The sequence below is a fragment of the Calliphora vicina genome, chromosome 1 (assembly GCF_958450345.1).
Source record: "Calliphora vicina chromosome 1, idCalVici1.1, whole genome shotgun sequence".
NCBI classification, from domain to species: Eukaryota; Metazoa; Arthropoda; class Insecta; order Diptera; family Calliphoridae; genus Calliphora; species Calliphora vicina.
Genome location: NC_088780.1, coordinates 115,776,868 through 115,921,046, shown reverse-complemented (window position 1 = coordinate 115,921,046; position 144,179 = coordinate 115,776,868). Strand labels below are relative to the sequence as shown.

General features: G+C 28.7%; 4 protein-coding genes across 10 annotated transcripts; 1 reads left to right on the top strand and 3 right to left on the bottom strand.

The window, feature by feature from the left end:
* Window positions 1–19,575: 19,575 nt before the first annotated feature.
* LOC135952322 (uncharacterized) lies at window positions 19,576–20,237 on the bottom strand. Its single transcript, XM_065502213.1, has one exon. The coding sequence runs from the start codon at window positions 20,194–20,196 to the stop codon at window positions 19,576–19,578; it is 621 nt and encodes a 206-aa protein (XP_065358285.1). The 5' UTR covers window positions 20,197–20,237.
* A 36,156-nt stretch (window positions 20,238–56,393) lies between these two features.
* Window positions 56,394–58,738, bottom strand: Sirt2 (Sirtuin 2). Its single transcript, XM_065506244.1, has 4 exons — window positions 58,525–58,738; window positions 57,725–57,816; window positions 57,569–57,665; window positions 56,394–57,509 (listed from the first exon to the last, which is right to left on the bottom strand). Exons 1-4 carry the CDS (start codon window positions 58,598–58,600, stop codon window positions 56,632–56,634), a joined length of 1,143 nt encoding a protein of 380 aa, XP_065362316.1. The 5' UTR covers window positions 58,601–58,738; the 3' UTR covers window positions 56,394–56,631.
* Window positions 58,739–60,808: 2,070 nt separating this feature from the next.
* On the top strand, window positions 60,809–67,727 carry LOC135963656 (zinc finger protein 354A). 6 transcript variants are annotated; one of them, XR_010576854.1, is made up of 6 exons: window positions 60,809–61,133; window positions 61,201–61,911; window positions 64,893–65,468; window positions 65,626–66,161; window positions 66,234–66,329; window positions 66,403–67,727. XR_010576854.1 is itself a non-coding variant. In XM_065515597.1 (5 exons), exons 2-5 carry the CDS (start codon window positions 61,296–61,298, stop codon window positions 66,270–66,272), a joined length of 1,761 nt encoding a protein of 586 aa, XP_065371669.1. In that variant the 5' UTR covers window positions 60,809–61,133; window positions 61,201–61,295; the 3' UTR covers window positions 66,273–67,727. The 6 variants fall into 6 exon arrangements, 4 of the variants coding, with proteins under 4 accessions (XP_065371669.1, XP_065371668.1, XP_065371671.1 ...); XR_010576855.1 differs by having other exon boundaries at window positions 65,626–66,329; XM_065515597.1 differs by having other exon boundaries at window positions 65,632–66,161; window positions 66,234–67,727.
* Window positions 67,728–74,932: 7,205 nt separating this feature from the next.
* Orp8 (Oxysterol-binding protein-related protein 8) lies at window positions 74,933–141,939 on the bottom strand. 2 transcript variants are annotated; one of them, XM_065515593.1, is made up of 11 exons: window positions 141,567–141,939; window positions 136,746–137,375; window positions 83,715–83,773; window positions 82,032–82,178; window positions 80,528–80,759; window positions 80,235–80,465; window positions 78,126–78,304; window positions 77,864–78,045; window positions 76,409–77,273; window positions 76,043–76,335; window positions 74,933–75,973 (listed from the first exon to the last, which is right to left on the bottom strand). In XM_065515593.1, exons 2-11 carry the CDS (start codon window positions 137,206–137,208, stop codon window positions 75,742–75,744), a joined length of 2,883 nt encoding a protein of 960 aa, XP_065371665.1. In that variant the 5' UTR covers window positions 137,209–137,375; window positions 141,567–141,939; the 3' UTR covers window positions 74,933–75,741. The 2 variants fall into 2 exon arrangements, with proteins under 2 accessions (XP_065371665.1, XP_065371666.1); XM_065515594.1 differs by lacking the exons at window positions 136,746–137,375; window positions 141,567–141,939 and adding an exon at window positions 86,185–86,331 and having other exon boundaries at window positions 83,715–84,462.
* Between the last annotated feature and the right edge of the window lie 2,240 nt (window positions 141,940–144,179).

The following is a 144,179-nucleotide window of genomic DNA, read 5'->3' as shown; positions in this document are numbered from 1 at the left end:
CTATTAATTAAAAAGCCATATTCCAGATAGCAGCTAACAGTTTTTATTGTAAATTAACTTTAACCTCATTTTGCTCATTATTAAACATTAGTCACTTGAATCCCTTGTGCTCTAAGCCCCTCATATAATTTACACAAAATGTATGTAATTATGAATTAAAAATGTTTATTATATTATAAACATGTTTACCAACACTCAAAATACTATATTTTGTATGTATATTTGCTGACAAAAATATTCAATTATATTTGATAAGCATATTGTGCCTAAATTTACGCAATTTCTGTAATTTTACATGAAAACTTACATACTTTATAGTAGTAAATTTACATGCGTTTTTTAGAGTGTATTATTTAAAGTTTTCATGATAATTTCCAATAATATATGTATGAGTAAAATAGCATAAATAACGTCTCTTTTGTAAGCTTCTCTTCGACAAGGCTTACCCAAATTTGATATAACACAGGTACACAGGTTCTTTATGGTCATACAAAATTTGAAATTGCTCAAAAATTCGCTTTGGTTTATGTTTTATCCGGGTTCAAATTAAAATTTTATATAAGAATTAGCTGACCCGACAGACGTTGTCCTGTCCAAGTTAAAAAATGCTTGTGTTCGGTATGTGAATTTGTGAGAAACGGTTTGAAAATGGTAAAAATAGTTAAAAAGAAAAAAAAGTATTATTGAATGATAACTTTTATTAATAGAGGACATAGCGCTACTGAGAGACAAAGATTGCTGTCAGTTTGTTGCCAAAAACCTAAGTCTTGCCACAACAGAATTCTGTTATGTTATTAATATGTACATGTAAATCAATGTACATATTTTGAGTTTTTATATGTATAAAAAATCGATTTTTGTTAAGAACTATGAGTTCACAGAAAGAGCTTCTTTTCTTGATTAATCGCTTATTGGCAAAGTTATTATCGAATTTAAATATTTTGGGTTTTTATATAAAAAATCGATTTTTGGTCAGAAATATGACTAATCACAGATCGAGATCTTTTTCTTGATTAAACGCTTATTGGCCAATTTATTATCGAATTTAGATATTTTGAGTTTTTATATAAAAAATCGATTTTTGTTAAGAAATATGAGTGATCACAGATCGAGCTCCTTTTCTTGATTAAACGCTTATTGGCCAAGTTATTCGCGATTTTAGATATTTTGAAATTTTATATAAAAAATCGATATATTTTGCAGATGTATTTAATAAGTGAGCGTATTAGTGGACGTGGACAATTTTTATTTATGTAAAAACATTTGCGGACTATGTATTGCGAACATTAAAAAAAATTAGTTAAATCGGTCTAGGCATCCTCCAATTTTAGATATATCGAAAAAAATTGTAAAAACTTAAATTGGATTACTATGATCATTTAAACAAAAAATTATGATCATTTAAATCGAAAAAAGTGGGCGTGGTCAATTTTTCATTCCGTAAAAACCTAAGTTGGGCTATGGCCAACAATTAAAAAAAAAATTGTCTAAATTGGTCCGGCCGTTCTCTACTGATGCAATTACCGACATTTGATTTTTATTTATATAGATAGACTAGCTTAAACCGTTGCGCTTCACTACCCCTATCGTAGTATAATACATATTGTTTATAGCGAAGGTTTTGGTTCTAGCGTTATGAAATATACTTCACGACCTACTTACCAAATATACAAAAAAAAATTAATAAAAATCGGTAGAGCCGTTTCGTTGTGAAATTCAAAGGTGAGGGTAGGAGGTGAAAATTTGGGGTTATATATATTTTTTTATGCCAAATCAAAATAATTAAAAAAGTTTTTGGCAAAAAAATTTAAAAAAAATGTCTGGACATTATATTGACCTGCGGTATGAAATACTCTTTCTCATGTCTACTTTATATACTTACAAAATTTAATAAAAATCGGTTGAGCCGTTTCGAAGGAGTTCAAACACAAACATCATGACACGAGATTTTTATGTATTAGAAGATTAAATTAATATAATTCAAACTTTTTTTAAGACGTTCACTCTACTATAATTTCGTATGGTTTACAGTGGGCAAGTTTAGATCGAGTCTATTATTCAAACTACTTGCAATGATGGAAAGTAATTTATAAAAAAAATAGAAAACTCTAGATATAACAGTTCTTAAGATATTCGAAACAACTATTTACTTTTTATGTTCTGATATCACCCATTTGCAATACGTACAATGTTACTAAAATATCACATGTAAAGTCTGTTAACAACAACTAATCGAATATGGGACGAGTTACCGACGAACCGACAAAATTTAAGTTTAGTTAATTTGTAATTCTATATTTTTAAATAATAATACTAGTCACCAGTTTTAACAACTATATTGGCGACATTGTCAATGAAGCGTCTACATTTTTATATTTGTGTTTGATGAGAAAAAAAGAAACAAAGAAGATATATTTTTTTTTAAAAAAAAATTAAAGCTTTATTGAAATGGCCCTCTATTTATAGGAATTAGGGTATTCGAATTATTCGATTTTTCTCTTGTTCGAATAAAACGAATAATTCGAATAAGAGATTTTAACTTGTTCGAATAATTCGATCACACGTTTAAAATTAATCGAATTATTCGAATAATTTAATTTTTTTAAAAAAGTAAAGAATGAAGTTTTGATGTCCGTTTTTTAATATTTTATTGTTAAAGAAAAACAAAAAATAACGTTACAGTTAACAATTCAAGTATTGATGATGTTGAAAAACATTCGAAAACAAAGTCGAAGTGATCAGATTAACTCCCGAACAATCTACAAAACAATTGACTAGCAAACCCTTTAGTTTCCGTTTGGAAGCTATGCTTTAAAAAATTTGAGTTAGTTGGACATGATCCTGAATTCAAATACAATATAAACGTATTAAGAAGTTTTTTATGTCGTTCATTAATTCGGGTTTTAAATTGAGTAACTAATTCTTTAGTAAATTAATTATTCACTAATTCTAAATTATTTATAACAAATTTTATTATACTTCAAGCTCTATCAACGTTGCTGAATCTTTGCTTAATCAAGTGGTCTTGGAGAATTACACAATAAAGGGAATCTGTCCAAAGTTTGATATCATTGTCAGTGAACGTGGCTAATTTGAAGTCAGGCAGTGCATGATTGACGCATTTAAAAATAAAAGTGTATTACCATGTTAGACAAAGATGTTCATAATCAAGTGTAAGACGAACTCCATGCTTTTCTTGCAACAAAACGTTAGTTTGCAATATTTGTGTATATCATTCGATTTATTAAATATTTTGCAACACTTATGTACACGGTTAATAACATCACTTATATACATATATTTTAAGATCATGTCCTTCATCTATTTCAATGTAATCATTATAAATGTCATCCTCAATATCACTTTCGACGACCGTTTCAAAATCACATTCTCCATCACATTCAACTCCACTTTAATCTAAGTTAAAATTTTAAATTATTCGTAAGAAATTATTCGATTAATCGAACGATCATTAGTCGAATGAATACCCTAATAGGAATACTTTTAAAAGACTGAATTTTACTTTTAAAAATTAAATATTCGTACCTTTTTGCTTTTTAATAATACGTCAAATGTTAACAAAATATGTAGCTTCATCATCGACATCTACTTCAGAAAAATACAAAAAGTGTAGACTAGAATTACTAAAATGTACTAGGAGTCTCTGGTTCCAATGTCTACATATGGTCCCAAAAGAAGTACCTAGTCAATTGTATTATCGTCAATGTCTATAATAAATAGCATTTTCTGGGGTATAATAAGTCACTACTACTGGGGGTTTACTGCGTAAAACAATCCGAAAACGAAAATGTTCGAAAATGTGTGTTAAATACATTGTAATTCGAAAAGATTTCCTTTCGAATCTAATTAGGAAGTAACCGCCCTGGTAAATGTGTCAGTTGTAAGTCAGTACAGTTTCACTATTTACATTTCCTGCTGGGAATGGATAAAAATATATTTTAATAAATATTATTTACCAAAATTAAACCAAAATTAACAATTTCTCAGTAATTTTTACTTAACTATTACAATTTTCTGTATAAGATAGGGGTCACTCCCACTAAGCCGATCACGCCCAATATAAGGCAAACATCGTAAAAATATAAGAAAGTAATTCAGACAAAGGTTAAAGATATTTGATAATGTTAATTTATTTTGTATATGAGGTTCCATATAGAACGTACCTTTTCAGACAAATTACATAAAAATATAAAAATGTTTCAGACAAAGTTTAAAAAAGTTAAAAGTTTAAAAGGTGCCACACCCAATGTTCCGATCCAGACCATTTTAAGCTAAACTCCGTACGGTGGTATGAAATTGATTCATACACAGTTTAAATTCTTTACAATTATAGTTTTCCATATATACAAAATTAACTATTTACTTTCTACTGAAGGTTTCACGCTCACTAATTCAATTCCGACCATTTTCAGAGAACTATTCTAACAAAGCTCGAATATTTCTGCAATTACAGCTTTCAAAATATTTAAATAACTATTTTCTTTGTATGGGAGGCGAGTCACCTCCTGTTCCGATCCCCACAACGTTTGGTTAAACCTCATGCAGTAATTGAATCGTGTAAAGTTTGAAGACTTTCACTATTATAGTTCAGCAAAAGTATATGTAGTTACATTTACACCAAGAATATGTAGCTACAAAAAATGCCTTGTATGGGAATCGAACCGACACATTTTTTGAAAGTCTAGCTGCTAACTCACTGCTCCATGTACGAGATATTTTATCGTAAGTTAACGCTTGAAGAGCAAACGTAGAAATTGAAAACAACTAATAAGAAAAATATTAAAAATTTGAAGTGTAGGGTATTTAAAATTCACTTAGATTATTTGTTTTTCCACGTAACTTTTTTCAATTACAAATTACACAAAAATGTGCATTGTTTACAGCCGTCATTATGTATTTTTCTATTTGAAGTGTAATTTTTAAATGCCACAATTATGAATGACATGCCACATGAGAGATTTATTAAAATACTAATGATAATAATTAAAATACGTTTACAAGCATGCTCGTTATAATAAATGTTAACATATTAAAAAATCAAGGTTTACAAGCAACATTGAAAGTTCAAATGCAAAATAACAGAGCACAGAAAAAAGCGAAATTTAATAAATATTGTTAGAGAACTATTAAAGATTCAATTAAAATAATTAAAACATGGTATGTATGTTTTTTTTTTAATGCAAGTGTTTTTTTGTTCATAATTGTACTAATTTAATCAGAACCTTTAATATTTAAAATTTTGAATTTAAAAATTTTCAGTTCAATATATTTTGTTTTACAAAATGAAACATATCTCTGCAACATGTCTCTGCAAATCAATTTTAATATTCAAACTTATCCTACATGTTAGTTCCTTTTAACTTTTAAAGGCAATAACTAATTGCCAACTTAATTTTCGAACTGTTGAACTTTTAAATATTTCTCTTTCCTCTTCAAATAATTTGAATAACACAAAAAATTAACTAGGAAATAAATAAATATGTTCTTTCAAAAATTAAATCACTTGCATTAAAATAAATATGCTCAAAGTTTTTTTCCATAAACTTTCTCTCAATTTTGTTTCCACTTTATGAAATTACATTTACGAGTACAAACATTATAATGGTAGAACACTTCATATTATTTTTTTTTGATTTTTTTTATTTACAATTCTACGGTCAGTTTAGTTGAGTCATTGTGAAAAATCCCGGTCATGTGCAACCGTCCGGTTGGGAAACACGCGCCAACACTTTTCATTTTTGTGCAATTTTATGTTTTTTTCTTTCTTTAAAAACTTAAACACATACATATACGTGAGCATACGAGGATAGTCTGAATATTTCGTTAAAAAATAATTTTATTAAATATAACTTGCTTTTTAAGACTACTAAACAAATATATATAGTGTGCAAACATGCTAAGTTCTTTTTCACAAATTTATAAAATTCTTTGTTTTAAACATTTTTTAAATGTGCACAGAAAATATTATATTTCAATTCAAACATTTATCCCATATTGAACTGGTTTCAATTATTTCATAATTAAATCAAGCATTCATTTGCTCAAAAACAAAATTTCTTGATTATTTTGACAATTGAATATACAATTTTCGTTATTGGTTGAATTTCAAATACAAAAATTATTGAATTATTGACAAATATTTGAATTGAAACGGTTTAAGAATTAGTTTTTTTTGTGTGTTAATGAAATTTTATTATTTGTTTTATATGATTCCTAATGATAGATTACACTACTATTAAAATAAAAACATTTTGAAAAGCGCTCCACGTGCAACATCTTTCTTATATAATTTTAGCAAAATTTTTAAATCAGATTATCTATAGTTTTCAAGATATCGTACCTACTTTCTACCAAATTTACCTCAAGGACGTAGAATTTAACTACATTTTTCAAAAACTGTTTATGGATTTGATATCTAGTTAATCTATTAATTGATTATTATTTGCTATTTTAATATTTGAAGATGTTTGCCGGATTGTGTAAGGCATTGCAACATTTTAATTGTTCAGTTTAATTAATATAAGTGTTTTTGAATACTACAAAAACTACACCATTTCCAATTGTATTTCAGAAATTTCTAATTGTATTTCAGAAATTTCCAATTGAATTTCAGAAATTTCTAATTATATTTCAGAAAATTCCAATTCAATTTCAGAAATTTCCATTTATATTTCAGAAATTTCCATTTATATTTCAGAATTTTCCAATTATATTTCAGAAATTTCTAATTATATTTCAGAATTTTCCAATTATATTTCAGAAATTTCCATTTATATTTCAAAAATTTCTAATTGTATTTCAGAAATTTCCATTTGTATTTCAGAATTTTTATTTTATACTTAAAAAGTTTCCAATTGTATTTCAGAAATATCCATTTGTATTTCAACAAATTTGAAGTTATAGAATAAGTCTTATTCTGTAACTTCTTTTGTATAGGCATATTTTCTTATAGTCAATTTGCTTTAAAATAGAAAATCATTTACTATCTGTCCAATGACAGTGTGACAGTTACGATTTCTGCAAAGCTTTGCAAACTAAAAGTCTTCGATTTTAACATCCTGTTCTCACCATCTATTCTAAAGTAGTTGTCACAAATTTTATTTTCTATACGATTTTTTGTACATCATTCTGCAATCGGACTGAACTACTAGAGACAGATTTATAACCACTTTTCTTATAATCGACCCCACTGTGCTACCCTGAAGAATAGATGAATGAAAAACAATCAAAGTTTCCTAAAATAAAGATTATATGATTAATATGCTAAAAAAAATAAAAAGTAAAGACTTTTAAGTCGGTCCTCGTATACGTGCAAGTACACTGATACAAACAAATAACTTTTCTACTTTGAACAAGTAACATTTAACAAATAGGGTTTAAAAGTTTTCCCAACTAACAAGAAGCGCAAAAAAAGCCATGAAGTATTTGCTGAAGAGGAAGCTGAAACAACGACAACACCAACACCAACAGCAACACAAACAACCAAAGAAGTTACTTGAAAAAGGAAAATGGTTACAAAGAAACATTATTTAGTGGCACTTTAACATCACCATGATTGCCAGAGCACTGGTTTGGCCTTTTTACTTTTAAACGGCAAAAAGAAAAATTATAATTCACGCCTAAATGGCCAAAGGCTCTTTCTATTTGTTGTTTTTTTTTATCGTTTTGTTGTTGGTCAGCCATACATTTGGCCACAATTTGTGTGAGAATGAGTTTTGAAATAATCGTACGTTTGTATGGTGTCGTTTAATATAGTAGTAGTATAAGTGAGTGCAAGTGTTAAAATTTTTAAAAATCTGTGAGTGTAGCACACACACACACACCTGCATATGTATGTAAGTATGGATGTATGTATGTGGATCTGTATGGTTGTAATATCTGTTCCCCAGTATGGTCAATGGTTTTGTTGTTGTGGTAGTTCATGTAGTGGTCAGCATTCAATTGTTAAATGTTTATGTTGTGTGCAATATTGCACATGCATGCATGAGAATGTGTGTGAAAGTGTGATTATACGTATCTGTGTTTGTGTGTTTCTTGAATAGCATCAGTTCAACAGCTGTTGCTTTTACTAACTTCATGTGAATATAGGTGAAACTTCTTCAGTGACTCACTCCCATTGTCCTTAACACAAATGCACACTCACTAAACCGGAATTCCTTACACAAGCTTCTGGCAATGCAATCTGTGTTCGTACTCATATACACATACACTAAAATTAACATATACTTGTATGCATATATTTGGGTGTATTAGTTTGTGGATAAAATCATAAGCTTTTAGTTTGAAATAAATTTATGCGTTAAACCTAAGTCTTGCAGCCATAAAATTTGGGAGACAGTAAATATTTTTAATATATTTTACTTTTAGTTGCGCCACTAGTTCCGCCTTATGCGTTTAGTTCTGTTTTATGCAATTTTTTAAACGGAAACGAAATACGTTTTTTGTGTTATATCATAGATAGAGATGCCAAACGGGGAATCCCGTTCCCGAAAATCCCGGGGATATCGGGATTTTCTAAATCCCGAAGGCCGGGATATTTTAATTTTAAATCCCGGGATCTTCCAAATCCCTTTTTTCATAAATAAATAGGGGAAATTGTCATTTTTGTGTGCCTTTTTCATTAATTTTGACATTCTACATGCCCGAATATCGCAAAGTGATGTTCAACAAAGTTGTTAATCTCAACTCCTGCTACAATAAGTTAATAAAGGAAATCGGTATTTTTGGTTTTCCTTGAGTGGGGCTCTAGAAAATCTATTCTTCACCTTTTTTTGTAAGTTATCTAACAAAACTCAATTTAAATCCTCTTCAAATGAAATTGATTTTATCTCAGATGAGGAGCTCGAGCAAAATGAAAATATTTCGATTGCTAAAAGGCTAAAAGATATTATTAATAAATGTAAAAAACCCAAAAAACAATAACGAAACAAATTATAATGTAGATTTGCAACTTGCAAAAGAAATAGATCATTGTATTTCTGAAGGAACAAGAGGAAAATACTTGCAGATTTGTTATAAGTATTTGCAAACGGGTTTGCCAATGTGATAGATGTTTTTCGGCAGCAGCATATGTATGACGGAAACAAAATTCGATCCAGAATGACAGATGAAACCATAGATGCAATAGTATTCTTAAGAAGCTATTTAAAATAAAATCTATTTTTTTTACTAAGTACTGTTTTTACCAGTGTGTACATTCGATTTGTATGGACGATCAAAAAGTAATCCTATCTTGCGCATTTCATCTTTTATCCAATAAAAAAATTTATATTGAAATATCATTTGATAAAAGACGAAATGCGCAAGATAGGATTTGATTTTAGACCTATGGTTTCTTGGGGAAAATTTCTTAGAATTTTCCATAGAATGCGTTTCTGCTATACGATTTTTCATGAAAAAAATCAGACGGATATGGTTTATTACTGAATAAGTATGCTGGCAAAATGTAGAACAAATGACAACCATTTAACTACCATTTCTCTACTAGGGATGCCAGATGGGACTGAGTTTTACAAATCCCGGGACTCCGGAATTTTTCGGGATTTTGGGATTTTAGTTAAACGTCAAAAACATTAAATTCAACAACAAAAACTATTTATTTCGTTAATATTTTTAAGTAAAAATATAACAGCAAATATTTCATATTTATACCCGTATTCTGAACTTTAAAACAGGGAGAAATCCATAATAAAACTGAAAATTTTGTATTGAGTACGTATGCTATGTTCATAGTAGACGAATTTTTAGGAATGCGTACATTACCGTTACTATGACAACAATCATTTAAAAATTGGTAAGGCAGTTTAAGAGTTATTTACAATTGAAACTGCACAATTTTTGTCGAAAAAGTTTGTTTCATTCCTATATTAATATTTAAATCTGTATGTATAAAACAAGATAGGGCACAAACGATAGAAGCCAGCTGGCTTAAATTTTTCACAAATACTAACCGTTGATAAAGTTTTTTTTGGTATAGGAAATGGTCCAAATGGTCCTAGCCTCATACAATTATCCCCCGGAATACTGTTTGAACAGATACCTGGTCAAAATTTTACGTCTTGGTAGCTCGAGTTTGTGTGACCCCTAAATATAAATACGTAAAATTGGATAAAAATATTAATTTCTTAGGCAATCCGCAGCTGCGGTTTGAAGAGTCAAGCTTTTCTGACATGTTTAACAATTACATCAGAATCTATATATATAAAAGTTATTAGTTTAGCTGTATATAGACTATAGAAGAATGGTGTTGTCTAATAAAGGGTATCAAACGTTTTTGAAGATATTCTTTGATGTAAAAATCCAAAGTCTTAATTATAGAGGTTACAAACGGTGCACTCTTAAGACCGCGACTGCCTTCCATTACCTTCTTACCAAATTTATCCATTTTTGTATATTTGTATTTTTGATTGACTCTCTGCAACATTTCTGGTAGCTGTTGAAGGTGCATTTTCACATACGTTTCTTCATCCATGATAAGGCAGTTATTAAATTTTGTCAAAACTTGTTCGTAAAGTAAACGAGACCGTTTTACAGCAGTAATATTTTGCTTTTCAGTACGATTTGGATACTTAATGCTACACAATGACCGTAAGCCTGCATCCAGGCGTATTCTTCTTATTGTACTACGACTGGTTTTATATTTTTTGGCGCGATCATTATCAGATAAACCAGGATTTTGTTTAATAGAACGCACTATTTTCGTTGTAAGGTCTTGGTCTCGTCTGCTAACTTGTACTTGAAATTGTTTTTTGCTATTTTGATTTTCCATTGCTCGCCTCGTGTACAAAAATTAATATACATTTTTGAAATCTTGACAGAATAAAGGTTGGTTTGTTTAGAAAGTCATGCTAAAAGAAAACAAAAATATTGCTACTAGTTTTTTGTAAAAAGTGGGACCGGATTTTATGTGAAAGCTTAGAATCTTAGTATTTTTAGCAAACAGTACCAATTCTGGTTTAGCACATTAGGTTTAGTACAAATTATTTGCATTCTTGACTTCGTATCTAACTGATATTAGCAGCAGATCGATCAATATCTGGTTCTATCGAAGGTTCTTGAATTCCATGTACTTTACTAGTAAGGCGATGTTTTTGGTATGATGTTGTGAGAGCGGTTCTTTGTATGAGAAATTCCAAACATCAATCAAAAGGACAAGCTCTGTTGAAAATGGCAATAATCGGTCTATGATTTATCCCAGTCCCCATACACATTTCTTAATTTAATATGGCTCTTGGAACATAAATGTTTTTCAAAATTCAGCAGACATAAGTTTTATGTGATAAGAAATCACAAAACAAAGTTTTGTTTGGATCAGTCCATATTCATGTACGTATATAGTCCACTTCCAAAAGTTACTTAAATACACATAAAGCTCCTACAAATATCGTTATCACGTTGATATTCGACTGAAATAATCGTATATACAGGATTAAAAGTGTCATACCAAAGGCCCACATCCGGAAAATAATTTGTTTTCCATAAAAATAATGGGGGACTTTACTGATTTTTTCATCGACTTATTTTTCGTAGACCCACTAAAATATATACATTAAAAAATTCTAAGACGATTCAGCTATGTCCCTATGTTTATTGAAGGCACTATTGAAGGCCAAAAGGTACGGATTTAGGGGGATGAAATTTTTCCGAAAATATTATTTGTTAATGTTAATTTGTTAAATTTCTGCCTAAAGCACAAGGAAAATAAACTCTTACCCTGCACCAACATAAAATTGCAACATGCCTTTTAACATGTTTTCTATAAAATGTTCTACATAGGATTTTCACACATACTATCAGATTGTTATAATTGTACGCACATAAACAGACACACCTATGTATGTGTATACCCAGTAAACATTATTTGCTGACAGATTTGATGTCAGAATTTTATGATCTAATTTTGAAACTTTATCAGAATATTAACCAAATCAAACAAGAATCAAATCAAATACTCGGACATATTTCTGATGTTTGTTCAGACTTCTATTAGAAATGTCCTAAAAATACCGGAAGTTTATCATAGTTTTGTTCGATATCAAGCAGGCATGTCTATTTCTGTATTTACAGTATTATTTCAGCACAGATTCATTGTGATTTGTTGCCAATCGAATGATTCGATTATATCCATATATTTTTTTAGTTGTGGTAACCGAATTTATTGTTAATCAAATGATTTTCTATTGATATATTCGAATCATTCAAATTGCAACAAATCACAATAAATAAGTGCTGAAATTATACTGTAAATACAGATATTTCGGGAAATTTTTCCCGATTAAAATCCCTAGATATATCTGAAATTCTTATAGAATTTATCTAGAAATTTAGAACTCGCACAAAATTCTATCGATAAGTTTGGAAACATCTACGAATTTCCCCAGACAAAGAGTTACGATTTTTTTCTATTATATTTTGGTAGAATGTCGTACCGACATCGGATACGAAATCGTCAACTTGTGCAGGCTGTCGGTACGAATTCTTATCGAATTCAGCAAAAAAAATTTAGTGGGTATGTATGTATATTATATTCAGAAATATATGTGGACTTATATACATGTATTTTAGCATTATTTTACTATTTCTGCAAGTATGCTTATGAAATGTTTAAGTAACACATGTTTGTGGAAATTCTGTAATATTTTCTTTTTGTTGCTTTCTTTGTTTTGATTCAAATATATTTTTAAAATTTTTCTATTAAATCAGTTTTTAGATTGAAATTGTTAAACTTTAATACCCATACTTAAGAAAGTTTATAAGTAACGTTAAATACTCGTTGCTACTCGTGCTTTTAAAACTCTGTATTTCTTAACTCTTTGCCAGTTACTTTGAAGATTAAATACGAATTTCGTTTTCATTCAATTGAAATTGTGGTTTTATTAAACTTTGTTTGTGTATTTTTTTTTTCTTTTTACTTATATGACTTCAATAAAATTTCGATTTTGATTTTCTATTTACCTTCACAGCAGGTAAGAATTAAGATTATTATTTATTAGAAATATGAAAATCTGTTTTTCTTTGTCGTTACGTGAGAGGAATTTCATTTTAAATTGTTATTCGCAAATAATCATAAACATATACATTAGAGTGTCCCTTATAAGCCAACATTTTTTTGTGAATTTTGGAACGGGTACCCTCTATTTTTTTATATACATATATAAAACTATAGTTAAATATGAAATTTTGTCTTTCATGACTGCAACCCGTGCCGTCTTTCGATTTAGTTTTGAGGTGCATTTACAAGGGGAAAAATTACTTTTTCAATTTAATTTAAAATAATAGAAATCTGTACGTATTTGTCGTTCTAGTGAGATACAAAAGACAAAAATTGGTCAAAAAATGTTAAAGTTATTAAAAATTCACCAGGCCATTGAGTGTCTCAGGCCACTAGAATATGAAATGTAGGAACAAAATTAACATATTTTGAGAAATATTTTTTAAAATAAAAGCTCATTTTTACTTAAAATATATCCATATTTACTTGTATATGAGTTTTTGTCTTAGTAGGAAACCGTTAACCTATTCACAGGTATAACCATAAAAATTTAATTTTTTAACGGCAGTTTCAAAACTCCATTTTCAAATTTTTAAAAATTTTGTTAAACAAATTTTAGAATTTTTTGATCATCACATAGCGGATTTATTGACAACATAATAGGAAATAAAAATATGAAAAAAGTATGATAAATTTTGCGATTTTCGAGAAAAATTTGTTGGCCATATTTTGGCGAATGAGCCGAATTTTCTTACTGTTATGAATTTTAAGTAAGAGCTATTCAGAATATTATAGCACATGTAAATATAAATATAGTATGAAAGTTTTACTAAAATCGGAAAAACGTTAACCATTAAATCGTGAAGGTCAAAGGTAAATTTTTTCAATATTTGGAATTTCTCATGGAAAGATAGCGAAATGTTATATATTTTTGGATCGATTTTGATAAAACTTAAGAAAAATATAACATAAAGCCTAGTATTTACAATAACCGTACAAAAATGGAATTTAACCCTTAAGAGCACTTGGGGTCAAAATGACTGTGTTTTTCGTGATTTTAATAGTTCAGGGTCATTTGGACCCCAAGTGCTATTAAGGGTTAATTTCCATTTTTGTGCTGTTATTGTATGTTATATTTTTCTTAAGTTTCATCAAAATCAGCCCAAAAATATATAACATTTCGCTATCTTTCCATTAGAAATTCCAAATATTTAAAAATTTGACTTTTGACCTTCACGATTTAAAGGTTAACGTTTTCCGATTTTAGGAAAACTTTCAGACTGTATTTAAAATTACCTGGACTATAATATTCTGAATAGATTTTACATAAAATTAATAACAGTAAGGAAATTGGTCTCATTCGTCAAAATATGGCTAAATAATTAGATATTCTCGAAAATTTTCAAATTTAAATCGCAGGTACGGAAAAGCTTTTTTACATTTTTATTCCCTATTATGTTGTAAATAAATCTCCATGTGATGATCAAAAAATTCTGAAATTTGTTTAACAAAATGTTTAAAAATTTGAAATTGGAGAAAATATTTTTATTTTAGTTATACCTGCGAATAGGTAAACTGTATCCTATGAAGATAAAAACTCATATACAAGTAAATATGGATATATTTTAAGTAAGAATAAACTTTTGTTTTAATATTTCTGAAATTTTTTAATAACTTTAAAGTTTTTTAACCAATTTTTGTCTTTCAATTACATACACATTTTGATTCTTTTAAATTAAATTGCAAAAGTAATTATTTAATGGCAAAAATTTAAAAAAAAACTGAAAAATATGCATTTTTCCCCTTGTAAATGCACCTCAAAACTAAATCGAAAGTCGGCACGGGTTGCCCTTCTTAGAAAAAGCTACAAATTTTTTGGTGGTATTTTAGGTCAGTTTTCAGCGGGTACGAAAGTTTTCAGCGGGTACCGTATCAACATTACAAAAAATTTAATTCTAAGGGACACTCTAATATACATACATACTCAAATACATACATACATATTTATACTAACATTTGTACACAAAATATGTATATGGAAAGTATTGAAAATGAAATATATAAGTTAATTACTTGAGGAATATATGCTTTACTTAAGATGCTCTCCTGCCTGAGATCATAATCAGACTGATATAATAATCAAATACAACAGACAAAACTCATTCGTACATAAGCAAATAATAAGGGGAGAAAGTATATATAGAAGTAGTATATTAAGGTACATGTAGAAAAATTAATTTGCCATTATATTTAGAATAGATTAAAACAAACAAATACCCACAACCAATATAATAGGGGCACCGATGGTTCTGTATTTCCTATAGAAACATTTATCTGGTTCTCTTGATTTGATTAGTTTTACTATACTATTACTAGAAAATATCAGTGGTAAACTTCACCTTGCACAGTTGTATAGAAAAGAAAAAAGAGGGAAATAAATCTGTAACTTCTAAACCCTTAATCCGATTTAAATTAAATTTGACATGCATAAAGAAGAAGTGTTATCGAGTTTAAATTTTGCACTTTGACCGCATGGGCCCACCAGGAGTGGAGCCAGGGGTTCCCAAAATAGAATACCTCGGGTATGTTCAATTTTTAAAACGATCCTATTTTTTCGTCTTTAAATGTTATTGGGATCAAAATTTGTGTACTGTCATACGAGAATATTTGGATCCAGAACTTTTTCAGCATTCAGCAAATTTTTTAATGACATTAGCAATAACTATTTGTGTAAAATTTCGGATTCTTAGTTATTCTTGTTTTTAAACATTTTATTCGGAAATTTCTTTGATTTAATTCTTTTGGGAAAACTTTACTTCTCTCTAGGCCCTATCGTCACAAAATAAGTTGCCAAATGTGGGATTTCAATAAACTTAACACTTTGACGCACCGGTATGTCAAACTTAGAGCTTTGACATACCGTTGTCCCTAAGGTTGAATATGTAATTTTTTCAAATAGAGCGTTATTTTGAGTTTTCAGCTACTCTACCAAATACTTACATACAAAACTTAATTTTTATTTTGATTTTGGTAGCAGTACATGCTTTTCTCTTTACTCTACCAAATATTTACAAACAAAACTTAATTTTTATTTTGATTTTGGTAGCAGTACATGCTTTTCTCTTCTTTGTTTTTTTTTTAGGTGATAGAATAAAATATATTTTTGTAGTTTTCAAAATATTTCTTTGATAGAATGGTAAGTAAGTATTTATATTATAATTATAATTTTATTGTATTTAATAATTATAAGAGAATATAATACCAGATTTCTTGACATATTTTAATTTATAATTTAATGATTTTTTTAAATTTGTTCATAATAAATATATTTAAAATACCCCTAAATATAGTGTGTAGTTCATTCATATTGTTATATTATCAAATTGAAGAAACATCAACAATTTGCATAAGAACGTTTGTTATTTTCATTGTGTTAATTTGAATAAAATTTGCACGTGTGGATTTTTAACTTATTACGAGATTTTAAGAGAATCATTCGTTTTTAAGTGATTTTTGAAAGTAGACCTAATAGGAGGGTTATTATCATATATGGATCGATATTTACAAAATTGATTATTGCATACATAGTTTTTGTATATGTAGTTTTTCGAAATCGATATTTATGTAAGTTGATGTGGTTTTCGAAAGTAGCCCTTCTATAGAAGATATAACCAATTTGTACCCACCTTCATAAAATCTGCTAAGGCGATTTTTACATATATTTATGGGTATTTAAGTGATTTTCTGTAAATATAAATATTATGTGTTCTCATTAGATTCTAAGACGATCTAGCTGTGTCCGTCCGTCTCTCTGTCGGTTTAAAATACGATAGAGCCCAAACGAAAAGAGCTAGCTAGCTGGCTCAAATTTTAAACAAAAAAAATAACAATATGCGTCCATGATTTCACCTAGCCGACATACACATGTCCCACCGGAATAATGTTTGAGCAGCTATAAATATGATGATTATGCGGCGATCCTGATATAATTTTGCACAAATTAGTTATAAATACTCTGAAATTATACTATAAAGTATGTTGAAAATCGGGTAACATTTGCCCCTATACAAGTTCCCAATCAGAAATTGACTTGAAAATTCATAATTAATATCGTGATGAAATTGGACATAAACAAGTTTTATATGAACTTGAATATATAACCCTAATATCAATAAAATATTAAATTGTCAAAAAATAATCTATATGTAATGATATTATCATTTCGACATAAGGCATTGAAAGTATTAAGAAAGTAATCACTCTATCAAATTCTCTACTGTCGCACCTTAACTGACTCAAGTAAAGAATCCATAGAAGGAATTTTTCCGAAAATCACTCATAAATCTTATACTAGTACTGAAATTGAAATGCAATTCGATGTTTATGAAAATATCGATTCGATATTTTATAATAAAACTAACTTTTCAAAACGCATCGTTTACACTAATCTGCTTTTTCTTACGAATATTAGTTTTTGAGATATCATAAAAAAACAAATCGACTTATGATGATGTGAATACAGTTTTTGGGTCATTTTGACCCAAAGGAGATACAGGGTTAATTTCCCAAAAAAAATGTTCCATATAAATAGTAAAATTTTGCATATATCTGAACTTTGACCTCGATGCGCGTCCAGAAAGCGTTGTCCGATTTGGCTCAAATTTTCAGCATTTAACTTTTAGGCCTAGTGTCACAATATTCCACCCGGCACTCTTCAAAATTTTAACAAAAAATTTTTCCCATACAACTGATTGTCACTCTGTACATCTTCAAATGCACAGAAAGTGAGCTAAATACGTATTTCTTTCAGTGTATACACGTGTTTATTTGTTATTACTTATATACAAGTATTGTATCTAAAATAAACGAAGAAAATACAAACGCTGTTTGTATTTGGTAGTTTATTTACTGTTTCTGTAGGGGTTAGAAGTTCATCTGCCAATAAGTTTAGTCTATGACCAACTATTGCAATAAAAACTATATTATATTTGGAAGCAAATATGGTAGACGGTCATGTGAATAGTTATTTTATTTTTGTTTATGTTTCACTTATTATGCATGTATGTGTATTATTTTTACCAAAATAAGGATACAAATATCGTAGTAAGGATACTTTTTTAAATACAGTGTGAAATAAATTTTTGAAAAGAACTTCTCAAACATTATTTGGTTGACATTGTAAAGGGCAAAAATACTGAGGAACGCGAACCTTTTCTAAATAGTCATACAATAGGGTTTCAGACCCAGGAACTATTTGATGAGGTTACTAAATCGATATTATTCTATGGGTCAGTATCCTGTGAAAAGCAATGCATACTCTTTAAAAAGGTTTAAAGTAGAATTGATAACAGGAGCCCTACGTACGACTCTAACAAAATCGCCTTTTACGTTACTGATCTGGTTATCGGTGGATATAATAGCCAGGAAAATGACAATGGGCATTTGGTTTTAGTGTGGTTGGCGCATGGGAGCATATATCTTATGGTAATTTTGGAATTATTGGAAGCCTACATACTTATCCAGATCACATTGAAAATTCGGGTTTTCAATTCGAACGACGAGGGATTAGTGTATCTACATTTGCGATAAGGATATAGTTTACGATGCCAAATGGGTGTAGTAATATTTACGCTGAAGTATCAGCTATAAAATGAGAGGCTAACAGGGACATTCGTATATAGGACGGCGAGACATTCGATATTCGTATTCATGGGTGCGGGAACACCTCCATCAAGAAAGATGGTGGAGTGAACCCACCATCTTGTGCATAATTACAAGGATGATATGGCCTAGGTTGAACAGGAGGTACACGGCATACCTCCTTAGAATACAACGCTCACAACTGAGCAACAGGGGGTGGTGATTACTGAACACTTTAAATTTGATAATCATGCAAGCAGACTTTGATCGTCCCACAATGACTTCTGCGGGAGTTTTCATAGTGAAGAAAATAATGATACTATCTCTCAATTTCTCAGTCATTGTCCGGCACTATGATATCTGGTGTCGTCTCTCTGAACTATCCGGTATGAAGTTAGATTACATTGATGCCTTTATTAAGACCGAACATATCAATCGAAGACCTCAAATCCATCAAATGATTGGGAACTCACAAATCTCTTTATCTCTATTTCTTCTCTTTTCAGGCAACACAAAAGCACCAACCAAATGGTAGAGAAAACTATAAGAATAAAATCAACTACAACAGCAGCTAACGTTATGTACAAAAATATTTTCTAAATAAATATCTCAACTTTTCAACACAAAATGTTAACAACTTTTATTTGTACGAAATATTCTTAAACACTCTGTTGTATTTCATTCAAAATGTTTTTATACGTTTTGCAAATTTAATTAATAATATCTTTAGTTAAAGTAATACGAATACTTATATCTTTCTTTTGTTTACAAGCAAACGTGTCTGGCATATATTATTTCCGGCAGTTATAACAAACGAAAGTGATTAAGATAAACTAAATTTCGTTTGTTGATTTAAACATAAATCTAATGATTTTAAGGTAAATACATAACTATAATGATTTTACTTATATACTTAGGAACAATTAAATAAATTGTTCACTTGAACGAGACATTTGATCAGCAAATCGTGGGTCTAATTTTGAAACACTGCTTGAAAGTGTTTCAAAATTAGACCCACGATTTTGACTAATAAATGAAGACAAATTAGACGGTACAGATGAGTTTCCATCATTTACCGAACGCCAATTTTCACCTACAGCTGGTCCCGGTTCTGGTATTTCTGTGCTCAATGACTTTTGTTGGGCTATAATGTATTCGGATTGATAAAATTGTTTGCGTTTATTATAGAATTCGGACCGTCTACGTTCTTCATCATCGAAATCTAAACTGGGCACAGGTGTTTTCATTCCGTCCATGTTAAATAAGCTGTTATCGTCAGCATTTTCATTGCGCATCATACAATTGGCTCGATCTAGTGATTCTTGTAAACGTTTGCGTAAATCTTCCGCCGCTACCGGATCAGCATGTCTGGGAAATGGTGTTTTTGCTTCGGGTATGGCCATGAATCCGTAATCTTTTTGAATTGGATGATGCGTTTGCTGAATGTTTTCTTCATTAAATCGTAATTTTTTATCTACTCTAGAATTTTGTGGTCCCACGAAAATGTGACATGAGGTTGTTTCACATTGAGATTTACGCAACATTTTTTTGATTTATGTAGTTTATTTTATTTAAATTATTAAAAAGAGAACTGAAACAATTATGAATAAAATTAATGAATTTTAATGTCAAATTATACAATAAATAAAATGGAGGGGAAAAACAATCAATATTATTAAGTGTGCTTTTACACCCAACAAGTTTACTTGCAGCAAGTCTCTTTGATTATCTTTTAAACATGCTCGTCTGTTTACAAACAGCATGTCTGTGTTCAATTTTGTATGTCAAAACCTAATAGACGCCATAGTGAAAATGAGAAAACAAAAGAGACTTGTCAGTACAAGCAAGTGTGTACCCCTCTTATTTCATCTTGCCTCTCTCTCTTTTAGAATGTGTAAGTATGCCTTTTTGAAGGCCTACAAACTGAAGTCCTATAATTTTTTTCCCGCTGGGATTATATGGTGGTTGAATTTAGGTGATATTATTGATCCCACAAGCAGAGAAAAAACATGGTTGTGGTAAACATAATCTAAGATATTACGATAAGATTTTTCATTGTAGTCCAAACATATTATGATCATTATTAGTATCATAATATGTTCTGAAATAATCATATTATGTAACAAATCTATCATAATATGACAAAAAGTATTCATATTTATGACCCAATTAAATCATATTATGATCCAAAGTAATCATATTATTATTAAAATTATTTTTGCATATACAAAATTTTATTTTAATAGGTTTTAGTTTTAAGTTACTAAATTCCCAGTTAAAATATTTTTGAAAAAGTCACTGAAATTCCTTGTTATTCGCTCTAGGAAAGTTAATAAAACTATAGAGCAAATGAGAATTGCAGACATTCAAATGTATGTGTTAAAGCTTATAAAAAGTAAATATATTTTGTTTGCATCTTAAACATATTATGACTACACATATAGAAACTTAACATTTAATGGTTGTACATAACAATAATATGTTAACCTATTTATCATTATTATAGTTGTTCGTAAAATAATTATGATTCGGTGAACAATATTCATATTTATAATTGCGATGAAACTATAAACGTTTACAGTAACTAAAATATTGTTGAAATGAAATTAAAACAACAATTATATGTTTACGGCAACAATATATTGTTACAAAGAACATAGTATAGTTGTCGTCGAACCATTTTATTTATCTGCATGTGGTCGCCAGGCCATTAAAGTGTCTCGGCCACAAGAACAAGAAATGTAGGAACAAAATTACCATACATATTTACTTTTATATGAGTTTTTGTCTTCGTAGGATACCTTTAACCTATTCGCAGGTATAACCAAAAAAACTCCAATTTCAAAATTTTAAAAATGTTTTTAAACAAATTTCAGAATGATGATCACATTTGGATTTATTGAGAACATAATAGGGAATAAAAATATGAAAAAAGTATGACAATATAATTTTTGACCTATAATTTTGCGATTTTCGATAAAAACTAACTTTTTTATAATTTTTAGGTAAATGAGACGAATTTCCTTACTGTTGTTTTATTATTTTAAAATAAGCTTTATGTTTCGAACTTTTATGTACATTTTGTTTTTATTTTTTGAAATTTCTTTTTACATACATACATATATTTTCATAAGCTTTTGGTTTTGAACTTTTATGTACATTTTGTTTGTTTTTAGATTTTTGGTAATTATTCGAACTTTTTTATATATATAATTTGAAAGCAAATTTTTAATTAGGCTTAAGTTCATTTTATTATAATTTATTTGTAATAATTCAAAGAATATCACTGAATACTAAAATTTTAGACAATTGGCAAATTGGAATGCATTTTCTACCCTGCCAAGGGCGTCACCAACGAATGAACAACAAGGAGTAAAAAGGAAAAACACAAAAACATACATAGCTGAATTGTCAACCAAAGGTTGACTACAGCAACAGACACACTAATAAAATAATAAATTTGTAATAAAAAATATTTGAAATTTCGTCTAATTTACAAATAATATAAATATGAATTTGGCTTCCCATATTCTAATTCCTAATAATAGTAAGTTAAATAGATGAAATTTACAATAAGACCTTGCCAATGAAGATTGTTGATGACGCCCTTGGCAGGGTAGCAAATGCATTCCAATTTGCCAATTGTCTAAAATTTTAGTATTCAGTGATATTATTTGAATTATAACAAATAAATTATAATAAAATGAACTTAAGTCTAATTAAAAATTAGCTTTCAAAATATACATTTTGTTTGTTTTTAATTTTTGGAAATTTCTTTTTTTTATTTACATTCATTGAAAAACATTTTTATAATGTTTCTGATGGTACGAAAAAAACAAAAGCTCTTTTTTAAAATAAATTTGACTTTAACAAAAATTAATCTTTAAAACTTCAAATTTAGGTGTTAGTTTTTTATTTTAATAGAAAAATAATATAAACTCTACAATTTTGTTGTGTGTATGTATAAATCTGCAAAAAAAAAACCAATTAATATGATGTACTTTGTAAGTATTTGCAAACATTACAATCAATTTATGTAAATAAACCCTCATCTAGTATCCTCTACCATGGTGATCTGTTTAATCTAGTGCAACAAATCCGTTTGCCACAAATTTATATGTTAGCCACATACTACAAATTGGCGGCTTTATCATTTTATTTTTTTTACTTTTTGTTTATATGTATTTTTTGTGACTGTGGTTAAGTAAAAACATATTGAATTGCAACTCATTGCAATTGTTAACATTTCAATTTACAACTTGTATTGAAAATTTACAATAAATCAAATTGAACTGGCAAGAGGAATAAAACCAAATACAGAAGAAAAAAACAAACTGCAACAACAATGTCAACTACAAATAAAAGCAAATAAAACATAAACTCACACAGACTTCTGCAAATACCCAGCAGTTAAGCAAGTAGTCAATGTAACCCTTAAACACAGTAATTGTCACTAATGTCTGATCACTAGGCTAATTACAATTTATATATTTTGGTTCATTTGACACGTATGAGCTCTTTGTAGTGCAGAGAGAAGTCAAATGGTTATTTTATACATTCCATGTAATCTAGCGCGAAGACAATTGTCACTTAAGTTTCGCTAGGTAATCTAGAGTGTACTCAATTTAAACGAGGTCAATTGTCACTTTAGTGTCACTAGGTAAACTAGAGTGTAATTACTTCAAACGTTTATTTTGTACTGCACTTTAGAATGTAGTTATTTTACCAACCAGAAGTAATCTATTGCAGAGTTGTCATAGATCTGTAATTGGACTGTCTATGAGATGTCTTTTTAATTGACTATTTGTGGACAATTAGCTCCAGTAAATGTTAAACTAACTAGTTATGGATTTGATCATGTAACCAGTTAAGTAGCTAGTAAGGTAACTGGCTCTTTGTAAATGGTATGTGTTTCCAATGCGTTAACTACTTTGTACCAGCTATCGGACAGTGTCATTGTAATAAAAAAAAAGTCAATTGACCCCTAGCTAGTTATGTTACTTGATTTCACTCTGAATTATAGGTAAAATCACTTGTTCGGAACAGTCTCCTAGAGCTGCAGGGTATACACACTCACACATACAGACATACAATACAAATATATACAATCATTGTCTGTAAACAAACAAATAAACAAAAAACTTATAATAAACGGGTACAACCAAATTTAACGAGAACGCAAATAAATACAATACAATTTATTTTACAAAAAAAAATAGTTTTTTTGCATAAATAAAATAAAAACTCAAAAACAAAATAAATAATTGAAAAATCCAACAACTGTTTTCTAGCGCGCAAAAAAAAACTTAAAACAATTGCGTAAAAAAACTATTCAAATGTTAATTAAGTGCCAAAAATAAAATGAAGGCTGGCAACCAATTGGAAAAATGCGGAAAATATATGTATGTATGTATGTATGTATGTATGTATGTATGTATGTATGTATTTCATTTCATTTTGATTTGAAGCCAACATTTGATTTCATTTTTTTTCGAAAATCCTATTGAACATATGAATAATACTAGCTGAAATATAAAAGAAAGACATTTTCTAAGGTCATACCTGGTATTTGGTATTTGAGGAAAATTTGTTTGAAATGCAATATGTAGTGGTGAATTGAAAATTGTACATGAATGAAAAGATTTTTCAATGAAATACACACACCTATACAGTTATACATATGCATGTACATATTCTTTTGTACAATTCAATTGATGATTGCCAAAAATAGTTGAAAGCTTTTCTCATGTTTTTTTCTCACTTTTACTGTAATGAAACTTTTAATAAAAAATCTTTAAAAAAAAAACTTAATTTGAACAAATTAAAATTAAAGCGTAATTAAATCTATTGATTTCTGTCATCTAAATGCCTTGACCAAAGATTTACTTAAATATAAAACTTGGAAGATTTTGCTAGACTGCATGTCATAACCATAAAAGCATTTTAGTTTTCGCTTTATCCAAACTTAAGGACATGTTTTATTCAAACTTTTTATAGAATACTAACTAAACCGATGCGCTTCGCCGATAAATCTTAGTAAAATGACAATGAACGGACAAAGAAACCTGGATATAAGTCGATAAATAGTGGTCCAAATGGTAAAAGTACCATTATCTGTGATAACTTTATTTTTAATTTATTTAAAAAAAAAAAAAAATTCATATGAAAATTAAATAAACCATAAAAGTGGATATAATCGATTTTTTTATATGAAAATTAAATAAAACATAAAAGATTATCATAAAAAATGCTATTAGCATAAAGGAAAAGTAAGTAAGTTCCAATTTTACCCAGTGAAAACGTCCGAAACGTTGTTATCGTGAAGGACCAGAGTTAAAATCCTAGCCAGTTTCTTCTAAATAAAATCCCAAGAGAAAATTGATGCTCAATAGAATTCTTTTATTTATTTGATGTTTCTTCTTATGAAGCTAAGACTTAACTATTTAAATAATTGTCCCGTCATGACTGTGTGTAATTCATTATATCCAACACCACCATAGTGGGGAGGGTATAATGCGTTTATGCAGATGTTTGTAACGCCCAAAAATATTAGTCTAACGCCCACCTTAAAGTATACCGATCGACTTAGAATCACGCTGGTCGGCTGGCTGGCTGTCCATGTAAACCTTGTGAGTATTTCGATCAAATTTGGTACATATTATTTTTTCGGCCCAAGGGCCAAGATTAATGAAATTTACACACTCAGAACAGAGTAAAAAATTTCAGGAGATGGTATGATTTGTGAGTCTCCTAAAGAGTAGATATATGACTTTTTTTGCAAAATCGAACTTTTTTTTCAAAAAAGTCAAAAATTTTATGTTTTGAGTTACAAAATATTAATAAAACAATAGTGTAGAAGCATATACACTAGACTCTAATCAAAATCGGCCCAAAATATTTTTCCATGAGAAATTCCAAATATTGAAAAATTTTATCTTTGACCTTCTCGATTTAAGGGTTGACGTTTTCCGATTTTAATTAAACTTTCAGACTATATTTTTAATTACATGGACTATAATATTCTGAATAGCTTTTACTTAAAAATCATAACAGTAAGGGAATTCGGCTCATTCGCCAAAATATGGCCAAAAAATTCGTTTTTCTCGAAAATCGCAAAATTTAAATCACAGGTACGGAAAAACTATAAGAGGTATTGACATAATTATACCCTACACCACCATAGTGGGGAGGGTATTATGCGTTTGTGCAGATGTTTGTAACGCCCAAAAATATTAGTCTAACACCCACCTTAAAGTATACCGATCGACTTAGAATCATTTTCTGAGTCGATTAAACGATGTCCGTCCGTCCGTCTGGTTGGCTGGCTGGCTGTCCATGTAAACCTTGCAGAGTACAGGTCGCAATTTTAAAGATATTTCGATCAAATTTGGTACATATTACTTTTTCGGCCCAAGGACCAAGCCTATTGAAACTGGCTGAAAGGGGTTCATTATTTCACCTAGCCCCCATACAAATGTCCCCTCGAAATTGGACTTTATCGGTCATAAATGTTTAATTTATCCATGTATCTACACAAATTTAAGTCTTATATATACAAAATTCATGTCACCAAATTTTGTTACGATCGGTTCATAATTAGTCATAGCTCCCATATAGACCCGCTTCCGAAAATCATTTTAACGTGCATAAATCGCTTAAAAATGTTGGTATACACACAAAATTCAACATAGTTAACTTTAATATAGACATAAATCACACGACCTAATTTTATGGTGATCGGTCCATAATTGGTCATAGCTCCCATATAAGGCCCACTTCCGAAAATCACTCAAAAATATAAATTATTGATATTTTAAAAGAAAAATATTTTTACTCATTTACTTGGTGTAGGTTATTATATGGTCGGGCTTGACCGACCTTACTTTCTTACTTGTTTTTTCACATTTTTATTCCCTATTATGTTGTCAATAAATCCCCAAGTGATGATCAATAAATTCTGAAATTTGTTTAACAAAATTTTTAAAAATTTGAAATTGGAGTTTTGAAACTATTTGGAGTTTGAAAATATTTTTGTTTGGTCATACCTGCGAATAGGTTAACGGTATCCTACGAAGACAAAAACTCATATACAAGTAAATATATATATATTTTAAGTAAAAATTAGCTCTTATTTTAATATTTCTCAAAATATGTTTATTTTGTTCCTACATTTCTTGTTCTAGTGGCTTTAGACACGTTAATGGCCTGGCGATTTTTTAGTAACTTTTACATTTTTTAACCAATTTTTGTGTTTTATATCTTATTAGAATGACAATTACGTATACATATCGATTCTTTTAAATTAAATTGCAAAAGTAATTATTTAATGGCAAAATTTTTACAAAAACTGAAAAAATTGCATTTTTTCCCCTTGTAAATGCACCTCAAAACTAAATCGCAAGTCGGCACGGGTTGCAATCATGATAGAAAGACAAAATTTCATATTTAACTATAGTTTTATATATGGGGCATTTCATGTCAAGTGAACCAACTTTTGAAATCGATGTCTTCCGATCGGGATGAAATTTGCACCAAGGTTAGCTCTATTGGATAGTAACTCAGACACAATTTTTCAACAACATCGGTCGAGAACTCTCTGAGTTATAGGGGGTAAAATTTTGACAATTTGGTCAAACAGGGGTTTTTTCTTATCCATGTAACTTATTACCTATTGTTCTTAGCAAAATGTGTCCCAAATAGTATAGATAGCTATTTCTTCGATCTTTCGAAAAAAAATATTTAAAAAAAAAAATAAAAAATTTTTAATATTTTTTTTCCGAAATCAAAAACTTTTTTGACTTTTTTTTAAAATACGCCCTTTTTTTTTTTTTTTTCTTAAAATAAAGTTTAGATATTTTCCTTGAACACCTACTTGGTCGCTTAGTGGGATGCGAGTGGGATATCTATCAAAATAAATATTTTGTAACTCAAAACATAAAATTTTTGACTTTTTTTGCAAAATCAAAAACTTTGTTGACTTTTTTTTTTCAAAATGGACCCTTTTTTAATCTTTTTTTTTAGGTCGAACAAAAGCTTAGATATTATCCTTGAAGACCCTTTTGGTCGCTTAGTGGGATGCGAGTGGGATATCTATCAAAATAAATATTTTTTAACTCAAGACTTACAATTTTTGACTTTTTTTTTTGCAAATACGATTTTTTTTCCAAATGGGCCCTTTTTTTAAAATTTTTTTTGTAGTCAAAAGAAAGCTTAGGTCCATTCCTTTAAGATATTTTTAGTCCCTTAGTGGGATGCGAGTAGGATATCTATGAAAATAAATATTTTGTAACGCAAGACATGCAATTTTTTAATTTTTTTTTGCAAAATCAAAATTTTTTTCCAATATGGGCCCTTTTTTAATTTTTTTTTTGCTCAAAAGAAAGCCTAGGTCCATTCCTTTAAGATATTTTTAGTCCCTTAGTGGGATGCGAGTGGGATATCTTTATCTTTATTACTATAATAGAGCTAACCTTGGTGCAAATTTCATCCCGATCGGAAGACATCGATTTCAAAAGTTGGTTCACTTGACATGAAATCCCCCATATATATAAAAAAAATTAGAGGGTATGCGTTCCGAAATTCAAAAAAAAAATTTTGGGACACTCTAATATACACCATTATTTTTTATTGCATAATAAGAATCTACATAACTGATTCTATATGTGGTCAAAAGTGGGTAAAAAGATCAATTGAAATATTACTTTTGTTCTACATGTCTACTAACACAAAAATTTTAAACTTAATTCTTTCGAAATGGCAAAAAAATTATACACTATTGTTTTATTAAGTGGATGATATTACATCCCGATCGTAGGACATCGATTACAAAAGTTGGTTCACTTGACATGAAATCCCCCATATACAGTGGGGAGCACAAATGTTGGTACTTTGTGCACTTCTTATGGAATAAAAATAAAACTAAAAATGAAAAATTTGTTCTGTCATTTATTTAGTGTTTAATATGTAACAAAATGAATTACAATTCAAAACAAAAAGCATCGAGTGCTAAGAAAAAAACTGACAAAACTAAAATAACTCGTACTCAAGTTTGCACTCCACAAAACTTTAGGGATGAATTGCATTTTTTTAATATTTTATTCAAAATCCGTATAAAAATTTTTACCAATTTTTCCATAATTTCTTTACGATTTTTACGCAGTGCAGGTTTCAGATTTAAAGATTTTGTTAATTAATCTTGAATGATTGGTCAATATTGGGCCATTATACGTAATGCAATTATTATATATACAGTGGGGAGCTCAAATGAGTACATATTTCTATTTTCTGCACTTCTTATGGAATAAAACTAATAAAGCAAATCCAAAAATTGTTTCTGTCATTTATTTTATGTTTAATATGTAACAAAATTAATTACAATTTAAAACAAAAAACATCCAGTTCTAAATAAAAAAACAGACAAAACTAAAATAACTCGCATGTATTCAATTTTGCACCCCATAATAACTTTAGGGAAGAGGTGCATTTTTTAAAAAAAATTTCAAAATCCTTTATTACGTAAATAAAATTTTACACGCATTGGCATATTTTCTATCAAATTTCATTAACTTTTTTTAAAGCTCGTACAAATTGGTAGGAGTTAATCCGTATTGTTTCAACCGCCAATTCACGATTCACTAAAAATAGGATTGAACTCAGGACATTGAGCTGATACTGCATTAATAAGAAATTTTTCTAGGAACACCATTCTTTACGATTTTTGGGTCACTATCCTATTGAAAAATTACTTCTTCTGCAGGATAAGCGTTATAATCTACAAAGTCAAAAGATGAATGTGAAAAATACAAAGATGATTACGTATTGAGGTCGATATATCGAACTGGACACTATTTCGGTAGAAATTTTGCTCACTAAACCATTTTTCATAGTTTTTGATGAGTGCTTTAATTCACCGTCCTACTCTAAAATAACTTCTTAGACATGATTGGCGCTCTTATCTACAAAATCGAAATGGCAAATCTATAAATTCGGTATGATTAGTCTTCAATATATGCAGATAGTCTTCTTAACTCAATATTTCGCCGATTTTTTCAGAATTGGTGACACAATAAGGAAACAGTAAAACACGGTAATGATATGGGGTTGCTTTATATGGTGACACCTTGGACCAATGCAAATAATCAATGAAATAATGGGTAAAGAAAACCATCTGCGTATTTTGCAGACTCACCATACCGATTTTGTAGTCTCATCATCACGTTTTTGTATATAAAAGAGGAAATCCTGCAGAAGAAGTAATTTTTCAATAGGATGGTGACCCAATGCACACGTCAAAAATCGTAAAGAATGGTGTTCCTAGAAAAATTTCTTATTAATGCAGTTATCAGCTCAATGTCCTGAGTTCAATCCTATTGAGAATTTTTAGTGAATCGTGAATTGGCGGTTGAAACAATACGGATTAACTCCTACCAATTTGTACGAGCTTTAAAAGCAGATTGAGCACGAGAGAGAGAGTATTCCAAAAAAAGTTAATGAAAAATTGATAGAAAATATGCCAATGCGTATCAAAATTTTATTTACGTAATAAAGGATTTTGAAATTTTTTTTAAAAAATGCAATTTTTCCCTAAAGTTATTGTGGGGTGCAAAATTGAGTACATGCGAGTTATTTTAGTTTTGTCTTTTTTTTATTTAGAACTGGATGTTTTTTGTTTTGAATTGTAATTCATTTTTTTACATATTAAACATAAAATAAAAGACATAACAATTTTTGGATTTGCTTTAGTAGTTTTATTTTTATTCCATAAGAAGTGCACAAAATAGAAACATGTACTCATTTGAGCTCCCCACTGTATATCAACAAATTTATGTAAAAAAATCAAAAATTTCCGTCATGTACAATTTTATAATATTTATGAACATGTTCTTATTCTGAATGGAAAAAGTTTGGGAAAAAAGTCATGTTCGATTAATAATATTTATATAAAATTTATATTTATTTATATTATTTTATTTATTTATTAATACTTTTGATGAACAATTTTGTTTCCTCCCCATATATTAATTTTCCATGTTAATCCTAATAACTAATGAATTATGCTCCCCACATGCATACAATTTAGTTTAACAAATCACTAAACAAATTGAACTCAATAACATCTGATTGAAGTCAACATCATTTTATAATAAAACATATATTCTTAATAATAATCACGAAATATGTGCAATTTAGTTATAAACATCAAAAAACATTAAATTACAATATTTGAATCATTTTTTTGTTTGTTTATTTTCGGTTTCTTTTTTTGAGTGACTACAAGACATGCATAACAATACAATACTAAACCACAGCAGCTGACATTGATGACTTAATATACAACATAAAATGTTTGTATATTTTTACGAATATATACAAATTACAGGGTGTTTCAATAAAGGGAGTACTTATTAACGGTGGAATAAACTGTATGATGATAGAGCAAATAGTGTGAAAATATCTGAATGTTAAAGTTTAATATTTTTCCAACTTTCTAAAAGCCTGGAAGTTCCGACAATATTAGTTGTATTTAATATGAAAAAGTAACGATTTACTCGATTAGTACCTATAATTTCAACAAATAGATATCTATCAGTGCTTAGTTACTTATGGGATTAAAATATTTCGTAATTTTTATCGGTAGATATTGATTTGATATTAAGGTCAAGTAACTGATACACACAGCATTGGAAATCGGTTCTGATTATAAAAAATTAAAATATGGAACGAATTTGACTGTAATTATTAAAATACTATAAATTGATATATGTTTAGAATTGTAAAAGCATAATCATAATTGAAATATGATTCCAACAACAGTAAAATACCGGTTTGTGTCTTTACTAAACACAATTCTATTTATTCGGAAATCACAATCGAATTAATTTTAGTACATTAATGGTTGCAACAGAAAAATTTGATTATGATTTACATGTGAAAGGCAAATTCGGGTTTAATAACCGTACTGTGGTTCCAAATCAAAATCTAGGTGGACAAAATTATTTGGCGATCATATTATATAGAATTGGTATCTCCGATTCCAAAAAAAAATCTCTAAAAGATCAATATAAACTTTTTTCAAGTTACAGTAGTAAAACATTAATAAAAAATTAAAAAAAATACTTTTTTATGTCTTTCTGAAACTAAATTTTTAAAAAGATCTGTATTTACTATATTTCAAGTTACAGTAGGGTCTAGACATATAAAAATCAATAATAAATAAAGAAATATTTCTAAAAATTCCATTCCGTAAAAATTAAAAAAAAGTATTTCGGCGGGTGCTGGCGGCTACAATTTTTTTACAAAGACATTCCTCAGAAGTTTCTTTAAATGATGTATATAGTCGTTGGACTATATATACTTCACAGGATCATTTCTGTAGTCAGTCTTCATTTATTTTCATTGCAAAATGAAAAACACTAGTCGTTGGACGGGCTTCGACGGTCTTTTTTTTTGGCAAGCTATATATCATTCTTAGAAAAAAAAAATATCAGTATATTTGAGAACCATGTTTAAAGGACTATAACATTAAAATGGAGAGGCCCATAAATATAAGATATACATTTAATAAAGGCCTATATCAATGTTTATCTATGTTTTGAAGTATGAATTTCTATATGGTAAAACTATTGAGATATATCTAATTTTGTAAAGCACTAAAATATTAAAGAATATTAAAATTAATTAATTTGTTGAATTTCTGGCGCTTCTGTCGAGAAAATGAAATGTCCAATTGAAAAACCCATTTGTATTGGAGGAGAGCAGATTGTCAGCTTCCGAAAAAACTTGGTTTTTCCAAATGCTGAAGATACCGATTTTCATAATTTTGTCCACCAAGATTTTGATTTGGAACCACAGTGAACCGATGAGAAAAATTTATATTGTTGTTACAAAAATTATTATTAAAATAAAATTAATGTGAAAATAGAAAATGTATTATAATTTTATCCACAAAAAACTTAAAGCAGTAATCAATTAACATTATGCAGATAATATACATACATATAAAGGTAAGCTGAGCATTTTTTTCACTAGATACAATGTGTATGTATATTTTGTAGCTTTTCTAACAGATTAATGAATTAATCATGAGTAGTTGATTAATTTCTATATACATATATGAGGATTATTCATGTCGAATTGAAGGCATAACAATATTTATAAAAGCTGTAGACCTTATATCGGAGCTATGACCAATTATGGACTGATCTTCATAAAATTTGGTACGACGACTTCTATATACATATATTAGAATTACTTGTATCGAATTTCATTATCGGCCAATATTTCGATATTTTTGATGGTGGATATAAAATCTAATATATTGAACTGTGTGAATTATTTCATTATATACCTTATAACCAGGGAAACCAAAATATGCAAATGCATATTTTTTCTGGTGAGTCTAATGAGCACATGGATAAGATATTTACATGTTTCAGAACTATTTAAGAATTTTGGCATCGATTTGTTAGTGCATATTTTTGCATATTTAACCCTTAAATGCAGTTTTTTGCATATATTTGTTTTAAGAGCATATTTATGTCATATTTTGCGTTTTTAGAGCAATATTTTACTGTTTAATAGCATATTTTGACTTTATAAAAACAAATTTTGTCTTGCTTATTTTTCGCTGTTGTGTTACAGGTTTTTACTTCCTTTGTTTAAATTCAAAATTGAAAAATAGATTGCTTTTTTAATATAAAATAAGCACTTTTTTAATAATAGCGCCATCTAAATATCAAATTTTAGTTCTAATTCAAACTTAACAGTTCTAAGTGTTAAAGAAATATTGTCTTTTAAATTTGCTCCTATAACATCAGTTGATGTCGAAAGAACATTTTCTATGTATAAACATTTTTTCAGATCCAATGACAACGATTTTTATTTGAAAATTTAAGTCAATATTTTGTAATTTATTGCAATAATAACCTTAATTGAAGAAGTGACTTTATATTTATATAAAATATCATCAAAAAATACCTCTCGAGGCCTTTCATAGCTTATTGTTTTTATGTTGTATTTATTTTTAGTTATACTTGTTTTAGTTCATGTTATTTTTGTTTATTTTATGTTACTTTTCCTATTTAGAAATTAATTGTATTGATTTTTTTAAATAAAAGTATATTTTTTGGTTAAATATTATGTAAAAGTTTGTTTTTTTAAGAGCATATTTTTTAAATTTTAAGAGCATATTTTAAAGTTTTTACTGCATATTTAAAGCGCTTAAAACGCTTTTTTAGAGCATATTTACGGTTTCCCTGCTTATAATATTAAATAAATACAGATAACTCTATATAGTGATTTTCAATTGACATCTCTTTTCGAGATAAACTTTTTAATAACATCTAGATAAATTTATGTACACACTCAATATTACTTATACTTCAATAAAGAATGAATATCTTCATACATGTACTATACATATATATATTTAGATTATTTATTTTGATGACATTACAACCCAAAAAAATATACAACAGTGTGTCAATAAAATTTCTGAGTATCTTTTTGAAATCACATCAGTAGCAGCAGATGCTGAATATGATTAGTTTTTTCTAATAGAGTAGCTCATAAAACATATGAAAAACGATAACAAAAAAGCATCAAAAATATTAAACAACAATAAAGTAACATTAGATTAGCGAAACATATTTTGCAATCAATTTATAAAATGTTTAACCAATTCTTTATGACAAAAACTATAATTTCTTATCGATTTTAAAATAGCTTCAAATGCTTATACAATCATTTTTAATAAACCCAAAACATACACTTTTCAAACACCCAAACCACCCTTAATTGCACTACATTGAGCTCTGTGTAGCCCAAATAAAATTCTAATATTCTCACTGACATGTGTTGCCAAAAATACTAAGAAAATGAATAAAAATACAATCCAATTCATATGAAAAAATCTTTAGCTTATTACTTGTAATATTTTTTGTAAATATATGTATATGTATCTATGTTTGTTGCCTGCCACTTATGTAGTTCACGATATTGGTTATTAAGGAACGATTTTACATGGTAAATCGTATAGTTTAACGCTTTGGAAAACAATATTTGAGATATTCGAAAGAAATAAAAATAATCATATATTATACTCGTAATAAGTGATTATTCAAATACTTTTGTGTTTAAACGGTTTAAGACAGTTTAATGTAAAACCAAACTGTAATTAGGCTAAAGGTTATAAGTATGGCATGTTTTTTAGGCTTTTTGCTTGGAAAGTAAGTTTTTGAATATTTTATAATATATGTAATGTATTGAAAATCACGGAGTTTGATTAACAACTAACTTTTATTAATGTTGAAGGAATAGAAATATAAGTGATAACAATATATATAGAAGAATGTATACAAATAAATAAGTATATGTTAGTTTGTCGGTGTGTTTCAAGTCTTTAGTGCCTTTCATTGTACTTGGAGGGAACTATATGTCACTTTTTAATTTTGAAATTCCTCCTCTCATACACAGTAAATAGTTATTATCGAATATCTACAGAACTTTAATTGCAAAAGCCTTTAAACTTTGTACAATTCAACTTCCTAAGACTTCATGAAGTTTGTTTAAAAATGGATCGAATCCCATACAAAATAAATAGTTATTTTCAAATATCTAAAGAACTATCATTTCATAAGCCTTCAAACTTTGTTTAAATCACTTACTTATTATTCTACATAGTTTGGTTGAAAATGAACGGGATCTGATTAGTGGGCATGACCTCTCTCTTAAACACTCTTACTCTTTATATATTTATAGCCTCTAAACTTGGCATGAGTTATTTTGTTACTATCTAATTATACATATCGCTCATTTGGTGCAACAACGTCATAACTCAAAATCCGGGTGTTTTGAACTGAGTAGTACAAAATATGTGCCGTTCTTGAGTGTTTCATATAGTTTTATCAGTTTTAAAAAAAGTCAATTATTTTTTGTATGAGGGTGTTTTTTGTTGTAAACGTCAAAATGAAAATTCATGTTTTCTTGTATATTTGACAAGTAAAAATGTGAGTTAAATACTGATTAGAAAGATTTTAGTATCCACTATTTAAATCAGGTTTTATTTCAGAAATCGCATGATTTTTTGAAAATTTATTTAAGAAATAGTAAAATATCATAAAACATTCAAAGTCGTTTTTCTCGAAACGACTTTTTTGAATTATGACGTTGTTGCAGCAAATGAGCGATATCGCACTCGTTCAATAATACTGTATTAACTCAAAAACTTTTAAGTGTTCAGGAGTAGTGTTTATAAACCGGTTAGCCGAAAATCCGGGTTTTCTTCGAATCTTGTTTTTTTGCGAACCGGTTAATTTTCGGTTAACCGATTTATCCGGTTTATATCACTCGGTTAACCGATTTTTAATATTTGGGACTAAAATTAATAAATCTCGTGTTTTGGTGAATTTTTTATATTCATTCTATACTCATTATATTAAACATTTTGTCTGCTTTGGAGGAGTAGTAGAGGATGATCAGTTTATTAAATCTTACTAATGATTCATTTAAAACTTAGTGATGATTTTACCAAACGTTAAATTGAATTTGAAGTGCATTCAATAAATTTGACTTTATTAGTGAGTTTTGTTCTTACAATTTTATTTTATTAATCATTTCGTTTGCTTAGTGTACAATTGTGCTATGTTCGTTTTCAGAAATATTACAGAAGAGACAAAATACGTTCTAAAATCCTTGATTTTAAATTTTAAAGCTATGTATACTTTATTGGATAATTTATGTTTTCTACATATAAAAATGTATTGTTTAAACTTTTAAATTAATTCTTTCAAAGTCGGTTAACCGAAAAACCGATTTTCTAAAAAAGGCCAATCTTCGGTTAAATTTGAAAATAAGAATACATCATAGTAAGCAAATTCCATTTGAAAATATATTTACATTGTTTTTCTTTAAAATTTTGGCAATTATTGCAAAATGAATCTATTTTTTTGAGTTAATACCATTTTTCTGAAACTTCTCGATATTTTTTTTTTTATTATTTTATCAACAAAACAGTATCAACTCAAAATACAACCAAATTTAAATAAAACAATTTGATTATTTTTAACTTGAATAAAGTTTCAAATCAAAATAATACATTAGCGGTATTCACAATGTAGAGTACTTGGCCTAGTAATGTAGTAAAAGAGCACAATATCAATAAACTAAAAACAAAATACATTAGAAATTGAAATGTTTATATTGTGAATACCGCAATTTTTTATGAAAAAATACGATGTATTTCAATTTGAACTTTTGTATTAACTCCAAATAATACCTTTTTGTTGATTGAAAGTAGTCACTACACTATCACGAAAAGGGTCTCAAATGTGGTTTTGGAGATGAAAAAGTAATCGGAATACGGCTAATATTCATTATCGAATATTTTGGATACATTATTATTCATAGTTTTCAAACTTGTTTTAAATTGTTAACAGTAAAATCGGAACAGTGACCACATAAAGTAAATAGTTATTATTAAATATCTGAAGAACTACAGTAGTGTCAGTTGCAATACTTTGTTGAGATGTAAATGGGTGGGATCAGTCCCGCGTGCGTGGAACATCCAAAACAAAGTAAATAGTTATATATGGAGAACTATTATTGTGAGAGTCTTCAAACTTTGTATAATTACTTCCCTATCATTGTAAGTGCTTGAGCTATAAACGTATGGGATCATCGTACGTACAAATTCATCCACAAATATTTTTTATATAAAAACAAATCACATTTAAACATCAATCCATAATTGACCATAGCTCCCATATAAGGTCCACTTCCAAAAATCACTTCTTTAAAAATGTTTGTATCCACAAAAAACTCAATACAAATATGTTTCATATGCAACCTTATTTCATGGCGATCGGTCCATAATTGGTCATAGCTCACATACAAGGCCTACTTCCATGCAGAAATCTCTTAATTTGATGACGATAAGTTCCGAAAATCAATTTATCGTTTTTTTAGCATAAATAAGTTTCATAAAGAAAGAATTTCATGGCGATCTGTCCATTATTGGTCATTACTCCCATATAATCTCATATACTGAGTGCATGGTATGATATGGTAAGGCTTGACCGACAATACTTTACTTATTTTAAATTGATTTTGACATATTTTCCGCCTTACAAATATGAGAAAATTCAGAAAAACCGTCATTATTCTAAATACAATGTTTGTTAAATAAATAATAAATATACATACATATACATACATAGATAATAAAAAATCTTTAATTTTAGTTGGAAACATCGACTACTTTCTTTGTCATACTAACTAATGCGTATACGCTATATTATTTTATTTTTATATATAAATAAAATAAGTATACGCCCCGTTGTTTCACAGAAAATATAGCTTTTTGAGTGAAAACAATTTTATATTTTTTTAATAATCACAGCACATTCACTAAAAATAGTAATCACTATAGAAAATGTTGTAGTTAAAACCCCGGTTTCAATTACACAATTATTAAACACAACGATCATAGGAAACTCAACCAACCATATGAAAACATTCTCATAATATTGTCAATTAAATGACGAGTAATCACAAAACAAACAAAAAACATTAGATAAATGAAAATCAGTCAATAAAATTGTTTTCACTATGAAAATAACTAAAAGTTATAATGGTAAATGTGGAATAAATGTATGTAAACACTTTCGCATGTACACTGTCGTAGCCACAATTGCATATAAATGTTTACAATTGTTAATAAAAATAATTACGCCCGTTTTAATCATGATACTTCAATTTGTGGCAGTTTCCATGCATACAATACACTGCAATAACTGAGGTGAATACTCTTACCATTGCATTCTCAACGTACTCTCTCGTACTCTTTTAACCACAAAGAACAATATGAAATGGTTTGGTTGTGGTTTAAAACTGAAGATGATACACCAGGTATGAGTAACTATATGTCTATGTGTGTCCATGCCCCGACAGTTAAGCAATTGGTCAATGTATCCCTTATAGACATTAATTGTCACTAATGTCTGATCACTTGACTGACTCAAATTTATATATTTTGGGTCATTTGGGTCTTTGTAGTGCAGAGAGAAGTCAATTGGTTACTTTATACACCCCATGTAATCTAGCGTGAAAAAGTATTTAAAGATAATGAAGTTAATGAAGATAAAAATGTTCAATTGAAATTTTTATTGAAAAGTTGTAACGGTCATTTTTATTTGTTTATATATATGCAATATATTTTGTCATTGCTTATTAAACACATGCTATATATTGTTTTATTAATTTTCTTACTTTTTAAGCATTTTTTAGTTAAATAATCAGTATAGAAACAATTTGTGTGCAATGTGTTTTGAACTGAATGCATGTTTGTACATTAGAATGGCCGCGTTTGCCTGGAGAAAAAAATGGTGTCAACGTGCGAAGGCGCTTTTAATGCTGTATCGTTAAGTTCAAAAACGTTTATAACTTTTGGCAAAACATTTTAAGGTTTTTTAAAAAAATTAGTTTAATTGAATACATTCATAGATAAATACACATACAACGGAAACTCTCCTGTCAAAAACCTAATTCAGTTGTCAAAGACCTAACTTAGAAAAAAAACTATGTGAAAACAAAAACAGTACTCGTATATGTGAGAATTTTTGTTTGTTTGCGTTTTTAAAATTTTCAGCTCTATGTGAATTTCTACATGAATACGTTATAAAAATTCACCGAAACTATTCAGTATAACGAAATTCAGTATAGTTTGAATTTGATATAAATTTGTCGATACCTATTTTCAACCTATCTGATGTTAAATATAAGTTCAATATAATCACAAAATGGATATTAAAATACTACTGACGGAAATGAGAAAGTGCGTCTACTTGTTATACTTTTCCAACATTCAGGTAAAACATTTTATTTATTTGTCAAGCTTTCTTTACGATTAACATATTTAAAGTTTATGATTATTTTACTCTCAAAAATCGTTTGTTTCCTAAACCTGTCGTTTTTTTACTTATTTAGTATTATTTATAATGATAATAACACTGACCAACAGCATTTGTGGAACAGAATAGTGACCCTATAATTCTGAGTAGATCATTTTGGTAGAATAAACTTATATTCCAGCTGGTCTGAATTTTTTTTACAGTGGGTCAAAGTTTTAATTTTTTGGCCCAAGGGAGCATTATAATAAATGAAAAAAATAGTGTAAGTTAATGTCTGAGAGAATATTTATTTTCAGAGTTGTATTCAGGGCTGCCAGATGAATTTGGGAAAAAATCGTCAATATCCCGATAAAAAAGAAAAAAATCGTCATTTAGAATTTTAAAAATCGTCAAAAAAATCGGAAAATTAAAAAGGTCAAGATTTCTAACAGGAATTTTAAATTTCTATTTAAAAAGTGAACGAAACCATAACGTATATCAAAAAACATTTCTTAAAATTGAAGTTTATAAATAAGGGATCACTAAAATAAAAAAGTAAAGCTCAATTTAATTATAATATAAGGTTTCATTTAGAAGTTTTTTTAATTTTAAATAAAACACATAAAATAGAATTTAATGTCTAAATCTTTATTATGACCCGAAAGAACAATCTGACATTATTATTTAAAGATAATTTCATTAAAATATAGCATTCATTAAAATATGGTCCATTCGAAAGGTAATAATGCCTGAGATTAAAGAATAAATTCAAGCATGGCGGCTTCAATTGAATGGGGTAATGTCATTATATTATGAATAAATTTTGTCAAAATAGAAAAAGTTGCTTTAGATTTTCCCGTTTTATTTCAGTAATTTAATTGACCAAATTCAAAATCTATATATTGCCTTTCATATTCACCAACAAAATGAGAATATTCTTTAACTATTTCTTAAAATAGTACCATATTTTCATAATGCAGAAAATAGTCATTTTCGAGAAAGAAATCGTCAAATCGTCAAATTGCTATTTTTGAAACCAAAAATCGTCAAAATGACGATAAATCGTCAAATCTGGCAGCTATGGTTGTATTGTGGAATTTTATGGGGAGAGAGAACTTACTCAATGCGATACTCCAGTTTAAATACTCCAAAGCATTTAAACCAGAGGTTCGTAAAAATAAATCCTCTCACAGTTTAAATTTTAAACTGTGTTTTACTTATTCCGAAGAGATCATTTTACCTTCATAAGGTCTTCAAATTTATTGACGTTAACGATTTTCGGGTCAAATTTGACCCAAATAGAAAATATTTTGAATCAAATGTTGACATTTGAAATTAAATTAAATTCATAAAGTATAAAAAATATCAACCACTAATTTTTAGAAAAAAGGCAATTTTAATTTCAAAATGGGTAACATTTTACCCGAAGACCTTATGAAGGATAAGAAAAACAGTAGTTCAGCAAGTATGATGAAAAGAGACAGATATATAATAGAGCTACCAAAGATATATTGTAGTGCTACCAAAGCTCTGAAAAAATGTAACTTAATTGTACGTAACAAAAGACCTTAAGTCCAAACAAGCTTATAGATATTTTTTTTTTGCCAATTTGTTTTTCTAAAAATAGTTATTGACATTTGAAATGAAATAAAATTCATAAAATATCAATAATTTCAACCACTAACTTTTAGAAAAAATTAAATATTAATTTCAAAATGGGTCAAATTTGAACCGAAGACCTTGTGAAGGATAAAAGAAGTAATCAAAATTGTTTTAATCACTATTATTTTAATAAATAAAACTTTTTTCTTCTTATTTCTAGGCGTTTTAATATTTTTCCAAAAAAACCGGTTAACCGGTTATTATAAAAAAACCGAAACCGAAACCGGTTTATTATTTTTAAATTAAATTGCAATTTTTCGAAGAAACCGAAAACCGGTTTCTAAAAAATGTCGAAGAATCGATCACCCTAATATATATGTAAGTTATCTCTTTTAGTTCAAAAGATATTTATTTTTTTTATTCTGCTCTATTTTTTTTTTTTTTGGTTTTTTAGATATGGCGGGCCTATAGAAAGTCGATTTTTTTAAAAAAATATTAGCTATTTTTGCTATAAAATTCTGAATACTGATCAAAACAACTTGCTAACAGTTATCTCGTGCCTATAAAATAAATAAATTTCAAAATTATCAAATATTTTCTTAAAAACTTTATAAAATTAAAGAATAAACTAATAAATAAAACAACATTTGACTGAGATAATAATTTTGCAACTTTGACAAAAACAAATGGACTTAGCACGTTTGCATACCACAAAATGGACCTAGCATTTTTGCATACTTCAGTATACCAAAGTAAACGTTTTTTAAATAAACAGTGTATTTTTACGTATTCTAATTTTTTGTATTAAAATCAAAATTTTCATAAAAAATGGACTTAGCCAGTTTGCGCACTAAGCTAACGATATGGTTGCGAAAAATATGATTTAATCATAAAAACCTTGAATCCTTTGATACAGCTCACCAAATACTATCGCCAGGAAAAAAATTGTGAGAAATGGTTTGAGGCCTCCCTAATGTACATACATATGTATTTATTTGTATGCCACAGAATTGAGATACTGGTAGTTCAATTTGAAATTTGTAAACTATAGCCTGCACTTGATGACATCCTAAAGAATGAGTATCATGATGATGAAAAAACGTTTTTTTTATTCTTTTGTAGCATTAAAAAAGTGCACTACCAGTCTGTCAGAGAATAAAGTGCACTAGCACACTTGTTTAAGTAATTAGAAAAGAAGTACTTTTTGTTCTACTTGCACTTTGTTCCATACAAATTTGTTTTTGTTCTACAAAATGATTCAGATGTTTCGAAATATTAATTTCAATACACTGTCTGCCAGGAGACTTTTTACCAATAATGATCCAGAATATATGAAAAATTCAAAAATGTTGTAGAATTTTCTAAAATAAAATACAATTCATGATGTAATAAGTAAGGTGACAACGAACACAACAAACACAATATTTCTTGCTGACAAGTGCATAGGTTTTGTCAAATAAAAAATAAACAAATTTTATTTTGGCATCTTTTAGATTTTTTTTAATGGGATGTTTATTTTTTAAGTTCAATTTTATTGATACTCACCTGATTATTTTGTATCTTTTATTTATTATTTTTATTAACGTTGATTTTAGCAAAATTTTGCTTCAAAATGTTGCTTTTCAGAATGAAAGCGATTTTAATTTTTGTTAGAATTTTTAAATTTATTATTTTTTATGTCAACACACAATGTAAATAATCTTGTAAACACAAAGCTTTTGTTATTTTTGCATGTTAACTAAAAACCGGCAGTTAAATTTAAATTATATTTGAAAAAGAACAACGGTTTAATAGTGCTTTATCCAAATTTCATTATATTAAATCTTTTTATTCACATTTTCATTCATGTTTTTTGATTTAAAAATTTTTTTCTTTCAAAATAAAATTTATTATTTTTTCATTTATATTTTTTGACAAAACCCAAGCACTTTCAAAATAGATAAATAAAAATCAGCTGTGTTGTTGATTTCACCTTACTTAGTGTATCCATACAATTTTTTCTATTGACAATAACACCATTGTGTAGTTATATACTTAAGAATGCTGTTCACGTTTATAATTTTTATCATTGCGCGCAGAAGTTATGTTGGTTAAAGCTTAGTACTCCGTTCAAAATTTCATGCGAAATGCTTTCAAACTACATATAAAAATATTTGGAATGAAATATATGCGTAATAATTTCGCAAAAGCTGTACACTGTTCTTATTGTGGAAAACATGTGAAATACATCTGGCAAACTTATTTTTCCACTAGAAATAACATAAGCAGCACTTCTTTCGCACGAAATTAAAACCAACAGCTGATCATTTGTTGCATATGGGCAATTCCATATCATCGTACGTGACATTTGTCCGCCTATAGAGTAGAATAGATTTTGCAAAAATAAGAGTATCTCAAAAATAATTTGGTCTTTGTGTTCCATTCAGAGGGTACTATATTTTAAAATAATAAAAAGTTCTTTCGAAATATTGTTGTCCAAAATATTGAGCGAAATAAGGGTATATCGTACGTGACATAAAACGGAACTCATTTTGAGGTACATGTAGAAATATGCGAAAATATTCGAATCGTGAGAGGCGTTATATTTACTTTTAATTTCTTACACTAAACGAAATATTTTTCCTTTACAATCCGTCATATTTAAATAAAAACAATCTTTGGATGATTTTATAATAAATATAATTTAATATCGTACGCAAATATACATTCGGTTTCAATAAACAATTTTATAATAGCAAATAAACAATCTGAGTCAAATTCATTTCATGCTATGCGATTCTTGTGGAATTGCCCATATAAAATTGTTCGCATGAAAAAACCATAAAAATGAAATGAAAGTAATCCGGCTCCAGATTTGACCAAATTGAAATTAAAATTATGCCAGTATTATATAATAAAATAATTAAAAATAAATATGCGTTAAAAAAATACAATCTTTTATTAAAAAATTAATGTTATTTTTATGCAGGTGGCAGTATTCAATACTTTCAAATTCGGAATATAATATGAAATATTTAAGCTTATTTTTTGAGGTTGTAAAAATAAACATATGTACATATTTTGTTTATACATCGCAGTAGTTATCAGAGAGCAAAATGTATTTGGAGATAAATACTACTATAACTGGCCTACCTAAACAAAAGCGTAAGACGGAACGTTTTTTTCCGCTTAGCTTTAACGCTGAAATGTCATACCTAAACAACAGCGGCAACGCTACGTCAAACAATAAAAACAGGGTTATCAAAAAAATAAATATAACATTTTCTAAAAACAAATATACATATACTTTTTTGCTTATTTGTTTTTCCTTTTGTATGTATGTGTTTACATTTATTGTGTTTTGCAACTAACTTCACTATTAAACGCGCTGTCAAAATTGTATTTTCCAATTGCCGCGTTGCCGCCGCGTTATTTCGGTATGCTACATACAAATTGTATGGGCATGAGAATTTTTGACAACTAAAAAACGCTTGCCGCCCGTGTTTAGGTATGCCAGTAACGGATATAAATAAAAACAAAATTATTTATACTGTAAATTGTAAAATCTATCACGACAATCTTTTGCAGATATTTTAAATTTATTTTATTATAAAAAAATTCAATTTTCAAAAAATCTTAAAAAAACCATAGAAATGTAACATTTAAAATATTCCATTCGATGTGTTTGATAATTAGGACATTATGACATTTCACTTATATTCTTCACATTTTCATAGTGCACTTTTCCTAACAAAATAGTACCCGTATTACAAATTTGTCAACTATTTATTCAACATCCCTGTGATATATCCCTATAGTTCTGGAGTAGTACTAGTCACTACTCTAGAATGTATTCACTTTAAAATTATTTTTGCAGCAAACTTTAGAAAATAATTATTTTACCCACCAGAAGTATTCTATTGGAGAGTCATTATTTTAATTTCTAATTAGAGGCCAATATTAATTAGGGTGGGTCAATTTTTTATGCCAAAAAAAGGGTAGGGGGAAATGATTCTTCGAAGAATTCTAAGGAAATTTGCCCATAAACCACAGGTCTAAAATTGATTTTGATCTTGCGGAAATTCAAAAATAGCTGACCCGACAGACGTTGTCTTGTCCAAATTAAAAAATGTTTGTGTTCGTAAATGGGTAAAAATAGTTAAAAAGAAAAAAAAAATTATTCATATAGGTTTTGGGTTATGTTTGATTTACATTTGATTTTAAAATATGTACAATGAATCTTATGGTCGGTCATAGAATAAAATATACATAGAAGCGATACTGAGAGACAAAGAACATAAGTCTGTTGTCGAAAAAACTAAAAATGACCACAGATCGAGCTCCTTTTCTTGATTAAACGCTTATTGGCCAAGTTATTAGCAAATTTAGATATTTTGAGATTTTAAATAAAAAAACGATTTTTGTTCTGAAATATGAGTGAACACAGATCGAGCTCCTTTTCTTTATTAAAAACTTATTGGCCAAGTTATTAGCGAATTTGTTTACTGTGAGTTTTTATATAAAAAATCGATTTTTGGTCAGAAATATGAGTGATACAGATTGAGCTCTTTTTTTTGTTTACACGCTTATTGGCCAAGTTATTAGCGAATATAGATATTTTGTGTTTTTATATAAAAAATCGATTTTTGGTCAGAAATATGAGTGATACAGATCGAGTTCTTTTTTTTTGATTACACGCTTATTGGCCAAGTTATTAGCGAATTTAGATATTTTGTGTTTTTATATAAAAAATCGATTTTTGGTCAGAAATATGACTGATACAGATCGAGCTCCTTTTCTTGATTAAACGCTTATTGGCCAAGTTATTAGCGAATTTAAAAAAAAAAAAAATAATTTTTTTGTATGACAACGAATGAGTAATTTTATTTCAATGGATATTTTCTCGTGATCTCGTTTTCGAATTTTAATTAATAACACTCTGCTACAAAACAACACTTTTTGTCAGAGCTTGAAAAGCGACCTAATAGGGGTTGTAGACCTAGGTTAGGGCATACTAAAACCATTTTCAAAGATTTTGAAACAACCTCAAAATTTTTTGTTATTTTGAAAAAACAGTTTTAGGGTATGTCGTAGTACTTTAGTACCTCTCACACATTTTATGCCTATTTAAAAATTGTAAACAATTATGGATAGGCAAAGAATAAAGCTTTCATAAAATGTATGCATAAAATTTATTTTCCAAAAATTGTTTAAGTTTTTTATAAAAAGTTTCGCTTTATTTTTTTTACGAATTTTTCTACGAACATTTAAAAATAATTTAGAAACTATTTTAGATAAATCTAAAAAAGTGGGCGTAAAAGTGGTCGTGGTCAATTTTTCATTCAGTAAAAACTTAAATTGGATAAATACGAACATTTAAACAAAAAAATAGCCAAATCGGTGTAGCCGTTTTCCGAAGTGGGTGTGGTCAATTTTTCATTTCATAAAAACCTAAGTTATAAATTTCGTTCTCAACTGATGCAATCACCAACGAACGACTTTTGATTTTAATAAAGTTAATAGAAATTTGGAGCCGAAATGATAAATGAAAGCAAAAAGTCCTGAATTATTATCCTGGTTCACAATATTTACCTGTTAACGTAAATTTTACACAAAATTTGCAGTGAAGCACAACATAACTATGTATTTTAAAATTTTCGCAAGGTAAAAACTTATTTTAGAAATTTCGCAAGGTAAACATCCATTTTAGTTCATGGGCAAAGTTGCTGAATATTATTCGTAGAATCATTTAGACCCACCCTAAAGTATATACTTTTAGACATAAAACATTTTTTACACATAAAAAATATTTACATTTTTGTAGCAAATTTAAGTTATTTTTTAAATAATTTATGAAATATGCTGTACAGAAAAAATTTTAAATATTGCGATAAAAACTGCTGACTTTATACTGAAAAATCAGAATTTTGGAATTCCTCACATATTCATACAAACATTATTAAATATAAAAGTAAATAATAGTTATTTAATTTTATTTGACCTTTAAATTTACTTTAATATAATAATTATTTAAGCGTAAGGTCTTTTTTTATAAAAATATTTAATTTTTATTTCAATATTTCGCTACATCAAAGTGTAGCATCTTCAGGAAAAAAACGCTACACATTGATGTAGCGAAATATTGAAATAAAAATTAAATATTTCCATAAAAAAAGACCTTAGCTTAAATAATTATTATATTAAAAGTAAATAATTATACTCAACTATGAGCATAACTCCGTAGATTTAAAATCCACAAACAACTTTAAAAACTTTCAGTAAAATTTCACTTTCTTGGGGTAAAACTGCTGAAAACTAGCATTTTTAGAAAAAATCGGTTATTGGACTGTATATTTGCAAATACTGACTATTTTGGGTCAATTATGTCCCTCTTAGAACACTTACATTTTAAAATAATCAAGTAACCTGTTTGGTGGTTAGTAAGTTTATTGAGTATATGTCAATGGTATGAATGGTAGGGTCAATCAACAAAAATCACTAGTTTGGAACAGTCACCCAGAACTGCTGGTTTGTAATAGTATGTAAATATCGTCACCTAAAATGCAAAACAATATATCATCATGATTTTATTATTGATTACGATTCTCTACTTAATATTTTATTTGTGCACAAAATTTTAAACTTTTACTATCAAAAATAACCAAGTTATAACCAAAATTCCAAATAAAGTACCATCATGTACACGATTTTCTTAAACAAAATAACGCTTTGAGTAATTAATAAATCGTTTTTCACCTTATATAAATAGTTTCCTATTTTTTTAAAAAAATTTGTTGCAATTGAATTGAATAATATAAAACAAAATATTATTATTAAAGTTTTCATTATTTCATGCAAATTTATATTGATGAGACGTTTTTTTGGTTTTAGAAAACAACAATTCAAAATAATGCAAGACACATAGTAATTAAAATAAAAAAAAACATATAAAATTTAAAAATGTATATATAAACTGTTTTTATTTAAAATAAAAAAATATTATTATTTAAGTTTTTATTATTTCATACAAATTTGAAAAAACTATTTTTTTTTTTGCTTAAAATATAATTCTACTTTCAATGTAATTCAGATTTGAAAATTTTGTTTCAATATCTCAAGTAGTTTTTATTTTATACCGTTTTTTGCTTCTCCTATAAACTTATGAAAAGTGATGTTACGTTATTTTGCATTTTAGATGACGATATGTAGTTGTACTAGTGTTAGTGGAAGTTAATGGTTTGGAAAACTGTCGCTATATAAAAATACTCGTTACAACTGATAGTTATCGTTGATTGCATGTATATTTTTGGGTTGTTAGGTTGCAGTTGTTTTTTTTATATTCCTTTCTAGGTTTTCTACAGTTTCTGTGGTAAATTGTTCCAATAGTTGGACTAATTAAAAAAAAAAATGATAGCAAAAAAAGTAACTCCATCTCATGCAGAAGATTTTCAGCTGTAATTTAAAATCATACATATGTATGTACCTTCATCTATACCCTAGACAGGTTTTATCTTCTTCCATCATATGAAAAGTATCTGCACTTTGTTCCTCTATTACACACAAACATACAATCAAATGTGTAACTACATATAGAAAACCACAGAAAAAACTATTGTGAAAAATAACAACCTCTTATATGAAATAGAATGTTAACAACATCATTGGTTAGAATGAGGGAAATGAAATAAATAACAGGTAAAACTATTCTAAAGTTAAATGACGTACAATCAACTACAGCTAACTATAACTATTATCAAACAACAACCACAACTGCTTACAGTGGTTGACAAAACAATGGAAACTTTTCCAAATATTCCATATGTAGCCCAAAATTTAAAATAGTTTTATTTATATACATTAACTGAAACACGAACAACATAATTAATTATATTCTGAAAAAAGGGAACAAAATTAAAAATATTCACTATTTCGCTACTGACAAAACAATGGAAACTTTTAAACTTCTGCAAGAAAGAAGTGTAAAACGAAAATAATATTTAAAAGAACGATGTAAAAAGCATCCTGTTTACAGTTATTTTATTTTATTTTTAAATTCTGGTAATTGTTCACAATTTCTTTTTCTAAGTTTTTCGCATAATTGTTTTTTTTTCAAAGTTAACGAAAATTGCTAAAGTTAAGATTTGTGAAGACTTAAAAAATAAAATAATTAACGATTTTAAAGCTGGTTTAAAGCAAATATTTAATAAATAAATCAGCAGTTTCAAAAATTATAAAGAAATTTCGTGAGACCGGTTCTGTAAAAACTCAACATTTAGGTGGAAGACCTCGTAAGACTACTCCTAGACAAGATAATTTAATAACAAGAGAGTTCAAGAAATTCCCAAAAATAACTCCTCGAGAGGTTGTTAATAGCCTAAAATTAGAAATAAGTACCCGAACAGTTAGTCGCAGGGCAAATGAGGCTGGTCTTGGTTGCTATCGTCCTGTAAAAAAAAACACTCATTTCTAAAAATAACCGTTCTGCTCGTCTACAATTTGGGATCATATAAACTGTTCGATACAGAAATGAAATACTGTCCTCTTTTCCGACGAATCCAAATACAATTTAAGAGGCAGTGATGGGAGAACATTTGTAAGACGACCAAAGGGAAAAAGATTAGATCCAAAGTACACAAATAAGACTGTAAAGTTTGGCGGTGGCAATATTATGGTATGGGGATGTTTTTCAGGGCAAGGTATGGGCCCAATTCATATTATAAAAGATACCATGACAGGTATAGGATACAGAACCATATTAAACGATGTTATGTATTCATACGCTGAGGAAAATATGCCCCTAGTTTGGAGATTCCAACACGACAACGACCCGAAACACACCTCTAGGGTTGTAACCGAGTGGTTACAATCCAACGAGGTACGTGTTTTGAAGTGGCCTGCCCAATCGCCAGATCTCAATCCCATAGAAAATCTATGGGAAATTGAAGTTCGTAAAATAAGGACACAAAATTACACCAGGATGGAAGATTTATCGGAGGCGGTTATAAGGGAATGGCAAAATATTTCAAAGGAGACCATTGACTCAATGCATCGTCGATGTGTATCAGTTATAAAAAATAAGGGATACCCAACAAAATATTGAGTTATTGCTAAGTTTAGACCATATTTGTAAAAATAATACCTAAGTTTCCATTTTGTCAATGCCGTAATAACGAAAACTTTTAATTTTGTTTTCTCATTTTTAGAATTTAATTAATTATGTCCTTTGTTTTTTGTTAAATTAAGTTAATAAAAGTATACAAATAAAATACTACAAAAATGTTAAAATTTTTTAAAAAATTATTTCAGATTTTAGGCCACTAATGAAATATTTGGAAAAGTTTTTATTGTTTTGTCAACCACTGTATGTCTACACAGATATTTAGTTTAGTTGAGTTGTAGTAGGAGCTGTAGCTGTAGTTAAATGTTTCCTGTAAAACGGAAATCACTAGAAACATTATGTTCACACACATAAGCATACTCATCTCAAACATGATCTGGGTTTTGTGTGAATGTGAGTGTGAGTAATGTATTAGTATTAGTTTTAAAAACGGAAATTGTCAAATGCATTTGGTGATTGTAAATTTCGAATGCAGTTAAGAAATAACAAATAAGTGTGTTATATTCGGCCGTGTCGAATCATATATACCCACCACTAATATAAAACGGGCACCGTTTGTTGTGCATTTTGTATAAAAACATTTATCTAGTTCTCCCGATTTGGTTAGTTTTTATTGATACTAGCTAAGTCCGTCGCTTTTATAAATTTATTCTCGAAAGTGGATTATGAAAGTTGTATATTTTGATCTGTGTACAATTTTGCTTCGATATCGATATTTTTAAGATATTTATTTTGGTTAATGTGTTTCTCAGATGTGGTCTTTACATGGAAGCTATGTACATATATGAGCAATTCCACGAGAATAACTATCACGACTGAAAACCCAAAAACACTAAAATATTACTATGTGTAAGCATTTAGAGCTTATTACATTTTATTGTCAAAAATAATAGTTTAAACTGACTACATATATTTAATTTTTTAATTTAATTGGCATGTTTTAGGCTAAAATTTTGGTTAATACTAAACTCCCAATTAACATATACCTAGTATAAAATGAAATTGACTCTGATTGTTTATTTGCTATTATAAAATTGTTTATTGAAACCAAAAGTATATTTTCTATTAATTTTTTTAGTTTTTGTATACATACATTTACAGAATACATATATGTAGGTCACGTACGATATTAAGTTTTATTTATTATAAAATCATCCAAAGATTGTTTTTATTGTAAAGGAAAAATATTTGGTTTAGTGTAAGAAATTAAAAGAAAACATAACGCCTATCACGATTCGAAAAGTTTCACATATTTCTACATGTACCTCAAAATGACTTCCGTTTTATGTCACGTACGGTATACCCTTATTTCGCTCGATATTTTGGACAACAATGTTTCAACAGAACTTTTTATTATTTTAAAATATAGTACCCTCTGAATGGAATATAAAGACCAAATTAGTTTTCAGATACTCTTATTTATGCCAAATCTATTACACTCTATAGCAGCGAAATGCAAACTCACACCACTACAGTTTTTAGATCAGTGATGTTCATCCCATACAACAATTGTTTAAAAAATTTCAACACATTTGTTACGCTCTTTTAAAGATCGTAATAAATGTCTCATTTTTTCAGAAATTCAATAAGCATTGTTGTTGGTTGGTTTTTGGATGAAGCATAGCAAACACACGCGTTTCAATTACAATTGAACACAAAAAAACAAAGTTAAAAATAAATAAAAAATTTGAGAGTATTTCGGCCGTATAATGTATATTCTTTCATTTCCTTAAAATTTAAATTATATTCATTTAATAAATTGGTTTTATTTGACAAAAATTCTAAATTTAAACTTTCTTCATTTTGTTATTATTTTAAGTGTTTGACATTATGTTTGCTGGGTAGCTCTCTCACCAAATATCTTCATTTTTATTTTTGAACATCACTGCTCTATAGACATTTAAATCAGTGATGTTCAAAAATAAAAATGAAGATATTTGGTGAGAGAGCTACCCAGCAAACATAATGTCAAACACTTAAAATAATAACAAAATGAAGAAAGTTTAAATTTAGAATTTTTGTCAAATAAAACCAATTTATTAAATGAATATAATTTAAATTTTAAGGAAATGAAAGAATATACATTATACGGCCGAAATACTCTCAAATTTTTTATTTATTTTTAACTTTGTTTTTTTTGTGTTCAATTGTAATTGAAAAGCGTGTGTTTGCTATGCTTCATCCAAAAACCAACCAACAACAATGCTTATTGAATTTCTGAAAAAATGAGACATTTATTACGCTCTTTAAAAGAGCGTAACAAATGTGTTTAAATTTTTTAAACAATTGTTGTATGGGATGAACATCACTGATTTAAATGTCACGTACGATGATATGGAATTGCCCATATGCCAATGTTTATAAAGTTAAATTCGCCGATTGTTGTGTACATGGATATTGTTGTAGAATTTCAAAATGATTACTCTATTTAAAAGCAATTTATACGTATTAAAGTGCTTTTCGGCAGTGTACCTAATATGACCGATATTCACAAAGTCCAGCAGTTTGATTTTTGCATTCATATTACTAATAGTGTAAAATTTTAATACGAAATTGATATTTATGTAGGTTAATGTGTTTTCCGATATTGGTCCTAACGGTTTTAATGCACTGATTTTGCCAATTTTCAATACCAACCATTTCTGATCAACAATATCACTTAAGGTATTTATAGACGGCAATACTGAGTATTAACACTTTTCAAATTCAAAATATTATTGAAAACATTCGATATTTCAAAAAATCGTTTCGAAAAAACATTTATTGTTTACACGTTAGTATTATAAATATTTTATTGATTGATATTTTTCTGAAAACGTTATTTTTATTTTATATTTTCTTGACATTTTTGTTTGCCATTTGTATTTAAAAATACATACCCTATACATATGAAAATAAAAAGTTTTTGAATTATTTTAAACAAATTTTGAATACCGACCGTAAATCAGAAAAATCATTCGTAGTTTTTGAAAATCTAATACAAATTTTGTTTAGACGATGAAATTGTATACTCAGTATTGCCGTCTATAAGTACCTTTAAATTTAGGCCTATCCTGCCTTCAACAAACAGATGGATGGAATTTTATAAGGTTCCAGATTATATATATGTTTTGGTTTTACGACCAATATTTCGATATGTTACAAACGGAATGCCAAAATCCATATACCCCCATCTTTTTGATAGTGTGTATAAAAAAGCTATACATTAACTGGCAGAGTGTAGTTACTGGAGATAGCGGTTGCACAAGTTATTCATAACTAAATGGCTTTTATTTAGCAAATGAAACATTACCTCCACCGGCAGTCAAATAAAAGTCTATGATTTGCTTTTTTTAAGGTAAAACAATCTAAAGAATTATTTATAATCCGCAAAATGTTAAGTGTTGGACTTCAACTAAATAGATTGTCTATACACTAGGATGGCCCTTACTTTACACTTTATCGATTTTTGAATATCCCAAAGTCCAAGTTTTTTTCTCTGTCATCTAAAAATCAAATGCTGAAAATTTGAACAAAATCAGATAAGGTTTTGAGCATACATTATTTAAATGGACTAATTAATTGACGATTGCATTAGCATTAATTGAAAATAATTTGAATTATTTTTTTAACATTACCATTGTTTTCCTTAATTATTAGTTGTGTTCGCGTACTTGATAATTTGTAATAATTCGTACAAATTATAACTGGAAGTTACGGGATTCCGTTCGTTTACTTTTAAAAACTTGTAACGAGAGAGCAAGAGAGTGTTAAAAGTGACCGTTCGTAGATAGAGAACATGATATTTTTTATTCCAGTAAAAAATATCATCATGAAAAATATGTTTAAAACAGTGATGTTCAAAAATAAAAATGAAGATATTTGGTGAGAGAGCTACCCAGCAAACATAATGTCAAACACTTAAAATAATAACAAAATGAAGAAAGTTTAAATTTAGAATTTTTGTCAAATAAAACCAATTTATTAAATGAATATAATTTAAATTTTAAGGAAATGAAAGAATATACATTATACGGCCGAAATACTCTCAAATTTTTTATTTATTTTTAACTTTGTTTTTTTGTGTTCAATTATAATTGAAACGCGTGTGTTTGCTATGCTTCATCCAAAAACCAACCAACAACAATGCTTATTGAATTTCTGAAAAAATGAGATTTATTACGCTCTTTAAAAGAGCGTAACAAATGTGTTTAAATTTTTTAAACAATTGTTGTATGGGATGAACATCACTGGTTTAAAACAGTGATGTTCAAAAATAAAAATGAAGATGTATTGGTGAGAGAGCTACCCCGCAAACATAATGTCAAACACTTAAAATAATAACAAAATGAAGAAAGATTAGATTTAGAATTTTTGTCAAATAAAACCAGTTTATTAAATGAATGTAATTTAAATTTTAAGGAAATGAAAAAATATACATTATAAGTCCGAAATTCTCTTAAATTTTGTATTTATTTTTGACTTTGTTTTATTGTGTTCAATTGTAATTGACACGCGTGTGTTTGCTATGCTTCAAACAAAAACAACCAACAACAATGCTTAATAAATTTCTGAAAAAAATTACGATAATCCGTCACATGTGTTTTCTTCGCATTCTCAGCGATGAATGAACAAAAGTTTTTAAAAGAGCATAACAAATGTGTGTAAATTTTTCAAACAATTGTTGTATGGCGTGAACATCACTGGTTTAAAACAAATTGTTGCAAATGTAAACAAAACAAAAAAGTTGAAAATTAACACAATTTACAAGTCTTGCAAAGAAAAGAAGAAAAGTAACATAAAACAAACGTTTTAAATTGAATTATAATAAAATACAACTTATTTTTACAAATTGTTGTTCGCGTACTTTTTGGATATTTTTTTAGATTGAGAGTAAATGTATTTTTACGCTCTAAATTAAATTAACTGGATAATTTTTACTGGAAAGTACGCGAACGCACTTATTATGTTTTTTAATGAAATGTTTTCATCATTAATTATTTAAAATTTGTATTCATTAAGGTATTTATAGACGGCAATACTGAGTATTAACACTTTTAAAATTTAAAATATTATTAAAATCAGTCGGTATTTCAAAAAATCGTTTCGAAAAAACATTTATTGTTTACATGATAGTCAAGGCGTATTAACAAGGTGAGTGCATAAAATCAGCTGTTTCTTAATTAGCTGTGGTTTTATGTACACTATATGTCAAACTTTGTTTATGTTTACATTTGTTATTGTAAATAACATAGTAATATTTTAATTCGCCTTGATTTTGACATTTACCGTACATTTTAACAAAAACAAATTGCCTGTTGTTTTTGCATTGTTGTATTTGTTGCCGGGACGCACTCACCTTGTTAATACGCCTTGATGATAGTATTACAATTATTTTATTTCTTTGTTGATTGATATTTTTCTGAAAATTTTACAAACATTCTTTAAGACTCTAATAAACGATTTGAAATTGTCGGATTTCCAGGAAATTTAATTTTGTGCGGCCAAGAGTAAAAAAATTACCCACAAATTGGTATATGGGGGTTTTTGGGGTGGCTGATTACGATTCAATATCAGAATTAGCAAATTCAAAATGGCCGACCTAATATTAAATGAATTTGCTAATTGTAATTTCAATAATTTATTTTCGTGAATGATTTTCGGAAGTTGGTCTTATATGGTAGCTATGACAAATTATGGACCGATCGCCATGAAATTAGGTCGTGTGATTTATGTCTATATAAAGCTTATTTATTTTATGTTTATACCAACATTTTTTTTTAGGAGATTTATGCTCGCTAAAGTGATTTTCGAAAGCGGGCCTTATATGGGATCTATGACTAATAAGGCTAGGGTTTTGAAAATAAATAAAAATAATTTTTATCGATATCGGCGAAACATATACCACTTTTTTGCTGTCGACGTGACTTTGTGTCGACAACGACTTACATAATAGGGGTGAATATGTATTGGTTGTTGTGATTACGTAAAAGTTCGTATTTTCACAAGGGTAAACAACGGTGACGTGACCTAATAATAATACCTACATTTTTTTTTGATCTCTGGTAAATTTTTCATTTATACTAAATTCATTTCATCAATCCGATGAAATAACCGATGGTAGCTTTATTAAAAAAATATTCTTTGGGTGAAGTACATACATATATTGAAACAAAAATTTGTTATAAGTACTAATTACTACATGTATATATTATGTATATACTAGTTTTTTATTATCATAAATTGTTCTTAACAAGTATTACATAAAGAAATATATACTATGTATCTGCATACACATTTATAGTCATGTAAACTAAATTGCTAATCAAATTTTAAAAGAATTTTCCTATTACATTCAAAATATGTATTTTTGAATAAAATCACTAAATGAAATATTGCACCTAAGCCTGAGAAAATTATGAATCCAGTTTTCTAGCTTCTTCTTTTATTTTATCGTCATCCTCACTTGAGTTTTTCGAAATATTTTTTTTATCCTTTGGATTTTCTTTATCTAAACGTTCATGTTCACTTTTAATTAACTCATTCAATTCGTCCTTCCAACCTAAAGCTTCTGCCAAAGCCAAGCAGCCATCATCACAGTCACCAATGTAAGCGATATCGCGGGTATTTTTGGGATTATCAAACATTAGTCCCGGACCACTCATAAACCAAGAGCTCATACCACCAAAATCATTACCAACTTTAGTGCGATTGATTAATAAACGTACACACTTTGTGTTTGCGCGATCAATAAGGGAAGCAAAAGGTTGCACCTCCAATGAAGTACCCATTATGATGAGCAGATCGCATTTATTAAAATCTTTGGCTGGTAGTGTATAAAATTTCTCTGGCAGATTTTCACCAAAGAATACAATGTCAGGTTTAACTACAGCATTGCAATCTGTACAAGTGGGTACATTGTCCGAAAAGATTTGATCTTTCATCCATTCCATGGAGTAAAGTTTACGACAACCCAAACAATGATTGGTAAAGAATGTGCCATGAGCCTCTATCAGTTTATCATCAGGTAAACCAGCAATTCTTTCAAGTGTGTCAATATTTTGGGTATAATGGCGTAACAGCAATCCTTTATCCTGAAGAAGTCTTACAAAATAGTGTGATGGAGTGGGATTGAAAGAACCGGGATAAAGTTCTTTAGCCAAAGCAAAGAATGGCTGTGGATTATCTTCAAAATAGTCCATTTCGAAAATGGCCGAAGGATGTGGTAAATTATATTTTTGCAAATTATCATATAAGCCAGAGCCAGGTGATCGGAAATCGGGAATACCAGCCGCTAAAAGAAGATGAAAATTAAAAATTTAATTTGAAAATCTAAATGAAATATGTACTTACATGTTGATATACCAGCACCAACCATGGTTATAATATTTTTGAAACCTTTGGACTTCCAGTGGTCACACAAGCCCTCAAATGTTAGATTTTCAATTATCTAATATAAAAATTATTGTTAGATACATATATTCGTTTTTTAATTTCGTTAATACAAACCTTTTTTGTACCATCATCTTCTTCATCCAAAGTTGTAACTAAATTAAGTTTTTGAGAAAAAAATTTCCTGATGACTTCCATAGCATTGTCATCTGAAAATAAATTGATATAAAAATTTATATTAAGAATTTTAAAAATTTCGTTACAGTTTGACACAATGGATTTAATAAATTCAGTTAATAGGTATGAAAATAAGCTCAAACGTGCCGTCCTCTAGAAAACCTTCCAACTAGTTGTAATCAAGTAATAAAGGCAAATTTATCATTGGTAATGCATAAAAAATATATATGTATGCGATATGTCCTCAATTTCATCACAGACTCCACAAGATTTGATTGAAGAATATTCATCTTGGCAAGTGTTTCACCACGAAAATTATGCCCGGATAAGATTCGAAAACCAAGGCGATTTCCGTATCAACGGAAACAGCCGCCCATACCCAATGCTCTTAGTTCTTCGTACATTGTCATATTCCACTCTTATTATCGATTCAATAGCACAAATAGCGTCCGTGTACTTCCAACTCGATTTGTGCTTAATAGTTCAATTCAATGACCGCTCAGTTTAGTAACTAAGTTTAACTAAAGTTTAGTGAACTAAACTTTAGTTCATAGTTCAAAAATGAACTAGGTAGCTCGTCTAGTTCACTTTTTAACAACAACGATTTTAGTGTATTTTAAATAATATAAAGCTGTTCGTTAACCTAATGTATAAAGTCATACTTCTGGGTCTTCATAAGATTTTAAGACGATCTAGCTATGTCCGCCCGTCAGTCGCTAAAAGCGTGTCTTTTCACTTACCTGTTTCTTCTTTCTCTCGCTCGGCGAGACTTTCTTTGTTTTTATTTTTTGACGATATTGGTTTTTCTTCACTCATATTTATTAATTGTACAACTCCTCGTCGCTGTAATTCGTAATTTTTAAAAAATTGTTTGGTTATTTGAACTCTGGAAAGGAGTAGGGACGCCGTCTTGGATAATTTATTAAAGTACAATTTACCAATAAATATTTACTTTACCAACCAGAAAAAACCATAACACACAAATGTCAATTATGTTAATGCTGCCATATTGTTCAACTTTATACTCCATCATTAAACACATTGAAGACAGCAGGCTACACGGCTACATGAAACCAGTGTTTAAAAAGCTACGATAACTAACAAATTTTTAACTGTTGCTACAACTACTGCTTCAAAAAAGTGTATGTAGAGGTAGCAGTTGCATTTTTCTTTTTTCGTTTTCTCGTTTTTTTAAAACTACTGCTACCTTCAAAATATAAAACTCTTAACAGAGCAGTAGTAAAAGAACATGAATTGTAAATGGAGTAGTAGCATAAAAATACAAATCATTGCTACTGCTCTATATCGAGTTTTAATTTTTAAGGTAGCAGTAAAGTAGCAGTTGATGCAGCAGTTAAGGTAACAATAAAAGTAGTCAAAAAAGAAAATCTTCAGTTTTGAGAGAGTTTGAAAGAATTATTCGTTTTTATTCGTCTCAGATGTTCGTGTTGCTAACAGAAAGATCGTGTTTTCTGTGTGTATAAAAAAAGCCGAACTTTTGTTTACAACACGACCAACTTACACAAATATACATTCACAACAACAACACATAATATACTTTTTTGGCTAAAGATTTCTATTTTTGACTTATTTTATTGCTACCTCACTGCTACTTAGCTGCTACTTCAACTGCTACTTCTTCTACTACCTCAACTGCTAATTCTATTACTACTAAATTTTAAAAGTAGCAGAATTAATAAAAAAATTAATGACTGCTTCATCAAAACTTTTAATTTTTAAGGTAGCAATAGAAAATAAATTACTCTGATACTTTTAAATTTTTCTTTGTGAAGGTAGCAGTAGTAGTAGTAATTATTGACTCCGAGTTTTTATTATTTTTTTAACTAGACTACATACTTGTGTTTTTTCGTTGCTACTGCTACTTGTAGTCTAGTTTTTGTCCGCTCTCTCATAGTTTAAGAGTTATAGGAATTTAAAGTAAATATATAATAGTAAATTTCTCATATATTTGGAAAATAATCTGACCATTATGAAATTAATAATTTAAATAAATTGAAATTAATATATTAAATAAAAAAAAATTATGGGTATAATATAGCATGTTACTGATTATTAGACACCTATCACACTAGGTAAATTAGTTGCGCAAGTCTCTTGTGTTTGTAGATGCCAGAGGTAATGTCGGGTTAAGGAGAAGAAAATTTTGCATGCTGTTTTGTTGTTGAGCATGCGGTGTTCGATACACCTCAGAGTATAATGTCCCTTCGCCCAGCAGAAAATATGAATATTAACACAAAAAAAATTATAAAAAAATAAACTGTTACTGGGATCTTGATTTGATCCAAAACTACTACCAAAGGGGCGTATTAACGTCTTGACCACTAGGTTTACACATCTATTTTCAGTTCTTGTTTTCCATATACATCACAAATTTTCTCTTCAAAAAATTAAAATTTACTTTATTATTGAAACTGTAAATTATGTTTTTAAATTAATTTTTTATAAGAATAATATTTTTTACAAATATTATTTGTGTATATTTGAGAAATTAATTTTTTTTATTTTTGACATTTTCTTTTATCCATTTGTCCTTATTCGAAAAAATACGCATGTCATTTTCGAGAGATGCGATTAAGTATCGTTACCGTTATTGTATAAATAATTTTGTTTTATAAATATACAAATGATTTTATATCAATAATTGAGTTAATTGTAATGAGCGCCAGTACGAGAATTGCAGTCTATAGAATTTAAAATGTAACACCATCTTATTTTTAATGTTTGTGCATTTACATATGTTAAACATAAATTACCATAATCTTTAAAATACCGTTAGCGAAATAACAGCAAAAATCTTTACTTTTTAAATGCTTAGAATATGTAGCCAATCTTGAAAACGATTTGCCCAGTAGCAGTTCCTATTTTATACCTTTGAAATTTGATGTAATCACGAAAAAACAACTCTGACAATCTGCTCCTATTAAATGCAACATTGTAAAACCACGCTTTTTTTCTAAATGCAACCCTACAATGTTGTTTTTAAAAACTTGACAAATTGACCAACCCAGCTGTTTGTTTTCTTTTCCTGAAAATTTTTTTTAACCAACTAAAATCCTTGAGAAAAGAAAATTATTTAATGAAAAATAACAAATAAATGCATAAAAACTTGGGAAATTTATTGATTTTCGATAATAAATAAAGTTAAAGTTGCAAATAAAGTGAAAACATGATGAAAATAAAGTGAAATGTGAGCAAAAGAAAAAAACGTGAAATCACAGACAAAACTATCTCTATTGGAAGAAGAAAAGCAAACACACACGTTGCCACAGTGGCAATAATAACGAAAACAAGACACATTCACTCGTTACAGCCAGCAAAGTGAAAAGGGGTAAGTTTGTCCACTTTCTCGATAAGTTTGTAAATAAAAATGGTATTAATTTGAGATGTTTTTAAAGTTTTTCTTAATTAGTACAGTCCAATTGGGACAGATTTGCGTTAATTTGTACTAGACTCGAATAGTAGGGGCGAATCGCATAATACCTCATGCAAGATGCATCTCAATCATGCTACAGCCGTAAGTGCGGCCGCCATGGTCAACTATCAACATTATGCACCGGCACAAATTTCCACTTCCCACGGGGTGACGTCTTCGGGTCAACAACAGACAACAATATCTGCAGCTGGACTGCAGCAAACACCCTTTACGCTGCATCAATTAACAGCGGTACAAGCCATACAACATCCCACACATCAAGCCATGCTACATCCACAACATCCATTGGTTCATTTACTGGACATTTCAACAACGGCGGCAGCTTCCTCATCGCTAAATAATAATCCTGCACCTATCACGCCGATGCCAGTGACTAAAATCGAAATGCCCGAAGAGATGCCCGATCCAATAATTGATGATCCACGCAAAAAGAAACAGTGCCACATTTGTAAAAACAAATTTCGCCAATTAACCACACTGCGAAACCACATGAAGATACACACCGACGAAAGACCCTACAAGTGTAAACACTGCGACAAGGCCTTTCGCCAAATATCGACACTCACGAATCATGTCAAGATTCACACTGGCGAGAAACCATTCAAATGCAATATATGTTCTAAGGACTTTCGACAACAATCGACATTGATAAATCATATTAAAACGCATAAGGGTGAGTAAAAGTCTATTGAACTGATGGTTGTTGTTGATGTTCTTGCTTCTTCTTCTACCTCATCCGATTAAATGAAATGAATGGTTATTATTTTATATTTGTTTGTAATAATCTTGTATTGACATTTATTTTATTTTGGCTTGTTAAAATTATTTCATTAAACTATTTGCATCAAATCATATAACATTTTCTTAAATTAATTATACACAATTAACATTGTTCCATTTTTTTATCACAAAAACATTTTTATTTTTTTATGCTATAAGTTCTTATGATCGCTTCGAAATGGATAACATTCTTTCAATGTACAAATCAACATTCTATAATTACACAGTACAACATTTTTCAGTTCATTGCTTTGGGACTCAATTCTGACAATTGCACGTGAAAGTAGCCCCAAGAATAAGAACTTCTGCGTCATTAGTTTTGTCAAGTTGGCTGCCATAATAATTTAATGACCATACGAATTTTTTTTCCTCAAGGTGGATTTTTATCACTTTTTCTATATTTTAGCACGGTTATATCTCGTATACCGTACGGAATATCTCTTTTGTGGCTGAAGCAAAGTTGTAGATATTGAATAGTAGAAAAAAAGTACGGAACATACCGACCCAAAAAAGGTGCACCCAGTGCCTTAAAAATCGCAAAAATGCCAATTTTTTAACCAATTTTTCACCTTTTTTGCTCAATAACTGGATTACAAATCCAATTATGAACCGATCACCATGAAATTAGGTCGTGTGATTTGTGTCTATATGAAAGTTATTTATCATGACTTTTGTATGTATACCATCATTTTTAACAGATTTATTCACTTTAAAGTGATTTTCGGAAGCGGGTCTTATATGGGAGCTATGACAAATTATGGACCGATCATAAAAGAATTTGGTACATATAATTTGTTCGGCACAAGGATGAAGCCTGTTGAAATTGGCTGAAATCAGTTCATTATTTCACTTAGCCCCCATACAAATGCCCTCCCGAAATTGGACTTTATCGGTCATAAATGTTTAATTTATATATGTATCTACACAAATTTCGCTCAAAATAAGTTTTATATATATAAAATTCATGTCAAAAAATTTTATTATGATCGGTCAATAATTATTCATAGCTCCCATATAAGACCCGCTTCCGAAAATCACTTTAAAGTGAATAAATCTGTTAAAAATGATGGTATACATACAAAATTCATGATTAATAACTTTCATATAGTTACAAATCACATGACCTAATTTCATGGTGATCGGTCCATAATTGGATTTGTAATCCAGTTATTGAGCAAAAAAGGTGAAAAATTGGTTAAAAAATGGGCATTTTTGCGATTTTTAAGGCACTGGGTGCACCTTTTTCGGGTAGGTATGTTCCGTACTTTTTTCCTACTATTCAATATCTACAACTTTGCTTCAGCCACAAAAGAGATATTCCGTACGGTATACGAGATATAACCGTGCTAAAATATAGAAAAAGTGATAAAAATCCACCTTGAGGAAAACAAATTCGTATGGTCATTAAATTATTACGGCAGCCAACTTGACAAAACTAATGATGCAGAAGTTCTTATTTTTGGGGCTACTTTCACGTGCAATTGTCAGAATTGAGTCCCAAAATCATGTGTTGTACTGTGTTATACTTAAACACAATTTTTAGTCTTAAGTTATTTGTTTTTAGTGTTCTTTGGATCGTTTGATCGATAATTTATAATTGGTACAACAAATACTGTAGATTTTAGATTTTTCACATTTTTTTTTAAAAAAAATAAATAAAAAATTATATACATTTGTGGTTTTCACATGAATATTCCATTAAAACAAAACTATTTTTTGGTGTTTGCTAAATTTTCTTTAAAACAGGTTCCTTCGTAATTCAATTCCAAAAAAGCCAATAATGAGATGTTTTTAATACTCCAAATCGAAAGTTTAAAGCCTGAAAGTATTAACACAATTTTACACTTTGAACTTATTTGTATTTTGTTTGGGAATAATTCTTAATTCAAGCTATTAAAATTTACCGTATTTCCTTTGAACTGAAGTTTAAAAATTTAACAATATTCGACTTTAGTATTTAAAATTAAAATGAAACTGCATACAAAAGTTCTATAATTTCGTTATCAAGTCTATTTTTCATTGCAAGTATTATTACGAATCTTTCTCTCAAAAATTAAAATCGAAATATGTTTATCTCTAAATTTCAATGAATTGTTTTTATGCAATAAACTTTTAAAACATTTTGATGTATATTAAGCACCAAATAACACAAATTTACATTAAAATTATAATTAATATTTATTCACTCACTATAAGCTATGAAAATTGTCTTGATCATGAGTTTTCATCTATCTCCCAATATGCGAGAGATATAATTTTAAAAAATTATATGAATTCTTCTAACAAAACCATATCCAGTTAATTACATTTTTAAATTGATATTGTCCTTATTTAAGCCACATTATATTCTATTTTCGATAAAGATGTTCAAAAAAGTAACCTAGACATGGTGAACATTGTTCTTACATCTTTAAAAATAACTATAATTAGTGCAAAACATGTTTTTGTAACATTATCTGCAATGTCTCCTAACATTAAAGAAATTGAAATCAAATTTATAAATTCCATTTTCTCAATATTAATTTGGATTTTTTAATTTCAATTTCAACATAAAATGTATTGCCGAACAATTGCTTAGTTGTGTTTTGTACATAAGAATATTAAACAAAATGTGGGCCATGCTTTTAATGGGACCATGAACCAAAAGCTTTATACTTTTGTATAAAGGATTTGGTTCATACTTTTTGTCTAAAGGATTCTTTAACGGAATTTTAAAAATTAAATTCTTAATAAAAACGTTTATTTCTGCTTATGGAACTACAACAATTACTAATTAAATTTGACTTAAAAGTAAACCATTCATTTCATTTACTGTACAACAATCGAATGCTAATTAATTTATACAAATTAGTAACACTTGCTTGTTTTTTTTAGTTTTTGCTTCACTTGCAGAATCAAATCAAACACCAGCTTCAATACTAAACTATCAGACGCAACAGACGCAGGGTACTTCACGAAAGGGACACACAAAGTCGATTGTACATTCTGCAGCAGCAGCTGCTGCTCAGGCTCAATTAATACATCAGCAGCAGATGCAACAACAACAGCAGCAACAAGGACAAAGTACAATTGTAACGTATACGCCACAGCAAAGACAAAACATTACGAAGAGCCTGTACACAGGCAGTTACAATTCGCCGCAGGCCGATGAGCTGGTCAAGCCGTACCAGTGTAAGATCTGTCAAAAGCGTTTCCCACAACTAAGTACCCTGCATAATCATGAACGTACGCATATTGATCCAAAACCTTATAAATGCGATACATGCGAAAAGTCATTTAGTCAACTGGCAACATTGGCAAATCATAAGAAGATACATTCGGGTGATAAGCCCTATGCTTGTGCTTATTGTTGCATGACGTTCCGTCAACAAAGCACCCTTAACAATCACATGAAGACACATGCCAATCAAGTGGCCACCATAACAACCAACTCTACAACAGCAGGCACAGGTGAGGCGCTTGTTTTGTCGCCGTTCCACTGAGTGAAAAAAAGTAAAATTGAACATTATTTACGCTTAACAAAAAACTTTATTTTGAATTTTTACACGCTAACCATCAACATAACACCACCACCAACAACGACAACAACATCAACACACACAACCAGTAATAGGAGGAGGAGGATCAGTGGTGCAAGTAGGGAATCATCATCATCCTCACCATCATCAGGCTGGTGGTAATAACATCCCTTTAGCAGCAGCTACCATAATGGTGACACCAACCGCTTCAGGACACCTTCAAATTCAGCCACAAGTAGAACACCATCCCTTGTTACACTTTCTAGACAGCAATACAACCGTTAGCACTCTGAGCACGAAGGAACAGTTTGCATCAGCGAACAACAACAACAACCACAACATCACCACCAGTACAGGCATTGTACCCCACTGTTTACGCAACAGTTGTCCTGATCGTCCATTTATGTGCAGTGTCTGCCGCCGGACTTTCTCCCAGCAGAGTACACTAACAAATCACTTGAAGACCCATACCGGTGAAAAGCCCTATAAATGTAAAATATGCGAAAGTCATTTCAGACAATTGTCCACACTAAATAATCATATGAAAATACATACGGGCGAGAAGCCCTATGCTTGTTCCTATTGTCCTAAGCAATTTAGACAAAAAAGTACACTAACAAATCATGTACGTATTCATACTGGCTGAGGCAGAGTCGAAGGAGAAGAATCATACTAAAAACTTCTTTCAATTTCACAGAAACACAATAACATCTCATTCAATCACACACTCATCTAACTTCACGCATAAATACTATACGTACGATTTGCGCTAAGGAGGAGGGAGGCGCGGGGGGTTCGTATTAAACAAAAGTTATTGATTCTATGAATTTGTTTGTTGACATTTTTCATTTACTTTTTTTGTTTAGATGGTTATTATATCCTTGTTGCTGCAGTTGGAAATCGTTTAATTTTGTAAATATAACAATGAAATTATATGTAAATTGCATATTTATTCTAACGACATACATACACAAACAAACATACATACGTGCATACAGGATTTAAAACATAAACAAATTTAAAATTTAATTTTAAAATTATTTTCCAATTGCAATTAATTCTATAAGAATTAATTTTAAACAAAATTAAACCGTTTTATGTTTACTTTGGATAAATCAAAAATATTTCTTGTCACAAATCCTCTCGCCACCTTCCTAGAAAACAGAAATTCATACAAACAAACAAACATACTATACATGCTATCTTTAGAACAAAAACGAAAAACAACAAAAGTTAAGAAGCAAAATATCTTCTTAATAAAATAGAAGTTACTGTTTTTTCTTTAGAAGAATTTCTTAGAAATTCGTTAAAACTAAAAACTAAATTTTAGGCTTAGAGTTTTGATGTTCGTTAAACTAAATCTCTTTCCTCTCCCCGCAGAGACAAAACAAAAACAATTAAACACACAAAAAAAACTATCTAGGGTATACAAAAGAAGCTCCTTCTTCTCTTTCTAAGACACAAACTGCTGTGCAGCCATACTCTACAAAACTCTACATACATACATAAAAAAAACTCTTAGAGTTAATTGAAAGATTGCTCTCTTCTTGTGTAATAATAAATTAAAAATTAAATACTATTATAAAAAATAAATAAATACAGGGTGTTAAACATTACTTTCCTTCTCCTATTCTGTTGCTGTCTTAATAATATTATTATAATTCCTTTAAATGAACTTATTGTTTAAGTTTATTCATATTTTGCTTTAATTTAATAAAGTTTTCTCTTTAAATTACTTTTTTTATACAATATTTTAGTTATTTCCCTACTTTATTTAAATTAAATAAGCTTTGCTTTTTATCAACCTTCTTTTTAAACAAAACTATTTAATTTTAAACTTATTTTTAACGTACACGTGTTAGTAACTACTACTACATACTACTATAGCATAGATTTATGCGGAAAAATCATACCATAAAACATCAGAGTAAATTGAACGAAAATATGAAAATATAAACAAAATAATTGCAAAATTAATAAAACAAAACTATGGAAAAATAAAAATTTAAAAGAAAAAAATATATATAGAAAGTATTTTATCATGTATAATTTTTTTTGTAATGATTTTTTTATACGTTGAATTTTTTGAAAAACAACAACAACAACAATAATTGATAATGTACTTAAAAATAAAAAAAAGTATATAAAAATTATAATAAACGTTTAAAAATAAAGTATGTTTACAACATAACTATTCATTTATTTGTAAGTTTGTCGAAAATTAAAAGTGAGTATTTTTTTCGATTCTTTGCGATGAAAAAGATCGAGTTTAATTAATTAGCTTCAATTAATTGACTAAAACAATGAATATCCCAGCAAACAATAAAGGAAGTCATATTTTACAAACGACATCTTGATAATATTTGTTATTATAAATAACTTCTATGATCTATATTTTTCATTAGTTTTTAACAATTCTTTAAAATTTGTATAAAATGGTATGTAAATTTTATATTACGTATCGTCAACTAAAATGCAAAACAGAGACATAACTGTTATAAGAAATATCTAAAAAAATTTACCAATAACTGTTATATTGTAAAAATAAATTTTTGTTTCTTTAAATAATAGTTCTCAATGAAAATAAGTTTTGCTTTTCAATAAGTGTTATTCATAATAAATATTTTTTTTCGTTGCTCATAACTTTTATTTCCGATTTATATTTTTTTGCGTTGCCTAATAAGAGTTATTTATAATAAATATTTTTTTTCGTTACTCATAACTTTTATTTTCGATTTAACTTCAGCTGAAGTATCTCCACTTCAACCAATATCCGATTTTCTGATTGACGAATCGACGAATCTAAATACGTCATCGTTGTTCGGAACATCAATTAGAGAACTTGAAGTGGATTTATCTTCTGAAGATGACAAAGGCAATACATCGCGAGAGTTATTAGCAGCTATAGCTGAAATAGAGAGCTTTAAACCTATGAGACTGGACGTAGAAGCCGATTTCTTGCAATATTAGGAAGAGAAAAAGGATACTTTTGCAATTTTTAAATAAATTGGTACATATTGTCTACGCACTGCCGGCTAAACGGCTTTCTGTTGAAATAACATTTTCTGCTTTGCGTATTTTGTTGAAGGTTAAATTCAATGTATGTACTAATAAAATGCAACCAAGGTGGCGAAAGAAACTTCTTTTGAGTTATGAGCAACGAAAAAAATATATTCTTTAGAATAACTCTTATTAGGCAACTTAAAAATATACAAATTGAAAAAAAAAGTTATGAGCAACGTCATAAATATCTGATTTAAATAGGTATCCAAACAAATTTCTCCTAAAACTTTCGATAATTTTAAAAGTATTATTGTTCTTGTGTAGTATATAAGCCATATGGGCTTGGTTTTGAATTTATGAAAAAAAAATTGTGTATCGGTCAATAATAGATCCCATATAAGTTACACTTTCCAAAGTGTAATGCGCATAAATATCTTAAATAAGTTGGTATCCAAATCCAAATAAAATTCAACACAAATAAGTTTCATAGGTACACAGATCATGGCACCTAATTTTATGACGATCTGAACATAATTAGTGTGTGTTCTTAAATGCATTAAATTTGTGCATCACTGATGCCACGACCTGCAAACTTTTGCAACATAGAAATTAATGATGCATTGGTTGCACAAATTTCCGGGATCACTGCAAACAATTTGCATTAAAAAACGTTTGACGTAAAGCAATAATTGCAAATATACTTTTTCGAACGCTAAACTTTTAATTTGCTGCAGTAACGCAATCATACTGAATTTACGAACGCACCCATAGTCATAGCCCCATATAAGGCTCACTTCCGAAAATCACTTTAACATTCATACAATTTTTACAAGTATTCAATGCACAGAAATCATGCTACTAAATTTGTTGTTAATTTAATGGTAAATCACATTTATCATCCAGTTACAATAGTGACGGAATCACTACTTACATCACATTTAGATTTTAGAAAGTCTACAAGATACAGTCTGAAAGCATAATCATAATCGCGTGAAGGCAAAATCTACGAGATATTCAGCCCAATTATGAAAAAAATATCCTGGGAGTTTTTTGCCTTTTCTTATTTTTAACATTGAATTTTTCAAATTGTCAAAAAGTGATGTAAATCCTGTTTATTTCCTGGAATGTAATTCTTGCATAAATTTGCAGGGGTTCTCATATAGCATTTATTGGAGTCTATAGAGCTCGGAATTACGATTAGTATTTTTTTTTAGGAAAAAACGAATAATTTTTTTCTTTTATTTAAAAGATACAACAGACTTGTTACATGAGAACCCTTGCCTATTTTTTTTTGCTTAAAGTAGTAATTAGTAATTAAATAGTGAAGCTGTGCTTTTCTAATAGCGTGCAAGCACATTTAAAATTTGCGCCTAAAAGCCGGCAATTCATTTTATCTATTTTGAATCAAACTATCTAAAGATTAATTCAAGTTTGTTTACTGTTACTCCTATAATACCCTTTCAGTTCAACTACCGATATTGCTAAGCTACCTTTACCGAAATAACTGAAATTACATACCGTTATCGCTAAAATATCGTTACCGAAATAATCCAAATTAGCGTTCCCTTTTTACCGTTTCGAATAGATAGCCTTGATCTAATTTAAATGTAATCACTTTCAATAACAAACTAGCAAACCCGGTTAGCTTCACAACTCCTATCAAAGAAAACTATAAATAGATTTTTTAAACAAATTATTTTCAATGTACACTCAGTGCTTTCTGCTCTTTTTTAGTGCTTTTTAAATATTGCGTCAGTGCTCGATGATTTTTAGAGCTTTTTAAAAAGTTTCGGTAACACTTAATTAAAAATGTTCAAAACATTCACGAATTATTTTTACTAAATAATATGTTTCATTCAATTACAGAAAGTAATTTTAATAACTTAGTTTAAGACAAAATTCAATAGTTTTGAAACTTTAATGCGAAATATCGTTGCGGTCTATATTTTTCAATTACTACATAATTCTAAAAACACTATGAAAAATAATTACAATAAAATGGAGACATAACTTCGCGTGTTTTAGGGTCCAATTTTTTATTGTGTAATTCGATTAGAAAGTAAACATTTTCAAAATACATTGTCTAAAGCAACCTTAAATAAATTATTGCTTACGCAACACCCAAAAACATCTATTCTAGCATCAAGATTAAATAGTTTTGAAACTTTAATACGAAATATCGTTGCTGTCTAAACTGAAAAAAATTATTTTTCAATTATTACAGAATTCTAAAAACAGCTGAAAAATAATTACAATAAAATGATGACATAATTTTTTTATTGTGTAATTCGATTTGAAAGAAAACATTTTCAAAATACTGTTACGTTTTACACTTTTCAAAATGTTGGTTTATTTTAAATAAACCGGATACTTTTGATTGCAAATAAAAGCCGTTTAGTAGTTTGAAAATTGTAACAACTCTTTATTTATTTAAAATGTACAAAAACAGAATTAAATAGTCACTCAGTGCTTTTTTATACACGTTTATAAATTCGCAGAAATACAGACACACTTTATAATGTACACGAATTCACTTGAAAAATACAGCACACTTTAAGGCACTCAGTCGATGATTATTCGAACAGCGTCTCTGATAAACTCACTCACGAATGCAACCTCTTCCACTATTTATAACACTGCCATCTGCACTCTAGATTGCTCTTTAACTGTCAAAGCTCGTATATTCTAGAGCTTTCTAATACATACGCCATCTGTGGTGTACTTTCTACAATGTTCTTTAACTGAATATTCGAATTCGAATATACGGTCGCAGCAAACAGCGTTGCCATACTTACGATCAATGGTCAACTGAAAGCTATTATTCAATGTTAATAATGCCCACAGATATGTTACAGTCTGCGGGGCACTGCTATTTGAAAGCATTATGCAACTTTTAAATCAGCCGTTAAAATCGTTATATTTGAATTGAAGTACAATTTCGTAACAATACATTGTCTAAAGCATACAAAATCCAAAGAAACGGATTAGAAAATTCCATCCCAGATACGAATTCAATATGTACAGTGAGCCTCAAAAGTGAGTATACACCAAAAATTATTTGTTTTTTTTTAAGATAATGAAAATCCTAAAATTTATCCATCGATTAAAATTTTAAAGTTTCGGTTTGTTGGAGATTGGGTTGAATAATAGATTCGGTTTCGGTTGATTTTCATGATCTTAAAAAAATCAAAAAAATCGCTGGTGTTTACTTACTTTTGAGGCTGTGGGTATGTGTAATTATATCAAAAGTATGTATGAAATCGTTAATTGTATTTAAAAAAAAATTGATTATTGTTAGAAATTTTTAATTTTAAAAAATTGTATACATACACTGTATGTATTCATTTCACGAATTCTGTTATACTATGAAACTCAACACAATTTTAGACGTTATTATAATGTTGTACTAATTAATTTGTAATACATACTTTCTATAGAATATTAAAGATATATTGCACAATTTAAAAATTTTTATTAATCAGCTTTACACCAAAGTCTTTGAACTTTTTGCAAAACAGGTGTGAAAAATTACCTCACAAAACTATACGAATTTTCCAGATTCTTCGTATTTCAACTAAATATATTAGACAAAAGCACAATAATTAATTATTCCTTATGATAGCAATTGTTTTTAGGGACTACTGCTAACAACTTATTAACTTATTTAACCAATTTGGGTCACTATTTGGGTAAAATTTGTACAAATCCTTCATATAAATACCTTTAAATTGGCATTAGGTCAAAAAATTATTCTCGAAATATATAAACATTTCATAGCTACCAAATTTTTTTTGGCAAAAAGGACTTATGTATAAAAAAAATACTCTATCAATAGGTTCGATCGAACACATGGTAGAAAAATTAACGCCCAATCATATTTTCTCTGAAATCGCAGTATGTATGCAGTTATTAACGATTTAAAATATTCGATCAATTCAACAGTTTTTACGTTCTCCTGAAAAAATTTAAAATTCCACTTAAGTTGTTTTCTAAGGTAAGTTGTTTTGTCAAAAGTCCACAGATTTATTAGTTCCGAAACAGATTTTTGGAACCGTTTAAAAACGTTTATTTCTTTTTAAAAAATGTGCCTTGAAAAAAATTAATTCGAATTTTTTTCGTATAAATACGCATATCGCATTCGTTCAACAATGCTGTATTAACACACAATTTTTAAAATTTCACTTTTTGCAGGAAATCATCTAACAACATCAATATTTATCTACTGTAAACATTTCAACGTTAATTTCAAAGCGAATTTTGCAATACATGTATCCAATACAATTTATACAATACATGTATTGTTCCGAACTCGTCAATTTTGAACCCAAGAAGGAACAATGGGTAGTTATTCAGACACCCGAAAATAAATATTCACTTAGTATGGGAAGGGCCACGCCCACTGTTCAGTTCCTCTTTAGCGTAGCAGCAGACACTGGTGTCAAAGAAATTTACAATTGCAATTACAGTTCTTCACATATTCTAAAATAACTCATTTCATATACATACGTACATATCGCACTCGCTCAACAATACTGTATTAACTCAAAATTTTTAAAATTTCACTTTTTGCAAGAAATCAACTAACAACATCAATATCTATCTACTGTAAAAATTTCAACGTATTCCGAATACTCTTTCATCTCGAAAACCACATTTGAGACCCTTTTCGTGATAGTGTAGTGGCTACTAAAGGCTGCACAAGCACATTCATATGCTACTCAAGACATTCACCAGCACAACAGTTACTTCAGATCGTTGGGCATTTATTTACAAAACGAATGAGTGTGAATGTGGAACAATAACAACCAACGACAAAACAAAAACAACAGAGTATAGAATGAGAGACAGCATATGACAATAAGAGTAAATATACAATGAGTTAATGGAATGTGATTTCAGGTCACAATGAAGCAGTGCACACAGTGTTTTTATACCCTTCACCTTCGTGAGAAGGGTATTTATAAGTTTATCATTCCGTTTGTAATTTCTAAGGCGGAGTCGATTAAGCTATGTCCGTCTGTCTGTCTGTTAGTTGAAATCAATTTTCTGAAGACCCCAGATATCTTCGGGATCCAAATCTTCAATAATTCTGTCAGACATGCTTTCGAGAAGTTTGCTATTTAAAATCAGCAAAATCCGTCCATAAATAACGGAGATATGAGCAAAAAACCGGGACAACCTCGATTTTTTACCTATTTTTGATCTATATGTGGATTACTAAGTCATTAATATAGACAATATGGATATCTAATGATAGATATTTCAAAGTCCATTGCAACGATGTAGATAAGGCTATAGTAAGTTGGACCTACAATGGGTCAAAATCGGGAAAAATATTTTTTGACCCGAATTTTTTTTTCCTCAAAAAATTTTTTTGTCAAAAAAAAAAAATTTTAAAAAAAATTTTTGAAAAAATTTGAAACAAACTTTTTTTTAAAAAAAATTAAAAAACAATTTCGAAAAAAAAATAAATTTTGTTTACCTAAAAATATTTAAAAAAATTTATTTTAAAGTATAATTTGGTGAAGGGTATATAAGATTCGGCACAGCCGAATTAGGATACTTCTACGTTATTTTGTTTAAGAAAATCGTGTACTTGATGATACTATATTTTGCATTTTGTATGTAATATGATGTGGTGAGTCGTAATCAATAATAAAATCAATTTCGAATTTTTTGATGATACGTTGTTTTGCATTAATTTAAATTTAACGGTCTTGCTACATTCATGATGTTTATAAACATGTCCATCAGTAGAAGCTTCTACTTATCAACAATGTTGATAGCACGCAGTTATTACGCACGCATATATTGTTTGAAAGTATGGTAACACTAAATGTTAAAGCATGATAGCAGCATTGAAGCTGTTAAAAGCTCTAGAAATAGAACATTCTAGTTAAGATAATTCATGAAGCTACTGGAAGATGCCAGTGTAAAAAAAGCGGCAGCAGTTGCAGATAGGCGCTGCAGAGCACTGTTAGAATTACCATAATATTTCGTCTCAGTCTAAACAATAGAAACTAGTTCCGTTTTTTTTTTCAAACAAAAATCATTGATTTAAGAACTGGTTCAAGAACCATTCTTAATGACGTGTAGTAGCTTCGCAACCCTTCTTTAGAACCAGTTCTGGAGGTGACAATTTCAAAAAAAATCATTGCATGTATTCAAGAACTAGGTGTGGAACTAATACCTCTTTTCCTGGGATGTTTCGATGAACTGTAACATCAAAACATAAATTTTCCGACTACCTATTCGGTTTCCAAATTTCTCGAGTGTTGTGTTAATGTATTCATAATTATATAAAGCTAATGCCCAGTAAATTTTATAAAAAACTACTTACTTACAGATTTGAAGCTGACCAAAATCTAAATCAACACAAATAAAAACACACTATTTTCAATTTAAATGGAAATGTAATTTATTAAAGAAATTTCTTTTTAAACTTTTTGAAATAAAGTAAATAATTAAATTTTTTATTTTTTACACAATAGTTTTCATTAAATGTTGCTTTAGTAAATATACATTTTAAACAAATATGTTTCTTTAAATATTGATTATTATAAAAAACAGAGGCTCAATTATTAATATTTTTTTTTAAAAGTGCAGTGCATTTATAATTTCAAAAAATGTTATTGTTTTAATTAAAATGGCTGAGATAAGAGGAATAGTACATATATAGATAGAGTGATAGTTGCATAATGCAAAATTAATTTACATACATTTCATTTTAAATTATTATAAATTTTCTTTTTAAGAAAGTAATTAATAAAAACCTTTACTTAAAACTAAATTGGAATAGAATAAATAAACAAAATAAGGAATTTACATACATTACATACACTGAATTATACGAGTATATATTTATATTAAAACAGTAAGAAAGGAGAGAACACAGTTAAAAAAATTATGTAGTAAAAAATTTTATATTATTTTTTTGTCTAATTTTTTTATCAAAAGTCCAATTATAATATAACAACGAAATACATATTAGATTTTTCTAATTAAAAAGTATTAAACCAAACTTGAGAAATCAATTAAAAATAAACAAATGGGTAATACCAATAATGCAAAAATATACATATGTATATAATATTTATAATTTGTTTCTGTTTATATTTTATATATTTTGTTTAGACTTAGAAAAAGTTCTTTTAGTTATTAAAGGTATTCATGAATTATAATATTATTTTTGCACATGTTAACTAATATAAAAGCCACTTAAGGCAAAGGCTTACTAATAATGCTGCAAATGCATAAGCTGAAGCTCGAATCAACATCGATTGGGGCAGGGCGCCCAACAACGAAGATGAGTGGCTTTGTGTGTTGGTATTATGTGGTGCATATTGCAAACGTTCCAATTTCGAATTGATCAACACCAATTGTCGCTTATGATCATCTAAAGATTTATTAACCTGATCCACAGCCAACATAAGTCTATAAAGAATAATTTTAGTTATGCTAATATTAGTTTTTGTTTATAGTTTCATTTGTTATGTCGCTTACTTTCTTATAGTTTGCGATGAGACAGGTTGATCACATATAGTAAAGTCATCGTGAGATTGACTGGAATCCGAATTATTTGGATCATTACTGGCCAAAGGTGAAGCAGTTTTATTTTTACGTTTAGCCTTCATAATTACCATTGATGATTGTCTTGGATCTACGCTCACGATGCTGGCGGTGCGTACCATTGGTGCCTGGTGTCTAGTTTTAGTTAATACTTTATAGTCCCATTCGTATTGTTTGACGTCATTCCGAGGATCCCAGGGCCTTAAATCAGCGTATTTGTAAATCCACTTTAAAATAGATTTAAAAAATAACTATATTTTAAAGAAATGTCTCGTGAATAAAACTGAAAATTTAGCTTACCTTGCCTGTAATTAAATCTTGTTGGAAATGTGCCGGTTCCCATTCGGCAAATGTTGCTTTACGCTCTTTAGCCGAAGTACGTTGTTGTTCCTCCAGTACCGTTTTCTCTTCGGTAGCACCCACTTGATCATCACGTCCAATGGCAGCCGATACTAAATTCCACAAGCGTTCGGATTCATTTGGCATCTGAGACTCAAGTGGTACCACATAACGTAATAAACGTTTTTTCATCGTATCACGACTAGCCGCAAACAGCATAGAATCCTCTCCAGATTTGCCATCTTTTATACGCATCTCACCATCCCAATGGCCGCTAATGGTAGCCAACGTTTCCTTACCCAATTTTATTTTGCCAGCAATAATATTAGTACTATCGGAACCGCCCAAGAAAGGTTTCAGCTTGAATTCGAGCTCCGTCTTGTAACCAGTATTCTCACAATCGATATTAATCTTACCACCCAATTCCATGGAGAGCGTACCCATGAGAATACCTTTGCAGTGGGCATAAGGTGTGGTTAGCGTATAACTCTCTCCTCTTGGCAGAAGAGTTAACGTAGCCACACCTTCTAGCACCGCCGAAGTGCTATTGCCGTAAAATTTTGATTTGGCCAAGATGGAACAACTGATGCAGAAACCTTCTTGGCGATTTGTAACGTAGAAGGCCGAAACCGGTGGATGATGCGAGACCTGCTCGGCTATATAATAAGTGCGGCTGCCATTCGGATGTTCCCAATAGCAACGGAACGTTTCGCCCAATATGGGATTGTAGGGCTTCTTAAGACCTTTGGGTTTCTTATAGAAACCAGATAAATACCATTGTACAACTAGTTTCATGCGTGTAAAAGGATCGTCTTCATTAACAGCTCTGTAAGATGGAATTGAAATGAAATGGTTTTACATATTTTATACAATTTGGATAATTAAATACATTGAAAAAACTAGCTTTAGTCGAGTTTTCATCTGAATTGAAAGTTAAATAATCAGTTTAAAGCAATGTTGGCTACCGTTACCCCTAAAATACCCTTTCAGCTCTACTACTGTTATCGCTAAAATACTGTTACCAATATAAGCGTAAATTATAAAAATATTTTTTTATTTCAGAAATAATAAAACTAATTTTTAATTTTTGGAAATTTTTATTTAGTATTTAATTTAATTCAGGATGCAATTACCGTTATCATTAAAATAACCTTACCGAACAGAATATAACGTTACCGCTAAATTACAAAAATAATTCAAATTAGCGTTGCCGTTACCTTTTAGTCGTTTCGAATCGGTAGCCAACCCTGGTTTAATGTCGTTTGAGTATCCAAACCCCATTTATTTAGTTAGATTATACTTTTGGAATCATTCTTAAATCAGCTTATGAACAGATACAGTGTCTGAATTCGTCTCAGAGAAGAACTCAATAAAAAAAATCAGGAACTAATAAAACAGTTAATTTTTAAAATTTACCTTGACAATATATCAGCATGATAATATGAATCAGAGAGCTTATCCAAAAATGACCGTGGTTCCAATATGAATGTGGGTAAAACGACTTTACTTAAATCCATACCTGGACGGACTTGTTTAACCAAACACCATATTAAACTTTTATTCTCTTCTGCCAATTCTTCAACTTGTTCGCCGCTTTGCTAAATTTGTTCAAATATAAAAATTTAAGTACATATGTATGTAATTACAACAATTTTAAGGCATTTTTTCAAAAACCAACCGTATTTATTTCCTCCTCCGGCATTGGTATATATGGCGTCTCAATTGGCTCCTCTTCATTGTCAATTTGTTGCAATTGATTATCGATACCAATGATATCATTACCATCTGAATCGGAATCTGTATCAATGCCAGACATTATACCCGTGGGAGCCTCATTTTGACTATCACCATCAAGATCTAAATAAAGCACAGTTACAGTGATTAGAAGTATAGTTTAAAAAACGGCTAAAGTTAATTTACTAAAGGTTTATATTATTAGGATAATTCATTCACCTACTGCTAGTGATGTGTTCTAAGGAATCAAAGAATAATACGGAATTATTTTTCTGAAATTTCTTGTAAGTTCTAATATATTTTCTTGACATTTCTTGACATTTTTGTTTGTGTGGTTTTGTTTTATTTTAGTATGAAAGAAAATTCAAAATTTGTAGTAAATATGTATTAATTAAAGAACTATATGGTCGTCTCAGTGTTAAAAGTAGTTATATAAAGACTATAAACTCAAATTGAACTCAAATCAGGTTGCATCAATATTGAAACGCATTAGTATATACTTCGACGACAAAAACAAAGAAATTAAAAATAAAACTAACTTAAACCTTCTGCAACGAATCTAAACATTATCCAAATCTTCAAACAAACAAAACGGCTATGTAATTGTATTATGCCTGTATATTTAGATATAAATATCGACAAATAAATTTAAACTTATTATTTATATGTTTGATACTTAATTAATCACTTGAAATGAAAATGAGATTCTAAAATTCTAGTTTAGTGTAGAAATACAAGCTTGTGGGTCGGTATGAAGTTGTTTTTTATATGAAGATCTAACAACTTAAAACGCAGACGGAATCCACACATAATTAAGAAGAAACACAACCTTGCGGACCGCTATACGTTTGTTTTTTTATATGAAGTTTTGAAAACTAAAAACTTAGACGGAATCCGCACTAAATAATATATTTGATTTGATTGACTTCTCTAAAGCTCTCATCTTCTTACTCTCTCTCTCTATTTCGGTTGGAGTGGTCATGCTTTTCTTATGTTTTACGAACAAACATCGTAATTCTAACATTTATGTATTTGTGAATAGCAGATAATATAATTATATGCAACACAAACAACAATATACAAATGACAAAAAAACCAGTTCATCTCATTTTCTCTGAGAAGAGGAATCGGCATAAAAATCCGCAAGCTTTCGTTTCTACACTTAAGTTGTATTTCTTTTAAATCAAAGATCATCAATAGAGCTCTAGCCAACTAAAGTGAATGATTTCTAATAATCGCAATTTGCATGTGGTAGAAGTAGGAGTAGCAGTAGTACCGGGTGGGCAACTAATCGATCGTGGTGATACAAAATTCATTGATAGACTTTTCTGTATGATTAAAGGTTCATAATCTTCTTCACTAGATGATCCGCAAGCTTTGGTTTCTATACTTAAGTTGTATTTCTTTTAAAGCAAATATCATCAATAGAGCTCTAGCCAACTAAAGTGAATGATTTCTAATAATCGCAATTTGCATGTGGTAGAAGTAGGAGTAGCAGTAGTACCGGGTGGGCAACTAATCGATCGTGGTGATACAAGATTCATTGATAGACTTTTCTGTATGATTAAAGGTTCATAATCTTCTTCACTAGATGATGTTGTCGTGTGAACGGATCCCAAAGATTGTGATTTCATCAAGGGAGCCTTGGCTGTTTTACGTTTTTTATTCAATTTTAAAGATTTTGATTTCGGAGAAGAATCTACACTGGATACATCAATATAGTCACCAGCACTATTTTTAGATTTATGTAGTTTGCGTAATTTTTTAATTCTATTAAATTCAAGAGCATTCGGGCCGACTAAGCGCTCCCAATTGGTCATGGATAAGTAGAGCTGTTGCAGTAAGGGTGTTTGGCTACGTGATGATGCAATACTAACTTCAGAGTCGTGTGGTGATTTGTGTAGATAATCCATATCGGGTACTGTGAGATATTGTGACTTACGTATCACTTTGTGATATTTTTCTTAGTTTAACGTGTTAAGGGTTAGTGTTAAAAATTTTAATTATTATGTATAAAACTATTGTGTTTCATAAAAAGCATTTCAAAACTTACCTTGATCATCAAAATGTTTTTCATAGTCAGCCTCAGACCATTGGGTTTCATGTGATATAGAAGCCTCTACGGTACCGGTAACTTGATTAGTTCCTGGCGTTGAATTGGAACGCAGCAATAAACCCGAACAGCGTAGTGATAGCTCCAAAGCATCCATCCAACATTTACCAGCTGCTTGGCTTGGAGCCCTAAATATTAAATATGCAGTTGGTAAAGGTTGTGTAACGGCACCTAAAAATATAGATTGTATGATTAGACATTTTAAAGAATTTGTTTTTAACTATTTTTTATACCTATAGTTTCCTTATCGGGTCCTCGAGGAGCCCATATGGATTGTTCTAAAGGATGGAATAGCTTAAAGCAAAAACCATCCTTTTTACTGGGCCTCTCAATAACCTGACATGATGTCAATAGTATAGTCCCCACCCAATGACTACTTTTGGTTTTAGGACTTTTATAAATTAGCAATAAACCCGGCTTTAAGACACACCATAGTTTTGTCCATGATTTTAGGGTACCCCGAACCTAGAAATAAAGAATTTTGTTTTATAAAACTTTAATGAATTATAAATTAATAATGGTATTGTAGATATTACATGTCAAGTTTACGTAATAATTTCTGCAGATATATGACATAGGAGGGTACTTTTATGAACTAGATCTACACAACGAATTGATTATGGCACTTTGATATGTAGCATATTGAGCTTTTACGATTATTCAATTGTCTCAGTAGGTCCATTAACCTGATCTACCGTATAGAACAGCTTCTTCACCATTAACTTTGCAAAATTTATTATAGATTACTCACTTACTCCAGTCGTAAATTTTTCAAATATTTGCAATTATAAAAAAGTATTATGTATGTCAATAATCTCAGTTTGAAATATTTTTCTACAAATCATGTAAAATAAAATGTAAGGCCTGTTAGAGAACACAATTTTATTTTGCAAAAGCATAAATTTATATAATATAGAATTCCTTCTAACACTTCATCATAATTTCCGATGCCTCTATTTATTATGAATTAGTTATTACCTTACACGCGAATGCTTTATTTCCCCCAATGCACAGAATTACCATTTTTCATTGCGGTAGTCGTCATATTAAATAATTTTATTTTAAAAAAAATCATTTTAATTTCCTCTAACAACAATTAATGACCTAATAAATTATATATTCTTCATTCTTTTCTGTTTCAATTTGTATCTTTATTTCTTTTCCTATGCAAATAAAAACTAATTTTGTTTCTAATAATGTCGTTAACACCATTCCAACAGACTTGACAGAACGATAAATAAAAACACAAATAAATTTACTTTGTTTGCAATTAAAACGCTAATCAATTTTGAAGAAACCGTTTAATTAATATATCAATGGCAATAAACAAAAACAAAGAACAAAATAATAATAAACATTCAAAACTAAATATTTACAAATTCAATATAAACACAGGCAGGTTATGTGAGGGCGGGTGTGTGATAATTAACTTACAGTTGATGATGAAAAATACTTAAATTAATGAAAATATAAACGACGATACGCAAAACTTCATGTTAAATCAATTTCAGTAGGTATGAGTGAGTAATCGTAATCTGCTAGGATTTGTATGTGAGTGCGCCAGACATCCTACACAACTTTTTTCAATTTAAATGTGGATTTGTCCATTTATTCTCCCACACCTTTTTATATTATTATGTAAATCCTAACAATGTAGTACTTATAAGATAAAATACTTATGATCTAATAAGCACTACATTGTTGCGTAGAAAAGTTATAAAATTTTGATTTGCTTACCTTAAGCCAATCTGCCAATACAATCACAGCTGGATCTTGCAATGAATTTAACAATTCAGATGCGACACGTTTCTTTTCACGCCTATAATTTTTACGTTGCGCTTTATAGGATTCTTTACGATTCAGCTTGGATGTGTCTGTTGATGTCTGGAACAGAAAAATATAAATGTGGTTATTTAAATTATTTTTAAAGATATGTATAAAAAATAACAAAGATATAAACATTTACATATACCTATTCTTAGTTTTTTTATTGGTAAAATAAAACCATGGAATCGAAATCTAGAATTTCAATTTAAAGAAAATAATAATAAATATGGACAAGTATCTACATGTCCTACATTTTATGAAGGATCTTCAAAATCAACTGAGGCATATTTGAGCATTAACATTTGAGTATTGATTATGTCATTACGTTTGTAACAGATCCAATTATTGGTAATGGACAAAAGTATAACAATACAATAGAAATTGTTTTTGAGAACCATATTCCGTAATTTCAGTTTTTAAAACATGACCTTTTACCAAATATATGTATGCATATTTCTAAGATAAATTAAATGTTACTAGGTTTTCTATTAAATTCTTAGTTTTTTTATTGGTAAAATAAAACCATGGAATCGAAATCTAGAATTTCAATTTAAAGAAAATAATAATAAATATGGACAAGTATCTACATGTCCTACATTTTATGAAGGATCTTCAAAATCAACTGAGGCATATTTGAGCATTAACATTTGAGTATTGATTATGTCATTACGTTTGTAACAGATCCAATTATTGGTAATGGACAAAAGTATAACAATACAATAGAAATTGTTTTTGAGAACCATATTCCGTAATTTCAGTTTTTAAAACATGACCTTTTACCAAATATATGTATGCATATTTCTAAGATAAATTAAATGTTACTAGGTTTTCTATTAAAATATAGTAAATTTCAGCATTAAAAATGCATTAAATTTTAACAAAAATACATTTATAGAAAGAATACTTCTTAGCATTGCCAAACAATTGTTTTAAATATTGTAAAGATTTGCGAATTTCAATCAATTAAACCTCGAAAAACTACTCCAAGACAAGATAAGAGTTTAAGAAATTTCCTAAAATAAATCCCCGGGAGGTTATCAATAATCTAAAATTGGAAATTAGTTTTGAACTACCAATACATCAATTTGGTGTGGATTTTGGGCTCCAAAATCCACTCCCAGCATAACAAATTCTTTATCTTCATTCAAAGGCTTTTATTTAAATAGAATTTATTCATTGTTAAATTAATTCATAATAAATTTAATTCAAACCTTAAATGGTTCCAATCTAATACAAATTGAGTGAAACTATTTTTTTTTCATTCAGTTTTGTTTTAATTTTTAATCATTTACAAAATTAATTGAAAAAAAATTATTTAAGTCTTTTTGTAACAGATAAGAATTTAAGAAAAATTTAATAATTCAATAATTGTATTAGCTATTTTGTAATGTAAGAAATTAATACTAAATACTAAAAGGAATGAATTCACTATATTCGTAATGAATTTTTTAATGCAGTAGTTAAGAATAAATTTCATTTTAAAAATTTAATTAGTAATTAACTCTTTCGAACCTTTGAGTATAAATACTTAATATGTATTAAATAATTTCATTCATAATATGTATTAGTTATTGAAAATTATTTCCAACTTACCTTATCTGTTTGATTGCCATCATATTTGTCCCGACTATCGCTTGCCCAATTGGCAATGCCTAAAAAGAATTTCATCTCGTTTATAAATAATGATTGTTCACAAATAAGATCAGTATATCAGATCATAGAAAAAACAGATGGATTGAATGGTTTGAGTGTGGTGGGTTATTAGATATTTGAATATCACAGAGAGAGAACTACAAAACGTGTAGTAAAATAATAAGTAAGTAAACAAAAACAAAATAAAATTGAAGGTGGAGTGGTTAAGTGAATATAAAAATTCAACACAATTGTATATGTTGATAGATTGATGCACTTTTTTGATTTTGAGTTACTTTGCGCAAAAAAGAATCACAATTTGTTTTTAAATAATGTCAGTTCTTATTTTTCATTTGTACTTTTTGTATGTAAATAAAAAAAAAATCACAAAAAAGTCTAAAATAAACAACAACTAGCCAAGGTTTTTGTTTATTGTTGTTGTTGTAGTTGTCATTGCGTTTAAAAAATATATGATTTCTTTTGTTTTGCTTTGTTTTGTTTTTGCTACGATTTGCGTGCGAGTGGGTGTCTGTAAAATTGTACATAGATTTTGTTTACAAAATATTTATGTTTATCTTAAAGGTTTTTTTTCATTGTTTCGTTATGTTTTCACATTTTCATTTCACTATATTTTTTTTTTTTGTTTTTTGGTATTGTATTATTTATTTTCTTTTTTAGATGATGAATAGCTGTTGTTGTTGTTTATAAACTAAAAGATTTTTATGCAAATTGAAAAAAAAAGTTATGTACGAAAAAATATCAGCCCTATTTGAGAAAAAATTGGGTTAAAAAAATATTGCTGAAAATTATTGTAGCATTTTTGGTAATTAAAAATTTAGTTTAGTACATATGTACCTATGTATATAAGAATCAAAACATTTTAACCAAGTAAAAAACTGCTTAATCCCATTTGTATTGAATATAGTTAAAAATTGTAATTAAGGGTATTCATTTCAAAATTATTATGGTTGGAAAAGTCGAAAAATTTAATTTTTGTTACAACAAACATAAAAAAATTCACCAAAAAGTTGATTTTTTTAACAAACTTTAACCAAGTGTAAAAAAATCAGAATGAAATTTTTCCATTTTTCTAACCAAAAAAAAATTTATATGAATACTCTTATTATAATAATTGTAATTGTTATATCAGTTGAAAGCTACTTAATCCCAGTAGTTATAGCTATGTGTCACGAAATAGTGATTAGCTAGTTATAGCTAGCTATAAGACAAAGACTACTTTAAGTGACTTTACGCTAGATTACCTGGGATGAACACATACGGGCCAAATACTGAGTCCGCCAAGTAATTAGCGAAAATTACTGTCTTTAGTAGTCAATTCAGAACTGCTTGGATCTTAAATTTCAATTAATAAATTAGCCGTTTATTAATTATTAACAAATTTCGTGAGACAGGTACTGTAAAAACTCAACATTTGAGCGGAAGACCTCGTAAAAGTACTACAAGTCAACATAATTTAATAGCAAGAGAGTTTAAGAAATTTTAAAAAATTACTCCCCCAGAGGTTATCACTAATCATTAAATTAAAAGTGTTAGCCAAACGGCAAATGTCTTGGTTGCTATCGCCACGAGAAAAATCTCACATTTCTAAAAAAAATATTGTACTACTAGTATACAATTTGCAGGTTGAGACAAAAATGGAAAACTGTTCTCTTTTTGGAAGGTTGAAGGTCCAATTCTTATCATGAAATTACTATGAATGAAATCCAACAGATCCATTTAAAACCATATTATTTATCTTAGGAAAATATGCCCCTAGTTTGTAACCGAGTAGTTAGTTTTGAAGTGGCCTGCCCAACCGCCAGATCTCAATTCCATAGAAAACCTTAGTAAAAAAAGGGCCAGACAAGTTTTGTAAAATATAAACCTAAGCTTCCATTGTTTTGTCAGTACCATTATAATAAATACTTTTTAGGGCCCTTATTACAACTTGCCTTTAAGTTCGAAATAGTAAAAGTTAACTTTAAGGGTACCTTTTTCAATTACTTAAAGTTAACTTTTAAGTAATTGAAAAAGGTACCAGGAACTGAAAGGCAAGTTGTAATAATGACCGTTAGTTTGTTTTCTATTTTTTAAAGGTTTGAGATTATAAGCAATTTTTTATTTATGTTGCAGGTTTCATTTTGGGAGCTACATATGTTAAGCTTTACAAAGTCCTCACGATCTAATGTGTTAACATTTTCATTTCAGATCGTTATTATTATTTTCAAGGATGGTATCTGCACAAAAGACCTTATGATGACAGTCAAGAAAATTAATTAACATTTTTATTTATTTTTTTCATTTAGAGCTGATATTTTTTTGTTAGATATTAAAAAAAGTCACAAATCTAAGAAATTAGCACAACACAAGTTCTAAATACTTTCTACAAAAAAAAACAACAGAATATTTTAAATAAATATTTGAATTTTACACTATATACTCGTACAACGCTAAAGCGTAATGTAGCATTTTATAAAATCACATCAAATAATGTGTTAAAAATTTTATTTATTTTAAATTATTTATTAAATCACATTTATCTGCACGTTGTATCTTATAGTTCGCGTGTTATTCTCTTTTTTATATTTGTTTTTTTTTTTTTGTTTGTTTGTTTTTGTACGAATTTTATTATTTGTGTATTTGAATTTAGCGTGTTATGCGCGACGTTTGCCACTCAAAAACTGATTGAGATATTGAAAAAAAAAAAAAAATAGCAGCAACAGGAGGCCGCTCACAAAATTAGACAACAAATGTCGAACAAGAAGAAGAAAAAACTGAAACGCTCATACTACTTCTAATGTGACAACATTGAATACTAAATGTGCTCATATGACTAAAGCCCACTAAATTAGTATTGTCTGTTCTAGCTACGGTACGGATTTGCTTGCTAACTTTTTCTGACCATTTTATACAATATAAATACAAGCGAGTGCAAGCACAGTCTAACAGCATAGATAGATAGCAAGCATGAAAGTAAGCAAACAACCAGGCACGCAGGCAAGCAGTCAGACCAGACCAACCCGGCAAATTAATGGGTTTTTGGCTCTTAGTTCTCTCATAGGAAAACAAAAAATACAAGAACTACACACAAACTAATAAACAATAATTGTAAAAAAGCACAATAACAAAACATTTAAATGGTTTAAAAAAAAATTAACAAAAACAAAACAACAAAAAGCAAACTAAATTCTAGCTAATAAATTTCATTTCAAATTTTGTTTGTATGTGTATGATAACTTAACTAACAAATTATTAATAAATAAATTTAAAAACAATAGATAATATTTTTGTTTATTTATGTGTTGATTACAAATACACAAATATCATGATTAATCGTTTGGGTTTCAACACTATAAATTGGTGAGAATGAATTCAAGTATCTGCTGTTATTTTGGACACTTTTAAAACACAATGTTTACTTAGTTATCCAATAAAAAATCATGTTGAATGTTCTATTCTATTCTTATCATATCAATTAATAAATTAGTTAGTTAACCTATACAATTGAAGTTGCTTTTATCTTTTAGCTAACGTTTTTATGGTGCTTATGTTCATTTCGTTTTTGAATTTGTAACCGTTGGTTGGCTGGCTAACTGCCTGATTGACCATGTAAGCCTTGTGGGCAGACCTTTGCTTCAGCCCAAAGGTGAAGCCTATTAAAACTGGTTGAAATAGGTCCATTATTTCATCTAGCCCCCATACAAATTACTTTATCGGTCACAACTTTTTATACAAATTTCGTTTCAAATAATTTTTTTATATACGGAAGTCATGTTACGAAATTTTATGGCGATCGGTCCATAATTAGTCATAGCTCCCATATAATACCAACTTCCGAAAATCATTCACGAAAATAAATTATTGAAATTAAAAAAAAGGTTTTTACACATTTACTCAGTGTAGGGTACTTTCTTACTTGTTTTTTGTGGCAAAGGACAAGTATGTCAAAAAGGTCGATAAATGTTATTCAATGTTTGCCAACGATTCGGAACGGCATCAACTAAGAGTGTTATATTCGAATGTGTCAATATAATACGATTTTTGTGCATTTTTGTATGAAAACATTTATCTTGTTCAACCGAATTGGTTAATTTTATATTTTCTAAAATAATAGAAAATATCACTGGTAAATTTCGTCGTTCTATAATCAGGCATTAAAATGTTATCGAGAACAAAATGATAAGTCCGTATATCATATTTATTCATACTTCTTTTGTTCATTTGGAAACAAAAATCAGCTATTTAGAAATAATTGTTGCAAATTTGGTTGTTCTCGTTTAGGCCCTATAGTGTTTTTTATGTCAAACGGACGCACTTTTTGAGGTAAATTTCACACCCCTAGGTTCATCCATATAGTTCCTATCATGTCATCTACATACAGACTGACAGGCATAAATAGACCATCATAGAATTTTAATGAGGACCCAGAGGATCTACGACTAATATATCGATGTGTTACAAACGAAATGACAACATAAATATATAAGGATATTAAACGACAATGGTAATGTCAATTTAATTTGTCTTATTTTAAATGACAATGGTAATTTTGGTCTGACTTATATTATTAATAAAAAAAAACTTTTTAACTTGTTTAGATTTCAATGCGGAAAATCAAAATGGGTATTTTCAAAATTTATAATTATTTATTGGTGTTGTAGCGTTAACATTAGTCGAGTTGGAAGAGTATTTTAGAGGTATTGGTATTTTATCCAATTTAAAACCTATTACTTCTTGTATCCTCTAATACATATTGTAGGGTATTATTAGATCGTATCTAATAGACTGAAACTAGTCGGCTATTTGGCCATATTTAATGCATGTTAAAAATAAGTTTGCTATATATTTGTATGTATATATATGTTTGTATAATTATTAATATCACGGTATGTTTCTATTCGTAGAGGAAGTTATAAATTGTGTATTTTTTATTATTTTAAAAATAGTTAAGATGAGAAGTTTAATAAAACAAGCATAATATGGAAATTACATAAGTTAAAACTCAGTTTTGCAGAGATAAAATTAAACACACATTGATATTTCTTGGATACGTACATACACCAATAAATCCAATTAAATAACTTATAAATTATAAGAATTTTTTTCGTGAAAACAATTTAATATAGAACATTTTTTGAAAAACTTAGGTTTGTTGGAAAGCTAAATACATTTTACAGTGCACTCGCGATAATATGAACACCCCAATATATGAACACACCAAAATATGAACACTTTTTACTTCCATTAGGTACTCTAAAATATGAACTTAAGGAACTAAGCTGTTCAGCTTTTTAAAATATGAACAGCTTATTTTTGTTTTTTTTTAACGTATTTTATCTATCTACACAGAGTTGTAATCTAAATCAACAAGGTAGCTAAATTGTAATTCGACTGCTTAATAATTTTTGGACTACCCTAGATGTTGATGGGAATTAGATGTCATTCGCAGATATGAACAATCTTGCAAAACTGAACTGGCCTGGGTTTAATTAGTTCATATTATCGCGAGTGCACTGTATTTGATGTATATTAATATGTTTTGTTATTTGAGAGGCCCTTATTTAAAACATATTGACAGAATGGTTTTAACATAATTTTCGGATCGTTTGTTTGCAAAATCCAAATATGTATTATAAAAATAAAATTTCAAATAATACATCCAAATTATTGTAATTTTTTTAAATTCTTTTTATACCGCTTTAGTATGGTTAGCCTACATTAGAATTCATTCATTTTCATTAATTCATTAGTCTTAGGTCAATGAAAGTGAATTAGAACAGACATATTAAAAGCTAGAAATTATATTTCAATATTATATTTGATTAAAAACCCATCTATTTGTTTTTATGTTCCTACAAATGTGAAAAGTAGATTATGAAAATTTGAATATGAGATTCCAATCACGATAATTTTTAATAAATTTCCGCTTAACATCAAATTTCTAGTTAAAATTTATTATTTCATTCTTATTATGGGATTGATTTAAAAATTGGTTAAATACTTAATTAACAATTAATACATGAGAACAAAATTAAATCGGCATGTATCGCGTATCAAATGACTGACTGTTAAATATAGCAAATAAAATATGTACAGTGGCGGCAAGCTATTTAGGAACAAATATTTAAAATTTTTTTATAGACTGAATATTAAGTGTGATGATGCCAAAACAAAAGGTCCTAAGGTTATGAAATTAGTATTAATGTTTTAAGATCCCCAAATATGTTTGGAAAAATTGGTACAACATATATTTACAAAGATATGAGGAAATACGTTGACCCCCTTCAGCGAACATCCGCTGTTAATACATGATATGCCCGAAACAAATGGAACTAAAAATACGAAATTTGGTTTATTTAAAAAAAAAAAAATTGTTGGCCACCACAGCATAAGCAGCAGTTAAATCGAAAAACAATGTAAAATAATTTAATTATCAGTAATTATAAATTACAGTTAATGCAATAAAATATTTTGAACATAGCATTAGCATTACTTAGTAGTAGTGCTCCACGACGTAACGTCGTCCTATACTTTGCTATAACTTTTCTGAAGTACGAAACAAGACAATTACCTGTTTCCAAATATTATATACTCAGCACCAACATACTTAATACATTTCGTATAAAAACTTTTATCTGTTTCATAGATCTTAAACTTTTTACCGTTCAACTCACTTTGTTAATTTTTTGATACATAAGCTATTTGTTTACTTGTTTATATGTTTTATAATTTATATAATACTAGCTTGACCCGGAGCGCTTCGCTACCCCTGTCGTAGTAAAATAAAAAAATATATAGCCTATTGACGCTTCCCAGTAAGGATCTATGTACGTTCCAAATTTCAATAAAATCGGTTCAGCCGTTTAGGCGTGATGCTCAAACAAATAAACAAACCAACAAACAAACTTACAAAGACATTTATATATTTATATAGATTCTTGGAGTGTGATTTATAGTATTTTAAAAATGAGAGCAATTTTGAGGTTATGAATAAATTTGCTTAAAAGCACTGACAAAATATGTTTTTTTGATAGGAATGTAAAGTGGAAATATGGAAAATAATAATAAAATATGATGTTGGGCAAATGTCCACCATTAGCATGTCTGCAAACTTTTTTTCACAAAATTTTTAACCACATTTTTCAAAAATGCTTCGTTTATCTCGCCAAATTTCATCTTTCAGAGCATCAGTTGTTTAAGGTTTGTTCACATAAACCCAATCTTTTAAATGGACCCACAGAAAATAGTCCAACGGCATTAAATCACAAGAACGAGCTGGCCAGCTGACATCGCCAAATCGAGAAATACGCGACCATAATATTTCTTGCGCAACAACTGCATTGTTTGTCTCACTACGATAGTATGTATTTTGATAAATTGTCAGTTACAGTACCCTGAATATCGAATTTAGCTGCTCGAAGCGATACAGTACAATTTTCTGGATTTAGATAGTGAATTTTCACAATTAAAGTTATTTGTTCAAGAGTTTAGCGTATCATGATTAAAAATTCACTAGTTTATACTAGTCTAATGTAGAGTACACACTCTAACACACACTCTAAACTAAAATAAAATGTATGAGCCATAAAAAATACTCGTATCCATAAATAACATAATAACAAATATAATTTGTTTTAAATAAATTGAAAAGAAAAATAAATACATTTCAATAAATCGATAAAAAAAAGTCTAATGAAAAATACTATAAACGTTGCGATCACAATTTTAAAATTGTTTAGTCACTAAATACCGCTAATAATAATTTCAGTGTTGTTTATCTTTTTACAATACTCTTTACTACAGCCTGTAAGAGGTATAATTTGTTTAACATTTACTTCCCACGTATTGAAACACCAAAAACGAGACTAAAAATGAACAATGTCTATTATGGCGGATTTATAAAATTCGTTCTAAACTCTTCGTATGTACATATGGGCAATTTCATGTCATTGTACGTGACATTTGTATGCCTATAGATAGAGTGGAGTAGATTTTGCAAAAATAAGAGTATTTGAAAAATAATTTCGTCTTTATTCCTTTAAAAGGATAATATAGTCAAAAAACAAGTATGAGTAAATGAGCAAAAATCTATTTTATTTTTTTTTTAATTTCAATAATTTATTTTCGTGAATGATTTTCGGAAGTTGGCCTTATATGGGAGCTATGTCTAATTATGGATCTATCGCCATGAAATTGGGCTGTTGAATTTTATGTGGATTCTAAAATTTTTAAGAGATTTATGCTCGTTAAAGTGATTTTCGAATGGGAGCTAAGACCAATTATATACTGATCCATCATAAAATTTCGTGATATGATTTTCGTGTATATAAAACTTATTTGAAGCGAAATTTGTGTAGATACTTATATAAATTAAACAGTTATGACCGATTAAGTCCAATTAGGAGGACATTTGTATGCGGTCTAGGCGAAATAATGAACCGATTTCATCCAGTTCTTCGTCCAGGCTTCGTCCTTGGGCTGAAGCAAATGTATGTATCAAATTTGATCGATCAAATTTGATACATATCTTCACAATATCTTCAAAATTGCTACCTGTACTTTGAGCACAAGGTTTACATGGACTTGAAGCCAGCCAGACGAACGGAAGGACATCGTTTAAGGTGGGTGTTAGACTAATATTTTTGGGCGTTAGAAACATCTGCACAAACGGATTATACCCTCTCCACTATGGTAGTGTAATTTGAGCACATTCGAAACATTGTTGTCCAAAATATCGAGCAAAATTAGGGTGTATCGTACGTAAGTGACATAAAACGGAAATGATTTTGAAAAAAGATGAGAAAATTTGCGAATCGTGAGGAGTTTATTTTGCTTTTAATTTCTTACATTAAAACCAACATTTTTCCTTGACAGTCCGTCATATTTAAATAAAAACAATCTTTGGATGATTTTATAATAAAGAAAATTTAATATCTTACGTGACATACCGTACGCGACAGACTTTTCTCTTATAGTAATAAAATATATATTCTCTAAATACATGTATCCAAAAACTAAAAAACAAATAAAAAATATGAATTCGGTTTCAAAAAACAAGGTGATAATGGCGAAAAAAGCAATCAGAGTCAAATTAATTTCATACTACATACTAATTGGGGGCTCAGTTTTCGCCGCCACATTAGCCTAATACATATTATTTAAATTGAAATAGCTGATGGCATAGGTAGCCAGTGCTACTATTATATATATTAATCTTGTATTTATATAAGTTTAATATCATGTAAATAAATAAATAAATTAAAAAATTTAAAATATTTGTTTTACTCTTATAAAATGTAATAAGCCTTCATACCTTCAAATATTAAAATTTTAAAGTTTTTTAAATAGGAAAAAAGGGTTTTTGTTCAGACGTGGTTGATATTATCATGGAATTGCCCATATGTAAGCATTTTTAAAGTACAAACAATAAAATGAAAATTAAATTTAATATTTTTCTTAATGACTCAAAATAATATTGGGTTTAGCAAGTAGGCGTTAAAAGTAGTGAGAAAATATAGCTGTGCGCAAATTGAAAATGTATACTGCGACTTTTAGGTAGATGGGAAATTTTCTCATTCAGGTAACAAATAACATTGTTGTCAAACAAGCTAAAACAAAACAATTAAATCTCGAGTATAAACATATGCTTTTGACTGGGGAAAATTAAATAAACGTAAACGTAAATTTTCTATTTGAAAATACGTGTACACAAATGGTAATAATGACTTATTTGTGTACATCTATATTACAAGCGAGCAAAGAACACGACAGACTTGTGTATAAATATTATCATTATAATAACTGTTAAGTAAATTAGATAAATAAATGGTATTTTTATACTCTGATAAATAATAAAAAAAAAACTTTATGAACACCTGTTGATATGGGGTACGATAAATTTAAGCTTTTACAAAATTTGACATTTTTATTTGGCGACAAATATATGTACATATTTATTAGTCATAAAAAATATCTACATTTTTAACTTTTAAATAAACAAATATAATAATATGCATAATAATATATTTTAAAGGTATTTTCAGACGATTTTGATTTTCAAAAAATACAAAACTTTTTATTTTCATACCCAGCCTAGAACCATATGTCTCTATGTCAGCACTCTTTCTCTATCGACACTTACATTTGTATTTCAGAAATTTCCATTGCTATTGTTATTAGAATTTACGGAAATACAATTGGATAATTCTGAAATACATTTGGAATTTTCTGAAATACAATTAGAAAATGCTTAAAAACAATTGGAACATTTTGAAATAGAATTGGAAATTTGTGAAACACAATTGGAAATGGTGTAGTTTTCTGATATGTTTTGTCGAGTACAACAAGCATTGTTCCTTTATGCACTTCTAAGCCGATTCCTAGGTATGTGCTTATGGACCGGTTCTAGTTCAAAATTGACTTTTAACTAAAACATTTAAAATGATTTCTCCAAGAAAAAGTAATGGTAAACGAGGTAAGATATAAATATTAGTCACAATTTTCTTTAACAGGTGTTCACCAATATAATGAAAGTCAACTTATCAATATTACCAAAAAAAAAAAAAATACAAAGAAAAGCCCATTAGTTTCAGCATTCTTTATACATAGATAAAATACATTTAATAAAAAGTACTTGACCCAATTTTATTTTAAACTATCCATAATTTACCCCTCACCATGAATGGTAAGAATACATATAAGTTTATCATTCCGTTTGTAATTTCCACATTTTTTATTTGGGATCCCATGAATTGTTATAGATATTGGAATCGTTATAGATATGTCCGTCTGTCTATTGAAATCAACTTTCCGAAGACCTCAAATAACTTACAACCATATCGGCAATAGTCTTGGTTGGGTTGCTATTTAAAATCCGGAAAATCGGTTCACAAATGGCTGATATACATATAAGTAAAAACCACGAATACCCCGCTTTTTTGACCAACATACTATATCTCGAATACTAAGTCATGTCATGGGTGTCTTTTATAGAAGCGGATAACTTAAAATTTAAATAAAACAGAGAGATTGGTTTAATTAATTAGATAATTTAATGGCATTGGGGCATATGGCCAGAAGCTGGTGGTAAAATTCTGGTGGTGGAAAATTGTGTTCAGTTGGGTAATACACATAATTTCCGTATTTGGAGCGATAATAATCCTCAAGTCATTGTCGTAACACTATTACATCCAGAAAAACTCACTGTATGGTGCGCTTAATGGGCCGGTGGAATCCAAAAGTCTTCACAAATAACGACCAATAATGTTACAGTCAACGGTGAACGGTATAGAGACAAGATTACTAACTTTTTCGTACCTCAATTGGATGACATTTTTATTGCGGATATGTGGTTTCAGTGCTGTTACACAGCGCGCTATACGATCAATTTACTAAGCATTTTCCAAACGAAAAATTCCCAGAAATGGTACTGTTAAATGGCCAATGAGAGTTCATGTGATTTGACGCCATTAAATTGTTTTCTGCGGGATGTAAAGTCCCAGGTATATGCAGATAAACCAACAACTATCGAACACTTGGAAGCGAATCATGATAGGGACAGTTTTCAATATTTACCTCTATAACGTCAAACTTTGATTTTTTCATATTTTCTTTTGTTTGACGTAGTAGAATTATATAATTGAGAATTTATTTTCTACTGAGTGTACATTAGAGTGCTCCAAGATTGTATGGACGAAAAAAACTTTCTAGGTACAGGCCGTCCCCCCCTCTAGAATTGTTCTATGTATTGTAGAAACATGTTGTGTAAAATATTAGGATGATAGGATAACGTTAACTGGTGGCGCAACGACGCTGAAGTTTTGAGGTGCATTTACAAGGGGAAAATATGCAATTTTTTCAGTTTTTGTAAAAATTTTGCCATTAAATAATGACTTTTACAATTTAATTTAAAAGAATCGAAATGTGTACGTAATTGTCGTTATAATAAGATATAAAAGACAAAAATTGGTGAAAAAATGTTAAAGTTATTAAAAAATCGCCAGGCCATTAACGTGTCTCAGGCCACTAGAACAAGAAATTTATGAACAAAATTAACATATTTTGAGAAATATTAAAATAAAAGCTTATTTTTACTTAAAATATATCCATATTTACTTGTATATGAGTTTTTGTCCTCGTAGGATACCGTTAACCTATTCGCAGGTATAACCAAAAAAATTTAATTTTTTTAACGGCAGTTTCAAAATTCCAATTTCAAATTTTTAAACATTTTGTTAAACAAATTTCAGAATTTTCTGATCATCACATGGGGATTTATTGACAACATAATAGGGAATAAAAATGTGAAAAAAGTATGTCAATACCTGCTATAGTTTTTCCGTACCTGCGATATAAATTTTGCGATTTTCGAAAAAAAATAATTGTTTGGCCATATTTTGGAGAATGACCAGAATTTCCTTACTGTAATGATTTTTAAGTAAAAGCTATTCAGAATAATATAGTTCAGGTAATTTTAAATATAGTCTGAAAGTTTTACTAAAATCGGAAATCTTTAACCCTTAAATCGTGAAGGTCAAAGGTAAATTTTTTCAATATTTGGAATTTCTCATGGAAAGATAGCGAAATATTATATATTTTTGGGCCGATTTTGATGAAACTTAAGAAAAATATAAAATGAAGTCTAGTATTCACAATAACAGTACAAAAATGGAAATTAACCCTTAATAGCACTTGGGGTCCAAATGACCCTCAACTTTTAAAATCACGAAAAACACATTAATTTTGACCCCAAGTACTCTTAAGGGTTAATTTCCATTTTTGTACTGTTATTGTGATTACTAGACTTCATTTTATATTTTTCTTAAGTTTCATCAAAATCGGCCCAAAAATATATAATATTTCGCTATCTTTCCATGAGAAATTCCAAATATTGAAAAAATTTACCTTTGACCTTCACGATTTAAGGGTTAAAGTTTTACGATTTTAGTAAAACTTTCAGACTGTATTTAAAATTACCTGGACTATATTATTCTGAATAGCTTTTACTTAAAAATCATTACAGTAAGGAAATTCTGGTCATTCCCCAAAATATGGCCAAAAAATTAGTTTTTCTCGAAAATCGAAAAATTTATATCGCAGGTACGGAAAAACTATAGGAGGTATTGACATACTTTTTTCACATTTTTATTCCCTATTATGTAGTCAATAAATCCCCATGTAATGATCAAAAAATTCTGAAATTTGTTTAACAAAATTTTTAAAAATTTGAAATTGGAGTTTTGAAACTGCCGTTAAAAAAATTTAATTTTTTTGGTCATACCTGCGAATAGGTTAACGGTATCCTACGAGGACAAAAACTCATATACAAGTAAATATGGATATATTTTAAGTAAAAATAAGCTTTTATTTTAATATTTCTCAAAATATGTTAATTTTGTTCATAAATTTCTTGTTCTAGTGGCCTGAGACACGTTAATGGCCTGGCGATTTTTTAATAACTTTAACATTTTTTCACCAATTTTTGTCTTTTATATCTTATTATAACGACAATTACGTACACATTTCGATTCTTTTAAATTAAATTGTAAAAATCTTTATTTAATGGCAAAATTTTTACAAAAACTGAAAAAATTGCATATTTTCCCCTTGTAAATGCACCTCAAAACTTCAGCGTCGTTGCGCCACCAGTTAACGTTATCCTATCATCCTAATATTTTACACAATGTGTTTCTACAATACATAGAACAATTCTAGAGGGGGGGACGGTCAAAATTCGCAATTTTATTTTTTTGGAGCACTCTAGTGTACATGGAAGCGAATATTCGACGCGTTATTGTCGAAATACAGCCTAATTTACAGCGAAGTGTGTGTGATTATTGAAACCCCAGGTTAACTCATGTACGCGACAAACGCGGCGGCCACATGCCAGAAATCATATTTAAACATTAATGACATACAAAAGTCTAATTACACTGTCCAACAAATTGAGACTTTTTGATTGGAACAGAATAGCGACCCTATAATTCTGAAAGGGCATGTTGAGTAGATCATTTTTGTAGAATAAACTTATAGTCCACCTGGTCGGAATTTTTTTTTTACAGTGGGTCAAAGTTTACATTTTTTTATCGAAGGGAGCAGTATACTAACTGAAAAAACTGTTGTAAGTTAATGTCTAAGAGAATTCTTATTGTCAGATTTATATTGTGGAATTTTATGGGGATCATTATTGTGGAAGATCTTAACCCTTTAGCTCCTCTCTTTAGGGGTCAATTTGACCCTTTTTTTGAGAAAATCGAATAAAGTCCTTTCAAAAAGTACATTTAAGGATTCAAATATTCTACGAAAATATTTGCCGGAAAATTTCAGTGGGGGTCACCAAAGATACCAAAGTTGTAAATAAAGCTCTTTACGCTTAATTCGCAAGATTACACGCCACCTTGGGTCTCACATTTTTTAAAAAGATCACAAAAAATCTATTTATGATCCGAATGAGCTGATATTTAAAATATAAATAGTCCTAGAGAAGATCTACAAAAATATATACATATGTAAATTATCACTTTTAGGTCAAGAGTTATTTATGTTTATTTATTTATTTTTTTTACTGTAAAAAAAAAATTCAGACCAGATGGACTATAAGTTTATTCTACAAACATGCTCTACTCAACATGCCCTTTCAGAATTATAGGGTCGCTATTCTGTTCCAAAAATGCTGTTGGACAGTGTTATTAAAGCCAATTGGATAGATATAAAAAAGGGGTTTCTCTATTATATTTTAATTTAAAGTATTCTGCCTCTATAAAAACTTTACATGTATTTTATTAAAATCTCTATATTCAATTGAAAAAAATATTAAAAATACCTTTGCATCATTCTCTAAAAAAATTCATAAACTTGTACACCTAAAATATTTATGTACTGTTGTTTCACCCTAAAAAACAATTAATTTTAACATGTAATCACACTGAAATTGTATTTAAAAGTGCAGTGTGAACAAACAAATGTTCTATGAACTCAATAACGAACTGACTATTCAAAAATAATAAAAAAAATTGCAAAAAAAATAATGTAAACATTTTGCATGCAAATTATAAATAAATATTTATAAAAATAAACAAAGTGTGCGTCATTATCATATAGTGAAATATGAGTATACAATTTTTGTATTAAAATAAATAATTTACATAAAACTATGGTTAGTAAAAGAGTACAACAACAGATTTTGTGAGATTTAGTGAAGTGAATACAATTGGTTGACGTTGTGTCAAATTCACATTTATTTAATATAATGATTTATTTCTTATTTAAAAAAAAACATAACTGTAGTTTTGAGATTTAGTTTAACAAAGACTTTTCGTACGTATAGTGTTTAGTCTTTCTATTTCAGTTTTGCATTTTTAATTTTGGTGCTTAAAAATGGTGTGGTTTCTTTTTGTATTAGAATATGAAATTACAAAACAATTATTAACAATAAATATTTTATTAGCAAACATCTACAATCGTCACCTGGTGATGATGGATCTGGACTGTTGTTTAAACTATCTTGGGACGACAGTTTTGGCATAAGAACTTTTAAAGATGTACGTCTCATGAATTTGAATTCAAAAGCTAAAGAGATTTTATTTTATTTGTATTACAGAGACATTTAAACACGTTTTCTTTAATTGTGCTTTTAGTTTTATTTGTTAAATATACATTTTTTATATAGTTAAATTACGAATTCAAAGTAAAAAAATAATAAAGCAAACAATTGACGTAAATTAAATGAATGAAATGAGTGTTCAAATTAAAACATTTTGTATATAAAAAATTAAATTAAATTTGTTTGTGTTGGTGTTGGTGTTAGGAATGTTGTCATCTTCCGGCCTATTTTAATTTTTTACTCCATTCCGTTATTTTTTATGTAGATTAATAAAGCTTAAAAAATACTGACCTCAATTTGATTAAACAATTCAAAACAATAAGCCATTCACTATAAATTGTTTATGGATTTGTTTTATTCTTTTTAAATACTTAAGACATAAAGAATTTCTTTTTATATCAAACTGCTGCAATCAATAACACTAGTTTACAAGGTTTTGGTTCAAAATGTGAAACATATATGGGCTTGTTTTTTTTTTGGCACTTTAACTTCGGGAAAAATATTGAAAACAATCCAGGAAGTCAGACTCGGGGGCTAAATCCGGCCTAATTCAAGGATTTTTGCCATAAAAATTGCACATGTGAAAAAGAAAATTTTTCTTGACCAAATGCGGTCTTTTTTTAAATCTGCAATTGGAATAATATTTGCCATTGATTGTTTTACTGTTTTGGAGGTAGTCAATGTGGATTAAACCGCGTGTATCCCAAAAAACGGTCGCCATGACTTTACCACATGACAAACCCATATTGGCCTTCATTGTATCCAATTCACCCCGAGAAACCCAATGATTTGACTGCTGTTTGGTCTCTGGCGTGCACTCCAACGAAGTTGCCACACGACTGTGATTATGAGCATACGTAAAGGATAAACTCATTTGTCTTTATGCAGTTACAATGATTACATCATTCACTCATTCGTTCGTAAGGAATGTCAAGAGAGCTAGAGTAATAAGGAAAAGGGTGTAAATGGAAACCAACATAGCTTTACCATTTTCTCTCTGTGTATCAGAAATAAAGTGCTATAAGCAACTTTAACATCATAAATTGTAAATTACAAAAAAAAACACTGAAAACACCACAGGAGTAAACGTATACATACACATTCACACTTAACACCATATTGCAAATACATACATACAGTGACAGACAATGCAATGTGAAACTTTTTTTAAAACTGTATTCCGTAATTTCAGTTTTAAAAAACACGACCTTTTACCAAATATATAGGTTTTTTTTTTTAAAAAATCCAAATTTGCTAGACTTTCTATTAAAATAAAGTAAATATCTGCTTTTTTAAGCAATAAACTTTTAAAATTCTACAAGACAGGAGATAAAAACAAAAATATGTATTTCAATATTTATTTTATTTTTTCGCACCATCAATTTTTTAAATACATAGTTAGTAAAAATGCCTAGAGTCAAGATTCAATTTTAAGCTGATATTCAATTAATAAATTAGCCATTTCAAAAATTATAAACAAATTTAAAAAAAAGACTACACCAAGATAATACATTTAATAGCAAGAGAGTTTAAGAAATTACCAAAAATTATTTTCCGAGATGTTATCAATAATCCAAAATTATTAATAAAATTCTACTACTCGTATAACATTTTCCAGAGAACATTTTAATTGGTCGAGACAGAAATGGAATACTGGGGGGTTACTATCTTTATTTATACAGAGTACTAAATTGTATTCTTATCTTATATCTTTCGCATCGAACTGGCTTTCGCATTGCAATAGAGAGTAACCCCCTTTTCTCTTTTCGAATGAATCCAAATACAATTTAACCTTCGCTTTACCAATACCCACCTGGGTGACCATTACGGATTTAGTAGTTTAATAATTTTATTAATTTTGTTTCGATTTAAATGAAATTAAGACTCACTGAACAAATTTTAGAGTTCTGCAGAATTTAATAAAAACATTTTAAACTTTTTATAATGTTTTTTTTCGATTTTTTAAAATTTTGTTCGTCGCATATATGTATATGAGTGCAGGACCACACATAAAAAACCTTTGGTAAAGCGAAGGTTAAGAGAGGTATGGGTACAATTCCTTCATAAAAGATATCAAGACTGGAATTTGATTTATTTTAAACTACGTTATGGAGATTCCAGAACCACAATGACCCCGAACACACCTATAGGGTTATAATTAGGGTATTCGAATTATTCGATTTTTCTCTTGTTCGAATAAAACGAATAATTCGAATAAGAGATTTTAACTTGTTCGAATAATTCGATAACACGTTTAAAATTAATCGAATTATTCGAATAATTTAATTTTATTAAAAAGTTAAGGATCAAGTTTTGATGTCGGTTTTTTAATATTTTATTGTTAAAGAAAAACCAAAAATAAAGTTAAAGTTAACAATTCAAGTATTGATAATGTTAAAAAACATTCGAAAACAAAGTCCATCATTAAATTTTCAACAGAAATATTCTCATCAGATTAACTCCCGAACAATCTACAAAACAATTGACTAGCAAACCCTTTAGTTTCCGTTTTTGAGCTATGCTTTAAACAATTGGAGATAGTTGGACATGATCCTGAATTCAAATACAATATAAACGTATTAAGAACTTTTTTATGTCATTCATTAATTCGGGTTTTAAATTGAGTAACTAATTCTTTAGTAAATTAATTATTCACTATTTCTAAATTATTTATAACAAATTGTATTATACATCAAGCTCTATCAACGTTGCCGAATCTTTGCTTAATAAAGTGGTCTTGGGTAATTACACAATAAAGGGAATCTGTCCAAATTTTGATATCATTGTCAGTGAACGTGGCTAATTTGAAGTCAGACAGTCCATGATTGACGTACTTATAAATACGAAAAAGGTTTATTACCATTAGACAAAGATGTCCATCGATGTTTAACATCATATATAAGACGAGCACTATGATTTTCATTAGATTAATTAAATATTTTCCAACACTTACGTACGCGGTTAATAACATCACTTATATACATATATTTTAAGATCATATTTTTCCAATGTAATCATTATAAATGTCATCCTCAATATCGCTTTCAACGACCGTTTCAAAATCACATTCTCCATCACATTCAACTCAACTTTAATCTAAGTTAATATTTTGATTATTAATTGCGATTCTACTAATATTTCGCCAGCTAAATAACACATATTTTAGTCCGTACCTTTTATTTTCATTGGTTCAAGTCCTAAGTTAAACATTTTGAATGATTTGTTTTTAGAATTGTAACTTCTTGTAGTAATATTTATATATTTATAGAAGGAGCTATCGGGACACTCATCTACAGTGATGGGAAGTCCTTTTGTCTTTAGTTATTTGTCGAATTTCAGAAACAATACAATTTTTGTGAGTCATTATTACTTATTTAAATTTGAAATTATGAAAAATTTTAACAATTTAATAAATTTCAATATATATGAACATTTATTCGTTTTATTCGATTATTCTACATAAAATTGTTCGAATTATTCGTTATTCGAAAATGGTCATTTTTCAATTGTTCGAATAATTATTCGTAAGAAATTATTCGATTAATCGAACGATCATTAGTCGAATGAATACCCTAGTTATAATCGAGTGGTTCAATCCCATAGAAAACATATTTGAAATTGTTGATCGCAAGATGCAAGGGATATCCAACAAAATAAATGTACGAGTTTTTTTCCAGTCAGCTCGCGTTCATTCACATTACATACCCTTTTTGTGTTTTTCTTTTAAATTTTGATAATACAGCTTACAAAGTGAATTTTTTTAGCACGAAACTGGTATAAAAATATTTTTTGTTTGAGTATAATAATTCTGGTGGATGTTTTGAAATATGTTATTGATCTTTCAAGAATGTTGAAATTTGACACTTTTAGCCTCAATAAAATGTTGTATTCCGAAAATTCTAAATAAAAATTTAACACTGCACATTAGGCTGGGTCGATTTAGCAATCGATATTGTGCCATCGATTAGTCGATAGCTTTTGGCATGAGGAAAAAAATTTCCATTTTTCTGCAAAAATTATAAAAAGTGGTCGTAGAGCATTGAAATTTGACACCGAGAATTATATGGACCAAATTAAGAAAAAAATTAAATTTTATCAAAATCGTCCACGCCCAACGCCCACCAAATCGATCCAAATCGATTTTTTAGCATAAATTTGTTTAAATCCAAGCAAAAGTCTAGAAATTTGGCACATACATTTTTTGAAACAAAAAAAGCACGCATGCTAAGTTTTATTAAATTCGGCCATGCCCACCGTATACCGCCCATGCAATCCAAATGCAATACAAAAGCATTGAAATTTGGCACCGAGAATTATATGGACTAAATTAAGAAAAAAAAATTTATCAAAATCGTCCAACTCCCACATATAATCCAAATCGATTTGTTCGCATAAAATTGTTGATATCCAAGCAAAAGTCTAGAAATTTGGTACAAATAAAGAACGCATGCCGAGTTTCAATAAAATCGGTCACGCCCACCGCCCACGAAACCCATTCATAGATAAGAATTTTTTTGATATTTCGTTTATTATTCGACAAAAAATTTTAAGTTTTCATCCTGTTCCGAAAACTTCCGAGAACTAATTTTTTTTAATCGAAACAAGACACTCCCACCTTTAATTTTATTAAAACAACAGCTTGGGGGAAAGTGGGGCTACATTATTTTTTTTTTTGAATTTATGGAGAAATGCTATATTTTTCAAATATGTTAAAGGTAAATTGTATTATCAGGAAAATTATACATTATATATATAAATTTTTGCTAACACCCTTGCATGAACTTTACTTTAATTTTTTAAAAATAAAATAAATTTTTTCTAAAAACTATAAATGCACATTTCATCTTTCTCTACAAAACTGCATAATTTGATTTTTGAAATTGAGTGGTCGAAAAATAGGGTTTCTGGCACAAAAATCCCTCTGAGCGACATATCAAAAAAATCATTTTCGAGGCTCCCAAATTTCAGAAAAAGTCAAAAATTTTACTTTTATTTTTAAGATTTTTTAGTAGGTGCCTCGTTTTTTTTTTTTTGATATGTCTTAGTGTAAATTTTTTTAGATCAACAAAATTGATAATTGTGTGTAGAATACCAGAACAATAATTTTTTATTTAATTTTAGTATCCATTTATGCAATATTCAACCAGTAAGAAAAAACATATGGAATAACAACAAAAAAACCGCGATATTTTATATTTATATAAATAAACTAAATATAGTTTTGAAATGAAATGTCCCATATATATTTTATCAATTACATTTTTCGCTGCACCAAATGTCAATTTTGTTCCCCTGTATAATTAGTGTGTTTTCTGTTTTCAGGCATTATTAACAACGGAATTTAATATCAGTAGTTTTTATGATTCTATTAAAAAAAATAATAAAAAGTAAAAAAGATAAAATAGCTATAGCTAAATAGCTAACATACTAATATTTTGTTGCATAACCGCAATTCTTGAAAACTGTCGAACATCTTTGATGGATGGAACTAATAAATTTCACTATTGTTGCCATTGGAATATAGAGATGACTATGCCTCATTTGTAGCTTGATGATATAATTTGTTTGGATCGCAATATGCCAATTCCCGACATTTTCTATAAGATGTGTTACTGTGCTGGACACTGCATTACATTAACGACTTCATGTTTTCATGAAATGTTGAAATATCGATTGGTGGGGCATTTTATCATGGACATGAGTCAGCATCTTCTCCCGGAATATATGTATTTGTATACATTTGTTTGTCTATAATACCGTAAATTTTATGTAACATGCCCGCCTCCATGCTTAAATGTTCCAGTACATTATTTGGTATTTAGTCTGTTATTGACTGGTCGTCGAGCTATCCTTATTCCATCAGAATCCACAAAATTTAATTTAGATTCATTGGAAAATAAAAGAGCTAACTTAAGGAGAGCTTTTCGATTTTTCTGCAATATTTTACTTGTGCAAGTCTTTAGTTTGTACAATGTGTTTTGACCAACACTGTACGTACTCTTAAAAACGTAAGTATTATTTGCCTACTACTTGCCCCTTCTTCACTAACTAACATGTTGGAGGACATAGAGCCAAAAGGCAATTTCTTTAAAGATGTAATGTGTAACAGCAAACAAATTGAATAAAAAGATGATGACAATAAAGACGATATAATGATGACTATGGAGAAACGAAAAGTGGTGGTGAAGATTAAATAAGGAGGTTAAGAATGGATTTATGGCGTCAAAAATATTATCTCTACACTCTATAAAGTCTGAAAGGAATGCTTAAATGTTTAATATGCTTAAAGGTTTTATAATGTGCATGACGAAGATGAATGTCTGGTGACCTAAAGAAAAATTGGGGCATAAAAAAATAGTTGCATAAAACATTATTACGTATGTATATTTGCTTTTTTCAAAATAATGTTGATGCTCCCCGGAAACCTAGACCATTGGTTATCAAATGCGTGTCGCGGCCCTACTAGGGGTCCGTGTATAAACATTACAGGATGACGCGAAGAATTCAGGAAAACATTAAGCTTAAACAGAGTTTTAGATTTTGATATTTAGATGTCTGGAAAAATAATTTACTTCGAATTGCATTTATTTTGACTGTTGAAATACTTGTTATATAACAAGACGAAATTATTGAAATGAAACTCGTGAGCTAAATTGGATTTTAAATTAGTTGAAATCGAAAGAACATTGGTTCCTGATTTTGGATCTGAAGCGTTGAAGTTATTAATACAATTGTATTAATAAACTAGCTTTCCTGCATTTTTATCAATCAAGATTTGGTCCAAATTTATGTTGACAAAAAACCAATTGAAGATGAGAAATCCAAATAAATATTGAGAAAATAGAAATTGTACAAATCAAACGTGTAGTATGTAGGTATATTACAAAAATAAATAATCAAATTCACTTATGGAATCAACAAATTTGTTTGCAAACGTCCTTGTCAATAGAAAACCACTCTTCCTCTTCCTTTATATTTTGTTTTTTATCCAATATACTGGACCGACACCATAAGAAGAGAAACACCCCCATATCACGATGAATCCACCGCCGTGTTTTACAGTATTCTTGGTGTATGCCTTATATTGCAAAGCATAATGCTTCCATTTGCTGAGGAAGAGATGCCCTTGAGATGCGATCAAGTTGTAAAAAACAAAGGTAGAACAGCAAAATTATAAAATAAAATAATTTTTTAACAAAAAATATAAAGATGTGCCTCTAAAAATTGAATCCTTTTACGCGTTTCTATTATCTTTTCCAGTAAAAATATTGACTGTTCACATTGTTAGTCATATAATGTATTTAAATATAAATGAAAAGAGGAATGATTATGTTTTTTCTTATTCTTATTATTTTATTATTTTTATTCAAAATTAAAACGAAACATTCGCATTATAATCCAAAAATAAAATAATGTTTTATTAAATTCAATCTTTCAATTATCTGCATTTTATTTAATTCTTGTTGCGTCGCCACCATTAACTTTTAAGCAATGTTTGTCTTTCAACGATTCAATATGAACAAATTAATGATATATGAATTTTAATTGAAAAAACTAAAACTCAACAGTTAAATTAAATTGATTTTTAATTAACGAACACATCGTTCTATTTATGTATTCTTTTAATTTATTTTCTTTTTATTCGATTGTAATGAAAACGACTAATTTTGTGTAAACACACTGGGAAATATTGCATATATAAACAAAACACATTAAAATCCATTCGATTTCGTATTCAATAAATACAAATAAAAAAGTAGAATACACATTTACACTAAATGGACTATTGTTAATACGCTACACCTCTGTAGATTCAACTTGAATCGTATTATTCGTTTGCGCTAAAGTTTGTAACGGTAAAAAATATCTTTAAAATTTGTTAGAATTAATTGATTTGGGACAGAACATTTGATTTAAATCGTGTATCATATGATCTGCATATTTTTTTATCAATAAATTTTCAATTCATTTGTCTATGAATCATTTTATTGTTTGTTAAGTTTTTACATATTTTTAATCCTAGCTAAATTAATTTATTATCGACAATTTACATGAAGTTAACGGTTTGACCTTTTGAACTCTTTAAATAATTATTTGAGTTGAGAGGAATTAAGTAATTAATGAATTTATCTATTGTAAATGTAAAGTGCTGTTGTAGAAATTTCAGTTGGTAGCTAGAAATAGAAATTAATGTTTTGTATAAAATCAGCAAAATGGGAGGAAACTTTCCATAAAATTAAAACAAGGGTTATGGTTATTTGCATAGGGTAACATAGAGACGAGACGGAATTGTCAAAAACCTAAGTGTGTTGTCAAAAACCTATCTCTTGCAACAACAAAATACATGCTAGTCAATGTATTTTGTTGTTGTATCAGAAATATTATTTGTTGTATTTTTGTTTGACAAATCGGAGTGTCTCGTCTCTATGTATAATTCTCTATGGTTATTTGCTTAACCCATTAAATTTACAAAATACAAACTAATTTGTAGTATAAATTGTAATGTAGTTTTTCATTTCATCCTGGGTATGCTTACTCCCTCTGTGTTTTCTTTGAAATTTTAGTTCCGTGACATGTCACATGCGTAAAATATGTCAATTTACCCCATCATAGGACAATTAACTCTTAATAGCACTTGGGGTCCAAATGACCCTGAACTTTTAAAATCACGAAGAACACAGTCACATGGTTAATTTCCATTTTTGTGCTGTTATTGTAAATACTAGAGTTCAAGTTATATTTTTCTTATGTTTCATCATAATCGGCCCAAAAATATATAATATTTCGCTATCTCTCCATGAAAAATTTGACATTTGACCCTCCAGATTTAAGGCTTAGCGTTTTCCGATTTTAGTAAAACATTCAGACTATATTTAAATTGACCTGGACTATAATATTCTGAATTGGTTTTATTTAAAAATCATAACAGTAAGGAAATTCGGCTCATTCGCCAAAATATGGCCAAAAAATTAGATTTTATCAAAAATCGGAAAATTTAAATCGCAGGTACGGAAAATCTATAGGAGGTAGGTATTAACATACTTTTTCACATTTTTATTCCCAATTATGTTGTCAATAAATCCCCATGTGATGATCAAAAAATTCTGAAATTTGTTTAACAAAATTTTTAAAAATTTTGAAAATGGAGTATTGAAACAGCCGTTAAAAAATTTTTATTTTTTTTGTCATACCTTCGAATAGGTTAACGGTATCCTATGAAGATAAAAACTCATATGTAACTAAATATGGATATATTTTAAGTAAGAATAAACTTTTGTTTTAATATTTCTCAAAATATGTTAATTTTGTTCCTACATTTCTTGTTCTAGTGGCCTGAGACACGTTAATGGCCTGGCGATTTTTTAATAACTTTATCATTTTTTAACCAATTTTTGTCTTTTATATCTCGTTAGAACGACAATTACGTACACATTTCGATTCTTTTAAATTAAATTGCAAAAGTAACTACTTAATAGCTAAATTTAAACAGGGTTGCCCTACTTAGAACAAGCTATACATTTGTTGGTGGTATTTTTGGTATTTTGGTGTTTTCAACATTTTAAAAAATTTAATTCTAAGGGACACTCTAATGGGCATGTTAAGTGTAGCTAAGATGATTCGGTTCTGGATCAGATAAAGTCTGGTTATTGGAGATAACAACAAATTTTAGCCATAATCCCTGATTGATCCCCAACAATCAGGGATGGCAAAGTTAATATGGTCGTACTATATTCAGCATTTTTTATAGAAAATGTTGTGTATAACTGTATTTTCTATAGAAATGTTAGTGTATAACTGTGTTTTCTATAGAAATGTTTGTGTATAACAGTATTTTCCATAAACAATATTGTGTACACCAGTATTTTATGTAAATATTTTGTATATAATATTTTCCATAGAAAATGTTGTGTACAACAGAAATTTTGCCAGGATGGTAAATAAAATGTTGTAATTGCATACGAATATAGCTAAATTATTTATAATGATAAAGTTATGTGCTGTTTTTCTATAGCGAACGAGTACATCGAGTGGAAATTTAACATGAGTTTTGTTATTGTAACAAAAACAAAATACATGTAAAACGTCTACTCAAAGCACTCGTTCGCTATAGAAAAACAGCACATTAAACAAATATTCTTACTACTTAATCGTATTAGATTTTTTTCGGAAATAAATCATTTTCCATTAACATTTTCTACAAAATGGTTAGTTCAAACCTATACAGCACGAAATAATAAAAGCTTCACTGTCACACCATGATTGACACAGTGTGTTGTCTGACAATAATGTCAATCATTCATTATTCGGAAAGCTAAAATTAACTAGTTAAATAAAGCTGCAGCAGCTGCGGTTTGTGCTGCCTTAAATTGAAACGATCAATGTTTTTTAATTCGCATTCATGATATAAGCACTTATTAATTTATGTTCTTAAATGTAACACTAAGTAAATTTCCACAGTTTTGGTAATACACTTTTCGAAAAGTGAAAAGAACCAAGTTATATCCATAAAACCTTAATAAAACGCCAATCAAGTAAATTTAATACTGTTTAGTAATATTGTGCGGAGGTTTATTTAAATAAAAGTTGAATAAATAAAATCTTTAGAGTTTGATGGAAAGCAGAAAATTAAATATGCACAGTTTTCGTCGATGAATATTAAATTTATAGTCAAAAACTTTTTCAAGGATGAAAATAAAAGTTTTGTTCGAAATAAATTTGTTTTAATTTGCATATGATGAACATTTTTTTTAAGGAAAAAGGTAAGAGTAGAATAAATCAACATATTAATCGGCAACCCGTAACTATCGTTTTAATTACAATTTGAGATAAGGATACAAAAAGACATCAATAGATGGTAAATTAATTTTTTACCTAGTCAAATTTACTAGGGGTTTTATTAAAATATAGTATTGGAAACATTGGAAAATTTTACACTTTTGTAAGAAAAAATAATAATAATATTTAACAAAACGGTTTAAAAAGTATCCGTTATGTATGTTTTACCGTTATTTTCATATTTATTTTATTTTGATATCCTTTTGCTATTTGAACACAATAAAAAAGTAATCCAAGATAATATAATTTAATAACAAGATACTTTAAAACATTCCCAAAGATTTACCACTCTAAAATTGAAAATTATTTCTCGAACTGTCTGCCGTAGGTCAAATGAGTTGCCATCACACTGTGAAATACAATGGTCGAGACAGAAATGTAATACTGTTCTCTTTTCGGATGAATCCAAAGGGAAAAAGACTGGATCCCAAATACACAAATAAGACAGTCAATACAGATCCATTTCAAACAAAATATGACCCTAGATTGGAGATTTCAGCACGACACACCTCTGGGGGCTAATTACAGCAGTCGATCATGATCGAATACTTATTCGAACATGCGAGTTTTTTATTTTTAGAATTCTCTTATTCGATATCGAATAAAATGTATAGAAAATTATAATGAACGATTTTTTATACGAACGATAATAACGTTCGAAATTATAGGTACGAGATTATGCCTATTTTTAAAAGCTTTTATTTTTCTTGCAATGTTAGTTTGTTTGTTGGTTTGTATGTGTGTTAGTTTAGATCAAACTTTTTAACTAGAACTTATGCATACACCTGATGGCAATGCAATGTTCAAAAATTCGATCTTATGTTCAAAAGATTTTTAAAGTTGTTAATATTCGAAATTAAGTTTGAAATTTTTTAAAAGCTGTTAAAATAATCTCTAAATCAAGAGGCTTCTTAAAAAATAATTTTATTTGAGGCTAATTTCTTAATTTATTTAATTTCGAATTTTAAAGTATTTTCAATGTAGTTTCAAAATATAAGCTTTTTAAGATATGTTAAAAAATTCAAATTTAAATTCGAAATCTTCAAGGAGCTCTAAAAAGAATTATATAAGATTTTTTTTGTTTTTTTAACCTATTAATTTAATATTTGGAAAAGTTTCCATTGTATTGTTCTCACTGTATAAATAAAAGCATATTACATATGTATATGTAGTAGGACTGAGATCGTCATTTTAACGAGCTCTCATGTTGGACATTGCAGCGGTATAACAACATTAGTTTAAGTTTAGCTTAAGATTTTAATACTTATTGTAAATTTCTCAAAAGATAATAAATATATTCTCTTCTTCTTCTAATATATAAAAAATAAAGAAGAGACATTTTTTGGAGAAACTTGAAGAACTAAAATTAGTAAATAGCTATCGGGAGAAGCCGGGGGCGGTTTTTCATCAATAGTGATGAATTTATGAACCTTTTCCGGAAACCCTTCCATTCAGGTTTTTATTGAGCTTTCTGTAACTTTGTTCGAACAGGTAGTCCATCTCCGTTTAAAATCTATGACACTTTTGAACACCTTTTTTGTGCTCTTCAATTCTCTTTTAACAAGAGCCCAATATCACTCCACTGACCTTAGCTCCAGGCAGTTGGAGGATTTGCCTCTCTTGGTACAAATAACACACTCAAGAACTTGCTTACCATAGTGACAGGATTCCAAATCAGACCAAAAATAAATGGACACATTAAGAAGTCTTATGTATGGAAGCATCTTCTTTTGTAAACATTCCTTGATGTAAATTTCGGTATTTATAGAGCATTTTTTAAAGAATATTTGGATTCTTTTGCCGCAACTGAATATTGTTTGCGATGCCAAGAACTTGTTGGGAAAATTTTCTGCTTTTGGATCCTAAACTTTTCTACAACATTCCCTTGAGCATCAGCTACATACAAATATTGACCCTGAAGCTGCGACAAATTCTATACGTACGTTTCGTCATCCATTATGCAGCAGGTATATTTTTTGTATAAAATTTGAGCCTTGTATGTTTTTAAACCTTCATTGGCTTTAACATTTCGTACCAAATAGTACTGAGTACTTTTGAAAATGCTTTCTATTTATTAGCTATACAAACATCATGTGGACCATTCCTTCTACATGACAACGGACAAGTTCTCCCGAAACAGTTTAATGACATTGGAATCAGTTTGATGGCAGAACTTTGATTGTTTGGCCAACTTTTTGTAGGACCAAGTTGGGTTTTGTTGAAAATATTTAATAATTTTAATACACACTTTTTTCTCGTCACGACGTTATTAACAACAAATGAACATAATTGGCAATTTTATTTTGAGCGAATAAAATATTCCAGGTTATTGTTTGAAAAAATAAAAAAATCGTTGGTTTAAAAAAAACAAAAGACAAGTAAAGGTATTTATAGACGGCAATACTGAGTATTAACACTTTTCAAATTTAAAATATTATTGAAATCAGTCGGTATTTCAAAAAATCGTTTCGAAAAAACATTTATTGTTTACACGATAGTATTACAAATATTTTATTTCTTTGTTGATTGATATTTTTCTGAAAATCTTATTTTTATTTTATATTTTCTTGACATTTTTATTTGCCTTATTTGTTTTTATAAATACATACCCGATACATATGAAAATAAAAAGTTTTTGAATTGTTTTAAACAAATTTTCAATACCGACCGTAAATCAAAAAAATCATTTGTATTTTTTGAAAATCTAATACAAATTTTGTTTAGACGATGAAATTGTATTATGATACTTGAGTTTTTGACAAATATTAATACTCAGTATTGCCGTCTATAAATACCTTTAGTGCACGTTCGTGTTTATCACAATAAGTAAATTGTTTGTCTCTTTCTAAGATTTACCGTTATAATACATTTAACATACCACGCCTAAAGGCAGTCTTGCCAGTTAGAGGGTTAAACATAATAACTGATATGCTTTACAAATGTAACATGATCAAAAAATTAAATAATACTTGTGTTAAATGTTTTAAAGAAAAACTTGTGTTTAGGTTTTTTCGATCTCAGTCCTTATGTGTGACATAGTAGTACAGAAAACATTTTCAGTGTTGAAAAGTTAATACGGAAATTTCAATATCAATACAAAGGTAAATAAAAATAAAGAAACCTTTCATCTTCACGTGTATAAATTGTAAATAGTAAAGGTATAAAAATATCGCTTACAACATAGTATACGATATAAATATACATACATATATGAAAATATACATTTCAATGCCAATGCTGTTATTGAAAGGGAAAACACATACGAAAAATTAATAAATATATGAAAATAATCTACAATATTGTACATACATATATTTTCTGCATATTAAAATAGTCTTTAAAATGTGCAATTCGTTTGCTTTTATTTTATTTATGCCATTCAAATGGAGCGTTAAACAATAATTTCATACGACTACTAGATATTCTGTTTGTATATTGTATTTGAGATAAATACATATGTACATATGTAGTATGTATGTAAGTAGAAATGTAAATGAGTAATAATAATAATAACAATTGTAAATGAAAAACTTTTTCTTCGATTTTCTATGTGTGCAATTGTCCATACAACGAATTCCATATAACCTCGTTCGAATAAACAATTTCAAATGAAAATCGTTTTCAACATGGTGAAATGAAAGAAAGAGCGTATTGTTTTCGAAAAACTCATTGAAAATGCATTTCAATGGTTTACATTTGTGTTTGAACTCGTATTCTGAATGTTCAAACAAAAGTAATTGACCAAATAAAATTCAATTTAAGGCAATTGTGTGTTAGGATAAGTGTTTAAAAGGTTGAGAGTAGAATTGACATTGAAACTTATGTATTTGAAACCTAGTTTGGGAACAAATAGTATTATTTGAATTGGTTTTAAAATTAATAAACCCTTTTTCTTTACATGTATGTCGTTCACAAATGTTGTTCTGTATATTAAAAGTAAGCCACAATTTTGAATGTTTCTCTCGAAGTAAATTCGGATAATTCTAAGAATTTAACAGTTCTAAATTTAATATTTCACAGTTCAAAGCTGACGTTACATGTTTAGCGTCAGAAGCCCTCGAAAATTATGTTCGAAATAGGTATCTGATTTAATCCGCCGTCAAACTATTCTTAATGTAAATAAGCAGAATCAGAAAATTTCACAATTTATAGCTAAGAAAGAAAGAACTTCATGACATTTATTTGGTTAAGAAAGGAAGTATTTTGTGATGCGCTCTCAACATCTCTTAAAAAAACAGCCTAAAGGCAATATTAAATATGCGATATCATATTTTTTTATTTTTTTTTTCTGCGCGTATAAACATACGAGTTAATTGTACTGTGCTAGTTGAAAAAACTGTCAAGCGCGGCACCCGGTGGGTTAAACTAATTCGGGTACGCTGAATTCAGTGGTGCCAACCGTTTTTTTAGGTTACCTCGTATTTTCGAGATATACCGTTATTACGAAAAAGGCGGAGGTTGCACAACATAGTATATTCGCGTAAGTCAAAAACGGTTTAGCTTATTGAATAAACTAAAAAAACCGAAATTCCGCAATAGAATAACTTTAAATAAGCTTAAAACAAAAATATTTTTTTAGGAAAATTTCGAATTTTTTGCTTAAAAGAATGGAAAATGCATCCAAAAAAAATGTATATTTCTAAAACGATTGCGAAGATTAAAATCATGTTAAGCCTTACTTAAAGGTAATTTATTATCTAAAACAAAAAAATATTTAGTTTCTATAGAAGCCAAAGCATAGAATAAACACATAGAACGGAAGGAGAGAGTAATATATATGGAAAAATTACTCTATTTTCACACATACAATAACAAAATACATGCAATACATTCTCATGAATTAGGTTTTTGGCTCTCAGTTACCTATCTAGTTGTTGTCTATGAGCCAAAGTTTTATTTATTTAAAATAATTATATAATTGTTCAAACTAAAATTAAACGAATTATTGTTACCAGTTAAATGATCCTAAAGTAAAGCCTAAGCAACCAGTGAAATGCGCATAGGAACTACCTTATCCGCCAATAATATAGTGAATTTATCAATAAAATTGGGAATTTTGCATAAAAACAATTTTACTAAAATATTAATTTTGTATTCCCGAATAACCTTCTAATTCAATTTTAGTTTTTAATAAAAATGCAGAATTGTTTATTTGAAAATTTAAGTAATTTATAATAATTTATTGCGAAAATAATATTAATAAGATTGTCATTTCGTTTATACTTCTACAATATAATCTGTTCGTCAGCAATTAAATTTAAAATTTTTAAAAATTTTCTTGATATATTTAGGATGCTATACGCTGAAAGTGGGCAATATACATATATACAAATTATTATAAAAAATAATAATGCATCCACAACAAAGGTGAAGGGTTTATCAGATTCGGCATAGCCGAATATAGCACTCTTACTTGTTTTTAATTAATTTTTTAATAAAAATCTAGCGGGACAAAAATACATTTCCATTTATACCTTGTAATCTAACTACAGGTCGCAACTTCAAATATAATTCGACAAAATCTGGTACAAGCTTTTCTATTGTCCCAAGGACGAAGCCTATTTCACCTAGCCCCCATAAGATTGCCCTATCTGAAAATAGTTAAGTTCTTATAAATATCTTAGTTATATATGTAGATGTACAAACCAAATTCAGCACAAATAAGTTTTAAATAAGCCGAACTCTCACCACCAAATTTTGTAACGATCGGTCCATAATTAGTCATAGCTCCCATATCATAATATTAATAGGCAAGTCGATTTCTTTAGACCCCTTTTACTCTCACATTATACATTTAATTTGGGCAAGAAATATACCATTTTAAAGGGATTTATTCACAGAAGTGCAGAATATATATTTTATTGAAATCGGTTCAGTTTTTTAGGAGTTATAAGCGTTTAAAGATGTTACTAACACATATGCAAAAACGTGTACATGTGAACCTTAAGCTAAAAAGTAAACAAAGCATTGCGTGTTTGTTCAATTTGTTGTTGTAAATAAATAAGAGAAACAATTAAACAGTAATGATTTCGCTCTGTTTTAAGTGAGAGTTGTTATAGAAAACAAAGAAGAAGAATTTAGGAATTTAAATTCGCTTTAATAAATATATTTTGAAGGTGTTTTTTTTTTCTAACTCCCATATGCATAAACAATTTTTAAATTTATCAAAGGTTTATAAAACAAAATTTTTTTTTATAAAACTTTGACAAATTTAAAAAAACTGTTTATGCATATGGGGGTAAATATGTAATTGTAGATAAGTAAATAGTTATTTTATAATTGTGACGATTTTCAACGGTTTATCACTTCATGAAGTTTAATGAAAAATGGGACGGGTCGGAAAAAATGGTGAGTCGCCTCCCATACAAAGTAAATAGTTATTTCTAATTATTTTGTGAAATATAATTGCAAGATTCTTCAAACTTAGTCTAAATGGCTCTTTTATAAATTTTCATAGTTTCGCTGAAATTGTTCGGGATTGGAATAGTGGGCGTGGTACACCCTATGCAAAGTATATAATTAATTTCGAATATCTGTAAAACTATAATTGTAAACGTGTTTAAACTTTTAGCGAATTAATTTCTTATTACTGTGCGGAGTTTAGCTGAATATAGACGGAATTTGATTAGAGGGCATAGCACCGAAAATGGGAGAGGTCGGAAAAGGATGTGAGTCACATCCCATACAAAGTAATAATTGCAAGGTTCTTCAAACTTTGTCCGCATAGCTCTCTTACCATTTTACACAGATTGGCTGAAAATGGTCGGGATTTCATTAGTGGTTATGGAGCAAAGTAAATAATTAATTTTGAATATCTGGAGAACTATAATTCTAAAAGAATTTAATCTCTGTATCAATCAATTTATTACCATTCTAAGGAGGTTAGCTAAAAACGAATTTATTCCTGATCCCTGTTCGAAGTTTAGCTAAGCGTGAAAGGAAAGTTAAAGTAAAGCTTGATATTTACATAAAAGGTTTAAAAATGGGTGGGATCAGAGGAGTGGAGTGGTATCTCCCATACAAAATTAGTTGGTTATTTTCGACTATCATGTGAACTGTAATTGAGAGATTCTCAAATTTTGTATGTGTTATTTTGGTATTTCCATTCATATTTTTTTAATTTTACTAGGGTAGGGGTAGCGAAGTGCACCGGGTTATGCTAGTAAATTTTAAAAGAATACAGTTTATCTTCTCGGTGTGGGATATCATATTTTCGGGAATGATAATTTTTATATTGTAATAATCGCAAGGGGGCAAGTTGGATATTCGATACTGACAGTGAACAAATGTTCGCAAGATACCACAGGTTTCATGTCATTTTACCTAAAAATGTATGCACATATTCTTCGAAGTGTTTCAATGAGAACAACTTTTATTGGATTTTTATTGGATAAAAAGCCTTCATTCATTGAAACTTTATTAAATTTCTAAACAAAGTTCAATGGTTTTTTCAAAAATAGTTTTGTCAATTAAGAATTTGTAAACAAAATTAATTAAGTAAATTTTTTTAATAAAATAATTGTCAAGGTCTTAACGTACGTTATACTTTGGTCTAAACTTTTAAGAAAAAAAACTTTTCAAAGCTAAATCTAAATTTATTGATGTTTTCAAAAGTATAAAACAAACAAAAATGATAAGAATTTTAACATACAATACAAATTCTTTATGAAGCCAACTCTTATCAGTTTCAAGGGGAAGTACGTATTAATAAAATCAATTAAATCATATTAAGGAGTGAGATCGAAAAATTCTTAACACACGTTTTTCATTACATTTTTTAACCCAAGTATTATTTGAATTTTTTTTTGATCAAGTTACCTTTGAAAAACATGTCAGTTATTATGTGTAATGTCAATTATATTAATTTTTTTGTTAATCTGATTAAAATGAGTGACCAGAAAAAAGTGCGTACTGAAATTATTAAATATTTTCAACAAAACCCAACTTGGTCTTACAAAAAGTTGGCCAAGCATACAAAGGTCTGCCGTCAAACTGTTTCCAATGTTATTAAACAGTACCGGGAGAACTTGTCAGTTGATAGAAAACCTGGTTCAGGTAGAAGGAATGGTCCACATGATGTTTCTAAAGCCAAAAAAATAGAACGCATTTTCAAAAGAGCTCCCAACACATCCGGTAGGAAAGCAGCCCGGTTAGCTCAGTGCTCGGACTATTTGGTACGAAAAGTTAAAGCTAATGCAGGTTTAAAAACATACAAGGCTCAAAAAGTTCCTGACAGGAACGCTACTAAAAATTTAGAGGCCAAAAACAGAGCACGGAAATTGAAGTCAAGTTTTATAAAAAAATATTCTTGCTGCATAATGGATGAAGAAACGTATGTTCTGGCAGATTTTTCGCAACTTCCAGGTCAAAAATTTTATGTTGCTGATGCTCGAGGGAATGTTGAAGAAAAGTTTAGGACCCAAAAGCAGACAAAATTTCCCAGAAAGTTCTTGGTATGGCAAGCAATATGCAGTTGCGGCAAAAGAAGCCACTCATTTGTTACAACGGGCTCTATAAATACCGAAATTTACATCAAGGAATGTTTACAAAAAAGGCTGCTTCCATTCATAAGACTTCATAATGTGTCCACTTATTTTTGGCCTGACTTGGCATCCTGTCACTATGGCAAACAAGCCCTTGAGTGGTACAAGAACAATAATGTGGTATTTGTACCAAGAGAGGCAATTCCTCCAAACTGCCCGGAGCTAAGGCCAGTGGAGAGATATTGGGCTCTTGTTAAAAGAGAATTGAAGAGTACAAAAAAGGTGTCCAAAAGTGTGGTAGATTTTAAACGGAGATGGACTACATGTTCGAGCAAAGTGACAGAAAGCACTATAAAAACGTTAATGGAAGGGTTTCCGAAAAAGGTTCAAAATTTCATCACTAGTGATTAAAACTATAAAAATAATTTTTTTTGTAAATTGTAATAATAATTTCAATCAAATAAAAAAAAAATTAAAGCTGTAAGTTTAGTGGTTTCTTTTTTATAAACATATATGTATGTTAAGAATTTTTCGATCTCACTCCTTATTTACTCACAGTACAAAATTTAAAGTTCTTCTTAAACACCCACCATTTCTAAAATGTTGCACAATAATTCATTAAAATAACTTGTATGTACATATAAGTAAAATATTTTTAAACTGTTGCAATTTTTAACGCTTGTATTCATCATGCAAATGTAATTTATTTAGATATTGTATTGATTTTTTATAATTAATATGTTTCATATTTTCTTTATAACTTGTACTCGTAAATATTTAATGGTGTTTAAAAGTAAAAACTTTTCAACCATTTATTTCAGTTTATTACCCACGTGGAAACTTAATCTTTTTTATCAAGAATTTAGTTTTATTTAAAAAGTCAAAAATAATGGTTCGATTTGGTAATAAAAAGAAATTTAAAAAAATAATCACAAACATTTTAAAAAACGAATTTAAAGCAACAAAAAAAATATTGGAAATATGGTAAATAAATTTGTACTCAACAATAATAGCTGCGTTCTGTTAGTTTTCTCGCTTCAAAAATAAATCACAAATTAAAAAAGATTTCATTTATTTTATTAAAATATAAACAAGAATTTGTTTAGTTATTTCATTTGTAGACTCTTTAATATATAAGGTGTCCTGGGTGTTTGCAGGTTGTATGAACCACGACTGCCAGATGCTTTATTAGCGTGATGAAATCTTGCCAAAACTTTTGCAAATGCAAAAATAACTATTAGTAGTAATATAATTAATTTGAAATTCATTTTAATGGTTTTAGAAATACTAATATGTATAAATAAATTGTAAGGTTTATTTAAATAAAATTTTCAACTAACAAAATGGGACATTTCGTTATTTTAGTGATATTTTTATCTGTGAAAGGGGATTAACCTAGTAGGGGGAGTTTTTGAAAAATCTAGAATTGAATGTAAAATACACATAACATCTTAGTCGATTAAATGTGGGAACCACTTGAATTGCGAAACAAATTTTAAGGAATTATAAATTTTGAACAAATATCAAATAACTTTGGAATAATGCATCAATGTATTGATTTCAACCTCTTAAATTACTATTTGCAGTTTATTCTCAGACAATTTTCATATTTAAAGCAAGGTTGGCTACCGTTAAGTTACTGTTCCCTAAAATACCCTTTCAACTGGATTAACGTTACCGCTAAGCAACGATTACCGAAATATCTGAAATTACCGTTACCGCTAAAATGTCGTTAGCGTTATAATCATAAATACCGTTACCGCTATTCTGTAAATAATTTTAAATCATAAAAATACACATTTTTTATTTCAATAATTGATTTTCTTGTAATGCAGAGAATTCAAACCATAGATAGATCAGAAACTCTACTGTCAAAAATCTAAGTGGTGAGAATATATTAGTAAAAAAAACTACAGTGACGGCCATTACAATAGAATCACTACCAATATTTCATATAAAACTATGATTTATATATAATATATTAAACTCTATTTTTATTTTGCCTTTGAATTTTGTCTATGTGGTCAACGCTTACAATTACAACTTATTACAATATTAATAACTAGGGGGCGGATTTATATGCAAATGCATGTTTTTTCTCGAACGTCCAAATACAATGTAGACTAATTATCTACCCGAATCGCACATTTTGCTGCAAAATGGCATCGATTTGTTAGTGCATATTTTTGCATATTTTATTGATAATGCATATTTTGTTATATTTTACTTCAAAATACATATTTATATGCATATTATGCCAATTTTTAATAAAAATATAATTTTTTGTCGTTAATGGGCAATACATTGTTTCGACAAAATTTTTTTTGTCGAATTTGTTATAGAAATACCAGTAAATTTTATCGACTAACTTCTTTCGAAATCGAGAAACTGGCATTAAGTTTTTCATTTCTCTACCAGTAATTGAAAATTATCATTTCAAAAAAGTTTAGTTTTTTTAAGTATGAAAAATTCATTAAATGTGTCGAAAACATTCATATTTGTTTTCATTGCACATTCGATTTATAAGAGATTTCGTTATAGAAAAATTTTGTAACATCACAAACACAGTAACCGCTACTGACAGTCATTTACAAGCAGTTCTACGAGACTGTCGTAAACTAGTGATTTTGGATAACTTAGAGACAAATACATTACACAATTAACGTTTAAAGTCCCTACACTATAGATTACATAGAGACACTTAAGTGACAATTGTCTTTATGCTAGATTACATGGGATGTATAAATTAACCAATTGACGAGATAAATATTAAGGTTGGATGCTACTTTACAGCACGATCAAAATATTGATGATTTTAAAGGGAAAGTCACAATATAGAAGCTCTTGGCTTTAAAGTTTAAACAAGTATTTATACCAAGATATTACAATTAATATAAATATCCATCGTTTTTTAGAAGAAAAGTTATGTTAAAAATAGTTTTAGAACTTTAATTGTTTAATACCTGGTATAATGTAAAGAGTTCTAACTGCTGGCAACAGTGTTGTGTATTTTTAAGACATTTCGAAATCCATACTTAATTATTTTATGTTTCTGCACAAATATAAGTGCATATTTTTTAAATTTTTAGGTCATATTTTGATTTTTTTTTTTTTGAAGCATATTTTAGGCGCATATTTTCCAATAATAAATGCATGAAAATCCGCCCCCTATTAATAACATTGTTACTTTTCAAATTAAATGATATGAAACGTAAATTTTGTTGAATACATTGCGACAATAAATAGAATCACATTTAAAAAATTAAATTAGAAGCTGGCTTTGACTTTTCATTTTTGGATTTTTTTGTTAATGAGAAAATATTTTAATAGTAATTATTAAATATTAGCTATCGGTAATAAAAACTAGTCATCATGAAGATAATTTATAATATCCAAACGAGATCCATTTAAGTCCGCTGACGCAATCCGGAAGGAGGTTGGTTGTGAAGTATCCACAAGAACTATACAAAGAAGATTGGTGGATGCTGGTCTGCATGGCAGAACTTCAAGAAAAGTTCCTATGCTCACTAAAAAGCACGTGGGAGCAAGAAAGAAATTTGCCAAAGAACATAAGGATTGGTGTGGCCCGGGAAATATAAAAAAGTGGCGAAATGTGTTGTGGACGGATGAAACAAAAATTAATTTGATTGGTAGCGATGGTAAAACATGGGTCAGACGTCCAAAAAATGCAGAATTAGATCCTCGGTATACAACAAAAACGTTCAAACATGGTGGTGGAAATATTATGATATGGGGATGCTTCTCTTGGTATGGCGTTGGCCCAATTTACTGGATTAAGGAAAATATGGATAAGCACGTGTACGTGAATATTTTGGAAAATGTTATGAAGCCACATGCAGAATGGAGTATGCCCTTAAAATGGGTATTCCAACAAGATAACGACCCAAAGCACACTTCAGGTCTTGCGAAATTGTAGTTTTCAGATAACAAAATTGATATTATGGAGTGGCCCTCGCAATCCCCTGACTTAAATAGTCAAAGATAAACTTGGACCTGAAAAAGTGAAAAACAAGGAAGAATTATTGCAAAAAATTCAGGAAATCTGTTACGATATTCCTCGTTCTACATGCGAACGATTGGTAAATTCAATGCCAAAAAGATGTTATGCTGTTATCAAAAATAATGGTTATGCAACAACATATTAGGAAAACGATGCGTTTTTAAGATGTTCTTTAATTTTTATAAGTATTAGACTGATTAATTATATTTTAATGTCGCGTATCTCATTTAGTTTTTTATATTTGTCATAGTTTTTAACATAAGAATGTGTTCATTTTTTATTTTAGTTTTATTTATTTTTTGTGTACACCATAGTCATTAATATATACTGAAATAATTTAAATTTTTGAACTAAATTCTGTAGTTTTAATGATTTACTTAAATTTATATGTAGTGATTCTATTGTATTGTCCGTCACTGTATATGAAAACAAAAACAACAATCGCATGTGGGATTCTTTTGAGTATTTTTTTTGTTTGAGTTTTTTTCTAGTTTCCGCTCTATGTACATATATTTCTATATGATTCAAACCTAATTTTTAATTTTTGTGAACTTTATTAATCATTTAAGTTAGATGGAAATTGTCCTTACCGAAATAATAGCAAATACCATTAACGCTAAGCTACGGAAGCAGGATACCGTATGAATGTCGTACTTGGAGGTCCTCATGTACACAATAAAATAGCAAATAAATTGACTTATTTGGTATTTTTCAGTATTATCAAGTATCGATGATATAACAATGTCTTCGTAATTTGTATAGCGGTTTTCTCAATGGATCGATTAATTGTCTGATTTTTTTAGACATATTCTCGAAAAATTTCTTGTTTATAAAAAATCAGTGCTATTGATTTTTTTAAAAGTTAAAATTTTTTCAAACTGTGTTATTTGAGTAGACCCACAAAAGTATATACATTAGGCCGGGTCGATTTGTATGGAGGATCAAAAAGTAAAAAATCGTATAGCAGTAACGCAATCTCCGGAAAATTCTAAGAAAGTTTCCTCAATAAAATCGACCCACCCTAATATATATATAAATGTTTGTCTAGGGGGAAGGAACTAGGAGGATGAAATGTTCCCCAAATATTCTGTTTTGATCAGAAATGTTGGATATTGAAAATGTGCAAAATCAATGCTACTTAAAAGAACAAAATGTCCGTTCGTCCAAAATTGGCACAAATAGTTATTACTTATTGCAAACAAATCGAGTGAACCAGATAAGTGTTTTTGTACAAAAATATTTGTTTATTCGAGTCCATCTTACTGATTAAAATGTTTTCAATTTAAAATCATTTATTAATTTTCTAAATTGATGTACTGTATGCAAAATCTCATCAAACATAATAAATACCCTGTAATGGTGTGTCATATTCAATTAGTTTATTTATAACGTCATTATTTAGTTTTGCATTCCTATTGCTTTTGCGTCACCATATAATTTTTTGCGTCACCATATAATTTGAGTTCTTATTTATTTTAAATATTTAATAATCTTGAAAAGCAAAAATAAAAAATGTTGTTAGATGATGACAACATGGCATTTCCAACAATATTAACTTGATAAATGAGAAAATTCTAAATGCTGAAACGTTATACAAGCATTAGAAAAGGAAACAAATAACACAAAATACTACATTAAGGACATTCATATCCTTACTAAGAGCCTGTTTATAGAACATGTAAAATGTTCGTTCAACTACTCGATTGTGTTCTATTTACAGGCTGTTAGACAATCAAAAGAAAGAATTAAGACAGTTTTTTTTATATTATGAGGAAGACATTTTTATTATAATTTAAGTTTCAAATAAAAATATTAAAATCCGGAGTGCAATTGATTTGAATTTATAATAATATGTATATTCCACCCATTAGTCCGCTATTTTCTATTATCAAATCTAAAATCTTGGTGGTCGAGGATTTGGATTATATGGCCCAGTACTGCTAGGAATCTTATTCTTTTTCATCCAACTTGCCATTACTTGACGATCTCCTAGAATAAGAATGGCCACCAATAGCAAAATAGATCCCAGTTTGAAATTCATGTTGAAAGAGCTTGATTGAAATTGTACTGATTTGCATAAAGTCTTTGTAGAGGTATTTATACAAAGATTTTGTATTCTGAAATATGAATTACGTTTTCTTAAACACTGATAAAAAAAAACAGGGGATTTTAAATTATCTGTCTATGGTGTTATTGATAAGGGGAAATACAGAAAAGCATAATTCCCCTGTACTACAATAGTATAAGCAACCCAATAAGCGTTTTAGCTGGAATTCAAAATGTAAACAAATCTAATTTCGGCCTTGAGTTAAGTGACAAGCAATTAAGTTATCCCAATAAGCATTTTTACTGGAATTCAAATTCAAAGCAAGTGTAATTCAAGCCCTAATCGGGTCTTTCAGAACGAAGCCGCACGAAAACTATTATTCAGCAAATACGAAAAAACCGATAAAATTATATACTAATTTTTAGCGGGTAGCCTTTCTGTCGTTTGAAGGCACGATAGGGTCTAGAGAATATGATCTAGGATTATTAAATTTTCCCCAAATATTCTTGATGAGAATTGTTTAATATTGAAAATGGGCAAAATCGGTCTATCCAAAAAACAAATTTATAATAAAATATCCGTCCGTACGACTTTTAAAAACAATTAAAACGCGGCCTAAACAAGATATTAGATTTTATTAAATATTTCAGTTTTGTTAGATATTTTACAAAAACATATACATAAATCTTCGGGCTTGAATTATGATATTCTAACTGGTATTCATCATCAATAATCCATTATTTTTATTGTTAATAAAAATTTTGTCCGAAACCAGATTATTGGTCTAATTCGAATAATCGGTCGAACTCTACTATTTATTGCTTATTAGGAATTACGATGGCTGTCGATTTGAAACGGTTAAAACTCTTATTTGGATTATTTCGGTAAGAGTATTTTGAATTATTTCGGTAACGGTAGTCGATATGAAAGAGTATTATGTAATCAAATTCAAAAGCTACTCAAAACTAATTTGTGATACTGATAACCAGAGAAACCAAAATATGCAAATGCATGTTTTTTCTGGTGAGTCTAATGAGCACATGGATAAGATATTTACACGTTTCAGAACTATTTAAGAATTTTGGCATCGATTTGTTAGTGCTTATTTTTGCATATTTTACCCTTAAATAAATATTTTTGCATATATTTGTTTTAAGAGCATATTTATGTCATATTTTGCGTTTTTAGAGCATATTTTACTGTTTAATAGCATATTTTGAGTTTATCAAAAACAAATTTTGTCTTACTTATTTTTCGCTGTTGTGTTACAGGTTTTTACTTCCTTTGTTTAAAATTCAAAATTTAATAATAGATGACTTTTCACCAAAAAAATAATTTAAAAAACAAAAAAATTTTTTTTTAAAATATAAAATAACAATTCGAAAAATGTTTTTATACAAAAAATTAAAAAACTGAAAAAAAATTTTGTACACCTAAAAATATTTAAATTTTTTATTTTGAAGTATAATTAGGTGAAGGGTATATAAGATTCGGCACAGCCGAATGTAGCTCTCTTACTTGTTTTAATATAAAATAAGCACTATTTTAATAATAGCGCCATCTAAATATCAAATTTTAGTTCTAATTCAAACTTAACCGTTCTAAGTGTTAAAGAAATATTGTCTTTTAAATTTGCTCCTGTAACATCAGTTGATGTCGAAAGAACATTTTCTATGTTTAAAAATGTTTTCAGATCCAATAGACAACGATTTTTATTGAAAATTTAAGTAAATTTTTTTTGGTTAAAAATTATGTAAAAGTTTGTTTTTTTAAGAGCATATTTTTTAAATTTTAAGAGCATATTTTAAAGTTTTTACTGCATATTTAAAGCGCCTAAAACGCTTTTTTAGAGCATATTTCCGGTTTCCCTGCTGATAACATACTAAAATTGCAAAACCTCTTTCTCTGTACTGCGATTATCCCTTTTATTTATACAAATATTTATATTTATAATATACATATATGTATATTAGAGTTAATTTCAACAATTTGATTTGCGGGTATCATAATTTTTCTGAAGATTTTTGCGTAAATAAAAATAATGGCGTCCTTTTTTTGGAAATTTTTCACTCCTTGTGGTGGTTCAACGCACCTAAACACGCGCATTTTGAGCACATTTTTCTGTAGAGCAAAAACGGTTGAATATACTGCAAATATGATTTCACCAATGGATTCTGCATTAAAAATTAATACAATTGATGTTTTTGAATTCCTAAAAATAGTTCCACTACCTCACAACAGGTGGCGCAAATCTCTTAAAAAAATAAAAAAAAGGATTTTTGATTTTTTAAAAAGCAAGTGTCAAAACGGTACCATTATTTCCTTTCTATGACAACCCGTTAAAAAGTTATGTGGCTTTAAAAATGTTTTGCTAAGGCAAACTAATAAACAAATTTCTAAACTTTTTTTACCAAATTTAATTTTCTTGTTAAATAAATAACTTTGAAGCCTCATAACTTTTTAATGGTTAGTGATAGAAAGGAAATATGCCGTTTTGCTAAGCTTAAAATGCCTTTTCATCGTTTATGTTTAAAAAAACTAAAATTCTTTTTTTTATTTTATTTTTTTATGAGATTTGCGCCCCCTGTTGTGGGTTTGTGGAACTATTTATAAGGATTCAAATAACATCAATTGTATTAATTTTTGATGCAGAATCCATTGGTGAAATCAGATTTGCAATATATTCAACCGTTTTTGTTCTACAGAAAAATGTGCTCAAAATCCACGTCTTTAGATGCGTTAAACCACCACAAGGAGTGAAAATTATCCAAAAAAAGGACGCCATTATTTTTAATTACGCAAAAGCCTTCAGAAAAATGATGATACCCGCAAATCAAATTTTTGAAATTAACTCTAATATTTATACATACATAAATAAGTATAAATTTCCATGTACCCAGCAATTCTAGGTGACTGTCCCGAACTAGTGATTTCACGTATCATTTAAAATGTGCGTGTTCTAAACATGTGCGTGACCCTACATTGATTACAAAGAGACTGGTCTAAAGTAGTCAACGCATGGGAGAAATTGGGTATCATACGAATTGAAGCCGAGATACCATGAGAAATGATTTTGCATGTCCGAAATGATGCTTGAACGCTATAAAAGAAAATCAGTTTGCACCGAATCATTCACCCCTATTATGTAAGTCGTTGTCAACACAATGTCACGTCGACGGCACTAAAATGGTATTTGCGAAATCAATATCGATAACAATTGGTAACTATTGACAGCAATTTCCTAAGGCGCATTAGAGTCGACACTGACTTAAAAGGAGTATTTTCTGACGACACGATATTTGACAACGACTCATACAAAAATTAAAAATATGTAATTCTGATTAGAGAAATTAAAATCAACAATGGGAAGCAATTTGAAACCGTTATAGCAGAACTTATTTTATTTTTATTTATTTTGTTATTTTTTATTATTTCAATTAATTTTAAACATGGTTGGGATGAACTCAGGCTTAAGTCAGTTCTATTGGCACTTTTCAAATCACTAAAAAATTTTGCTATTAGCGGAGTTATCTATTGTAAAAAAAAATAAAAAAGTTTGTCCTGCCACGTACTACCATAGTGTAAAAAAAAATGTATAAGAATAATAAATGAAATTCAACAGCTGTTACGAAATGCATAGGGATGATACTTATTTCATTTAATTATCGATAACAAGTCGACATCAACACAACATTGTTAGTTGATGTCGACTCGATGTGACAACGACTACAAATAGGGGTGATTACTTGCGATGACAAATTGGTTCATTATGATAACCCGATGCCCAAGAGATCGAGATGTGGCCGGGTAACAAGCCAAAGAAAAATATCCATTTCGCTAAAGTAATTCTCTGAATTTGGTTGGATCAAAATACCTGTTAAAATGTATTTAGAATGAAATGGTTGGTTGAACCGATTTTTATAAATCGCCTTCTGTTTAAAAGGTAAAACAATGGACAGTAAACTAATAATATATCCAGCATTATATACTTTATTGTGAGTAAAATGACTTATCCCTAATGTCCAATGAAAATAAAAAATAGACGTACTACACTCCATATTACAATGGGACACTAAGTGACAACTGATACTAAAATAGATTACTTCTGGTGGGTAAAATATCTACTCTATAAAGTGGTTTAAAGTGTCTATACTCTAGATTCTTAGAGACACTAGAGTGCGATTGACTTCACGCTAGATTACCTGACATGTATAATTGACTTCAATTGACTTTTACCTGCATTAGAAAGAGCACATACGTATCAAATGACCCAAAATATATAATTTGATGTCAGCCAAGTGATCAGATATAAGTGAAAATTACAGTATATGAAAATGCTAAAGAAAGTTACCACTAAAGTCACCTATTGTGAATTCGAATTCATTCAGAATAATGTGTGCCTAATTTTAAGGCCCTAATTTTGTAAATCACGTCACCAAAGTGATATTTATGCGCAAAGCAAAAACAACAATTCACACATTTCAAAAATTTGTTTTTGTTTTATGTACAAATTGTGAACCAAACAAACGCACAAAAATTCAAGCGTTGATTTGCCTTTCATAATTTGAAAATTGTGTACACAAAACAAAAACAAATTTTTAAAATGTGTGAAATTTTGTTTCTGCTTTGCACATAAACATCACTTTGGTGACGTGATTTACAAAATTAGGGCCTAAATTTTTAGGTTTATTATTATAAAATATTCAAATAGTACCAAGTAGCAATAAAGAAATAGTACCACTGATTATCACTTTTGACCCGTCAAGTTTGAATTTTAAATTTGTATAGCATTTCCTATATTATTATAAAAGTTCCCATGAGAATAATGAAAAAGTACCATAAAGTATTCCCTTGAATTTTCACTTACTTAGGACCATAAATTCTTAATTTCAAAAAGTACTATTAGAAGAATAAAAAGGTAATCTAAAGTTTAGTTTTTTTTTGGTACCTAAATATTATCCCCTATTCCTAACACTAACTTCACTCACATACATATCAGTTAACTTTAATGTCGATAAGTGAAATACTTTAAAATATTAAAAAAGTACCATTGCCCTTTTCCCCCTTGAATAATACATTTTACTAAAATTGTTTATGCTACAGACAGCTCTCAAAAGATTTAAATCTGTGTTAATGTGCCCAAGAAAAATATGTTTTAAAAAAAGTAACAAACTGTTTATCCGGATTAGGCCCAATATACACCTTGGCACTCGAGTTCCAAATAACATCCTGTTAGTTAATTTTTGTATGAATCCAGAAACCAATGTTAAAAAAATTTTCAAAATTGGCTTAATAATTTCAAATAAACTGTATTTTCCCGATTTTATCCCTTTTTGGTACCTTTTTTATCCCCATTGCGGTGGTAAAATTTTATTCAAATAAATTTCTGTATCGTTGTAATAAAATATTCGTATGGGTATGTAAAATTATAGAAAAACATATTTTATGAAAAAGTACCAAAAATAAACACAATTTTTATCCCTTAATTCTTCGAATTTGCAAAAAGTACCATACTTATATTTATTATTTTTTGATAAGTAAAGAATACGATTTAAAATTTGTTTCTATGTTTATTGGTTTGAAAGATACATAGGGTGCCAAAAAAGTACCAAAATACAGTTTTTACCCGTTTTCTCCCCTAAAAGGTTCGAATTTCGAAAAAGTACGAAACACCTGCCAGCTTATTTTTTAAATGGAGTAACATGCAATTTTAAGTTTTTTTTGCATCTTTACTAGTTTCAAAGATATAAGGTTACCGAATTTACCCGTTTTTACCCTTTTTTACCCCCTAAACGTCCGAATTTCCAAAAATCTCTTCTTATCGGATCGTTTTGGGGAGGGAGGAACTCCCTCATGATTCAAGCTTCAGTCGTTTGAGCTGTGCGGTGATGAATCAGTCAGTCTGTCAGTAACGTTATCTATTCTTTTATATATGTATATGTTGTATTATTCAACTCTTGGTCTCTTACACTCGCTCGCTTATTAACAGCGGATGTTCGCTGAGGTGGGTCAACGTATTTCCACATATCTTTGTCCATATATGTTTTACCGATTTTTCCAAACATTTTTCAGAAACTAGAAACATTAATAATAAATTTCATACCCTTAGAGGTCCTTTTATTTTGGCTTTATCGCACTTAAAATTCAGTTGATGAAAAAACTTCAAGTATTTGTCTTAAATTGGTGGCCACCACTGTATGTAAGTAATTCGATGCTTGTTGTTGTACTCATGTACTCATGTATGGTTCTTGACAAAGACGAACAAAAGATAACATCAATTAATTTAATCACAATTACTTTAATTAATTAAAATTATGACAGGAAGAAGATAAATATTAATTCATAGATATTTCTATAAGCACATACATATTAAGATCCAATAACTTTACACCACGCATTGTTCTTACTATTTCTACATAGAATCCCAGTTGGAAATTTTTAATTGGATATTTATATATGTACATCAATCTCAAGTGACTACACTATGATAGCAAAAATTTAAACATATGTTTTTTTCAAAAATCCTTGTGACTCTCCCATACTTCTTCATACATGTGTGAAATGACAGCAAATATACATAACATATTAATTATATCAATGATGTAATTTTAAAACATTCAAACTATTGTATAAACTGACCTTTTCATGTACATTTGGAAACAGTATGAAGGAATGAAGCTCTTTTGCAGTATCAACCGAGATCCACAGATTGAATGCATTATGATGAAAGAAAAGCAAGCTCTCTTTTGGGGAGGAACAAACTACAGCTAAAGGGAAACTCATATGGTTATACTCCTAGTGTTCGTAAAAGCGATCATAATTTATGACAAATTTGTGGGGCAATTGAAAAATAAAATGCAATTTGTTTGTAGAATGGATTGAAGACTTTCAAAAAAACGAATATGGTCAAAATCGGAGGACCCAAGGTGAAAAACTTGTGTTTTTTCTGTGTTCCTTGGTGGAATTCATGATATAATTTAAGAGGTCTCAAATGAAATATGTGAAAATTACAAACTTATATGTATATATGTCGTCACCAAAAATTCGGAATAAAGGATATTTGATAGATAATAATGAATAAGATATAATAAATTTTAATTTGGAAACTTGTTTACATAGGTTTTTTGTCCATCACTTTAAACATTTTTGAAATAATGATACGTTATTTTGCATTTTAGGTGACAATATATTGTTATTTTTTATTGGTACAAAATTTCATTAATTCTAGAGTACCAGGCAAAGTTATAAGATGTTCTAATAATAATTTACATAAAATTTCCTAACACATATATTGACTTCTAGCCTTAAGAAGCATTTTTAACATAATGTTTTGATATGTAAAAAATTTTGTATGTAAAAGTAATCTAAATACAATTTAAAATTATGTACGCTTTCATTTAATAAAGTTATTGTATAATGTGATAGTTTAAGTACTTATTATAATCTTCATTGAATAACAACATCATCCACTTTTCTTGTGAACTTTTACATTTGCAAGTGACCTAGAAGAATTAATTCTATAAGCTGATCAAAAGTTGCAGATATTTTTGTTTGTTTTCCAGTCAATAGCCTTCTTAAAAAAGGATGGATACAAATAGATAAAAATAAGTAACAGCAATTTATTTGTCAGAGCCGATTGTTATACATACCCTTTAGAAATCTTAAAAAAAACTTTAAACATTTTAAACCAAATTTCGTATTTTTAGTTCCATTAGTTTCGGTCATATCATGTTATTAACAGCGGATGTTCGTTGAGATGGGTCAACATATTTCCGATATACCTAAAATCGCAGGACTCCTGGACCGATTTAACTATTTTTTTTTAATGCAATACATAGTTTTTACATAAATAAAAATTGTCCACTTCCACTAATACGCCCACTTATTAAATACATTGGTCTTTGATCAATCATATTTCAGACCAAAATTCTATTATTTATATAATAACTCACAATAGCTTAAATCGATAATAACTTGGCCAATAAGCGTTGATTCAAGAAAAGGAGTTCGATCTGTGATCACTCATATTTCTGAACAAAATTCGATTTTTTATATAAAAACTCAAAATATCTAAATTCGTTTAATCAAGAAAAACAGCTCGATCTGTGATCACTCATATTTCTGAACAAAAATCGATTTTTTATATAAAAACACAAAATATCTAAAAAACGGTTGAATATATTGCAAATCTGATTTCACCAGTCGATTCTGCATCAAAAATTAATACAATTGATGTTTTTCCAATCCTTAAAAATAGTTCAAATCTTTTAAACATGCACGATGAAACGGCATTTTAAGCTCATCAAAACGGTACCAATATTTCCTTTCTGTTGTGTGATTTTGGAACTATTTTTAAGAATTCAAAAAACATCAATTGTATTAATTTTTTTTGTGATTTTTTACAACAAAAAACCACATTTTTGAAACAGTTCTTTAAGGCCCGGTTAGTTTGACAAAGAATATTTAAATTTTGGTTGTTTCTGGTACTAATAATTTGGTACCAATTGTTTAGAAGTGCAGCTATGGCGCATACGAGTTTCCGAATAGCATTTAAGCTAACAATTATTGAAGTTTTTTAATAATGGCCAGTACCAAATTTCTATAGCTAACAAATTGAGCATTAATAAATCAATAGTTTCGCGATTAATTAAAAAGTATAAAGGCCCAACTATAATATGCATACACTAGCTTAAGTCAGCTTAAGCAAATGTGCGAATACATATAAAACGTATGTGACAAACTATAATGTACTTAAGAGAGTTTCGTCGAATTTTATTTGCTTAAGCAAAGTGCGAAGCTGGTCGCACATTCCGTACGGAATCAGCTGTTTATTTATTTTATACAAAGAAAATAAAGAAATAAATGAAAAGGATGAAGAAAATTTATATATTTTGATAAAATAATAAGAAATACGTATTTTTTTAATTGCAAGTTGCACATAAATGTTCAAATGTGGCTAAATAGTTTTGAATGCACGTAAGTACATTATAGCCACCTAAAAGTTTCTTTGAATTTCCTTAAGCATTTGACAGACTTTTCGTTCGGTTTTGACATTACCTTAAGCTAGCTATGCATATTATAGTTGGGCCTTAAGGCTACTGGAACAACGTAATCGTTCATTTTCATTACTTTTATGAAATTTTAGGTTGTATTTTTAAAAGCTTACGCCAACTGGCCAATATTGAGAACAGTTTTATTTAGCGACGAGTCCAAATTCAGATGTAGTAAGCCATGTTCGTAGACCGAAGGGATCGCGATTACATCCATGTTATTGTAAAGCAACAATAAAGCATGGGGGTGTAAATGTAATGGTGTGGACTTGCTTTTCAGAGAGTGGAGTTGGTCCTATTGTTGAAATACAAACAAAAAAATTATAGTTTTGTTAACAGGGACATTTTAGCCAACCACATGCTTCAATATGCCGAAAGTGAAATACCACTTCGATGGGCTTTTAAGGATGATAATGACAGCAAACAGTCATCAAAGTTGGTTAAAGATTGGTTATCAACTAATGGGATTAAAGTCTTGGATTGGATTTAAATCGAATCGAAAAAGGAGCTCAATATATAATTATTTATATTTCTGGCCAAAAATCCATGTTTTGTAAGAAAAAACAAAATATACAAAATCTGATGGACACCGTTTCGGAAATGAATATATTTTAATCAGCTAAATCTTTTAAGTTCAAAGTGGCTCTTATAATGTTTATACTTTTTGCTTCGTGGTGTATATAATAATAAACTAATTTAAAATATGGATTGCTATTAATTATATATTATTTAAAATCTTCATCCAATGTTGCACTATCTTTATTCATATTTATTTAACCTGCACGCACATGAAAATTGAAATTATATAAACTGTTAGTTATAATTTAATTTTAAATTTAAAGTTCTGATACATGTGCTTAAATTTTTATATTACATTTTTGTTGCAAGCTACATATGTGGTAAATTACGGTAATTAAAATGTAATAACCGCAAAATATATGTAATATAATATAAAAAATTTATAAAATATTTGTATCATAATTACAAGCATTAATAATACATGCAGAGAGTAACAAGCGTTTATTATGAAACATTTTATTGGAATTCATTCAAAATTACTTCTAACTAGCATGAATTCAAATAAAGAAACCAGAACTTGTGCAGTTTTTCTTTAGGTTAAGAAATAAATTTCAATTTTAACTTTTAAATCCCAAAATTTTAAAAAATTTCCATTTAAAGTTTTAAATTTTACAATATAAAAAAAATCTTATATTTTGTCAATAAATAAATAAAGAAATATGATATTAGCTGACCCATATTGCGCAGCAATATACATATTACAATATTGTTTAGGTAAACCATTGAATTTGTAATACGAGTAATATCAATACATAAGGGTATTTGAGGAGCCGCAGAGCAGAGCATTTTTTGACAAATTGGTTTTTTGATATTTTTATAATATTTGTGTTGAAATCATATGGAAACAATCAAGGCGTATAATTTTTTTATTTCTTATGTAAATGGGTTCCAAAAAATTGTTGTATAAAACTACATAAATAATATATTTAATTTCAATGTGTATATTTTTAAATATATAATCACAGTTTAAAAACATTCAGTTTAAAAAAAATTGCATAAAAAATGTACTTTTTTAATCAAACTTCCTTAACATTTAAAGTGGTAACTTATGGCAATTCGATGCATCTATTGATAAGTAAGAAACTTATTACCATTTTCCAAAAAATTTAAAAAGTACTTTTTGTTCTACGGCTCCTCATTTATTGGTTACATTTTTTATATTGAAGGATGATATAAGGAAATTAAATTGTTTGTGGATTGCATTTATGTATATATTATTTTAAACAAATATGTATTGTAATGAAGATTAAGTGTTATGAATAATTTTACAATAAATAAAATACAATATGTAGTAGCAAGCCGCTGTATGTATGTAAAATAAGAACTGTTTATTGTAATAGGTATTTTTGTGTATGTAATAAAATGATGAAAATGTAAAAAGAAAATAAAAAATACTCTACACCCTGTAAGAAGTGTGCACGAAATATATGGTGCGTACGTTTAAATGTTTAACTTGTTTACATTAGGCTCTATCTTATCATAATTACATGTTTAGTTTTTCTAAAAATAGAGAATTGGTAAAAAGTAAAAATTTTAAATGACTATCAATCCTGTCCGTTTTTTAAAGATACTAGACAAGCAAATGTTTGACCGAATATATTGTTTTTTGAGTTGGAAAATGTAAAGGGATTTAGTGAGCATTTAAATGCAAACGGACGTAACTAAACTTTTATTTTTTTACATGAGAAGCAAAAAACGTTATAAAATCAATAATAATAAAGTAATCTTTGCAATTTTTTGCGTTTGAATTTCTTTAATAAATCGCAGGGATCTAAAAATGTGGGTGATCATGTAGTTTGTTAAAAAGAATCATAATCAATCGGAAACTCGATTTTGAATTTTTGTGTAGTTACGTCTGTTCACATTTAAAGTGACGACATGCTCACAAAATCCCTTCACATTTTCCAACTCGAAAAAGAATAAATTCCGTCAAACCATTGCTTGTCTAGTATCTTTAAAATGAGTAATTCTGAATAACATAATAAATATAAAACAATTCACTTATTAGGTGGTTCAATCTTTTCACGATAAACGTAAGTACCATTATTTTCATGCACGCTCCTTATTTAAAATAGTATTAAGTCTCAAAATACTTGCATTCAACATCATAACGCCACAAGAATTAAAAAAACTAATTAATGCTAGTTTATTTTATTTTTTTTAGAGAATACTATTGCTGTGGTGCAGAGTATTAAAAATTATTGTATATGAAATCAAACTTTCAAACAAAAAAACTCGCTATACAAACGCACGCACAAACCGCAAACGTAAGTGTTAAGAAAATAAAATGAAAAGTTTTCACCAAATTGGAAAAAGATGTAAATTTTTCGAGAGCAAAATAAAATAAAAAATTTTATGCTTTTGTTGTAACTTACCACCTGATTGACGTAAACCAGCACTGTTTGGTGGTGTTATACTTGTACTCATCGTATTTGTTGATGCTGATTGTTGTTGCTGCTGTTGTTGTTGCTGCTGCTGTTGTTGTTGTTGCTGTTGTGTAGAAGTGCCCATATTTAATGAGGCTGAACTTTGTCCCAATTGACCAACAGTACTACCACCACTACTGCCACCAATTCCAACGCCACCAGCTGATGAGGGCACACTACTTGATTGTTGATATTGTGGGGGTTGCTGCATTAAACTAGCCGTCGATGATGGTGTAGGTGAGTCATTGACAGTAGACGATACATGACCATGATAACTAGCAATACGTATGGGTGTACTTGTACTACTACTAGTCACAGCTAGGTTACTGTGAGAGCCGGATTTCATTGAAATGGAGCTACCACCACCTCCAGCTGTTGTTCCACTGCTGTTGTTTACAGAACTCTGAGCCATTGAAAATTTTATGAGGATTTTTTGCTTTTGTTGTCGTTAAGATTGATTTTGTAAATATTTGAAATATTTTACTTAAACTAGGAATTGATTGCACGATATATTTTGATTCGTCTTTTTTATATTTTTTAAACGAATATTTTTACCCTTTTATTTTTTTTATCATTTATCTAAATAAAAAAAAATTATTAAATGTCATACTATGTAACTACTTTTTATTATTAAAGGTAGTATTTTTAATTCGGTTTTAAGAAGTGATGGGCAAACATATCACGCAATTGCAAACATTTGAACTGAATTTTTAACATACATATGTACATTTAGAGTATAAAAAAAAATTTACAAATGATAGTCTGAAATACGCTGTAAACCTATACACTTCCATAAATCCTGTATGTATAATATTTCGAGCACATCATATAGGACTCCGGTTTTTTGAAATGTTTTTTAATTCAGTCAAGAGCAAGGCGTATTAACAATGTGAGTGCATAAAATCAGCTGTTTCTTAATTCGCTGTGGTTTTATGTACACTATATGTCAAACTTTGTTTATGTTTACATTTGTTATTGTAAATAACATAGTAATATTTTAATTCGCCTTGATTTTGACATTTACCGTACATTTTAACAAAAACAAATTGCCTGTTGTTTTTGCATTGTTGTATTTGTTGCCGGGACGCACTCACCTTGTTAATACGCCTTGGTCAAGAGGTTTTTAATATTTGTACTCATGAAAAAATATTTTCTGGAGCTTATTTAACATATTGTTTAAAAACTTTAAAAAGATTTTAAAAATAATCAGCCTAACTATAAAAGCCTTTTTCGATTTTAAGTCCATAAAGTTGACTAAGTAAGGTGAAATCAACAACACAGCTAATTTTTATTTATCTATTTTGAAAGTGCTTGGGTTTTGTCAAAAAAAAAAAGATTTCATATAATGAAATTTGGATAAAGCACTATTAAACCGTTGTTCTTTTTCAAATATAATTTAAATTTAACGGTCGTTTTTTAGTTAATATGCAAAAATAAGAAAAGCTTTTTGTGTACATTGGTAACGGTTTCGACAAAGATTATTTATAATTTTTTATTTCTAGATCATTAAAATTCACTTAATTTTTCCACCAATTAATTGCACTTTCTGATTTTGTACAAATCTGCCGGATAATATTTCACTTTTTAAATAGCTTAATAAAAATCTTTAAAAATTCCTGTTAATAAATGAAATAAGTAATTTATTTATTAAAATAATAATTTGTTTGTTTTTTATTTGACAAATTCAAATTTGACAAAACCTATGCATTTGTCAGCAAGAAATATGGTGTGTTTGTTGTGTTTGTTGTCGAAACGCTCTCACCTTACTTATTACATCATGGCTTTTTGTTTTAAACTTTTATGTACATTTTGTTTTTTTAATTTTTTGAAATTTCTTTTTTTTATTTACATTCATTGACAAAATTTGTCAATATTCTCCGGTTTTGGGGAATTTATAAGTTCCATTGGATGTTCTGTAGCCGTCTCTTCTTGCAGTGGTACATGTTCCTGTTTTTGTGAACATTTTTTCAGTCCTTTCGAAGTTTCTATACTCCATTCTACCCTTCTTTGGCTAATTTTTTTTGGGCAAATTCTTGGAAGATGTTTGTGAAGCTCTCGTGTTAGTTTGTGGAGGGACACAATTCCCTGGTCTTTCAGCACGTACTTTGTTGTATGTGGATCATGTCTCCTAGTACAACAAAAGTTTCCTTACAGTGTTTGGTAGCTTCTTTATATTATTTACTTAAAGTACCTGGGACTGTTTTCTCTGTGTTCCAATATCGTTGAGGGAGTCCTATTTAGAAATTAATTTCTTATTCTGTCCGACTGATGATAGATAGATAAATAGATAAATAGATAAATAGATAAATAGATAAATAGATAAATAGATAAATAGATAAATAGATAAATAGATAAATAGATAAATAGATAAATAGATAAATAGATAAATAGATAAATAGATAAATAGATAAATAGATAAATAGATAAATAGATAAATAGATAAATAGATAAATAGATAAATAGATAAATAGATAAATAGATAAATAGATAAATAGATAAATAGATAAATAGATAAATAGATAAATAGATAAATAGATAAATAGATAAATAGATAAATAGATAAATAGATAAATAGATAAATAGATAAATAGATAAATAGATAAATAGATAAATAGATAAATAGATAAATAGATAAATAGATAAATAGATAAATAGATAAATAGATAAATAGATAAATAGATAAATAGATAAATAGATAAATAGATAAATAGTTAAATAGATAAATAGATAAATAGATAAATAGATAAATAGATAAATAGATAAATAGATAAATAGATAAATAGATAAATAGATAAATAGATAAATACATAAATAGATAAATACATAAATACATAAATAGATAAATAGATAAATAGATAAATAGATAAATAGATAAATAGATAAATAGATAAATAGATAAATAGATAAATAGATAAATAGATAAATAGATAAATAGATAAATAGATAAATAGATAAATAGATAAATAGATAAATAGATAAATAGATAAATAGATAAATAGATAAATAGATAAATAGATAAATAGATAAATAGATAAATAGATAAATAGATAAATAGATAAATAGATAAATAGATAAATAGATAAATAGATAAATAGATAAATAGATAAATAGATAAATAGATAAATAGATAAATAGAAAAATAGATAAATAGAAAAATAGACCAATAGATAAATAGATGAATAGAAAAATAGATGAATAGATGAATAGATGAATAGATAAACAGATAAATAGATAAACAGATAAATAGATAAATAGATACATAGATAAATAGATGAATAGATAAATAGATAAATAGAAAAATAGAAAAATAGATAAATAGATAAATAGATAAATAGATAAATAGATAAATAGATGAATATATAAATAGAAAAATAGATTAATAGATAAATAGATAAATAGGAAAATAGATAAATAGATGAATAGATAAATAAATAAATGAATAAATAGATGAATAGATAAATAGATGAATAGATAAATAGATGAATAGATAAATAGATGAATAGATAAATAAAAAAATAGATGAATAGATAATTAGATAAATAAAAATAGAAAAATAGATGAATAGATAAATGGAAAAATAGATAAATAGCAAAATAGAAAAGTAGATAAATAGATAAATAGAAAAATAGATGAATAGAAAAGTAGATAAATAGATGAATAGATACATAGATACATAGATAAATATATAAATATATAGATAGATTAGTTTTATGGCGCAATTGTTTTCTTTCAACTTGAAGAATGTCCGTTTTTGAAACAAAACCAACAAAAGAAAAACTACTCTAGAAGACTACAAAATTGTTTTCGTCTGTTTTGATATTTAAAATCGTACACAATATTTTACTGATCAAATATTTTACGTTATTAAGTGCCATAATCCTAGACAACAACCATTATTGTTTTATAAAATTCAAAACTAATAACTCAAATGTGAAAAGAAAATTCGTCTAACAGAATTGGGGCATTAGCTTTCTAGATATTTTGGGATCTTCAAAGATTTTCCTAAAATATCAAAAATCTCGTAATTTTCCCGGATTTGTAAATCCCAAAAAATCCCGGCATTTATTTTCACAGATTCGCTAAATATCGGGATTTTTCGGGATCGGGATTGGCTTCCCTAATATATGTATATCCACAATAAACGATACTCCCGTGAAACCCCTTAATGTCAGTAGCCAACAAAAGAGGAGCATTTGAAGAAGCTAGATTCCTATAAGGACAATGTCTTATTTAATGATGAGTCAGAATATAATATTTATGGACCGGATGCTGCCAATAAAATATGTATGGAGAAAAATATGTGTTTGTTTTTTTTAATATTAGGTGTACTTAAAATTTATTGGTTCACTGTACTTATTATTACTTAAGCACTTTTACTTTATTTGAGAACAAATGATAATTTCTTTATTACCCCCATTGTTTACAGCATGGTTCTTAAGCGTATGCTGTATTTTATGCGATAACGAAACATTAAATGTGAATTGTGTAGTGCGTAAACTTGAGTACTACACAGAAATGGGTTAGAGGTCATCAATGGGTTAAGATTAAGAGAGGAAACGTTCGTGTTGATAATTTACTAAACAAAAAATGTTGTTTTGCTAAATAAAATTAAAATATGTTTTGCTAAAAATCAATAACTTTAAAAAGAATAATATTATTTTTAAAGTTCGATATATTATATCGATGTCTCCAAAAAGAACTGACTCGCTTTACCGCAGTGTCAAAAGATTTATTAAAGATTTAGTATAGAATGTACGATGTGTTTGTTACCCGTATATTGTAGTTATGTATGACTGTTTTTTTTCTGAGGGTTTTGCTAAAGTATTGATTTTTTGGCCAATTTTTTTTATATTTTCACTTTTTTCTTATTTTTTGTTTGTTAAGAGCCAACTTTTTGTTTTAATTTAATTTATTTCGTTAATAATTCGTTTGTTTTTTATTAATTTATTATTCTCAGTATATTAATCACAGCTATCAAAATTTTATTCAAGAAATTTGCATTAACATATACGAGAAGATTTTTGCTTCTATTTTTTAATACTTCGTCATCAATATAAAATATTAAGCAAAAAACTTGTATTTAACAACCACCACACACTGGACTATTTTTTGTTGCCTCTAAAATTTCAATTCCACCGTTTTTTCATTAAATTTAATGCAAACGTAACACGTAACCACGAACCAGTGTTGCCACTTCATGTGTAATTACACATATTGTGTGTAATTTCAACTTGGATGTGTAGCCCATGTGTAATTGAATGAATGTGTAATTCATGTGTAATTTTAAATTCCAATTATATCCAAAATAAGTATATTGTCAATGTACATATGTCTTCAATCATTTTTAGTATTGTTCAGATTTCAAAACCGACTGAAAATAAATATGTACGTTTATATGAAGGAAAGTAGCTATATCCTCTATTTTAGTTGATAAATAACAAATCTAGTATCGCTAAATGTATTCATATTTATTATATTTTACTATAATTTATATATATATCATTTAATTATATGTATGAAGATATGAATCAAGTTTGAACTAAATTAACATTAAGGTTTGCATAAAAATACGATAAATAATTTGGAGATTATTGCTATGTTGTTCGCAATATTTTAAAAATATAAACGTTACAAAAATTATACATTTCTTTACCTACAAGATTTTACCGGTAAAGTGTTCATTTACTTTTTTCTATATTTCTCTCTCGCTATAATTTATAACAAATAGTAAAAAATATTTAACTTTCACCCATGTTCTGGAAAACGCAGCGTTTTCAAATCGCTTATGGTTTAAAAAACGCAAAACGCATTTCACCATGTTCTGAAAACCGTGCGATTTGTTATTGGTTTCAGTATACACTAGCAGTTTCAAAAATAATTTTAAAATTTTGTATATAAAACAAAAACAAATTTTTTAAATTTTGTTTTTGCTATCCATATAAATATCACTTAGGTGACGTGATTTACAAAATTAGGTGCTTAATATAAATTAGGAAAAAATTCAAATTCGAAGGCAAACAGTGTGCTATTTTTTTAAATATTGTTAAATTTTTAATAGAAATGTAACAATCTTCGAATGAACATTGGTTAATATCTATTTGTTAAAATCGTATTTGGGATTGACATATTTGACTGATCTCAAGAATTCATTAAATTAGAAAAGTTCACTAAAAAATAAGTAAGAGAGCTATATTCGGCTATGCCGAATCTTATATCTTATCATCTAATTATACTTAAAAATATTTTTTTTTAAATTAGTTTTTTAATTTTTTTAAAAAAAGTTTTTCCCATTTTTTTTCAAAAAAGAATTTGCGACAAAAAAAAATTTGTTTGATGAAAAAAAAAATCGGATTAAAAATATTTTTCCCGATTTTGACCCATTGTAGGTCCAACTTACTATAGCCTTATATACATCGTTGCAATGACTTTGAAATATCTATTATTAGATATCCATATTGTCTATATTAGTGACTCAGTTATCCAGATATAGATAAAAAAATAGGCCAAAAATCGAGGTTTTCCCAGTTTTTTCCTAGTATCTCAGCCATTCATGGCGAAAGGTATAAAAAGAGATTGCTGACTTTGCTTTAATAATTTCATATATCCAATGGCGGAAATTACTGCCATTAAACGCGCATCCAACTGGCTGAGGTATTATCGAATATCTGGTGATATACATACATATGTATATTTACTGACAGCAAGGCTGCCGTTAACGGAATAGCGGGTGTCTTTACGACATCAAGGTTAACCGAGGAATGCCGGGTATCTCTAGATGAGATAGCGAGACATTCTAGGATAACGCTTATATGGGTCCCTGGACACGATGGAAATCAGGGTAATTGTATAGCAGATGATCTGGCCAAAAGGGGTGCGATGTTGAGTGAGGAGGCGATCGACCCCTTTTCTGGTATTTCCCTTGTTAAATGCAAGATGGCTGCTCAGCAGAAATTGTATGAGACTGCACAAAACAGGTGGACTAATGAACCTTCCTGTGCTACAGCGAGGTCGACTTGGCCCGTATATGATGCCAACAGGACGAATCTACTTGTAGAATACCGTCGTGAGCAAATAAGGCTAATTGTCTCCTTTATTACAGGGCACTGTTTAATCGGGACACATGCTAGAAGATTGGGCCTACGGTACAATGATTACTGTAGAAGCTGTCATAATGAAGAAGAGGAGGAGACTGTATATCACCTTTTCTGCCAATGCCCGGCTCTTACAAACCTGAGGGAACGCATCCTTGGATTTCCATTCCTATCATGCTTGGACGAGCTATCAAGGATGAATCTTAGACGAATCTACTCCTTCATCCGGGAATCTGGCTGGTTTAATTTGGAGGCAACGGAGGTATTATAAATACCCTGTTGTCTACCCCTT

Bases quoted from the DNA above. Each gene is read 5' to 3' on its own strand.
- LOC135963656 (XM_065515596.1), top strand. From the start codon at position 61,296: ATGCATCTCAATCATGCTACAGCCGTAAGTGCGGCCGCCATGGTCAAC. The intron at 61,912-64,892 runs GTGAGTAAAAGT...TGTTTTTTTTAG, and splicing joins TCATATTAAAACGCATAAGG to TTTTTGCTTCACTTGCAGAA. The intron at 66,162-66,233 runs GTACGTATTCAT...TCAATTTCACAG, and splicing joins AAAGTACACTAACAAATCAT to AAACACAATAACATCTCATT.
- Sirt2 (XM_065506244.1), bottom strand. From the start codon at position 58,600: ATGAGTGAAGAAAAACCAATATCGTCAAAAAATAAAAACAAAGAAAGT. The intron at 57,817-58,524 runs GTAAGTGAAAAG...ATTTATTTTCAG, and splicing joins GCGAGAGAAAGAAGAAACAG to ATGACAATGCTATGGAAGTC. The intron at 57,510-57,568 runs GTAAGTACATAT...ATCTTCTTTTAG, and splicing joins TGGTGCTGGTATATCAACAT to CGGCTGGTATTCCCGATTTC.
- Orp8 (XM_065515593.1), bottom strand. From the start codon at position 137,208: ATGGCTCAGAGTTCTGTAAACAACAGCAGTGGAACAACAGCTGGAGGT. The intron at 83,774-136,745 runs GTAAGTTACAAC...AATTCTTTTTAG, and splicing joins TGGTTTACGTCAATCAGGTG to GCATTGCCAATTGGGCAAGC. The intron at 78,305-80,234 runs GTAAGTTTTGAA...TGCTTTATTTAG, and splicing joins AAAACATTTTGATGATCAAG to ATCTTGATGGTGATAGTCAA.
- LOC135952322 (XM_065502213.1), bottom strand. From the start codon at position 20,196: ATGTTGCGTAAATCTCAATGTGAAACAACCTCATGTCACATTTTCGTG.